General features: G+C 43.2%; 1 protein-coding gene across 2 annotated transcripts; it reads left to right on the top strand.

The window, feature by feature from the left end:
* The first annotated feature begins 49,095 nt into the window (after positions 1-49,095).
* On the top strand, positions 49,096-116,870 carry PGBD5 (piggyBac transposable element derived 5). 2 transcript variants are annotated; one of them, XM_086461016.1, is made up of 8 exons: positions 49,351-49,597; positions 49,670-49,777; positions 81,058-81,485; positions 89,213-89,347; positions 101,283-101,465; positions 109,032-109,227; positions 115,107-115,212; positions 116,675-116,870. In XM_086461016.1, the coding sequence occupies exons 1-8, from the start codon at positions 49,351-49,353 to the stop codon at positions 116,868-116,870; spliced, it is 1,599 nt and encodes a 532-aa protein (XP_086317142.1). The 2 variants fall into 2 exon arrangements, with proteins under 2 accessions (XP_086317141.1, XP_086317142.1); XM_086461015.1 differs by having other exon boundaries at positions 49,096-49,777; positions 101,283-101,463; positions 109,030-109,227.
* Positions 116,871-117,309: the final 439 nt, after the last annotated feature.

Here is a 117,309-nt window from a genome sequence, read left to right as displayed (position 1 = left end):
GAAGTTCACTGCTGTTGCTTTTCTTTCATTCTGTATTGTTTCTTCAGCTTGTCTCACTCTGTCAGGCACATAACTCCCTGGAAGACTACCTAGTGAAACCCTTATGTGTATCTGGTTTATATTTCTCAGTGGTTTTGCGTGTTTGTTTGTTTTGCATTGTCATCTGTACCCGTGTTTTGTTTGGAGATGGCATGGTTTCAGCCACTTGGTTTCTTACAGGAGCTCTGTAGTTTCTTACAGTCATCACAAAGGAAAGGTAATAACCGTTATATATTGCAAGTTCAGTGAGGTTTAATCAAATCTGCAATGAGAGTGTGTACTGGAAGAGCCAGGAAACACAAATTTTTCGCCCTTCTTCCTCTTCTCATAGCTATCTGTTAGAGAAAGAGATTGAAGTTTAGGTGTCCCTTGACAATAGGGGTTACAAATTTTTAGCATTTGCATTGGTAGCCACTGGATGTCACTAATGGTTTACAGAAACGTAGAAATATGTGCACTTTTCCCAAACAGTAAAAACATGACTTAAAGAGCACAAGGTTTGGAGAAGAAGCATTTCTATGTGAAATGGGAGCAAATTTCATCCGTGTTCAGTCAGTAAGCATGGATCTGGTTGGGAGCACCCAGTTCTGTTGAACTTGATGACTTTTTAGGTAGCAAACAGATCTTCCATTGTAAGACTGTGGGGAACAAAGCCTGAAGTTTCTTGCACAGCTCAGTTAAGAGGCATGAGCGTAACCAAGCTGGAAGAGAAACTCTGCATGGGAAAATGTGAGTTGTGGTGTGTGTATAATGGATATTGCACATAGGTGTACAGTCACGCACAGAGAGTTCACCTAACACCACCACAAGAGAGGAAATAATGAAAAAGGCTCAGATGTGCCATTATTGTATAAAGCAGTTAAGAAGAAAAATACACATCTGAGGATTTTAATAAATGTACTTCAACATACCAAAGCATCTTCTGTCCAACGTCACCATATAGGTGCCACTACTGCTGTGCCTTTTGCACGGCAAGTCTCAAGAAGACAACATACCAACCGACTTCATGCTGCCGTGATTTTTGCATTAAAGTAGCAACCACTAGAATACCTGCTACAGGTGTTTGTAGGACTTCCAGAATTCTGCTCAAGAAATCCTAGAGAGATATTTCTATTTATGCAGCACATATGCCAGATATCAGACATACTCCAGCTGCTTCAGATTTGCTGTGAATGTACAGATCAACTGTGCAGCCACCATGCAAGGGACGGCTGTTTACTGCAGTCCAGGCAGGTGGTTTGGTCAGGTCCACTGGCCTCAGACGCAGTCCCGTTGCCTGGAATGCCTTGCATTTCCTGACATACCCAGTCAATCTGCTCGTGCACCAGCAGCCATCTGCCAGGGGCTGCCTGATTTCTAGCAATGCCAAAAGAATAGCCAGACTTTGCTTTTTCTTCTAGGACATAAGCTGCAGGAAGGAAAAGAGGTCATGTGGGTCAAAAAAATGAATCTATAAGCAAGTGTACAGAGAGCAGAAGTAAAGATACACAATAAATACAGCATAACCGTTGCAGTCTGGGGACTGGCCCACACGTTAAGGCAAGTTGCCCTTATACATAAACACATATTTGATCAAGTTATAATTTAATTCTTCGTTCTTTTGCTATCTCTGTTTTGAATACTATAATTTTTTGCTTTGTGCTCTGTAAGTTCCTTCCATTTTGATTTTAAAGTTTCATTCCTGTTTCTAAGTTTTAGTCATGTTAATGTTTGTGTGGTCATTAAAGCCCAGGCACAACTGAAGTGGCAGTGGCGGTGCAATATGCAAGGTGTGAATTTTACACTACGGGATACAAAAAAACTCCCAGGCAGACTATAATGAGGCTCACTGTACTAGTCGCCTTGCTTTAATGCTTGTGACTTAAGATGGATTATACCAATAGAACAAAAATTTAGTTTCTTAATATGTACAAAAAGACATGCTGAGCCATGAGGCAATATCAGTCACTGAGAGCGGAGTGTAAGAGACATCTGCGGTTTTAAAGGACTGATCATTCATAGACAGCGTACCCGTACCTCTCTTTTATCAGTGCTTGGGCCAAGGACAGATGCTTACAAGATGTGCTATCAGTTCCTTTGTGGGACTGCTAAAGGAGAGGTAAAACTTTTCATCTCGGCTCTGACATTAAGTTCCTTTTTGATCAGAGGCGTTGTGCTTAACCTTTACTTGACACCATTCCTGTGCATTTTCAAAAATGACTCTGCACAGCTAGAAACTTAAAGAGATATTATTTAAAAAAAAAAAATCCTAAACTCTATTTAAGTTAAGCTTACCCAAAAGTTCAGAAAAACCTGTCTTTTATGATAAAAGCTATGTTTGATTGGAATTAATTTTGCCCCTTCCTACCAGGATGCAGTCAGGCTGCATCGTTTTCTTCTGAGAAGAATTCTTAATCCTCATGCAGATGGGAAGTAACAATAAACACCATCTGCTGCAAATTAGGTTACTCTCTTAGCAACGAGTGAGATCAGGCTCCATCTCAGCCTCCCATTTTCTGTGCTGAAGCATGCACTGGCACTTCAGTCTGTAACAGAGCAAGTGATCAGAAACAAAGTGAAAATGAGAAATTAAAAATCTTTCTTACTCCTCTCCCAGCAAAATCCTTCCCGTCCCTGCCAAGCCCGCAATTTTATTGCTATACGCCAAAGTGGCCGAGCTCTTCTTCTCAGCCCACTTTCCTCTGGCTCCTAGCTCCTCCCTGGGGAGTGGGGCCCGCATCACGAAAAGCTGGCAGCCTCTCATGGCTGCTAGGTGCTGGGAACCAGCCCAAAAAGTAAATAGGATCAGCAGGGGAGGGCTGTGTACCAGTGGAGAGGTGATTTAAAGCTGTCTGCTGCTGGCAGAGCTCATGGGGAAAAGGGCCAGCGAGGCACTCCATTGCTACCTTGCCTCCACCGGTAGGACCTGTCCCCTGACCTGTGGCTGCCCCGTGGGTGCCGTTTGCCTCCCCAGCCAGCCATCAGCCTTCTCCTCCCCGGCTCCACCCTGGGACTGCTCAATGATTACAGCGAGTCAAGTTGTTTAGGACAGCAGGTGTCCCAGCAGACACTTGTCATTAACTTAGCATGGCATCTCCATGCAGAGCCCTCCCGCGCTGCAACAAGATGATTTTAAAAGACAATGATCTGGGTTTTTCCATTATTTTATATGGTGCCTGGTTGGCACGCTCTGTTGGTAACATCCGCGAGGCCTTGACCACATTCAAGCAGCTGTTAATTCAAGTGCTGTGCAGATCACATATTCATGTGCACTCTCAGAATATAGACATTCAGAGTGTTCAGAAGTAATTTAAAGCATCTTTCTGATGCAGCTATATAAGGAAATGTTATCTTTGCCCTGAAATCACCAAAAGTACACTTGTAGATAGAGGACTTGAATTTGACTCACTGCCAGGGGAAGATCTCTCTACTCTTTATTCAAATATTTGTGAAAAAATTTGCACATCTTGACAGTTTCAAGAACTCCTCATAGAAATACTGTATGTGTCATTCCTTTTTCGTATTTGTCGTGCTGCGGTTTCAAGTTAATGTGCTGGTAGGTGACCGTTGGCATGATTAGTCACCGAGAACCAACCTTTTTAATCTGCTCAGAAAATTTTACTGGCTTATTGGATTTGTTAAATTATCATGGGACGCTCTATAAGTTGTGAGACTCAGCTAACTGCAACGAGCCATGTAGAGTATTCAATGCTTCTAGGATATGTGGCACTCTGCTGAGTGTGTACATGTGTGCTAGTCAGCTGATGCTCCTGAGAAGGGTAGGGTTTACCAGCTCATGTGCTAAACCATCCACATGTTCATGTGTTGGTCGTGCAGGTTAAGCACTGTACATCTGATCTATTGATGCTCTGAGAAAATATCCTGGCTTTCCAGACAGACAATAGCCTGGTTAGAGCTAGTGAGAAATAATGCCAGCTGCCCAGAAATCATAGGCAAATGTGAAAGATCCCTCATTCTGCCCAGGCAAAATTTTTGAGTGGAAAGAGACTATTTCTGAGACATATGGTAGCCTGATCTATGCATAAGGCTGTGAGTCACTGTCATTGTCTAATGCTGTACAGTTAGAGCGGGGAAAAAAAACCAAGGCAGTGATTTGCAATCCTCATTCTGTCCTTAGGCCAGCTTTGTCAGATTCTCACTGAGGCTACCAATTAATTTACACATGGCGATAAATGATCGGACATGAGCTCGTATTTTCTGTTGATTCCACCATTTTCTGCTTGTCCTCTGCCGTCTAAACTTAATGAATGGCTTTTGTCAGGACACTCGTGCAGCCAAGTGCATTTGTTAAAATAAGTTCCCCCTGACCTCAGCTACAGTATGGAAAGATATGGTAATTGCAGGTGAAATTTTCAATCAACTAGTTTTATGGTGCTTTTGGTTTAGATAGTTTATAACATTTTGAAGGGACCACATATTTGAGAGCCGTGCTTGAGGCTTCTAAGAATCAAATCCCTACAAGATGGATCACATTCAGCATCTGAAAAGCAAGTCAGGCAAAATCATGAGTCATTTATTAAAAAAGTAGAATGTATCTGTGCTTTACCAGTGGTGTAATTATGTGCACTAGGTTAAGAAAGCTCCTTTTATTAAAAAGAATTTTTAGCAGGCACCCTCCTGAGATATAAGCAAAGAAATCAGCAATAGAAATTACCTGTTTGGTCATTAAGTCCATCCCTTCACAGCAGGGTAATTGCCGTGCAATAAAGAACACAAATAGCTCAAATAAGCATAAATTTCTCATGGAGAAGACTGAGGGCAAGATATGACTTCTTTATACAGATTAAAAGGACTTGCCTTGAAGTGGTCAGCATATGTTATAAAAATAAAAAAAATCATTGTGCCAAGAAGACAATGCCCAGCCTGACCCAGTTTCTGAAAAGCAAAAACCGTGTTTTCATCTTTTCTGCTGTCTTTGAGTATATAGTTCCTGTGAGATATGAGAAAGATGTGCTATGGAAGACTGATTAGAAACAGGAGTGCTAAATATCACTTGCTGTGAAGAAGAACTTCTATTCATCCCTTACTGATCAGAGTTACCGGCCATTCTCCACTTTCTGAGCAAATATGTGTGGTCCTGTTCTGTGTATCTGGCATGAATGGCACTGGATATATGGTGTACTCTGCGGGGGTTCCCTAGACCCACGTTAAATGTAAAGGTGGAGGGCAGGGTGCTGGGGTGCACACATTACCTGTGGCCCTATCTGCTAAAGACCCGGCTCCCGCTGAGTCAACCACTGTGGTGGAACTGCCAGTGTGAGGGAGGCATTTATGTCAGCTGCTCTCAGTGCTCCCACACATGCTGCTTGCTGGAAGTTTTTATTATAAGTCTCAGAATACGTCACTTGTTTCCTTGAGTTCCTATTTCACTTTTGTTTGCTATAGCCACATGGCAGAATGGACAACAGCTGTTTTTCAGTAGTTGGAGGAATCCTTGGGGGTACGTATAGGGGACCAGGCATAGACATTTGGTGGACAATTAGAGAAGTTAGGAGCACTTCTTAGCCTGTGATCGGAGTTTCACACCTCCCAGATATGGGGTGCAGCCCAGAGTTGGGCCAACAGGTGTTTTTGAAAGTGCTCTCTGGGTTGCTCTCTTTAAAAGGTTGTGGCACTGAGAAAGCCCCAAAGCATACTGAGCAGTGCTTTGCATTTTAGCTTATTTGCATCTCATCTAAGGAGAGCGAAAACAGAGGAAGAAAGATAATGAAGGAGCCAGAGTGGTCTGAACTTACCCAGTAGACGTATATACAGGTGCTGCTAAGATGCCCAAGAGTGCTGTGTGAAGCATTTGAAGTAGAGAAACTACAGGAAATGAACCTGGAAGTTACATGACATCTGGGAATGCTGAAGAAAGTGGATTTAACTCAAGGGAAGGGATAGCTCCTGTCTCAATCATGGGAGAGGCTCATGAGGAAAACAATGAGGCTGTAAGACTATTAAACCTTTCTGAAGCCCGCCTCTAAGTTGTTGCCTTCAAAATTCTTGGCAGTGCTGAGTCATCTGGTGCTCTGCAATGACTATTTCCCTTGCTGTTCACAGCTTGATTCCACTTGACCAGGTACCTCTAGATCTATCTCCATTGCCTGATTGGTTTTGTATCCATCTGTAGTTTCATAAGCTGTATTTCACATGGCTATAGTAAGTGATTCCCAACTGGGTATGTTGCTATCCACAACAATGACATTGTTTGAAAAAGAGAGAAAAGAGCCTGGGAGAATTTTCAAGGTTGAGGTACATTTTGAGTAGATATAAATAGACTAAAGCTATCATCACACCTGCTTCTTTTCTCTAACAGTCCCACAGATCACAGGCTCTAAGTGTCACACTTAGCAAGGACAGGAGAATACAGAAGAAAGAAAGTACTGCTGGCAGTGTAAAAAATACAAGGTTTAGATTTATTTCTGTCTCACAGGCCCTAAACCATGACTATTTTGTGCAAGTTGTGAGTTCAACCGTGAAAGCACTTTGGGTCACCTTGCTACCAATATAACTCAATGCTATTTTCTCTCATTGTCTCATAAAGTAAGACAGGTGATGTTTTAGTTCTGCTTTTCTGTTCCAGCTCTCTCCCGTTCTGCAGCACCCCTCTCCTAAAAGGTTTTCTCTAGTCCCTTCCGTAAATTAAAAATGTTCAGCTTTTGGGTTTTGTTTTGTTTTTTTTTTTAAGATGATAGCAGTTGCTACAGAAAGTCTGATTGATAGCTCAGCTGGCCTCACATTCTGCCTTTGACAGTGTCTAAAAACAACAAGGATATTTATTGTATCCCTGAAAGATACGCTACTGAAATCTCTCCCTAGCTAATACTCAAAAGGGCTCAGATGCCTCAAACCAAATTAGCAACCTGAGATGTCAAAAAAATCTCTTCTTATCCCAAACAGTGGTTGAAATGTTCCCATTAATGAAACAAAAGACCAAGACTTAGGCTTATAGCTAGATACAGCTTCAGGCATAAATACTCCAATGACTGCCGTAACCATGTGCTTATAAGGACCTTGCCGTGTGCCGCCCTGCCCAGTCCGGCATCCTGCCAAGCCACACCTCTGCAGCAACTGCTGATGTGGAGACTTTAATTCAAGATAACTGAAGGCCTCTTTCCCTTTGAAGAAAAGACAGCTTGATGTGCACTGTGACACAAGATAGCGATGCTGGAGCAACAGATGTGTTCTTGTGGAAGGTGGTGGGTTTGCAGCTCCCAGATCTGTTCTACAGCATCCTGTGCAAAGAGTGAGCCAGTATTACCACCAGTACTGCCCTGTAAAAGCACTGGTGAGGCTTGGGGAGCTGGGTACAGTATGGGTGAGGCACTGGAGGTCAGCAGAGAGAACATGGGAGAGGTGGAAAGGATGCAGACAGCCACGGGATGGGCTCTCACCACATGGGGGAAGTTAAATGTGCTTATTTTAGAACAAGTTAGAGCCCTGAATCTAAGTTTGGCAGGTGGCCCAGTTTTATTTCAAGCCAGTCTTTACAGCACACATTCACTTCTCACCAGAGAAGGAGGAGAATGTTCTTCACAACATCTGAGCTGACAGGACCAGCTGGAAGCAGATGGAGTGGAAAAGAGAAGGAGGACTTTGAACTGGTCTTCAGCTGGTATGGTTGATGGCAATAATTTAATTTGTCCCTTCAGTTCAGAGGCTCTGCAGAGAGCAGTGTCTCATCAGCATCCCAATTTGTCTTTATGACCTTAGGGCAGAAATCTGTGCTTGTATTTCTTGCATTGACCTCTCAGATTTTTATTTCTTTTAAATTTGGGGGATTTTGAGAGAGGGCACAGGAAATTCCACGTGCACTAGCAACATTTGCTGTTTGTTATCCTCCATCTCATTCAGATTATGGCTTGCAGCTTCTGCTCACTGGGGAAGTCTGCATAATAGTTTCAGTTCACTTGTTAACAGTAATTATTTTTTCCAGCCTCTCTTTTGATGTAAGCTGAATAGCTTGGCCTCTAAGAGATGTAATTAGTGATTCCTGCAGTTTGCTATGGAATGGAGCAATTGCATCATTAAACTCAAGATAAGTCTTAACTTGGTGTTTCAGGCACTCACGTAACATGTTATGCAACAAGGGAATAAAAGCTGCACGATCCTGCCATTAAGAACTTTGCCCCAGTTATTTCTGCCTCTCCACAGCTTTAATGCAAAGAGAGAAAGCACAGATTTACCATTGCAGATGAAAGGATATCAGCCGCCCAGATAGCACCAGCTGGCACGTCATTGGCTTGTGTGACATGGGATGAAGCAGTGCAGCTCCCCCCGCTCCCCTCACCCTTTTGGCTATGCGGCTAAACCAATCTGGATATAACGTGCGCCACAGAAGCGATACTACCTCCAGAGAAACAAAAAACCCAGTCCGAACTTATTTGGAAGGAATTGTATTTGGGGAAGTCAGGTCAATCGTTCAAGAGTATTATCATTTATTGTTTTCTGACAGCTTATTTATTGTCTTCTGTGGAAACCCAGTTACTGTAATAACAACACTTGAATTTTTTTTTTAGCATTTATGCTCAATGGATCTGAAAATTCCTAATGTTATTTAAGTCTCATCTCACTCCTGTAAAGTAATCATGATATTATTAATAGGAATACCTATTCCTTACCTCATAGGGAAACCAAGGCAAGAAATTGTAATGATATCTGTGTATGGCTTTACATAGAGTAAGTGGCAGAGTGAAGAACTGATCTCTAATATCATGCAGCTTTACTGGTTCCCTACCTTCCTGTTTTATCCCAGTAACAAAATAATTCAGAAAAAAAACCCCAATCACAGGGAAAAAAACTTAGGTTTTATTTAGCACTATTGAAATCTACTGCTTAAAATATTAATTACTATTTTCATTTTATTCAGCCCCCTTCTTTGCAGATAACTGGGGTTAATTTTAAGGTAACGATTCCTGAAGTTTATGTATAATCTTAAAAACATCCCTGCTTTGGGACTGTCCTTTCCTCAAAGTCATATGGCAACCCTGTGACAAGGCAATGTAGTACCTGCACACAGAAACTGTAGCACCACCGCGATGATTGATAGGACACAGCCACATAGGAGACAGGAGCACATTTTTAACAAATTGCAGTCCTGTCATAGGATCAGAACTGCAAGATACTCCAAAGGAGTGGCAACTATGCCAAAACCTATCACTTTTGTTTCTGTCTTGCTTGCCCTGAAAGCCAATACATAGCTGGATGGGTATCTCCAGTACTTCTTATCAAACTATCAGTTCAAACCATACAAAACACGTATAGCAATTCTTTGACTGTTCCCTGAAGTGCACCGACATACATCCATTCTACAACCATAAGAGTTTCACCGGGGCTAATGCCTCGTCCCTATGACACTATCAGAAAGCAGAGAGAAAGGTGAGGAGAAATGTTCTGATCTTTCACTACACTGCCTTTTCCCCCTTATTTTTGTGTAGTATTTCTCTTGCCTACGTTTATATTCTGAGATTCCCTAATTGTCTCTTTTTCCCTCTCTCTTATCTGTTTTCTAATAGGTTTTGCACCCTTTTCTTTCCACTCTTCCATTCCAGTTCTTCACTTTAACTTTCCTAGAATATCCCAGCTATCCCAATGGATCATGTGAATGCTGGGCCAAATTTAAAATCCCTTTTAATCAAGGGAAATCTCTTCATTTCAGCTATAGACAAAAATAGCTTAACAAGAACCAGAGTTTGCCATATCTAGTGTCTTCTTCCAAAGCACAGATCACACATTGGGATTTGGCAGCTCTGTCCCATATGTTGTTTTTTGACTTTGCAGAGACACTGTCCACTAGCAGGCCTTATGCATGTTTTCTCCATTTCTGAATTAGCCAGAGCTCTTTTAATTTTAACACCCAGACTCTCTCATAAATGTGTCTCATTACAGCAGAATCTTTATTTCTCTGAAGATAATATCAGTTGCATTTTTGGCTTTCCTGGACAAGCTATGTCTTGCCTAAAACCTGGAATCAATTTTTGGAGATGTCCTTTTACACTCAATTAATTTGTCTATCATATCTCACGTATCAGGCATTTAATTCTTTGTTCTTGCTGCGGCAAATAGGCAAGAGAAACATATAATTCCTCTAAAACTTGCTACCACAGGGATCCAGCCGAGATTCTTAGGATGATTTGTGGGATATGCATGGCTATACTCAGGTGGCTGATCCTCTGTTTCTCTTCCCCACCACTGCCTGTCCCATTGATGGTTGCAAATTCTTGGGATCTGTGATGTGAGAAGGACTGTGCATTATATCTCTTCTGAGCTTTGGTTCACATAATCCTTCTATTCTATCAAGGTCTGCCAAAGAGAACAACAGGTGGAAATCTCTGATTAAGCTGGGAGCAGAGGCTGTCCTAGTGACATATGTGAAGAGTAGCTCCCATTGCATTCCCAGGAAGCTCAGCTACCAATAAATGTTAATTAGTTCATTAGTGTCCCTATTAGTCTCTGACAGCATGTGATTAAGCTGCATAGAGCACAATGGGGAAGACTATCAACAAGCTAGGAGGAACTCAAGTCACTCTGAAGAAGTCTGCAACATCAGAGCATTGGAGGATACTGCTCTACGATGTCAACAGAAGTCACAATGACTTCTACAGGAGTGAAAGGGAACGGAGGTTCCACCATATGCGAGGGGACATGAGGCAAGTGTTGCTTGCTTTGGAAAGGTTGATTGGGTTGCCCTCTTCTTTCTCAATCTCTTCTTTCACTGTGGCCCTCAAAACCAGAGACCTTTCATTGATTCCCAACATGAGGCGGTTCCATGGAGAGCACTGTCCATCTGTGGATGATAAAGGCCATGGCCCACCTCTGGCCTTTCCCTTTCTCCTGTCCTTAAGCTAAGGCTTAAGGACTTGCAGCTCTGAGCAGAGTAGCAAGCCACAAATGCAGACAGATATTCAGCACAGCTGGCCCACAGCAGAGTTGGCACAAGAAGAGTATCGCAGACAACTGAAGTGTGTCTGCCCTGTTGTTTTCGTTGTTTTGGTCCTATGGCTGTTGTAAGCTGTCATACTACCCTAGGATCACCCAGCACAGGTTTCTATGTTCTTATAAAGGCTTCTGTAAAATAATTGGATAGGGATTTTTTTGAAAGCAGAGCTGTGGGGATTATTCATCCATTTATTGCTAATGCAGCACTTTCTTACACCCGTATCTTTTATTGCATTAGCATAATTTTATTTCTACAAGAAGTCACCACCCAGTACTATTATTTCTATTTTTTGTTCTCTTTTATGTGGTGAACTGTGTTGCTGATGGAAAAACCATGTCTCCTTATCCTTATCTGTGATACAGATTCTGTTCATTACCTATCAGTCCTTACAGGCAGTATCCTTGACCACCAGACTAGAAAATAGTCTGGACTTCTTTCTCTTTCACAGAGAGGGAGAGGTGTATTATGATAGTTCCTCTGTATCCTAGTACCTGCAAGGCTCCTCTCCTTGCATGGGAGGTGGGCAGGAGTATCACTTTTGCATGTGCAGGTAGTTCTGCCTTGAATGGATGTGAAGATGTGCAGAGGTTGCAGATGACACTGGCAACTGGCTGGACAGAGCCTGTTTGCACAGGCTCTTACACCAGACACACTCTGCCCTGCCTAGTCGATTAATCTCTCACAAAGCCAACAGGAAAAAGAGCTTAAGAAATACCTGAACCTCCATTCTGGTTGTCACCATTTCCCACTTCTCAAAGCCAGAGGGCATCACCTTCCAGGTCAATGCACACCTAGGCCCAAATTCAAAGGGAGGCATGCCGAAATCCAGAGCTGCGGCTCTTTGGTAGCCTGCTAGGACAATACAGCTGCTAAAAACACCTCCTTCACAATAGTTGCAGATTGTTTTGTGTAAGTTGTTTTACAGTCACCTAGGGAAATAACTTCTGTATTTATCAATATTGAAATTTACAGTTTGTGAGAAGCCTGGGCTTTGCTGATTTGAACGATTTGTTACAGTATCCTCAGCTCTTAATTTTTAATAAAGTGGCTTAAGAAAGTTCTGGTAGCTATGTTATAGACTTTTTTTTCCCAATGTGGCTTAGGTGCTATTTTTCCTACAGTTTTTTTACTTTGGTGAGGAGCATAAATTGTCGGTGATATAGTCCTGTACTAGGGATACATCCTTCAAAAATAGGAGAAAGAAGCCAATTGCTGTAGAAATTATTTTGGATAGCCAAAGAAAGCTGCCTTCACATGCCAAGCTTAGCTTTCTTGACAAGTCATTAATATTACGTTGGCAAAACCCTTTTTTCTTTTTAATCTATATTTTTAAATTCAGTGCCCCCATTGATTTTACAGAAGACTAATACCGGACTAATACAGCCAGTACAAAACCAGGGCACAAAGTTACACAGAGGAAACAATAAAAAGGAGAAGAAACATGAAAGAGCATATTGTGGCAGGGTCTGAGTTCCTATCACTGTGTGTAAGTCAGGCTGCCTGACACTTCCCAGATAAGACTGCTTTCTGTTGACTGTAATTATATAACTCTTTAGCTTTTTAGGATGAAACTTGCTTTGCTGGGTGTCTGCTGCAGATAGATTTCTCTTTTTTTTTTTTTTTTTTTTTTTTAATGCCAACTAAATACTCAATAACAGAAGAGAAACCCTGGAGAAGCTTTCCCTGATATTCACCATCTGCAACACTAAATTCCAAAATGTCATCCTGTGAACTGGGACTGCCCAGAAAAGCCTCCTTAATGATATATGTGGCTATTGGCATAAGCAAATAGAAAAGCTGCCTGCGTCTTTAACCTAAGTAGCAATGCCCTGGCCTTGGAAACCTCAGCCTCATTCAGTGACCTACCCATTTTAAGAGACCACTCTTTCTCTGATGGAATGTGACAACTTCTCAGTTTTGCAAGGCAGTGCAGTACGTCAAATCTACTTTTCTGAAACTGAGAAAAGCAAAGGTGAGCAGCTTTGCCACTAATGAAGAGGAGAGACTAAACCTCTATATGTATTTTCACGCTCACAAGAGACAGCTGTAGTCAATGTTGGGAGCTGCAAGTGCAGTAGTGTATCTTTGGCTGAGGAGGCAGCCAGTCATTGCACGTTAGCTTTACAAGGTGACTGTTCCTTTGTGCTTCAACACCAGTGCTCCAAAAGTGCTTGCTGGCTTCACCTGACAATGGCTCAGGTCCCATCTGTCCTGTGTAGAAGGATGAATTGTGTAGAGACTGTCAGTCTACTCTGAGCCTCTCCATCTCTTTCCTTAGCCACCACCCCCACATATACTTCATTCATGAAGGTTCATGTTCATCTTTCGGTTCACCCGTATCCACTCTTGGTACATGGTGAAGGATGCATCCTTCCTGTTGCTGTAGACACTGCCCACACCCCTTAGCTTCAGCTCTCCCTGCAGAAAGCAAACAAAAAAAGTACTTGCTCCAGGGATCCGTGATTGGTGACCTGCCTTGGCAGGGTAACTTCAGCCCTGCGACATATGACAGACCTGGACCGCATTTCCAGTGAATGGAGAGTGCGCGATGGACCAGTCTGAGGCATGCAACGCAGAGATAAGCCACAGCGGCCTTAGGGACTAGTCCTCACTTCTCTGAAGTATTTATGGGTTATATAAGTGTATAAAGGACACACTGCCTTTGGAAGGGATGCTCACATCTCAATTTACTAAAAATGGAGGAAATCAGTCGTGACAAAAATGAAGTTACTGAATCACTGTTTTTTCAAAGCATGACTTCTGAAGCTAAAGAGATACTGAGCTTTCTTTTTGCATTCTCAAGCAATTCTTCTGCAGCAATTGGAAGTCAAAACCATCACGTTTGTCCTTGTATGATGTAGAAAACATTTCCTTTTTAAGTTCTGATATCCTGGTCAAAGTCATATTTTTAGTATGACATACAGTGGTGAAACTTTGCTTGTATGTATACTATTGCCAGTTCTACCAAATCAGCTAAGTAAAGCTGAAAAATCTGTCAGTCATAGCTGGATTCAGAATGCTAGTCTATAAATACACCCTGAGCTGAAATATCTGTTACTGATAGGAGTGGTAAAAGTTGCCAGATTTTTAATAATTTTGCAGCTTTTGCCTTCAAATCTCGGTTCGATACTGAACTTTGAGACATAGAAACTTTGAAATAGGTGGCTTAAAAACATTCACCTGTTTCTTTGATTATCTGAATTTGCATGTCACCCGCTTTTGCATTTTCTTAGAATTTTTTTTTTTATTGGGTGCTTAGAAACCTCATCAATTTCCAAGCTTGTGGTAGCTTTCCTTCCAGAAAAAGTTGTGGCTTCTTGACATTTTGGGTGAATGCAAGTGAATTGAATGTTGTTTTCATAAGAGCGTAGTTCATGAAATTTCCAGACTTTTCAGTACTTCAGAGAGATTGTTCATCGTGATACAGTAGCAAAGGGGAAGATAAACTTTTCCGTCTGACTTGACATGCTCCACCGTTCAAAGTCTTGTTTCATGACCTTTCACTACACCCTTTCAAAACACACTGTACCAGACAGCTTTGGAAAGTAGAGCCAGTGCCTTCATACAGAGAGTTCCTCTCATTGGATTAAAGACATGCATGCCTGATGCTGTGACTAACACTTCCCACCTTATGTCCTGAAATGCAGCATCCTGTTTGCATCATTTCTTGCTTCCTTTTTCTTCCCCCCATAGTTATGTAAACACCTTTTGGCCCGTCTCTTATGGTGGTTTTGGCTTGTTGCGTTCAGAGAATGCCTGTGGCAATAAATATATGTAGCTCCTATTTCCTTCCGTTGCCGTCTCCTTTCTACACCTGACACAAAGCATGGGCTATTAGCAAAATCATCATTGTGTGCATTCTTTTTCCTCCAGAAGTTGTTATTGTTCCTCATAATGGCTAATCTCAATCACATCTATCAAGTCACTTGTGTATTTAATGTCCTTCAGTTTATTTATAGCTCATTTGAAAACATCATGAGCTCCTCCCTCATGCAGCAGAGTATTTGATCATGGAAGCTGGTTCACAAAATTGCCCTGAGCAGGATGGCTTGCACAGGCACTTACATTAACCCTGCATCCAAATATCTGGGCAATGCAAGGCATGAACAAGATTCCTCCTTGGCTAGAATTTTCCTCGGATTGTTCTGCATTGGAAATGCACTTGTCTACGCTTGCAAATATCATTTCTGTCTGTGTTCTGTCTGTGTCCAAATATCATTTCTGGCTGTCAATACAACCTCTCTTTGGAGGCTGTATTGATTGCATATCAGAAGTGCCTGAGCTGGACATTGTGTTTACTTCATTCAATGTATAAAGGTGCTTTTGGTCAACAGTTTCTGTAAAGCTTTTCTCCTTAATTGCAGGAGGATGCCCATACTGAGTCAAAACAAAGACTCCTCTAACTCGACATCATGTCTCTGATACTGACCAATAGCAGATACTTAGAAGAAAGTAAGAATAAAGGCAAATATAAAACAATCTTTCTTCTATTTCTTCATGCCTCAGCTGTTGAGGCATCAGCAGCTGGAGGTTTTTGGACCAGGAAGTTTTCTTCATCTCAAAGACTTAACTGGACTCTATGTTAATAACCCTTGGTCAAATTCCTTGTTAATGAATACATCTGGCAGGTTTTTTAACCCATTCACACTTTAGTCTTCTCAACACCTGTGGCAAAGTGTTCCATTGTTTGACTGCCTGCTGTGCGAAAACCCACTTTTTTTTTGTTTTATTTATATTTGCTGGTGGCTATTTTGGTTTTGTGCTCTTTCATTCTTTCATTATGAGAAGCTGTGAAGATCTGTTGTCCTTTTCCAAACCATTATCATTTCATAAACCTTAGTCATATTTTCCCTCGGTCATCTCTTTTCCAAGCTAAAAGGCTCTAAGCTATTTTCATAGCTTTGAGAAGACTTATTTCCTTTGTCCATATCTTTTCTGGAAAAAAAAAAAAAAAAGAATTTTTTTTCTCTAAAAAAATGTGGGCACACAGTTTATTTATCTAATTAATGATGGTTTCTATTTGTGATTCCCATTCTTTTTTTTTTTTCTAATGTCAATAGCTAAATTAGAGCCCATTCACTTTTATGTATACTTAGAAGTTTTTTTCCTGTATGTAATACAATAATCTTAATCGTATGTTTCATCTGCTATTTTATCTTGCAGCTATTTCGCATTGTGAAATCCCTCAGCCACTTTTTGCAGTCAGCTTTAGAACTGATTTTACTAAGCAATTTTTTATCATCACAAAAAGTTTGTCACTGATGCATGCCCCTCCTTTTCCTGTCATCTGTAACTGTTTCACAAGTCCCAACACATAACCTTTGGGATTCTTGGTGGTAATTTCCCTTCATTATGAAAAGTGACTGTTTGTGCCTATCTTCTTTCCCCTATGTCATAAGGAGATTTTAATGACAGGAGTTCCTTCTTTTCCATGTCATGATAACTATATTCCTTTAAGAGCTTTCTATGAGGATTTACTGAAAGCTTAGAAAGGAGCCATGGAGCAGGGGTGACCTCTGAGAGCTGGGGATTCAGATCACAGCAGCAAAGCATCTGGGTCAGCCGGAGGGAAATAGAGCTGCTGAAGGTCACGACAGAACGGCTGGAGAAAACACAAAGGCAAACTAAAATTAGGTCTGGTTGAGAGAAAACAGGTTGGAGAGGCTAAATGATCAGCTCATATCAGATCTTGCTCAGAAAGCTAATTCAGATTAAGCCATGCTATGTGAATACAAAGAATTATATTAAAATCATGTCACAGAAAAAGATTTAGATGACTTGAGGGAGAGGCTGTGTCTCATTCCTATTTGACTGTCAGTTGAAATCCAGATCAGGAATGTGTTGCTCAAGACTTATTAGGATCTTGTGACCCATCTGAGTACAGTGTGAATCTCTACTTGCAAGCGCTAGTCATTCAAGTAGGGACAACATAGAATTTCCTCTGGATGTCTGCTCCATCCCTGAGCAGGGCTTTAACCACCTATCAGAAAATTCCTTCTCTGGGTGTCATTATGTGACCAACAGAATTACAGGGAAAAGAGCTATCATTTCTTTGTAGAGTCTTCTCATGTTTCATCAGAGAAATGGTTCACCTGGCTCAGCACTGAAGGAATGTTTTTATTGCATGAAAAGACAGAGTTCATTATGATACATTGCTGTGCTGTGCTAGTAGTGGCTTTTGTTATGCCATGCACACAGCCAAAAACTCTTTCAGTTTGGATGATTTTAATTTAAATTTCAGATAACAAAGAAAAAAGAAAATTTCCATGTCAGAGGTGTGTGTCTCCTCAGACTATTGTGAACTCCCAGAGGCTTATTTGCTTGAAAACTTAGACACAGAGCCATGAATTTCAGCAGTTGTCTTCACTGCCTGTGTCTAAATTAACATTTCAATTTGGACAAGTAGTGGAGTTTTTGAGAGAATTCTGTGATTGTCCTCACTTATCACCTGTTTGTTTGGTTCACCAAGTGGCATCTGTGCACAGGAACTGGATTTGCTTCAGAGAGAACTAAATGGGAAGCTCTGCTCCAGCTGTGCACCAAATGCCCTCCCATCCTTACTGGAAAACTGGAACAGTTATTGGTTCTTAGGACAGATTTGAACCACAGACACGATGGGATCATCGAGTCCAAGAGTCCATTGGGTAAAGGTAGTTCAAAGTAAATGCTCTGGCTCGGGTATAATGTAGACAGAGGAACCTCATCTGATCTGCTTGTCACCCCAAATCAGTTGCTCATGCAGACAGCTGCTGGGTACCCCAGTCCACAGTCAGCAGTACTGCAGAATGGACAAAACCAGACATCTTCCAAAACAAAGTTTTTGGTTTTATGCCCTTGCGTTAGTGAATGAAGTTGGCTGTGGTGCCAATTAGTTTCTGAGGGCTTACAACTTGTCCTCATTTTTCACCGCACTTTTCATCTCAGCTCAGCTGTAGTTTCATTTCATGACCACAGCTGTAAGTTGCTTTTCTCTTACTCGAGTTCTAGGAACTATGACCTGCCAAGCCACCAGCATCTCACTGGACATGCATGGAAAGCCATGGGGGCCATCGAAAGCAGGACAGACCGTGGCTGCCTTTAGACAGAGCTTCTTCAGCACCTGTGCACTGTCCTCAACGTAAAAACCAAAATGGTCAGGGTCCAGCTCCATCTTTGCAACTGCTGGCAGGTTCTCAAATGACATTACAGCAACCAGGGGCTCCAGAAATTATTACTTTGTGGGATTGTTTGTTCTTGTTGTCTAGCCCTTTAAGGTGGAAATGTACTATTTTTCAGAGGAGTTGATGTGCTTTCTGTAGCATTTTAAAATTCTGGGGAAGGCATCAGTTTTCACTGAAAGTTATGAGTATTTTGAGATGAATTTCAGTTGAACTCTGTTTAGATACTTGAGTACTCTGTTGTTCCTAGAGATCACTCAGAAGAGGGGTCTTCCTAAGGCCGCAGGATGTTGTGCAGGACAACAGGAAAAGCCATTCTGAAATAATTTTTTTTGGCATAAGGAATGAAAATAACATTTTAACCAAAGAAAGGAGAAACTTCTGACATTTCCAGCTGCACAAAACATAACAGCCCATTTCCAGAGCTTCCTGAGAGAAGTGGTGATCTGTACTTTTACTCTGCATGTGCCACAGTGCTGTCTCTCAGCTCTCCTTTTAATCTGAAAACAAGGTACCCTATGACTAATTTGTTTAGTATCAAAAAATTCCTTAATTCCTCATACACGGTAAACCATCAAAATTTGTGGTGGGACAGCAGCACAAAAAGTTTAATTAAAAAAAAAATTGGATAAAAGTATAGTAGTTACCTTGTGCATGAATACTCCAGCAAGAAACTTTCTGGAGAGCATTTTCGTTAACAACAACAATAATAAAGGTAATAGTTATAATAATAATGCTGGAAAAAATGAAGAAATAAATTTTCCACAAAGGAATACTTTCTCTAGAAATTTCCTTCCAAAAGTGATATTCTTCCAGTCCAGGGACATGCACTTACCGTGTTACATATATATCCGGTTAAATCTAGGCAACAATGCACCAATTTCAGATATCTTACATTTTTAATAAACCGTACAGAATAAAATCCATTTGACAATAGCATGAAGATCTTTCAGGGGCAGGCTTTATTAATCTTTATTCCTGCCGATGAGCACTTAGTCACATGAGGTATCCTACTTAAATGAATGAGAGAACAGTGTGGAACTTCTGCACCTCCATAGACAATTATGCATCACTTTCAGAAGAAATCTTATCAATGCTCTCTTTGTCCCTTCTCTAACCAAAGGGGATGGCTGACCAAGACATTTAATCCAGATTCATAAACAATGTCTGAAATTAAGATTTTAAAGTGACCTTCTATTGGTTTTGATCCAATTTTGGGGGTGCATGCTAACCATGCCTGTTAACTTAGCCCTTGTCTTGACTCCAGCTACTAACACAGACTGCATTCTGCGTATCAATAATGAATTGCTTTCCCTTGCATTAGTGGGAAACTGCCATGTAGTATTAGATTTGCACGGTCTAATCCTGAGTCTATATTTTTCCTCTGACTTTGAGCCCCTCAGATTTCCCTTAATAACTCAAATGGTCAATACAGGTAATAACCAATGTTACAGGTTCTGTGTTCCTTCATTTAAATTTTAATAATAGTAGTACATACATACATAAATATATACTGTGCTTCCTTCTTCAGTGTGCTCCCCCATTGACAAGAAGAATGGATGTGGCAGGTTTAACAGAAAATTTCTGAAGTCCCTGCTTATACAACCACGTACATCTCTGTTCACTCCCTAATACCTTTAGGATTTTTAGATTCAGGGAAGGTAAATGATTAATCATTATGTTGATTGCTAAAACCAACAACAACATCAAAATCCTTTGATTATTTTTATCATATAGTAAATTCTTATTTTTTGACAGTTTTTCAGTGTAAATAGAATTCTGCTCAAAACTAACTGCCAATCTCTTTTCAGATTGTAACCATGCAGGTATTACACTGCATTTTTTCTTTATTCTGGAGAAGTTTAGCTACCTGCCCTTTCCTTCATTGATTTGCCTCTGGCATTTCAGGTACTTATCTCAGCAGAATTATTAACTTAAGCTAAGTCAACCACAACAAACATACGCAAAGCTACACACCCACACAGCAATTTCTGCCTGGCATCATACACGAATGACAAATGCTCTTTTGCCTGTTTATGCCAATCACCTAAAATCTTCTCACAAATTTGAAGGCTATCATAATTTTTCCTTTCATCAGGTAATTCTAACAACCTCTCCATTGCTGCAACAACAATTTAAACAAGCACGCTTGCCCATCAGTGCTCAGACTCACTTTGAGAGGGCACTTGTGCTCAGGTGGAGGTGTGAGTGGGCATAAGTCTCAAAGAGGACTTTTCTGGTAGCAGTTCTCCTATGTGAGTCAGATTCTACATGGACCTTGAGAACATAGATTGAAAGTCCCTCCTCTAACATGATTCTGTATATTTTCTTTACTTTTACAGCCTATGGTTTTGGCAGGCATCAGTAGCCTCTGCAGAGGATGTCATGACTCCAAATGATGCAAAAGAAAGGAGTTAGGGAGTCAGTAAAGACTCTAAAGAGAGGATTCAAGTTTTGTGGCATCCACTCATCAGCGCCTACAAAGGGGAGGGGAACCTTAATCCATCCCACTCCTGCTAGTTTGATGCCAGTGCCAGCAATCGATGCCCAGAGCCTGGACAAGGATCACAGGTCGGCAGAAGAGCGCCTCAAGAGCAGCACAAAGGAATTCCAGACACTCCAGCCAGCAAGTCAGCTTCATCCAGGGCCCAATTTACAGATGCCTCTATGCAAACACATGTAGCATGGGGAATAAACAAGAGGAGTTAGAGATGTGCACGCCTGCAGAGCTATGATCTTATTGGCATCACAGAGACATGGTGGGATGGCTCCTGTGACTGGAGTGTTGGAATGGAAGGATACAGGCTCTTTAGGAAGGACAGGCAGGGGAGACGAGGAGGGGATGTCACATAATGACCAGCTGGATTGCAAGGAGCTCGGCCTGGGGTTGGAAGAGGAGCTGACCAAGAGCTTAAAGGGAGGGGAGGGACAGGTGACATTACAGTGGGGGCCTGCTACAGGCCACCCAACCGCGAAGACTGAGTGGATGAGGCCCTCTATGGACAGATAGGAGCAGCCTCACGTTCACAAGTCCTGGGCCTCATGGGGGACTTCAACCACCCCAATATCTGTGGGAGGGACAACACAGCAGGGCATAAGCAATCTAGGAGGTTCTTGGTATACGTTGATGATAACTTCCTTCTCCAAGGGATAATGGAGTCAATGAGGAGAGGTGCTATGCTGGACCTTGTTCTCACCACTGTAGGAGAAGATCAGGTTCAAGACCATATAAGGAACCTGAAGGTGCACAAGTCCATGGGATCTGATGAGATGGATCCACGGGTCCTGAGAGAACTGGCAGATGAAGTGGCTAAGCCACTGTCCATCATATTTGAGAAGGTGTGGAAGTCTGGTGAAGTTCCCACTGAGTGGAAAAGTGGAAACATAGCCCTCATTTTCAAAAAGGGAAAAAATTACAGAATTACAGACCAGTCAGTCTCACCTCTGTGCCTGGCAAGATCATGGAGCGGATCCTCCTGGAAACTATGCTAGGGCACATGGAAAATAAGGAGGTGATTGGTGACAGCCAACATGGCTTTACTAAGGGCAAATTGTGCCTGACAAATTTCATGGCCTTCTGTGATGGGGTTACAGTGCTGGTGGATAAGGGAAAAGCAACTGATGTCATCTACTTGGACTTGCGCAAAGCATTTGACACTGTCCCACATGACAGCCATGTATCTAAACTGGAGACATATGGATTTGATGGATGGACTACTTGGTGGATAATGAAATGGCTGGATGGTCGCACTCAAAGAGTCACAGTCACTGGCTTGATGTCGAAGTGGAGACCAGGGACGAGTGGCATTCCGCAGGAGTTGGTATTGGGACTGGCGCAGTTTAACATCTTCATCAGAGACATGGACAGTGGGATTAAGTGCACTCCCAGCAAGTTTGGTGGTGACACCAAGCTGTGCGGTGGACTCATTGGAGGGAAGGGAGGCCATCCAGAGGGACCTTCACAGGCTGGAGAGGTGGGCCCGTGCAAACCTTATAAAGTTCAGCAAGGCCAAATGCAAGGTCCTGCACCTGGGTTGGGCAATCCCAAGCACAAATACAGACTGGGGGATGAGTGGACCAAGAGCAGCCCTGAAAAGAAGGACTTGGGAGTGCTGGTGGATGAAAAACTGAATATGAGCCAGCGATGTGCACTCAGCCCAGAAAGCAAATCGCATCCTGGGCTGTATCAAAAGCGGTGTGGCCAGCAGGTCGAGGGAGGTGATTGTTCCCCTCTACTCTGCTCTGATGAGACCCCACCTGCAGTAGTGTCCAGCTCTGGGGTCCCCAGCATAAGAAAGACATGGACCTGCTCAAGCAGGTCCGGGGGGGGCCACGAAGATGGTCAGGGCCTGGAGCACCACCCCTATGAGGACAGGCTGAGAGAGTTGGGGTTGTTCAGTCTGGAGAAGAGAAGGCTCCAGGGACACCTTGCAGCGGCCTCCCAGTACTTAAAGGGAGCCTACAGGAAAGCTGGGGAGGGACTCTATCAGTAAGGGTAGTGGGAGGATGAGTGGTAATGGTTTCAAACTGAAAGAGGGGAGATTTAGATTAGATATTAGGAAGAAACTCTTCACTGTGAGGGTGGCAAGGCACTGGCACAGGTTGCCCAGAGAAGCTGTGGCTGCCCCCTCCCTGGCAGTCTCCAAGGACAGGCTGAATGGGGCTCTGAGCAACCTGGTCTGGTGGAAGGTGTCCCTGACCATGTCAGGGTGGTTGGAACTGGGTGATCTTTAAGGTCCCTTCCAACCCAAACCATTCTGTGATTTTATGATTCTGTACAAAGGACCTGCAAATGAATATTAGATACTAATTTTTATAAGTAGCTCAAAATTGGCCCCAAATATCTGTTCCTTAACCATGCTTGCATGCTTTCTTTTGAAACATCCCTGGCAAGCAAAAGGAAATCTGATGAAAATGATGATTTTGCCTTCTCATTTGACTAGCCCATTACCTGTGTTCAAACCTGGGGACCGTTCACCATCTGAATTTTGTTGCTTGAAGCCATCTTGGTTTTGCATTGAAAAAACATTTGCAGATGGAGCAAAGAAGCACTTTTCCTGAAGCGAACACTCCTCTCTGTGCTACTTTCTTGTTTTCTCCACAGTGATTTTTCCTTTTTTTCAGGGACAAACAGCATTTAGCACTGAGCATTACCATAATGTTTTCTAAAAGCACTTTCTGTGATTGAAGACACTGCTGCTGGATTCCTTATAGGCCTGCTTGGTAGCCTTGAAACAAGCTAAAAAAATTAAAAGTAGGATAGTGAGAGAAATCTGCAAACTGACATAATTCCCCATGTTAATAAATATTTCAAGTCATCCCACTAATGTTGCGATTTTCTAAGAATACCCAGAACCTTTCATTAATGACCTCTGCTAATGCCTTTTCCTGGCTGGAGTCATTCCTCTCAGTCACACTAATAGCAGCATGACAGACAGGCCAGTAATGGCATCCTGGGGGCTGTAGCCACTACAGCCCAGCTGAGGCCTTGCACCGGGGAAAGCAGGCTGGAGGAAGACATGCCGTTCCCCATGTAATGGCCAGGGGTTTGCCATCAGCCAGGGATGCCTCTACCGGGGTTGATTGGTGAAGAAGGGGTGTCCATGGGAGAACTGGGATGATCCAAAGAAGGGGAAAGGTAGGGCAGCCCATGAGCTGTTCTGAATTATGTGGGGGACTAAGCTGTCCCGTGGCCACTTCAGCAACGGGGAAACTTTGTCCCCACCTTAGCTGCTGCTCTCAGGAATATCATCCAACATTTTTACCATACTATTTACCTTTGATGCTAATATTTCTGCTGCAACATCTCCTAAGAGTATGAGGAACTAGGAGCAAATGTTACCTGCATACAAAGGTGAAAAAGCATCCAGATTTTGGTAATTACCATTCATTCAGAATTTCAGTCTCTATATAGAAATAACTGAATTCTGAACTCTTCCTGTGGAACATTTCTCATGCATTTTTCTGGTGTCTGTTCAGAACGTAGGCATGCTACTACCCCCGTGGAGGCCACTGAGGGGTTGAAGCTGTCATCATCTAACTCCAGGGAGGAAAATACTGCTGCTGTTCATGTGGACCAGAGGGGAAGCAAAAGGCTGAGAGCTACAACAGCACCCTGAATAGGTCTGTGCCTGTCACTGAGGCTGGCAGAGGGCCCTTGGGGAGTGCCTTTTACTTTTTAGGAGCTCACTCTGCCATCGACAGAGAACTTGCTGCTGGACCCAGCCTTCTCTGTGCACCCAGGAACAGAACTCACCAGCGTTTCTTTTGGAAGTGCCTTGCCCAATTTTCACCAGCAAACTTGCCAGGAGAGACTTTGGGGTCACCACTGACATTGGGACTAATGGCTCTGCCAACAAACACACATAGTGTCAGCCATTCCCCAAACTACTGTTCCCCCCAAGAGGGGCTCTCGGTTAGATTGTGTGCTGTATTGCCCATGCATGGCCATTACAGGAGGGTGCTGGGTCTTTATCGCACTTGAGATGATCCCAAGTGTAAGACATACTAGGTCAGTAGGCCGATGGGGAGCAACAGTGATCTCCAAATCCTTGCTTGTAGCAGAAATGTCTAAGCTGCCTGTGTGTGCAGGAAACACTGCTCCAAACATTTTCCAACGCTATCTCTGTCATGCAGGAAATTATTGACAAACAGCTCCAAGTTACGCAATACAAATGCACCTGGTGTGCACCTTGTGCTGTAATGCCTTTCATCCATTCACCATATCAGTATCTCTTCAGACAGATGCCAAACAGTTGTCGCAGGTTTGTTTTTTCAAAGAGGCTTCTGGTGTGAACATCTTTTTTTTGGTTCTCCAAATGAAAAAGCATAGATCTATAGCTCAGCATGATCCGTTTCCTTCCTCAACTTCCAGTCCTCAAAATAGCTTAGAAGCAAAGAATTTAAAAAACCAAGTAAACTGAGTTTTTCCTCCATGTTCTCCTTAAACATGCAAAGTTAATGGAGAAGCTGAAGGAGCAAAGTTGAGTCAAAAGTGATGCAATACGACAGAGGCTTTTGACAGAGATGTCAGATATGCCTAACATCAAACTGAGGTGAAAGCAGCTTTGCCTCTGTGTTGCATCTTGAAGGGAAGAAGACATTTCTAATCTTAAGCTGACTGAAAGACATCTTTTTTTGCTTACTCTATACTGAACGATTTGGTGTTTTAACATGTGTTTTGGGTATAGACAGGACAGTGGCCAACTACAGCAAACGATAAGGGTGAGCAATCAGAAATGAAGAGCTCACTCTCTTTACTAGCATGTGATGCAAAACAGTGGGCCACATCTGCAGCTCATAAAATTAATTTCATTGTAACCCAAGGACAACACTGGTCCATTTGCTTACAGGATATGGCCGGCACTCTTTCCCACACATTCTTGAGCAATGCACTAGAGAGTATCACAGACTACCACTGCCATGGTGGCTTCAACTCTAATACGTTACAGTATGCAGCGTGTACCTTTCAGGGAGATGAACAATAAAGTCAGTACAGGAAAAGTTCTGGTTAGTGAGTTTCAAATGTTCCACTTTCAGATACATAATCTGCCAAAAATGCTACCTGTAAAACCCACCAAAGTGCTAAATGAAAGTAATTTTCTTCTTGATTTTGAGATCAAAAATATTAATGAATTGTTTTTCTTTAAATACTGCCTTTGATGAAGATTGTGTACCCTTGCAGAAGCCTCAATCTGGAGTTTTTATAAAGCATTGAGCTATAGCAGTCCCTCCACTGGGACAAATGCTTAATAAATGTTCATAACTAACCTCAGCATTTACCCAAGGTACAGAAAAATCACGCTGCTTTTCTGGTTTTACAAACAAGGATGGTGTCTTGGATATGCCAGACTCAGTGGAAGGACCAGCTTTGGTTGTGACTCCTGGCTGCCTCACTCCCCTCCAAAGGCCGGGTCCCTTACCATTCATCTTCCTTCGTGCTGCTGTAAACCCAGGGGCATTTTGCATCAAAAGAGGGAATGACCTTCACATCTAGCATTTCACAGAGCAGCACGCATGATCAGTCCAAATTTGGATCAACCTAGAACTGTAAACAAACGGCTCTTCAGGAACAGGAATGTTTCCACTGAAAACTACTGGTATTTTTGAAAAGCTGATTTAATTCCCCTCCAGGTAGATTTAGTGCTTTAGCTCTTAAAAGAGATATTTTGACTCAACCAAATACAAAAAAGCGAGTTCTTTTCTATCCACTGCTGAGTAATTCATGCATCTAATTTCTAAATTGCTTTCTCTTAAATTACATATAGCTGAAGCACTCAGATGGCCAAAGAAATTCTGTTTAAGCTTGAAAACAAAAAGTCAAATTGGGCCAAGACTGAGAAATCAGATTTCAGAACTCCCCAAAATTAGTTGATCAAAATTGTGCTTGCTTGAATTAAATCAGAAAAAAATATTTTTCTAACATATAATGGAGTTCCTTAGAGAGCTTTTTATCAGTCAAAATTTATGCTTTTAGGAAAGGGACTACAGGGAAGTAAACTCCCCTAAAGAGTTCTCAGGCCAAATTTACTCTTGGTCGAAGATGATACAACTCTTTTGCATCAAAGTGTTACAGTGATGTGTTTGGCCCTTTGAATGAAGCTTTGGACCATCAAGGTGATTTTCACCAAGCTGGTTTCCTATGGAGTAACGCTGATCCATTCAAGCTGAAACCATTTGCAGGAAAGCATCAGTTCTGACAATTTTTTCACCATCACAGTTTTTCAAAAGTGATTAAAAAAAGTTTTAACATAACTAATTTTCTAATTTGAGCATATTTCTACTGTGTTTAGAGGGCTTCCCTATGTTGAGACACAATCCATGCTTTGAATAAGGTAATTGTCAAAATTGGGTAGAAATTTCAAAGTTTTTGAAACAAAAAAAAATGACACAAATTAAGTTACTTTCTTAATTTACTCAAAACCCTCCTCCAAATTCCAGCATTTCATCTCTTGGTCTATAGAAAAATGAAATTTTTTATTTACTTTGTTTTTCCTAAGAAGTCTGGGTGAATATATCTACATCTAGTACATAAGTTAGCCAGAAACAACGGTTTTGAAACACTGACTAATATATTCATTTGCACCTTTTTCTGTCTGAAAGAGCTTGATTAAGTTGTGAAAGAAACCAATGTCTTGAAGTTCAGCACCATAAGGAAATTACAGATGGTGAATGAAGCCTATGAGTCTCTAACAGAAGGGAATGGCCCTGTAGCTTATAAGAACACAATAAAGGTCTAAAAATTCCAGTGTGAATTCTATAGGCTGTTCTCAACCCTCCAGCAAAAATTACCACCATGGAAATTTCTGCAGTTGAAAGCTTCAATACTAATCTCAAGTTCTGCTATGAAATATTAGCATCGGTGGTCATACTGTAAAGTACCTCCAAAAGATCTCTCACTGACTAAATATGACCCATTAATAACAAGTTATTTTTTCTGTTGGTGTGCATCCTCATCTTGGCAGTTAGAAGATCGGTTTGTGCCATTCAACCGTCTTCTGTTCCAAGGTAGCATCAGGTCACTTCCACCTCTTCACGCACTTTGGCACATTAAAGCCCCCAAGAACTAGTTATTATACTTTGCATCTGTCTTCTAGAAGCAAAAGGTGGCCTGGAATGTGTTCTTCCATCATTGTTTATTGGTTTAGCATCTCTTGGTCCTAAGAACACTAGCTTTAAAATAGAGACACATATATGACAGGCATATATGACAGTCACATATATGTTCCTGCTATGGCCCACAAGGCAGTATTCATTTCTCTTGCCTTAAACTAATTTTAGTCACAACTGGGCAACTCTGCTACCATTGCAGAGCTAAGAAAGGCATTACCAAGACTGAATTAATCTCCATTTGTAATTACCTTTCTCACCCTGGCACCTTATGCTACTGTATTTTGTGTTACGAGAATAATTGTATGTTTGTATTCTCAGCATCTTTAACAAACAATGTCTGCATTCACCTGTTTGCCTTGTTAGGAACAGCAACATGACAAACAGACACAATATGAGACCCTCCCTGCAGGTGAAAAGGACCTGCCTCTTCCTGAAGGACCCTGGTCCAGCCCCAGTATCCTGTTAAATATATCGAACAGCGAGCTGCTACCTGGGTTTCAATATGATCGGATATGATCCTTCCACCATGGTCTTGTGCCAAGTCTTGATTTGGTTTCCTGAGAGCACAGGTATTTCCCTACCTCCCTGGACTGTCCTCAGCAAGATGGATTATCAATGCTTGCACGCTGACAAGGCAGTGACAAAATGGTCTCTCAACTCCCTCACTTTCCTTTCTATAATTTGTTACTGTCTTTGTCTGTTTAGCGATGCATTTTATAGTGGAAGCTGATTCATTCGAGCTCAATAAAGAAAGCCAAGCTGCTTTCTGGCATTATCCCGGCATAATCACTATGATTCCTTCTGTTTCCGATATAGGTCAAGTTATGCCTGATTCAATAAAATATCATTTTTAAGTAAGCATCATTCATCTTAGGGTGCATTAGTCTGTTTCATTTTGGTAATTGGTCTCTAACATTTTTGTTTGCTTTTTCAGATTATCCTTGCTCTTTAATTCTCTAATCACACGATGGATTATTAAAAAGCTGAATCCCTGCTAAATAAGGTGACTACATACAGAAATTTCTTTGCAGTTCAATTTGCATTCTTTTGGGCTTCACCATTCTTGCTTTCTTTGAATTGAGCAAAGAAGTGAGGAGTTCTAATTTTCAATTGTAGACATACAAAAGAAGAGGAAAGAAAGGGTTTAGTTGTAGTCAAATCTGAAATTGAATTGAAATGTAAGTCATTTTAAAAATAACTGGACTAACTGAGAAGGTTTAGGGTGTCCAGGGACTGGAAATCTGATATTTTCTTGTGTGGCATATGATAACTTTTGGAATGTGGAAAACATCACTGATGTTGAAGTGGGAGAGAGACATCTGTAGGTGTGTGGGATCATACTTCTCTTTATTATTAGATGTGTCTGAGCCCAGACTCCAAAATGACAGATGTGCAAGTCAAAGAAATCAGTAATCAACAAATTAAAAAGAAATATAACAGCTTTTGTCATTATGAGTGGCTTCAACCTAAAAGGGGCCTCTCTGCCACCAGGAGAGTCTCCTCGGCAGATGAGGGTCCTAAATGTAAAGAGTTACTTTCAGAGGAAGCAATTTTTCAGGAAGTTCCAAACATCCACAAAAAGGATGCATGATAAAAATTGACCAGAACTTCAGTTTCCTTTGACAGGTAATACAAAGTTGTAAAAAGAGTTTGTATTTTGTATCAAAATGAAATTTAATTAAAATAATGAAAACTTAAATTCAGAATTTAGGTTAATTTAAATGTTAAATACTTTATTCTGATTCTACCGAAACACTTCAATAATGTTGCAACATTATAAAATATATATTTAGTACATGTACTGATAAATATAACATTCTATGTAATGTAGTATTAATATTTTAATATGAGTCAAAATTAGGTGAATTAAAACAATGCGATCTGAATGAAATTTTCAAGACAAGACAAAACCAAGCTATTCGTGACTGTTCCCTATTGAACCTGTGAAAGAAATTGGCATATTTCGGTAAAATTTTTACAGGAGAAGCCACAGTTTTAGGGGAAATGGGTATTTAGATGTTTTTTCAACTAGCTGTGTTTACAGCAGGCATTTTTAAATAACACTGCTCACTGTCTGATGACAGTTGAGTGTTTAGCTTGTAGCATGCAAATAAATGAATACTGAAAGTAATTACAAGTAATTATTGTATATTATTTATTCTTACTTGTATGCCTGGTGCTCTTGCAATGCCATAGACCCAGCAGAAGGAGTGGTGCTTTCCCAGGAAAGCAGATGGAAGATTTTGATCTACCACAGCCTTCCTGCTCCAAATAAACGCAGAGCAGAGGTCTCCCTCCTTCTTACGTTCTGCAGAGAAACACTGTTGCATCCTGCCCATTTTAAAAGTCTCAGACCAAATGGCCATTAATAGGTGCGTGAAAGAAGAAAAATGAACACATTATGTGCACTCTGCAGCTAAACCTTCGCTTTCTTGAGAAAGCTGGGTGCGCTGCAGCTGCAGGACCAACGTGATCTGAGTGGCACCAAACCCATCACAAACACAGATGGAGAACATAGATTAGGCACCGTCTTTTAGGTATGTATAGGTGTATATAGGACATCAGTATTATACCTGGTGAAGCAGAACTGATAGTGGTTGGGAGAATATTCTCAGCAGGCCAGGCACTCCATAATTATCTCTTGTACCTGCCTCTAGTCCTGGGCACCATCTCCGGTTAGGTGGACCCCCAATGAGCAGGGAGCATGCATGCATGGGGGGCTCAGAGCCAAAAGCAGTGCTCCCCAAGACACCAGCACCACTGCTTAGCCTGCTTTTCACTGTAGGACTTGCTGGGGAGGGAGTGATCCTGGCTGTGTCCAGAGGTGCATTACACGGCACTGCAGGACCATGGTCTTGGCTGACCCAGGGAGGTGCTGGGTGCTGTTGGTGAGTATCCCATATCTGAGACTGGCTAAATGGAGTACTGGATCCCACCTGGTAGTAGCTGGGTCTGCAGCCCAACTCTCAAACATCTTTCCGAGTTGCTGCTCTTATTCCATGGGAGCCAAAATACGGCTGCATGGCTGGCTGTAGCTTCACCTGGAGCAAGGCAAGGCGAGAGTGCCCCTGACCAGACCAGCCAGCAGGGGGAAAGCAGAAACGAATGGTGGGGTGGTGAATGGAGCACCTGATCCTGTGGCCATATGCTGCACTGCTGGCACAATTGTGCCCACTGAGAGCAGGGTAGCTGCTCAGTACAGAGGTGTTTTAGCCAAGTGCTAACTACTGGCTGGCTCTCAGCATCTCTTCCTCAGATCAGCAGGAGGGACAGGGCTCTTCTGGGTGAGCTGGGGGTCTCCAAGGCACTGCTGCACTCCGAAGCCATGTGCTCAGCTGAGGCAGGGGAGCGCAGCTCGGCACTGCTGCTTTCCAGGGAGCAGTGAAACCTTACAAACATGTAGACCAAAGTGTACGACAGAGGAGCATATACTACCCTGGCTTGGAGGGAGCAAGCAGGGACTGGCACCTCCTCCTTCCCTCTGTCCCTTTCCTCCTCCCTTTACAAGCCAAAGCTGTTTACTGATGTCTTACAGGAAAGAAGTGGAGTCTTTTCTCAAGCCCTACCAATATCTAGAACATTAGAAAGAGTTGTCAAGCACAATTGCTCTCCTGAGCCACCACTTCTTCTTGCCTGTGTGTCTTTGTATCTGAAAAATAACTCAGCCTGTCAGCGCAGCTCCAATCCAAGCCTGAGGATTGGAGCTCTTCCTTCCTTCCCACGCTCCTCATGCAGCTCCTGCCCACCTGCTCTGCACTTCTATCAACAGCTAAGGAGGAAGGGCATGGGGTGGCAGTGAGGGGGACAAGAAAGAGTGGGGGTAGAGCAAAGAAGTCATGCAAAGAAATGAGGGTGGATATTTCTGAGCATTAACGATCTGACCCATCTCCTGCAGGAGTCTCCTCATGGTATTCTGTCCTTATTTATGGGTGTTTCGGATAGGAGAGAAAACAAAGGGTAGGTGGTGATATAAGACAAGTGTAGGGCTTTAAACTCTTACAATTCTTCACAAAGAGCAAGGAGAATATGCTTTTTCCTTGGGACAGGATGTGTAAAATCTCTGGGAGTGCTTCTGGTTTTGGACCGAAGACAGTGTAGTAAATGCAGGCTGTCTCAGCTCAGATGCCTGTTTGAGACTCTCCTGCTCTAAGACAGTTCTTGCCATTTTTCAGGTAAGACTTAGCAGGTTTAGAAGTGGCTGTCTTGTTTCTAGAGTGGATAACTTCCTTTTTGGGTAGGTCAAGGAGACTAAGGTAGGACAAGTCCCGCATTACGCAGCTGTCTCTGCACTTGATCCTGTACCTCTGAGAACACGGACACCTGGACGAAGAGTCTGTAGCTTTTCCTTTGAATTGCAAACCTTGTCCTTTTGGCTTTTCTGTTGGGCAGCAGGCTGCAAGCATCACCAGGCTGGTGCAGAACATGGAGGCTGCCTGGGAGCCTTCGGCACCTGTTCTCCAGGACTCGTGCCAGATGAGAAGCCTTAGGTAGCATTTGTAATACCAGGGACCTGTCAGTTAGAAATTATAATCTCAGGGCAGACTGCTTCCCTAACTCTGCCCTATATTGCCCAGATTGTAATTCTCACCATGCTTTGATGCTCCTTTGATACTTTTGATCAGACAAATAAGTCTAATAAGACTCCTGGTTTAGAGGCCAGAAATGTTTGTGTTCATTTCTACACCATCACCTGGAATCACTGCTCAAAGTTTCTCCAGAATTCATCTCATGCTCTAAAATCCAAAAAGGCTGTCCACAGTATATTGATCATTGCAACAATAATGGATGAGAAAAATGTTTTAAATTAATGAATTCTGTTATGCTGTCACAGGTGATTTACCCTGGTTTAATTCCATTTACTTCAGTGGACTAACATCAGTGATCGTTTGGCCCATGCCTTTTGGATCTGTGAAGTAAATAGCTATTAAATTCCATACATGAAGTCAGAGCTGTCAGTGTGCCAAATAAAATTAATACAACTCTTTTCTGATTTGACATTTTTTCCTGAGTTGGTCTAGAAGAGACTTTTGCCACACTGAAGAGCAGTTGGAGATGATGTGATTTCTTACACTGATTAAGTCTTTCATATGACTTCTTGAGACATCCACTCTTTTGGAGATAATAACTGTTTTATGTAAGTGTGCTGTGATTTCCAAGTGCATCCATGTGGGAAAAAAAGGCAAATTCCTCTCTATCAGGGACAGCAGTTAGGGTTGTGAGTTCCTGAACCAGCAGCCACTACCTTTTAGTTACCTTAGAGAATGACTGAAATCAGAATATCAGAATAGGTTACTGTGCAAGTGGTGATTTTAAAAGTAAAGGCATGATTCAAATAACAAGTGAAGTGGAAACAGCAGTCTTAAGGAAAAAAAAGCCTCGAACCTCAGACTTTACCTAGCATTTTATTTTATGCACTCCAGTTCATGGAGGCCCAAGAGACTTCATAATTTCTCTAGGGTCTCTGCTCGTGTAGTGGAGCTTCTGTAAGTGGCAACAGCTTCTTGTTCTCGACACACACAGAGTCTGACCCCAGGCACTGGAAGAGGTGGAGGCAGATTTTCTCTGCTGTTTCACTGCCATTCATAATAGTGTGCATGCGACTAATGCTCCAAGGTATCAAAAAGTTTGTCTACAATATCGGCTAAACAAGGAGGCTAGCCTGGTTTCCAATCAGACTCATCCAGCATAGACATATATATATATATATATATTGGCCTGAAGATGCCTCCTCTGGCAGGGTGACAGGGCATTCCAACTGGGAAGCAGATATACCCAGGCTTGCTGGATGCTTTAGCCTGTACCCAGCACCTCTTTTGGGTAGACTGGGTGGCCTCAGCACTGTCAGAGCTGAGCACACACCAGCTCAGTCCATCCATCCTGAGTGGACCTCTGCTGAAGCCTGAGGAGAAGCTACCAGCAATGGCCAGCCACAGCCAGCCATGCGGACTGCTACAGTGGTGCAGTGCTAGTGTTTCTTAATGCTTAGGGACAGCAAGATCCACCAAGTTTTCTTTGTTGTTCTCCCCAGAGAGAAAGAGGAAGAATTGCCAGCAAGGCAGAACAGGTTTTCCTCTTCTAAGATTTTCTGACTCTGGTGCCCGGGGGACATCACCATAGGGCTAGAAGTGCCATTCGTTAGCTCTGTGCAAGACCTCTAGTGAAGCAGTAGGACAAGTCAGATTATACCCTCCAAACCCCGGGGAAACCTGCTGTAATTCTGCATCATTTCTGGATAACAGCATGGTGTTTGCTTTTGTTTGGAGGAAACCGCCTCTTTCTACTCTAACTTGGTTATATAAAGGGGCAGAATAAAAGAGTTTTGAAAGATGCTATTAGTACCTATATTTCTTCAGTGCTGGCTTCTCTCCCCAATTAAGCCTGCTTTTAATATGCTTTTTAAGTCTACTAATGAGTACATTCGTCACAATTCCCAAATATTTTTCCTGTAATTTGCTGACTTGACTGTTCTGGAAATTGCCATGTTATGCTAAATAATTATTTAAAAGCAAAGATATCTGGGAAAAAAATATATTTATTTCCATAAAACTGTCCATTTTTCTTCAGGCTTTCCAGATTTATTTTTTTCCTTAGACTTCAAAGTAACCAAAAGTAACGAACTGAAGCCAAATCAATTAGTCAGTTCAAAATAATAAATGAGGAAAAATCATATTTATAGCTAGATAGGGAGAAACTGTCTGGTCTCCATTCTGTTCCTAGCCTAGTAATATTTTTACTAGAGTAATCAAGAGAAAAGAGGTTAATTTAGCCATTTAGACATCCATGGGATCAACAAAGAAGTGCAAAAATCACTTTGACTGATGGTCATCTCCTTGCAAGGGACTGAAAAGATTAAACTGTTCAGATAGTATAAAGCCAACATATGTGCACCATAATCCCCTAGGTGCAATAAAGAGTAATAATGCTAGGAGCACATGAATTTTCACATGAAATGTTCTAAGACATTTCTAAGAACTGCTGGAAGCCTCTTAAAGCAATAATGGCTGTAAATTCATGTGCAATTCATTAACAGAGCCAATATAGTACATGTGAAGAACATTTCTCTCGCTAAACGTGGAAAATTTTAATGAAAATAATTATTTTCATTCATTCATTTTGTCTTTTCACAATTTAAAAAATAACACAAAGGGAACTTGGGACTAGTCTTGTAGTTTGCATTTATCATTAGTGGCACTGTGTGCTTAGTACAGACAGCAGTGCAATAATCAAAATGAGGCTGTTTATCCTACCAGCTGCTGACATTCACCCCTTGCTTCCCCTGGCTTCCTAGGCTGCACCTGGGCCCCTCTGACAAGTGGTCCCTGGTGCAGTTGCATGCTGAATAGCTACATCTTTTCTTCTCTTGTCTTTCTATCTCCTCCTGTCTCCACTGAAATGCCATCATTTTCACAATTGCAGCATCTTTAATTATTTTCTGTCCTCATCAGGAATTATGCTAAACACTGTTATTCCTCATTGATAATGTCTGCTTCATCCAAATGTGAAAAGAGAGGTTGTATGATCTACATCTTGGCCATTGCTTACTTCTCACACTGCAACTTGCTTCTCTGAAGCTTCCTCTCATCCAGCTACCTGTTCTTTCTGAAGATGGACTGAGGGAAAAAAAGTCTGTTTCATTTATCTTCATATGAATTTATGCATCCTTGTTTCCTTTTCCACACTTTTGTCTCTATTTTTACATTACACTAAAGTACCTCAGTTGTGAAGTTCTGCATCTCATTATGTTCTAATCAGCAACTATTGTTCATGAAAGAGAAATCGGATTTTTTCTGGACAATTCCTGAAAACATCAGTTCAATATTCAGCAACCATGAAAAAGGAAACTAGAAGGCTAAAAACTAGTAAGAAAGGAGTAGAAAATAGAATAGAAAGCATAAACAGGTCATTGCCAAAGTCTGTAGCGCACTCACACGTTGAAAACTTCATGCAGTTTTGATTAATCAATCTTTAAAAGAATATGGTAAAACTAGAAAAGATACAAAAGGATATAAAATAATATAAAAACAAAATATAAATTTAAAATATGTGAATATATGTAAAAAACAACACTACAGAGAAAATGAATCAGGAATAATTGTTGACTGTTTCTCACAATGAGAACTGAGGTACATCAAATGAAATGATCAGGTGGCAGGTTAAAAACGATGGAAATACTTCACAAGCTTCTTAAGTTGTGGAATTTATTGCCACAGCATGTTGCGAAGGGTGTTGAGAAAGCTGAAAGTACAAATCTTCTCAAAAAGCAATTAGAAAAATGATTGGAAATAAAGCCTACCAAGGCCATTAGACAGACATGCAGTTATATCTGTCTTTGAAAGTTCCTAAGCAGATGAGAGCTCAGGACTGGAGGTTAACCATGGTAGTATGACCGCACTGTCCTGTTAGGCGTTTCCTCTAAACTTCTGCTACTAGCCCTTGACAGAGAGAGTATGTAGGCAAAAGACACCTTCGACCTGCCCCAGTGTTGGACTTGGCAGTGTTAGGTTGGTTGGACTCGATGATCTTAAAGGTCTTTTCCAATCTAAATGATTCTGCGATTCTGTTATCATTCTTATTTTCTTTCCTTCCATTTTGCTGGGACCCTTCGTCTTTTGTTCTTCCTCTCCAGCAGGTCACCTTTCCTACTGTAACCCTCCCATATCTTCCACTTCTTTTACAGGAATTCCTGGGTATTGAGTCATCCTGAAACCACATCATGATTAGCCTTATACCTTTAGTGTATATGTCATAACCTGAACTGAAACATCAACTGATTTTGGAAGGTGTCATCTTTTTATAACATTTGCAGACTGCTGAGAATGCCTTCAGGGATGAAGAAATGTCACTGTATCTTCCAGCTTTATAATATCATGCGCACTCTCACAGACTTTCTTGTGGTAGCAGAAATCCATAGGAGAAAGAAAGGTGAGATGGATGGATGGATGCACTCTGCGTTCAGCACTGATCAAAAGAATGAATTTTGCTTCTGAATTAATGCAGAAAAAGTTAAGACAGTGCTGGAGATATCTGAAATCCTGCCCAGCAGAGCCTTCATGGAAACGAGGCTCCATGCTCATGCCAGAGAGGAATGCATCCAATGGAGCGCCGACCAATGTGGCTTGTCTCCTGTCTTGTGACAGGACAGTCATGTGGCATCTGAGCATGGCATCTGGCACTCTCCGTCAAGCAATCTGACACATACCCATCACCCAGTGACAGCACTGATCCCTTAATTAACGTGATGGGAATACATCCACTCACTTGGATACAGCTCTTACTGCTGGAACAACTCATATAGCCAGCAGCTAGCTCTCCGCTGTGTCTGAAGAACCTTTCTGGAAGAATGTGGCAGAACATTTGTGAAGGAAATAGTGGCACAGATAAGGTGGGTCTTGTCAGTGTCTCATAGGATCTGGGCTGTGAACCTGGAGACCTTGCATTTCTGTGCTGCTCCCCATGGCATGCACCAGATGGAGGAGGGGAAAAACTGCAAACACAAGCACTGACAAATACAGGCTTCCTCAACATAATCAGCAAATATCTTATGGCCAGATAATATAGCTAATAGGGTCAAATATTATTGAATCAGACATTTACACCCCCAGATTATCTGGCTTAGCCTATTGATTGATCTCACTTAGTACCTGCTGCAAACACATATCCTCATGAACAAGCAACCGTTCAATAGCATGGCAAGTGATAAATATAGGATGTTTATGTGATGAAGGAGTAGCCAGACTTTCCTTAAAACACGAGTATATTTTCCACAATTATATAAATTCAGGTATATGCCCTTATTCCTGTAGAAATGCAGATACATGGTAAGGTATTTTGTCAGTAGCCTTTACTTACTATTTTCTCTCGGTGGAATCAATATCTCCTTACTTATACCACCAGATAAAAGGTGCCCAGTACTGAACAGAACTGTTTAACTAAAGACTTGCAAGATAAGTCTTGCACAACATATATTTGGAAATATATTTCTAAGACAGCTAAATGATCAGGTGTTTCTTTTAGCTTTCAGTGTGCTTTTGTGTATTTCAGGATGAAGGAGATTTGTGAGATTTGAGCCCACTGAACCAGGAGAAAGGGGACAGTGTTACAGCTAACAGCTAATGATTTGACCTCTGCTCATCTTTGTGCCGTTTCTGCTTGGAAAAGGGAGTTGAAATTAAACAAGGCCAACTTAAAAGTATAAATCAAGCTACATTCATCATACAGTACATTTAAGGCTCTGAAATGACTGAACATTCAAAAATAACCCTAATAAGTGTCCTTGGAAAATAATTGTATCAAATTATTAATCTACACTAAATAAATTGGTTTGACTTGTACTGCAGCTGCCTGTAGCAAATGTCTATTTTACTAAGAAGTTCAAGACTCCAGAGAAATGTAATTTACATACCAATCTTTAAGTACTGCAAAGACTAATTTTCTTTGGGATAGGGGGTATAATTCTGGCACTATGTTCCTGAGGTACTACCTTTCTAGTAGGTGTTGAAGCTATTGAAGATGTCCAGGATGCAAAAGTGGTTGAGAAGTTTTGCTGGAGAAGAAAAGAGGTCAGAGAAGACGCTTAGTAGCAGCAACTGAGGATGGGAAGAAATCATGAATTAGATTTTGCCCTCTCTCTGGAAGGCAATGACATGGGTTATGTAGGAAAACATAGGAAAACAGAGCCCAGGAAGGGAAGGTGCAAATTTACCCAGGGATGGAGAAAGGAGAGAAGCTACAGGAACTATAGCCACATCACTAGATTAACAGCATACCCACGACATTTCTTGGTGTCCTGGTGGCTATTCAGTCCATACCTGTGACAGGGGTAAGCTGTGACACAGTACGGCTTGTGAAGGAAGGCTGTGTCTACAGAGCAGTGTGATTTCCTCTCTTTAATGGGTAAGGAGTTGTAGTCGGGAGAGAGTGTTCCCTCTGTAATTGTAGCAATCCACTAATAAGGATGACCAGGGTGAAAATCAAGTGATGCAACATTTTTTTAAGAATAATGACTATAAATCCAAAAAAACACAAGATGTTTTTGTTTCAGTTAAGTCAGTTAAACATAATGTACTGATTCCTCATTGCTCCTCAAATAGATACCAGCCAGTGATATTAATTTGTAATTTCTTTTCTATATTTTAAGCATGGAGGGTAAGAGACTTTGGAAAAAAAACCCAACAAAACAAAATAAAACAGTGAGCCACTGTGGGAAAAGACTCCTAAAAATAAAGATTCAACCGGGAGAACCTTAAAAGGCAGATGAAGTCCATGAACCTATGCTCAGTTAAATCAGTGACAAAACCCCCTGCTGTTCCTGATGAGATGGGTGGGCCAAGTGAGATCTGGGAGATCGATTCAGGGCTGTGTGTAAGGGAAATGCAGGGAACCAGTGTGCCCTCAGCCTACAGACTGTGAAGGAGACTCTCATCTGTGTCGGCAGGCTTCCCAGAGGAACAAGCAACAGCTGCATAAAGCAGGGAAGATGAAAAAATATGCAGAAGTTGTGTACATCAGGAGAGTAACACCATATTTCTGCATGTTATTTGTGTAATCTCCTCCAGGGACTAATCTTACACATAAAGAGCTTTGAAAATGCAGGTGACCCAAGTGAGGAAAATTAAGTGGGCACTGCAGTGAACAAATGGTTTGACAGCAAGCAGCTAGAATATTTTGCATAGTATCTATTTTAAGCTTCAATAACAAAACTGGTTTCTCTTCTTTCTCTTTCTTTTTTGCTAGACTCTCTGTGTTACAAAGCAACTTTGAAGGATTAGTAGTTAAGTATCTGACAAATATCAATGTCACTCCAGAATTTAGTGCAGACCCAGTGCCTTTACCCATTGTGGTTTCTCATTTACTTCATGAAATTAGGCAGAGTAGGACATGACACATGAAGCACTGTCAGTTTTACAGCTGTAGCTGAATTTCCATGAACATTCTGCTGCCTTCAGCATGCATAGCTTTGCCAAAAACACAGTCTCAGCAAAGCAGTGCTCACTTAGCAGGATTTAAAAAAAAAAAAAAAAAAAAAAAAAGAACATGGAAAAAGTCGTGTTTTCTTTGTCCCTTTTTTGAGAAAACAGACCACAGAGAAGGCTGATACCCTGACGTCAGAGGAGGTGCCTGTTCAAATCCAGGCCAATGTGCTGGTGCCTGATCTTTGTAGAGTTCTGGTAGCTGGTCGATGCTCGGATCAAAACACAGTGGTGATACTCCAGACAAACTGCAATTCAAGTGTCTGACCAATGACAGAATGAGTAGAAAGACTGAAGTGATCCCTACAAGCAGTCTCTGTTGATTTAAGGAGAGTAATCCCCAAACAAAGCTACTAGAAAATGTCACAAAGTCTGAGGGCCTGACTGCTCTGCCATGAAGTGCCAGTGAGCAGCAAGTAGCTCCATAGCATGGGACAGCACACTGCAATAAACTGAGATACAACAAGAAATGGCGGCTTTATAACTTATATGTTGGATTTAAATCGTAGGTTGGTACTGTCAGGAAGAAGCCAATGCAATAGCTGGGGCGTTGCTGGCAGCTCTCCACAATGGTAATTCATTCAGTGATCCACCGTGTAGCAATGATACAGCACACATGGAAGATCTGTGTTCTGGCTTGAGTTAGCTGCAGCTGGGCACCAGCATTGCTTTAATGCCTCTCAGACCACATCATCTCCCTGCAAAAAAGGATTGGAGTAGGATCCTGTCATGTAAGAATGTTTTCGCATGTTTTCTTAAGATAGTGGGAACAGGCTTTTTAAAGAAAATTTTATGCTTCTCTTGAAATGTAATCAACCCAACACACAACAAGGTCACCAAACTGTGAAAAAGCAAGGGAGTTTGTTAGGGCATGCCCATCTGAATGAAAGTAATAGGAATTAAACAAATTACCTAAGCTACACAAAAGAAAAAAAAACAAAGGGAGAACATAAATCTGACATAAAAGCTGATTTGTATTATTTTTTCATTTTTGTAAAATTATTTTCAGCATCACATAGAAGGAACTTCTAAAAATGCATTTAAGTTAATAATTTTCTCCAGTTTTCTCTATCTCACAGTACGAAGAAGTCTGATTTTTTATCTTGACACTGCTCTTTGGAAATGTTCCTCTTTCGACTCCTGACTGCATATTTGGAGAAAAACTGGTATGCAAATAAACCGTTTCTGACAGAGGATCACAAACATTTTTTCCAGATGTCTTTTAAATATCCTATTTATAACAACATTACAAGCTATTTAGAGACTACAGCTTCTGAAATTGGTAGCTTCCAGTGGTGCATCTCAGAACAGAAATTCAGACTGTGCCGAGCCAGCAGTCACTGACATGCCCTGAAATGACCATTTGATGGGCCAGATCCTGAGAGCTGGGAAGCATTTGTACATTTCATTCACTGCTGCGGGTGTTCAATTACCCACAAGAACAAACCTTGCTTATTTTATGATGGTTGAACTTTCAGCTTTCACTTGGAAAAAGAAATTATCTCCTACAGGGTAACAGATGTCAAACAGAAGGTATTTTTGAGATTAACAATTATTTTTGTTAATGAAAATAGTCTCTCTGGCTTTCTTCTTCCCTGTCCCCTCACACATTTTCAATATTGCTCCCTTTTATGATCGGATTTTGACTTCTGAAAGACTTCTTTTGCAGGACCTAATTGGGACTGGTCTCTCTCTTGGCTGTATTGATTGAGCAGAGTGGGTAAACTCTCCAAATTTAATGGTGACTAACAGCCATCTGCTGTACTTTATGACTAACATTTTTCCGTTTTTGTGGGAAGATGTGATTCCATTTCAGCTTCTTAAGCAATTCAAATCACCCTGTATAGAAGATATTTGTCTTTTCAGCCTCTTCTTTTTTTTTTTTTTCCCCTCTGGAGAGAAGTTGAATCCCCTAAAAAATGCGATTGAGGGGGCTGCTTTTGACCAAAATATAAATTAGTCTGTCTGGTGTGTGATGAAATGCAACAGAGTGTCAGTCTAAACTTAGTTTGCTAACCTGTACTGCTTTGCAAGGACTACCCATTTTAATGGGATTATAATTGTCTGACAAGTTACTAGCATAAAAAAAGAGGTAATCTCTTATGGGAAGGTTTAGTATAGGCTGTTGATGAATTGGAGCCTATTTAGATAACACTAATCAATGCATCTTGGCAACTGCCAGATGGGATATGGTATTTCCTGGTAGCTTCAAAGGGCATTTTAGGAAAAGATGCTAAAAAATAGAATGCATTTCAGCATCGAAAAGGAAAGTGGTGGTAGACAGCAAGGATAAACAACTCGAGGAACTGGTTTGGGGCATTATGGCTCTTCTACCCGCTTATGAGCTATGTTTTGTGTCTCCAGGAAGAGATATTCATAATGTTAGTTTATCTTTGGAGTTGCTTTTCAACAGCATTGTATACTTATTTCATGATATTATTGTTCTAAAGTTTAATGGTTTATTTATAATATTGATAAGGTAATAATTAACTAATCATTCATTATAAAATATTTATTATAAATTATTAATGTTTATAATATTTATATTACCACTCCACTCCTCTGTTGGAAAGGTGAATTTACAAGCTGATACACAAAAAGAATGAGCAAATTCTGCAGCTGAAGAACCTTCCAGTTTGAGCTGCAATGGGAAGAATAGATGCTGGCGTAGCCTGTAGAGCAAAAAGCCAGAATATGGCTGTACCCATGCATTCAGGCAGGCAGGCAGGCACCTGACTTGGCAGCTGAAGCATCCTTCTAGGAAGGTCTCAAGAAGGTGAACTTGGAAATCTGTAGACCAGTGGTGGTAAAGCAAGTATGGCCATGGCAAAGCAAATGCCATGCAAGACTAGGAGCCAACCTGGATGGGATCCTGTTCTCTAGTCACATCCTTCATGAGTTGCCACAACATGGCTTTCTCTGAAAAAGCTTTTATGTTTTTACTGAGCTACTGAACAAATAGAATAAGACCTGAAATTATCATTTAGAGCAAACAGGGTTGTAGAGGCAGCAATACAGTTATGTTTGAATGTGTGATTTGCATAGTAAGGAGCGAACATACTATCACAGACCTGACTATGGGTTTGTAGGTCCTGAGGAGCAAAGTTGTTGTCACTAGCTTTGGGCATCATGCCCTGCAATCTTAATGATCCTGTAATGTGTTTTAATAGAATTAACAAGCTAATAGAATTTAATAGAATTAACTAGCTAAATTAATAGAATTAATTAGCTAAATTAATGGAATTATCTATTTAAACAAAGAGTCTCCAAATGCTACCACACTCCCAATCCTAGGGTCTTTCTAGGTTCCACTCACATGTTGGTCAAAAGCTGAACATGATTTACACTGTGGCATGGACAGGCTCTTGTAGAGCATTGACTTAACGACTGCAGCCTTTAACAGCGCTCCTGTGAGGCTCTGCCTTGCTGGATCAGGTCTTACTGTGAAGTGTGTGCACGGGGTCAGCCCTTCAAAAACTGCATTTCAGAACTGCGTGGTTTTCAATGGAAAAATAAGTGCAACATTAGAGCACTCTGATTTTTAAGAGACAGCACAACTCTGTGCTTCTGGCATACTGGATACAGCTTCTGCTCCATGCACGCACCAGAGAGCAAGACAGGGCTTTTGCAGACTGTTGCAGCATACTCTACGGACTCTCCATAAATTATTGATGAAACAGCTAATCTTCCATGCATGCATGAGCAACACACCTTATCTTTCTCTTTGGAACTTAGGTGAGACTTGCTCATAATACATCTTTTGCTAAAAATGTACCGTGTGTGAACAAAACATGGTTATCAAAGGCTCTTAAGCCAAGCAAATCAAAAGTATTCATCACTGAAACACTCAGATTTCTCTGCTAAATTTTAAATTTCAGCCCACACCTGTTTCAGTGTTAGAAGTAGCAAAAATCACCTCTCCCTTTTATATTATGAGAAAAACATATTTGTTCCCTTGCTCTCACTTGAAAACAGCAACTTGCTTTTTTCCTTGAGCTTTGAGTTAACATCCTATTTGGACAATGTAAAATATGAATCCAAGGAACAGAGGGTTCAAACACTACGAGGCAACTGAAAACCAGAAAGCAAAAAGTATTGTTATTGTTGCCAACATCCCATATGCTGTAAATACCTGAGGAGTTTAAAAGGAAAAAAACCCCCACCTATTATCATTACTTCCAACAGGAGAATTGTAGGGAGGCGAAGTTGGAGCTCCACAACCCCCTGTGTGGAATAAGTATATTATGCAGGGCAGTACAGTGGCAAATCAAGCCCTACAGAACTGCTTTTCCCCGTGCCATGCAGCAGGCATGTAACAGAAGCGTTTATTGCAGAGCGTGGAGAGCAATGTAACGTGACTGGTTGTGGTTGCATAAATTTCTTCCCTGCAAAGCAGGGACGGGACAGCTCCTCCCTGCCTCTTCTCAGGGGCTTGGGAGGAAACCGTCCACTGGCTCCAAGGCATTGCTGTTTTCAGTCTTGATGAAGCCTTTTTCCCAAGTTTTCTTCTTTACCTGAGGCCGCTCAATAATGGAAGTGGGAACTGTAGCCTGTTGAACTCACACTGGATGAACTAATCAACTCTGACTCTACAGACTCCTTTTAGGAACAGTTTGAAATTCAGATTCTGGGCTGCACTTACAGAACAGGGGGTTAGAAAAGAATGATTTTGTAACCTGATTAAATATTATTCCATCTCAATGTATTTGTGCTGTAAAAGGACCAGGCACACACCGGGGCTACAAACTCTGTGAAATCAATAGGAAGGGAGGATCTTAGGTAAGAGATAGAAATGTCAATATTCTGTTGGATATGGGCCAAGGTTTGACAGTATAGAGTACTGTACAAAGATAGCACAAGACCCTCCTTCAAAGAGCTTGATGTCTAACTATGAAGAGTAAGTTACTGAGAAGTGAGAAATACAGGACTTCCCACTACAGGCACAAGGCCTCACTTTTCTTATCCTATTAAGTTTTAAAGTCCCACTATATTACATGTAGGTTTAGCAGACCTGCTCACACTAGCCCACAATCCTTTTCTTGTAGCATGTGTGTTTTCAGCGAGAGATTACCACCTCCTGAAACACATGGGAGAGCAGTACGAGAAAAACCCTGATACACTTCTAGCTATCTTTAAACTCTGTAAAGGGAACTGGTTAGAGAAGGAGACTTAAAAACCTCTGGTTTTCCATCTTTCAGTGGTTCCATTTCTCATCTAGAGCCCTTCAGACAGCCCACAGTCAATTTTATGGGAGCTAAAGAACCACCAAAGCAGGCAAATGTGAAACTGAAGAGATCTTCTTCAGCAGCCTAACTGAGAAATGAAACAAGGCCCCAACCCCACTCCCAGCAGAGACCACACTGATTAAGGCAATGGGATTATGGTACCTTTGGCTGCAGACGAAGCAGGATGATGTTTGAAACTGCAAACTGAAGACAAAGGACCATCTGACCACTAGTGCTGACACTGCTTAGTGTGCTCTGCTGTGCATGATGTGATCCAACATGTGTCTTCCTCAATGTGTTTTATCATTTGGGTGAAAGATAATTTAAGAAATTGGCCACTGACAGTTGGCATTGGGGCTACAAGGGAAATGTTAAAGACTTTAATGACCTCTTGCACAGGATGAGAGGTTCAGGCCTATCAGCCTTAACCTTGAAGGTTGGCAGGGTCAGAAGGAATGTACAGAAAGCACATTGCTATTGCAATAAACCCAGAAAACTTCAAGGAAAAAAACCCAAACATTTTCTCTATAGAGAAATTAAAAGTGGATCCACAGGTTGCCATGGATACAAAAGTCCGTTTACTCTAGTAGTGTTTTCTAGCAGCTAAATACAAGTGATTAAGGAGAAAACACAGCTATGTTTATAATGTTCCATTGGGTTTATATGATTAGTTCTTTCAACTGCAAACCACCACTGGTGACCTTTTTCTTGACTGTTCATAAAACCCCAGTGGGCTGATGAGACCATTTTTAGAACCACGTGTCCTGTCTCTCCACAATCATTTGGGATCAAATGACTATTAACATGTCATACACGGCAATTTTAGCAATCCAGAACCCTCATTTTGGGTTACGGTAATCCAACCAGCAGTTTGTATGGCAGCTCTGAGAGGAACACATGAACAACTACATCCTAGACCATAAGGCAAACCAAAACCCTACGCACGCAGCCCTGTGTGGGAGCCTCTATAGTCCTGCCTCAGAAAAGTGATCTTATCTTCCCATGCATGCATGAGAGACTAAAGCAGTCTCTCTGCTTGTGGCACAGGCAGAAGCGTGACTTGTCTTTGTATAGACTAGGCTGAAAGAGGGGAAAGTTCTACCAACAGAAGGCGCAATTGCATGTATGGCAGGAGACTCCATCTTTAAAACGTCATCGTGGATTGGTAACTGCAAGGCTCTGTCCTGCCTCTCTCCATCGGTGTTGTAGTGGTCTCCTCACAGAGATCCTGTGTCCAGCATTCTCTTCAAAAAAGGAAGGCTGAAGTTCTGACATTTGTCTTGCCATTAGGAGGGAAAGTCCTGGCAGTGTGCCTCAGGCAGCTGTGATGGGAGCCTGTTTTTTCAGAATCACCTCAAAGACCATCTAGTTCCAACCCCCCTGCCATGGGCAGGGACACCTTCCACCAGACCAGGTTGCTCAAAGCCCCATCCAACCTGGCCTTGAACACTGCCAGGGAGGGGGCAGCCACAACTTCCTTAGGCAACCTGTGCCAGTGTCTCACCACCCTCAGGGTGAAGAACTTCTTCCTTGTATCTGGTCTAAACCTGCCCTCTCCCAGCTTCCAACCATTACCCCTTGTCCTATCACCGCAGGCCCTTGTAAAAAGTCCCTCCCCACCTTTCCTGTAGGCCCTCTTCAGGTACTGGAAGGCCGCTGTAAGGTCTTCTCAAAGCCTTCTCTTTTCCAGGCTGAATAAGCCCAAGTCTCTCAGCTTGTCCTGGTAGGAAAGGTGTTCCAACCCTCTGACCATGATGCATGCAAGAGTTGGGAGAAATTGTCTTTGCTGCAATCAGCTGCTAGAGAAGGCTGTGTGGCTTGCTTCAGTCTCTGGACTCTTCCCATTAATACTTTTACTGGGAGCCCATTCCAATACACCTTCTTTTTCTTTCCTGGACTTCAGAGCAGTCTTTGCTGCTGTTGTGTTTTACTGACAAATATCAAATTTAAAGACATTTGAGTGTCCATGGACAATTTCATAGAACCTGGATGCTGAGGTGAATTCTAAATCACCTGAATGGACACCTCCATCCATCCATCCACAAATCAAAAGTTCATTTCTATGTCTCTAGTACAGAGAACCTTTCAACATCTTTAAAGTGTTTTTTGCAGTCTTAAAAACCATTGTGTAAGAAGGTCATCACAGGGCATCACTATTTTTTGTTTCATGGGACCTGCATATAAAACAGACAACATTTGTGAAGAATAATCTGTGGTTTTCTACATGCCAAGCCAGCAAACTGGATTCATGAGGTTCAAGCTGGTTGCTCATCAAAAATTCTGCAAGTCCAGTTATGCCTTTTTGTCAGGGTCTTCTGAAGAGACAGGGTGGCATGGATGCGATTAAGAGGATAGCTTAGCCTACAGAGCTATGATTTCTGGTGACCAGTGAGATGAAACAAACCCAGTGTGATGCCCAAGTTACAGGCTAAGTTTGCGGAGCTTGCAGTAATAAAAATAAAAAAATTAAAATCCATTTGTATATAAACTTAGTAATTTTTTAATATAATCAATAAGACTTTCATGAGATTTTTCAAAGTATAGATATGGCTTAAATCTCACCGCTCAAATTACACTGGGCTTTTCTGTTTGCTTAAAGATGCACAGGAGATGGAGTGTTTTCTCTGGATTTGGCTGTATGCACTACATAGAACTTTAAAGTTTTAATGAAGTCATTAATTTAAAAATATCTGAATAGAACATAAGATTGGTCTTTTAAATACCTCCTCAGTCCAGCTTTTATCATATTCCCAGTTGTGCTAGAGTCCTTGAAAATCGTCAGAAGGACATTAATCTTGTTTTTAAAGATGGAAACATTCAGTATTATAAAATTTGTAAAATCTGTAACACTAACAGATCTTCAGATCAACCTACACTGAAAGTTTGCCTCAAAAAATGCAAATAATATGCTTCCCACAGTTGCATACAACCAATCCACAGAATCCGATTACTGATGATTTTGAAAGCACTGCTGTGAAAGGGTAGGCTCGGTAGCTGCTACTGCTGTCGGTGAGAAGGGAGGCAGGGACTGTCTTCTTAATGAATGTTTGTACAGTAACCAGCACAGTGGGATGCCAATAGTAATAATACTAAACCTTGATCAGAAATTTCAAACATTCCTGGAACACCAGACAGACCGTTCTGACTGCTGCATAAGCAGGGGCTTCAGCTGCAGTATGAAATCCTTGGATTACTCCAGGGATACTTCTGCATTGTGTTTAACTAACCCAGTCAGGGCACAGGTATTTTCATTTCACTTGTTTTTCTTGTGCCACCATATTGCTTTTAAATCAGTGGCAATTTTGGAAGAATGGTTACTCCACACTGTACTCACCAGAAAAACCAAACCACGCACCTCAGGTGCTCAGCCCCACAACCCGCAGCGTGCTCAGTGCTGGATCCAGCAATGGGCAGGAGCATGCGTGTCACCCTGGGACCATGCAAAGCCTCCCCACAGCCCGAGGCGGGTGGCAGGCCCAGCAGCCGGCGAGCACCTGGCTGGTGGGGCCCAGGTGCCAGGTGCCCCGCAGCCCTGTGCTCCAGCACCTTCCCTGCTTTGCTTCACGGGCCGCCCCAGCACTGGAGCTCTATTTTGGGGCAGCAACACTGGGGCCCAGACTGACATGTCCCTGCTCACACTCCCCAACATGCTGCGAAGCCACTACAAGCTGGTGGGGCTCTGGCTACGCCGTCGAGGCCCCGACCCACCCGGGCCCTGCATCAGCACCTTTCTCCTCCCTGGGGAAGCCCCGGCTGCCGGGGGTCCTGCAGCCAGTCCCCGTTGCCCGCGGCAGCCCTTCCTTCCCTCACCGCACACCGGACGCCACTGACGGGCCTGCAGGCAGCGAGGCCAGCGCTCCTGCCTCTGCCCTGCCCGGCTCCAGCACCGCGGGCGGGCGGACAGCTCCGGCCGGGGCCGGGGCCGGGGCCGGGGCCAGGGGCCGGGGCCAGGGGCCGGGGCCGGGGCCGGGGCCGGGGCCGGGGCCGGGCGCGGCGCAGGGGCCCCCCTTCCGGCGGCGGCGCGCAGCGGCGGCCCCGCCGAAGCCGGCGCTGTGGTTTTAAATGGGCGGAGCGGCGGCGGGCGGCGGGGCGGCCGGTGGGCGGCCCGCGCTGGCCCGCGGCGCCCATATAACCCCACCTCCCGGGCGCGGACTGCCGCGGTAATTGGCTGGATGTGGTACTTGGAGATGTTGAGCTGGCTCCTTCCCCCCATGTCCCTGCACACACACAGGGGTGGGTGGTGCGGGCGGGAGCGGGAGGCAGGGCTCAGCCCCGGCGGCGGCGGTAGTGGCGGGGCTCCCCCCACTCCTTGCCTACCCGCCGCCGTGCCCGAGCCGCTCCTGCTGCTGGGCTGCTGCCTGCGGCCGCAGGACCCGGCCGAGCCGGGCCAAGGGGAGCGCGGGCGGCTGCTGGCGGCGGCCGAGATGATGGCGGAGAGCGGCAGCGGGCCGGCGCGGAGGAAGGCGCTGTCGCTGCTGGAGGCGGCCCGCTCCCGCTACGAGAGCCTACAGATCTCCGACGACGTCTTCGGCGAGTCAGGCCAGGACAGCAGCGGGAACCCCTTCTACAGCACCTCGGCCGACTCCCGCTCCGCAGCCTCTTCCCAGGACGAGGAGGACGACGAGGAGGACGAGGGGCGCCTGGAGGGGCCGGGCCCGCGGGGCAGGGCGGCCCGGCGCCGCGCCCCCAGGGCGGCGGGCACCCCGGCGGAGCGGCGGCGGCAGCGGCAGGTCGGCGGCGGCAGCGCCGTCCCGGGCGGCCCCGGTCCTATGGAGGAGGAGGAGGAAGCGGAGAAGGGAGGCTGGACCCGGTCGCTGCGAGACGTCCCACCCCCTCACTTCAAGGATGGCAGCGGTACGCGGAGGGCGGGCTGCCGGGGCAGGGGGCGGCGGGGCCGGGCGGCTCCGGGCGGCCCTCGGGCGCGGGGATACCCACGGAGGATGCCCGGAGCGCGGCGCCGAGGCCTGGGTCACGGCGCTGCCGTGCCCGGCGGCGCCCCGGAGGGAAGCCTCTACGGGCCCGGCTGTTGGCCTGGGCTGGTGCCCGGCCCCTGGCTTCGGGGGCGGAGGGGCGACGGCGGTGCCTCCCGCCCGGTGCCTTCCCGGGAGCGGCCCTGCTGTCAGGCCGCTGGTGCCCAGAGCCCGGCACGCTGGTGCGGGGAGAGCCTGGCCGGGGCAGTGAGCGGGCGGGCGAGGGGAGGCCGCGTGTGCTTAGTCACAGGCATCGCCTCCCCGGTGCTGCAGCGGTGCCCCGGGCGCCAGCAGCTCCGGGGACCCCCGCAGGAGGCGGGCAGGCTCACCCCGGGGCAGGCTGTGCTGCGCAGCCCCCTTGTTTGGCTGGTGTGGCGGGTGGCTCCTCTTGCCTGCTTACAGGTGGGGGAAACCGCGGGTCTGGGCGGTGCGGGTGACCTGCCCGGCGCTGTGCAGAAGGGCTCTGGGAATGGGACTGGAATTCCCTCTGGCTGCAAGGCTTTCTGTGCAGCCGTTCCTAGCCTTAACCCTTCTTGCATGGCTTTTGGCCAGAGTGCGTACCGAGGGTGGTGAAACGACACACAGCAGCAGTGCACAGCACTGAGATCTCTGTGGGCTGGCTCGTGTAGCAAGTTGCACCACTTGGTTTGCCTGGGGAGCCATTGTAACATACCTGTCTGCAGGCCTCAACGACCGTGTTGACCCTGTACCAGCAAGGCTTTGCGAAAAAAGATTAATGGTTAGGAAGAGCTGGGATGTGGAATAAAACATTTGCATCTCAGAACAGGATGTGACGATTGCTGTCATCCTCAGCTGACAGTTTGCCTGTCTTAAGATTGCTTATCTTCCCTGGGTTTTTTTGTAGTGTTCAGTTCCTTTGTTTTGCTGTTAAAAGGTAAATGCAGAAGAGGGCTGCTACACGTGTGTAGTGTGCTGAAATTTGTGCAATGGGACCAGCAGAAACCTGTCCGAAGAAGCAACTTGGGATGGGAGAATAAGGTGGAGCTGGCACTAGAGCCCAGAGAAAGTTCTGTCATGCTTCTGACAGATGCGCAAATAGAAGTTGTGTCTACCTCTCAAAATAGGTAGACCCTGTAAAACGTCTAAATATCAAGCTCATGTGCCTCTTTAAAGAAGTCTGTAAGTTTTACTGATGATTCTTATTCATAAGCGTATCTAAGATCAGGTTCTGGACCGTGGGCTTCATGGTGTGATGCTATTTCTGCATCAGTTATCACTTAATTCTTCTGCCTTTGCTGGCTTATGTCTTCATATCATTACTTTATAGTAATATCCATTTTAACATAGACAGAATTTGGATTAGCATTTTAATGCCGTTTTGGAAAAGAATTAAGTCGATGACCTATTAATTCAGGAATTGATATTTCCTTTGAAATAAAGGGATCTGATTTATGGTTGTCAGAAATAGGTGCAGACATCCCTTAAGGAAGGCATATGGGTATTGCTGTGAATATTTCCTCCTGGTAATAAATGGAGAAGAGGTTACTGCTGCCCTTTCATTCTGTTGATCATCATGATGATGATAGATGCTGCATGCTGTTCATAGCATGGCAATTTGGTTTGGTGGAAGTTCAGTTAGTGTCGTGATTTGATATGTGTGAAACATGTACCCTCTGTGATATTTTTATTTTGACTACTCAAGTTACAAGCTATGGAAACTACTGTATTGTGTATAACTGAGCTCTTATAATTCTAGTTTGTAGATTGACTGATTTCAGACCATGCATGTAGCATAACTGGGTTCATGCTAAGCATATTTGTACTGGCATTATGGTCGCTTCATTGGATACTGTTCTGACCCGAGAGTTTGCATCCATACCTGCTGAGGAAGAGGTCTCCACTGAGGTGAAGCAGCTGTCCCTTACAGTGACAGCACATCTTTGAGTCAGTAACGGAGTACAAGCTAGAAATGCAGGGTCCGGCACAGACTACTAATAAAATTCTGTTCTCTGTTCCAATGTGTTGGATGTAAGAATCCTTTCTTTCTAGGTGCTGAGCTTAAAAAGAAAAGGTTTTAATGAGACTGAGATAAAACTTATCTTTGTTTAGCACCAAAACTTCCAACTGCAGCCTTTTTATCAAAATCTCAAAAGAATCCTAGTGGCAAGTACTTGACATCATCTGATGCCAGAAGACAAATGTCCTTGTGGACTGAAGGCTCATGACACTTCAGCTACGTCAATGCTGGAAATAAATCCTTGAATTAAACCTAGTGTCAAGCCGTTCAGTTTGGGAGACTGCCCTTTAATGAAAGGGAAGGTGCAGAGGAGGAAAAGTTTTAAGTTAATGAGCTAAAGCTCCCAAGAAAAAAAAATGAAGAGCCACTTACAAAACTCTTGTGGTCTTTTTAAAGTACAAATAGACAATACTATCACTTCTTTTTCTTTCTTTTATTTTTTTTTTTGAGTAAATTACTTAATACTGCCTTTCCCTCCTCAGCCCCAATATTAAACTGATATCTTAAAGTGCTGTATCCATCCCTAGAATTAGTCCTGAGCACAGACAGGCTAACTGATACTTCGTCTCAAAAATATACTAGAGGCCCAGATGTGCTGGGGGCTGCTGGCAGTGTTAGATGGTTCGGTATGTGCTCAGCCTGCAGTCAGTCACTGTGTGTGTTCATGGTGATGTCTGCCTTGCCTCTGTGGCAGGTTCTCACAAACTAGGAAAGGTCTGGATTGACTTCTGTGTCAGGAGAGAAGTGACTGGATGGCATCACTATGCAACACTGCGGCGTTTGTGTCACTGATTTTAGTTTTCTGCCTCTTCTTCGGGGATCTCCAGTTACTGTTGTTCCTGTTCCATTTAATAAAAATAGTGGGTGCTTAGACTCTCTGGGGGAAAAAAAAAGTTAATAGCTGTAGCTGACTTCCTTTGTGGAAATCCAAAATAGATGTTAACTTTAATGCAGAGGTTAGAACAGATGGCTTGGTGGCACTTAGTGTTATTTCCAGTCAAGCTACTCTGTGAAGTCATTCTCTTTAGCTGCTGAGAAGAATCTCAACCATGTTGTGATGCCCTGATTTTTAAACTGATAACTAGTGGCACTGTGTAGTTCTGATTAAAATAGGTTGAGGAAACAAGTGCCTGTCACAAATACCAAAGCAGTAATGTGAGTTCTTGAGGTACTGGGGTGTGAGTAGTGGATAGGAGATCTTGGAGGCAGTTGCTGAAATGCCTTCCCTTCACAAAGAGTGCGTGGCTACAGCAGCTCTGTGGGTAGGTCAACATGTGTGTTTAAAAGGATGGTGGCATCCATAATCAAATGTTGGATCCAGGCATGTTTTGGCATCTCCTTTCTCATTCTCTCCAAACCTCACTGTGAAAGGGAAGCAAAACTGATTTGCTGGGAAGTGAACCTACAAATAGATAGGCTTCTAGAAAAGGTCGTCTGACCTCTGCCCAAAAGGCACTTTAATTCTGAAAGGAGGCATAGCTGGGGCTCCTCTGGCTTCCCTTCCTTTGAGGGCAGGACAGAGCTAATTGTGGAAGTGCAGAAGGAGTAAGAGAATGAATTGCTGCTAGGATAGGGAAAGCATAATTGAAAAGGAGAGAGCGAGCGAGCAACTATTATTACTTTAGTGACAAGCTAGTAAGTGCCAGTAACTCAATGCAAGCCCTTCATTTCTGGTTGCTCCTGCCTCAGACTTAGTTGGTGTCTTCTTCCTGCCTTCAAGAGTAGGGTGGCTCTGGGTGGTGCTTTCCTGTGTTAACTCTGTAATCTGGCCAGGAAATGTTCTGTAATAGATAGAGGCACTATTGTTTCTAGTCTTTCTTCGTGGAGGGTCTTAAAGGTGCAAATATCCTGGTAGAGCTGCAGCTTGATATTCCTAAATTGGGGTAGCTGGCCTTATCTTCCTAGGAAGCATTGCACCCTATATCCATACAGTTCAGCGACTAGAAAATTTTACCTCAGATGTAAGAACACTTCTTATTGCTAGGGATAATGCTTTAGGGTGGCAGCAATAGCAAGGAAGTCTGACCAAAAGTTCATGCTGAAGTCCTTAAAGTTACAAATAATTGGTGCTACTGTTTTCTTCATTTTCTATGCCTTCCAAACCCTGTTCTTAAGCCTAGACCCAAGGACAAAATGTTAAGAATGTTCCTTGCTGAAAGAGTATAACAGCTCCTCTTCAAGTTGCATTTAGAGAGTGTAACTAGCTTTTTATGGGTTTCCAGAGTACTTCTCTGAAACACTAAATGTGCTGTAAGTTGCCACCTTTGAAGAACGTGCTCCAGTAGAACAGAATGCTCTCGGGGAGAAGTTGCGTAGACCATGTCTAGCAATCAGGCTGTCCTTGTTACCTTGAAGAGATTTAAATGAATATTTGAAGTAGTTCTTATTTTTTTTTTTTTTTAACTGAAAATGTTCTTTTCCAGAAAGACCAGGTTGTGGGAAACAGTCATTTATTCTACCATGGCTGCCACATGAGTGATGATCTTCTGCCCAAGGGAGGATATGTTATCTGAGAGATAAAATGAGCCTGCATGTTCCAGCTAAAGTCAAGGAAGCAAGACATAGCTTTAAATTCCAGGTTGTGACTACCCTCACAGTAAAGAAGGTTTTTCTAGTGTTTAATCACAAGTGTTTGTTTGCATATCAGCTGATAAGTCTTAATTCTTGATTGGATTTTTTCAGTAGTATTGTTATTTTATGAATGTTAAATAAGGAAAATTAATTTAGTTCCTTCAAGTTAATGTCCAGTGAATCATATGATACGATATATTGATATAGCATGGAGTTGTTCGTTTGGCCTATGTTCCAAATAGTTTTAGCAGAGCTAAATAATTCAGTTAAAGTTAAATAATCAAAGGAGAGGAAAGTGATACAGGTAAAGGGAGAAAGGCTTTTGGCTGTTATTTGAATGGCTATAGTTGTAACTGGGCAGAGAGTTGTGGCACGTCTTTGCAGAATGTAGGGGGAGATCCAATGCACATACTCTTCCTAAGAGTGTGGACAGGCAGATGGGAAGGCAGCATTCCAGCAACAGGGAGCCTGGAGGAAGAACTCTTGGGTCAGGCTGGGCCATAAGAGAGGGCCATGTGCATGCCACCATCTAACAGTGGTGGTGATCTTGGGTTCAAGTCCTGAACAGGATCTGAAGGCTTTAGTCTTATTAGATTGAGGTCAATACTTAAAGATTCCAGAGGTGGAAGGAAAGCTATGAAAGCTACTTAGTCACTTGTGGCAGATTCTGCTTCAGAAATATCTGAGCCAAATTCTCTGACTGCAAGTGGATAAAGTGCCGCTGATGTGACTTGTTCTTGCTTATTTATGTCATCAGAGAATTTAGCTGCTTTTGACTTGCATAACCATGGAAAATACTGGGGGGAAAAAATGGCCTATCTGTATAATCTGTTCTTGCATTCTAAGTAGAAATTACTTATAATGACAGCATCACAACACTTATAGGATGATATGATAAATACATCACAAAGATGTACGCTGCTACTTTGCAGAGCCTTTATAGGATGACTTAAAGGTTTGAAGTTTTGCTAAGTAAGTGAATTATGCAAAAGCTTAATATCTCATGTGTCTTACGGACTCTAAATGTGCTGTTCAGGTGGTTTTACTGGGTTTAGAGCACATTTTCTGTCTTCACTGAAAATCAAGTGCATGACATGACAGCCATATTGATTCTATAATTTAGTGCAACTTAGCTATCTGCGTTCCCTTCCTTCTTTTGCCCATACCTCTATTATATATGCATTTGGGGAATAATGTAGTGTTGATAAACTTCATGGAAATACTGTTCTTCTCTGCTTTTATACAGAGAACCAGCTTTGGTTAATACTTGGGACATGAAAGTCTCCAAGCATTGCAGATCAAGGTCTTCTCTGTAGACACAGTCGAGCCTTTTACAGAGAAAAAGCGTATTTACTCCTAGATCTGTTACTTCATAAAATGAGTCTTTTCCCCTTGCAGCTATTGATGGGGTCATTTAAAAGAAGTAGACTAGTTCCTACAGCACTCGTGTCCTTTCGTCAACATCACAGAAACAGTACAGCAAACAATTTCTTTGTCTGCATACCTTTAAGTCAACCTGGAGAAGAAATTAGCCTCTCTGCTGAGTCTAATGAGGATGTTAATAGTGGAGTTGACTTGCTAATTCTGTATAGACTGCTAGGTCACAGAAAGCTATCCTGGATGCTATAGACTTAAAAGAAGCTGGAAACTTCTCTTGGGTGTGCTTGTTCATGTCAGTGTTTTCTTTCCCTCCCATGCTCAAGCTTCCAAAATTTTGGAGTAGATGGGTTTAGCAGTTTTGAACTACGAAGTGCTTCCCAAAGGGAAGGTAAACATGGATACAGCTACACACCTTATCTAGAGGTCAGTGGAATATAATCCCTAAAATACCTCATCCTTCCAAATACTGCCAAAAGTCGGGGATGTTATTAGAAAACAACAGATGGAATCAAAAGGAATGCATGGCTAAGACAAATGCATGAGAATACTAGCATTTGACATCTTACTTCCTTGTGACAAGACATCCTTTCTAGGACCTTATCCAAGCTCCCACTTCATATTCCTTAACAGGATGTTAGTCAGTCACTGGCTCTATCTGAAAATGAACAGACACATAACTGAGCGGGTCTTTTAAAAACAAAGCCAGAGCAACTTGATTGAGGGACTGTAAGGAAATAGGCTTGGAAGGCTCCTTAGCTTATTTTGGCTCGGTATAAATTACTCCTGGATTATCTCCTGATTTTCTGTGAAGACAACTGGTATTAATGGCACATGATAGAAAACATGCTTTCGATTCTGCTCTCTTGGACAGCATGAGGGATTCACATGACCTGTATTGACAAACTGTATTTGCCATTAGGAAGGACAAAGAACAAAACCAAGCAACTTCTATTCATCAAGCAATACAACGCTGTAGCTGTGCAGTTGAAAACTGGGCAAACTGAAGTGTAGTCAATGAGGCACACTGTAAGGATGCAAAAATCATGTCAGAGTGGGATACACAGGAGACATACAAGCAAAGACTATCATGTATGTCTGTGTGGATGGGGGGAATTAGCTGTGTGTTGGACAGGAAGAGTACTGGACTGAGATAAAAGATACTGCAAGCTCCTCAGTGGGCACAAATGGAAGTGTTCTTTCTCGTGAAGAAAAAGCAGAAAAAAAAGACTTGAAGCAGCTGCTGTTATAACTGTGATTCATTTCTGATTACATATGGCAGAGAGGTGGGTGTGTATGAAAGATTAAATTGGAGCAAAAAATGAGAGTATCTTTCTTTTTTTAAGTTACTTAACAAAAGTCACTGTTGTGGAAAGTCTGACTATCTAGTGCATATAGTCATCTCTGCTTTTTTTTGAAAGGTAGATGCTGGCTAACTTCCTGGTGGGTAGCACTTGTAGGTGTGCCATCTGGGGTCAGCCTGCAGTTGTGGGTGTGTGGCTGTTCCCATTGATGTCACGGTGCTGTCTGCTGCTGGATGCACCCTGCTGGTAGAGAGCTTGGGCAATGGTAATCTGGTCAGTTCACACCCAGAAAAAACTACTTTGAAGAGGTTATATGTATTGAAAATCATACATGTATGCAATTATGCATATGGCTTATAGCATTTGGAATGGGGATCTAGTTTTACTTATTTTGCCCCAGGGAAACTTACTTATTCTGCCAACAGGGAAAACAGTTCAACTGGACTGCAAGGCAAGAGGTGGCCAGCCTTTCCCAGAGGGGCAGGGTAGTGATTCCTAAACCTTCACTTGCTGCAGCCGCCTAGTGAAAATGAACCATTTTTGGTTTGGGGCGAGGGATTCCCAAGATGATCTTGAAAAATGTAAGATGCTCTTACATCTGTCATGCTGGGTATGTTGTATTATGGATATAAATACCTATGTGGATGTAAATTCTTATTTAGCCTTTCAAAGGGCTTCTAGCTTGCTGGACTCCATTCCTGAAAAGGATCCCTAAATGAGAAGACCTCCTTAAACAGAAGACTTATCCTCATTTCTTGACCATCATAGTTATTCCTTACTTATAAACTTGTCCTGTTATGTAGTTATTGGTTGGTTTGACATGAAGTAAAATACAATGTCTGAAGGTTTATACTTGTGAGATCTGTGTTAATTCCCTCTTGTTACTGGCTTTGAGATTCAAAGAAATTAAGCACTAAGAGTGCCTTCGAGTGATCTGTAGCTATTTTCACAGTGCTAACATTACTGCAAATAGTCTCAGTCCTTTCTTTTAAGGGTAAGGAAGAGAGGTGGCTTGAAGCATATAACTAATCTCCCCCATTGGGAAAAAGAGTGATGGGTTTTGGAGTAAATGACATCCTGCTCTTTCCACTTGACAGGGTTGTATGTGATAAATAAGGAATGACCCTCTCAAAAAAGGCCTTTCTCATCTGCTTCTGTACTACTGGGTAATGACTCACACTTAAACTGACATCAGAGATGGTCTAAAACAGCTTGTCAAACCTCTATGGCAGCCTGCGTCATTGTGCCCCATGGAGTCTGGGGTCTCTCTGGGGGCTGGGTGCTAGGGGGCCTCCCCATGGGAGTCCATCAGAGCAGGTCTTGGCAGCCAGGGCCTGTCCTGCCACTCCAGCCAGGACAACTGCAGCTGAGGGCACAGAGGCAGCCCTGGGCATTGGGCAGCTCCCTGTGGACAGGCTGAGGCCAGGTCTGGCTGTGGGCCCCTGGCTGGGCACGGCTGTGGTGAGCTGGAGCCTGGCCCTGCTGGGGCAGGGGCTGATGGACCCGGGGGCTGGCGTGGGGCCCGGGGCCAGGCGGGGACAGTCACGCATAGTGGTGCCCCTGGGGCACTGGCAGCAGCTTCTTGAAACAAACTTTTTGGCAAAAGCCATGACTTTCTGTGATGTCTTTTCCACAAAAAAAAAAAAAGTGTCGACAAGGAATTGGGCAGTGTTTGATTGCGCTGCTCTTCCAGCCCGCTTCCCAGTGGCTCTGGACTCTCCTTACCCTGTTCCTACAGCTCGGGCTGTTGGTAGCCAGCACTCCCCTCAGCCATGGAGAGCCTGTCTGCTACCACAGAGCCACTGGGGGATAGCGCTGTCTTCTCATTACTTTTCTATTTAATAGGTGCCCTGCCAGCTCCCTCTGGTTCGAATTACCTTTGGTGCTTATTTCTCGTGGAGGAAACAAGGTACCAGTTTGTGGTGGTGTTGGCATCTGGAGCAGTTGTGCACAGTTAGGAGTTATCTGAGGCTTGTGGAGGCCTGCCATGGTCCCTGCGTTCCCTGTCAGACCTACCTCCTTGTTTTCTATACTGAATCAGAGGCAAATTCTTGAGGCAAGAACCATCTCCTCATCACTTGCTTGAAGTTTCACATTGTGTTTTGTGTTACGCTGTATCTGTTACAACAAACCTTGCAGAGATTACAATAGATAGGGGGGAGAAGCAGACAGGTGCAGAAACATGTGACCGAGTAAGTCCCTGTCATATATTCTCGATAAAATTGTCATTACTACAAATGTCTGTTTCTGTCTCCATTTGAATTTAATAAGGTCTGTCCCAGTATCTCCAAAAACGTGTTACATAAAGATCTGGCAAAAGCTTAAATGTTCTGATGGAAGAATTTTTTTTTTAATTTAATGAGAATTTGAAACTGCCTTTGTGAATAGAGGTGGACTTACTGAATTTGTTTGCTAAACTTTTAGATAACATGAAGATGGGAGTGACTCCATGTACACTGGAGGACAGGCTGAGAATTTGCAAGGTTCTTAACAGCCTGAAAGCCTGGAGGGGAAAAATGGGATGGTGCAAGAGAGAAATGCTTAGTGTGAAGGCAGCAGTGACTAACAGCAGAAGTGGAAAATGGAGGGGAAGGGGAAGAACTGTTAGGTGGAAAAGGAACTGGAGGGTGAAGCTGAGCACCAGACAAGTGTGACTCAGTGTCATATTGTTGTGAAAAGGCAAACATCCTCCCCAGATACTTAAACAGACTGTACAAGACTTGTCATGAGACTGGCTTGCCATTTAGGAGAGTGAGTCTTGGTCACTAACCCAGGTGAGAAGCAAATAGTCAAATGTGAAGAGAAAGGACTGAGAAGCAGAAAAATCTATTAACTGAACCACCTTTCAGAATTCTGTTTTTAAACTAAGTGGCCATATGGATAAGTAAGGGCTATTATAGGAAAGGGAATACCTGCCTTATCTGCTTTGAAAACTGAATATAAGGAATAACAGGTATAAATTCCATTGATGGATAATTAAATCAGATGTGGTAGAAGATCTCAAACAAACAGTGCAATGCTGCAGAAGACATGAGATGTGTCACTGGAAAGCTAAGAACAGGTGGTGCTGTTGTAATAGACTGACACACAGTATATGTGCTCAAGGGGGTTAGAGGCCTGGACTACAGGACTTCTTGAGGTCCCTTCCAGCACTGTTCTCCTCTGTTTTAGATTGGTTAAGATAAATGCAAGCACCAGGGAAGCTGCTTAGCAGCAAGTTGTATGTTGGAATGCTATGCAAAAGACTTGCTACTTTCCATCTCCTGCATCAGCTTTGGGAGCAGGGAGAAAGCTGTGTAGCTTGTAGGAAGGAGCTGTGTGCTCACAGAAGGACTCCTGATCCATTGAGGTGAAACTCCTTCCTTCCCTTTGCCCCAGTAAAGTGGCCCAGGCACACTTGACAGTTACTTAGGGCACTGTTCTCACCCTCACTTCTATAGTAATGAGTTGTGTGTCCATGAATCTTGTATTTCTGCTCAAGTGACTAATTCTGAGCTTCCTTCTGTGTGTTAAAAACACTAATCTTCTTATGCCAGGGATGCCTGGGTTGTGGCTTAAGCCCACCCAGCCGGCAACAAAGCACCACACAGCTCACCCCTACCCCCCACTCAGTGGGATGGGGAGGAGAAAATACAACCAAAAGGCCCAAGCGTTGACAAAGGACAGGGAAGGCTTACTTGTCAGTTATGGTCATGGGCAAAAGACAGACTCGACTTGGGGAAAACAACATCAATTTAATTTAAACACCACCACCAAGGATAATGAGAAATACAATCAGGTCTTAAAAACATCTTCCTGCCACCCCTCCCTTCCTCCCAGGCTCAATTCTGCTCCTGATTTCTCTACCTCCTTCCCCTCAGCAGCGCAGGGGACAGGGAACGGGAGTTGCAGTCAGTTCATCACAATTGTTTCTGCTGCTCCTTCCTCCTCAGGGAGAGGGGCCCTCACAGTCCTTCCCTGCTCCAGTGTGGGTCCCTCATGTGGGCTGCAGTCCTCCTGGTGATGGGCTGCTCCAGCACAGGCTTCCTTGGAGTCACGGCCTTGTTCAGGCATGGTCATCTGGTCCAGTGTGGGGTCCTCCACGGCTGCAGGTGAACATCTGCTCCACCGTTAGCCTCCATGGGCTGCAGAGGGTCAGCCTGCTGTCTCACCATGGGCTGTAGGGGAATCTCTGCTCCAAAACACCTCACCCTTTCCTACTTCACTGTTCTGGGTGTCCACGTCGTTGCTTTTCTCACATCTCCCCTTCTCTTCTCCGCTCCCAAAACAGACTCACAAATAAAAACTTGCCAAACAGGCTTTTCCCCTCTTAAATGTTTATTTGCAGAGATGCTGATTGGCTTATCCTCAGCCTAAGGTGGGTCTGAAATTTGAGCCAGGGTTGCTTCTAGAAGCCTCTTACAGGAGCCACTGCTGTAGCTGCCACCTCTGTAGGCCCCTTCCCAGCTACCAACCCCCCCCCAGAGACAAACCCAACACAGCCTGATACAACACTATCCAAATACTTGTGAGATTAGCAATGCTGCACTTGGGAGGCGCTTAGTTACAGCATCATCCAGTGGTGCCTAGGTTTGTTTGTATTGCCTTTGTCCATGAGTCTTTTTGAGGTATGAAGAGCCTCCCTGCTGCTGAGTACCAGCACAAACTTCTGTAGACCATGAGGATGGATATGTGGAGGAAGACAAGCACAGATCTGGAATAGGCCCAGCTGCGTCATAGTCCTGGTGCCTGCAATAACTGATGATCATGTAACAGATGTCTTGGCAAGAAAGAACAACAGAATGTCTACTCCATATTTCTCCAGTTCGTGGACTGGGTATCAGAAGGTTGTTTCTTCACTTCTCTGTGAGCATTGCAAAATTGTTCCATCTTGCAAAGAGTACTATTAGCACTTAGGTCTTCTCTTTTCCTCAAGTGTATTTAAGAGATTTACTTTTTTTTTTTCCCCTCTAGGCTAAAAATGAGAAGGTAATAGGTTTCTTCACAATCTTCCCTTGCAAGAATACACACTTACTTCTTCTGGTAGTAGTTCACTGTCTTTCCCAGCTTAGGATCAACTCTTTGTTGGCAAATTGCACAGGGTTCCAAGTAAGGTCTTATAATTCCTTATTCAAAGGTACTAATAGGTCACTATCTCCGCTAAAGACAACTAAAAACCTGCCTAATGCTACCTAGAAAACCACTGTTTTAGAAGTCAGTTGTGCATCACTTTCCTGCAGAATAAGAGATTGTCTCTGATTTGAGCAGATAATTAGAGAGAAAATTTCATTATTGGTCTGTAAGACTTACTTCGGCCAACAAATCCAGTTACTGTCTAGTAGTATGATCTGCCCTCATTGCCCGTTAGTGTTTTGATCATACACTCTGTTCTAGTTCCATGTTCTGGTAAAAAATGAAACAATCTCTTGCCCAAAGTCACCTATCTTCATCCAGACAACTCCTCTCTGTCAAGGATCTGGGTAAAGAGAAGACATTGATGTTCTTACTCATCCGTGTTGCTGCCAAGTAACAAGTACCTAGCTAGAAACAGATAAATTCAGCTATCCTCTAAGTAGTATCTTAGAAGCTTACCCACTAGTCTAAGGTGACCTGTCTGATACAAATGCTCTGCCTTTGTCTTGATGTCCTTCATTAGTCTTTCCTCCAAAATCTGTTCAGTCTTTGAGGAGTACTGAGATCAGACTAACAAGCTTAAAGTCACCAAGTGTCTTAGTTCTCTTTCAAAGTCTTTGTTTTCTCAGTTTATCATGTTGCCTTGAACTTGTATTCGCTTCAGTTCTTGTTATGGGGCTCCTAGTATTTGAGGATTAGAGACAAAAATATATACTAAATTGCAAGATAGGAATTTTTTATGTCTTTGTCCCTGCCACAGGTATTGCAGCTTCTGGTGTCCTGTCCTTAAGATGCGTGAAACTTACTTTTATGAACCTCATTAGTTGCATTGTAAATGAAGGCAAAAACCTTGCCCTGACAGCTGAGCCACGCCTAGGTTATAATGAATCTGTGTGTCCTGAAAATTGCACTGGCCTCACTTCCTCCTTCTTCCCCTTCATCCCTAATTTATTTGGTTACAGTGCATTTTGGATGGTTCTGTACAAGGCACAGCTGTTTCTGGTTAAGAGGGGTGGGAGTATAGCCAGTTGTACCTAATCCTACAATCCCACTAGACTGGGGTAAACACAAACCAGGTTGAACTCTGTTAAGTGCAAATTGTAGTGCAAGCACCTACTTGCATTCCGGGACAGATGGTGGATGTAAAACATTCAGTTATGGATATTTTTGAATTAGTACTGTCAAAGTGGGTATTGAATATGAAGTTCTAGGAATATGACATGGACTTGACACTGTTAATGCCGCTCTTGAGATTGTACCAGTATTTAACTCTCTTTTCTTTTCGTCTGTTGGCTATCACTCCTTGAATCAATGAAAAGAAACTGAGTGAGCATTAGTTTCTTTCTAAAAGGAGCCATTTGTATTGTATGGTGAAGCAGAAACGTTTGATAGCATTTTATGAACAGATATTACAGTTGAGTAAGTGAAATGGTAAAATACAAACTGTGCCTTTTGTTCAGGTCTTTTGCTGAAAGGTTGACTCAAAAGGGGTCTGAGGATTGACCTGGAGTGGCTTGACGTTGAGCAGTGCACTACCAATTGTTCTAATGTCAGCTTTCTTCCTAATATAAAAGGGAGATGGGAGTCTTTCTTTTTAAGCTGAAATGGGCAGCTAAAGGGAGAATGCTTCAGCACAATACTTTAATCAGAAAAGGAGCAAGAAACAAGTATAACAAAAGCTGTTCAAAACTTTACTTTGAAGCTTTCTGTTTCTACTGAATCCTTTTAATCTGTACTATAACCTTTTCCTAACCTGCTCTTCTCTGCTACAGCATTTAGTTTCTCTAATTGTATTTCGCTTCCTAGAATCCTTTGCTGTCATAAAAATGAACGTTTCTCTTACGTCTTAATATAGATCCTGCGGATACTTCACATTTTAACATCATGTTCTTAGTCATTATGAAACTTCCTTTTTTTTTTTTTTTAATTCTTCTGGGCTCTGCTGGACACCATGTCTCCACTGTTCCTGTTAAAATTGCAGGTAGTCTGTGGCAAGGGTTCATTGTTCAAATTTTGCTGTTTAGTAAGCCAAGCTTTTTGCAATTTTGCTCTGCCCCATATGCTCAGGTCCATGCCTGTGGGAGAAGATGGTAAAGGTCTTCTAGGTACAGAGTTCTCACCTATCTTATGCAAAAATAGGTGATGGAGGTGACAGCCTTTTGAATTCCCCTTGCTGAAAGATGGCTTGCTAGAGTTCAATCCTTATTAGACAGCACATTTGTAGTGAGAAGAGCCTGTAGGCTTTAATGGTGTCTCCTGCGATAAGCAAGCTAGTTGCTGCCGAGAGGCAAGGCCACGTGAAACCAGACTCTGCCTGTTCTTGCATTCATAGTGTCATGTAAAGATGACAGTTGGTACTTCTAACATACCAAAGTGATGGCCAGATGCCCCTGTCCACGCTGCTCACCCACACCCGCTACAGCTGATGTTCCAGATCTGCTTGTGTGGGAGATGCAATATGTGAACAACTGTCACACCCACCACAACATCAAACTTAGCATTAGAAAGCTGGAAGGAATGCAGCTCAACAAAATTTGAGTTTCAGATTGAATAGGATTGGTACTTATGTATGAGTTTGTTTATCCTGTGATTAATCAACCTGTTTGGACGAAGGTTGCACTTTGGGGTTGGCAGCTGCCCCTGCATAGTTTGGAGTGAGCATTTTATTGGGACTGAGGTGTGAATGCTGCCTAGTAGGAGACTAGTGGAAATTTAGAGGCTAATGCACTGCCCAATTCTTTGCGGCAAGCATTTATGGAATATTCTCCCTTCTCCTCCCTCACCTCTATTAGTGGGCATGGGGATTGCATCTCCTATGTCTGGTTCTTCCCCTGCTTGCACAGTGTACCCTGGAGCCCCTTATCCCCCATACATTGGTTCTGGAGGCAAGAGGATGGGGCCAAAACGAAGTGGTAATTTCTATGAAGAAAACAGTGTTATGTTTGTTTAAGCAGTTTTGGTGTGGCCATTGCTTTTCTTTTCCTCTTTGAGACTAGCTGAACTCTGTTTTGCATACGGGTGGAGCTTGAATGCTTCCTAAAGAAAACAGTCGGATACACTTGAAGTTTTGCTTTGTGACCAGTGCTGTAGACAGCCATTCTGAGTTGCCCTGTCTGTAATTTAGAAGGGGGAGGAGAAAGTAAGCAAGCTTTTAAACTCAAATTTAAAAAGTTTTTTTTTTTTTTTCTAAGCAGAGTCTTTAAGCGCCTCTTTTGCTGTGTGTCTTCAAGGGCTCTGTACTGTACTTCTTACTACTTATTCTTTTGTAGTTATTCACGTGTTTTTTTACAGACTGCATCACTTGACATTAAAATACTTATGCCACTAAGTCATTTGTTCAGAGCAACCCTGGGCAATAAGAGACATGCGTAATCTCACTTCAAAAACATGTAGTTCAGTGTAGTGTTGCGCTGGTACCTGTGAATAATTTGATCACTGTAGCTTAAGGTTAAGTATCTGCCTCAAATGCTCTCTGCTGGACTGGAGCCTAAGAAACCCTAGAAGAGATTACTGTTGTCAGTTAAGTCCAAATTGTAGCATCAAAAATTTCATAAAAGAGATCCCTTTTGGTATTTATTGAAAACACAACCTGTTTGCTTTGACTATATGAGGAACTTAAATGTCTGACATTGTTACATACCTAAAATTCAATGGCAAGATGTGTGACTGGATTGCTCCCTAAACATAGCATTTAGTTAGGTTTTAATAAACATTTTATATACTTACCACAGTAGTAAGTTTGGTATCAGGTCTCAGTATAAGTGGTAGAAACTAACATTAAGACCTATGATCAAAAGGAAGAACCCATGTTCCCTGAAGAACACATCAGTTGCAATTTGCTTGTCAAGGTTTGAGAAGAGCAACCAGAATCTATTGAGTGGTTGTCATAAGGCCCTGAAGGGAGGACAACAGAGTTGCAGGAGAGACTACAGAGCATTTTAATAGTAAAAAGACATTTCCCTTCTTTCCTAGCACTATGTGTACTGCAGCTTCTGTCTCACTTATAGGATTAATAATTTGCATGGCTGACTGCACAATGAGTGTGTGCTCTGGAAACTTATTTCCACTAGAGAAAAACACAAGGCTGTTAAACATCCTTTTGATTTGTGTGTGATGCAAATTAAAACTCAGAGGTGAGTGTCAAGGGATGTTAAAACAGTACATTATCCTTTGAATCCAGAGAAGTGTATAAGCACATGCTTAAATAAATGTATATGTGGTACTACTTTAATGATATAGTATAGTAACATGCCAGAAGCAGTGTGACATGAAAACTTACACTAATGCAAAAGTACCTCTGACTGATACCAGCACTCCCCTGTGCTTACAAGAAAAACACTTTTCCAGGAGGACAAAGGGAAATTACTTCTTTTCAAAGCAAACTGGTTATACTGGTATAAACCCTACAGGTAGATCAGCTGAAGCTTATGGGATTTGAGCGTGCACTGAGAGCTCTGCTAAAGTGAGGATGAACTGTGTCTGCTAGGCTGCTTTAGTCCTCAGTGCAATTACCGAAGAATTCTAGGGCAGCGTCCTCCAAACGTTTTTGATCATGTACCCCTATCAGAGGTTTTTTGAGCAGGTAGCCCCAATCTATGTATGTATATCTATAAATTAGATACACTCACTACTGTACTAATATACAATGTACATTATTAAACATACACGAAAATAGAAATTAAAAAAGGATGAGATAAAGATGAAATAAACACTATTTATTTTTTTTTCTTTTATATTTGTTAATGGTACAAAAAATTGTTTTCTCCGGCACACCAATGGATTGCCTTGTGCACTCCCTGGCACCCCATATTGGAAACCACTGCGCTAAGGCCTGTGAAAGGATCTTGATACAAAGTTCATATACGGGCAAGGAGAGAGTGCCTGGCAGGCAGGACTGTGGTCATTTGTGTCCAGCTCTGCCAGACTGCTTCAGTCCAGGCCGAGAAAGAGAATTTCTGTAAATCTGCCAGGAGTACTACCAGACCCAGATTAAATATTTAGCTGTGATGAAAAGCAGTGTGTTCATCTGCTTTCTCTGTCTTCTCTCTTCCCCAAATAAATAACGTTCTAGTTTGCCTAGCAGGCTTGAGGTTTTGATCACACAAGGTTATAAACACTCCAGGCCCAGCCTTGCTAATAAGCTGAAGGCTTTCTTTTCCCCCCACTAAAACATCGATGGAGGTTGTAGCACTTAGGACCTAGTAGAATCTGGCCCTAAGGGAGGAATTAAATTAATTCTTGAGGTGGAAGGGAAAATGCTACCTATTTGGGGCCATTCACAGTTACTGAGGAGGAAAAGAGCCACATCAGAGATGATGGAAGAAGCTGATGGGGTTGAATGAGACACAGCAGGTCTCTTACTTTTTCTTAATTTTATGAGGCGGTCAAAATAAAGAATAAATGAACGGAGGGAAATGTTGCATAAATGAGAGACCTTTGTGAACATAGCAATGAGTGGCTGAGCAAGTGGAAGGGCAATGCAAAGGAGTAAATCTGTCTATAATATGAAACCAGCTTTAGCAGATAAATCCGGAAGGCTTAGGAAGCGGGAGGCTCCCTGTGGAGGGACATATTCTTCTTCTGTACTTGTCTTGCTATTCCTGCACATGGAGTCAAGAGAGCGGGGAGAGACTTGGCAATCAAAACTTGAGGTTCTCAGATAATCCTTTTCCTGGGGGATTCCGTATTCAAAGAGCACTTAAAAGCCAAATCAGAAAATGAAAGAAGGTTTGGAAACAGATGAGCATTCTTGATGCCAGAGCTGCAATGCTGTTATCCTGACTGGAGCAGCAGCATAGGCTGATCCTTCCTGGAGAGCAAGTTGACACTCAATTTCTTATAAATGAACACTGAGGGAGTGTCTCAGTGAGGGTGTGAAGGGAGGTCTCAGCTTTCTAGAAAACACAGTGGTAAAGAGGCAGATATGCTTGGATGTCAGTAGCAACAAAAGGAAGAAGAGTTTTTCCATGTGACAGCAGTGACTTGCTTAAATAACCCTCAACTGATTGTTATTTAAGTGGAGGTTGTGAGAGATCTAGGGAATAGAGTTTTCCTGTAGAAAATGTTGTGGTGCTAGATAAACATTGTTGTGCTCCACACAGATGTTGGGCACTTCCTTGCCAGCAGGGACTGGCCAAGGCAAGAAAGGGACTTGCAACAGCAGCTGTATGTGAGTTGTTTCACATCTGCTATGAAATGGGATTGATTTTGGTGGGCTGGCTGGGCTATACAGAAGAGTGCATTTCTGCCCTTGCTCACTTGCAGAAATATCTACGTTACCTTTTTTGTGTTTTGTTTTTAAGCCCACAGAATTTGAATCCATGCTTTAAGATTTTGAATGCTTCTTCCATTATGTTGAGAATGCTTGAAGAGGGTGTAGGTGTGGCATACTAATACCTGTGGACTATAGGAAAAGAGGCAGGGAATATGACTTTCAACACTTTGATGTAACATTACCCTGGCTTCAAAATGAAAGAGAAAAGTCTCCAGTGGCAGACCTCCTTCACCAGTAGTTAGGGCATTTGTTCTGTGCTTGCCTGCTAATTAGGTACTCCTTGCCAGAAAGGGTTTAATGGAAAAATGATGTATGCAAGTAATAACTGTAGATGTCAGTACTGTATTAATTCACATGGGCTAGTGCTTGGAAGCCAGGGAGAGATGTGGAACAGGAACCAGAGGGGGTTGGGACATCTACTTTCTCTTTCTGAGCAGCCACAGGCTGGCCAGGCTCAGGTGAAGATCTTTATTCTGTGACATACAGCTGGACACACTCCTAACCAATGCTGACCCAGCTGACTACTTGTATCTGACAGCTAATCCTTGTCTCAAAACATGTGTGCTTGGAAACAGCAGTTGTAGACTTGAAGAGTTCATGCTAACATAAGCCTCATCTCATCACTTAAGTGAAATGCCAGGAGAACAGGAAACTTGGAGGTATGTCAATGTCTCAAAAATGCAGGAGGAAGGGTGGGGAAAGCACCAGAGAAGTGGAGCCAGGGGAAGGTTAGGGTCAGATAACAGCAAGCAGCCGGGGAAGGCTGAGAGTGTGCAGCATGGAGCAAAAACAGGGCAGAGGTCCCAGTACCAGCCTGAGAGATGGATAAGCCAGAAGCACAGATGATATGATTAGCCTAAGGTAGCAGAGCATGTCAGTCACAGAGTAAAACATTCAGGGAGGCCTGACTCTTAGTTCCTGAACTCGGGAAGTATTTGCTCTGTCTTAGTGGGCAGGCAGTTTGGAAGGGAAGCACAACTTCTTTGAGCAGCAGTCAAAATTCACAGCCCTTGTTTAAATGTCAACTTTTCCAGTTATTTGTCACTGAGTAAATGGGATCCTTTGTCATATCATGAAATCATAAGCCAGCCTGATATGAATACAGTAGCTTACATCTTCCCCCTTGAAGAAAATCAATCTATAAGAGGGTGTGAGCATGCAGGAGACAGGACATGGGGCCAGGATTTGCAGAGCAAAAAACATACTCGGAAACTTCCTTATTACTATGTTACTAAAACAATACTTGAAGCTTGCCATTGACTTTGCATATGGTCTCTAATCAGTCACAGGCTTTTGTTCCAAACAGATTTTTCCAAATCATGGAGGATTTAGCTCTTATATAGTAATCCAAAGATCTGTTCTGAACCCTGCTGTGAAGACTGTGTGCTTCTTCTATACGAGGAAGACTATAGCTAGGAAGTGTGAACTCCAGTCGCTGAGGTCTCAAGCTATTAATGTCCTAATCTGTGGTTGCAGAATGGGAAGTGATTATTTCTATTGTGATAATGCCCAGAAGCCTCTGTAGGAATACTTAATGTGAAGTGCTTGGCACTTTGCAAACAGAAGGACATGCTTAGCAGTGGTTATTCCCATGTTACTAATTTCAGTTTGTGTTGCAGGTACATCCTGTATAATTATACCTGCAGATTCAAGGAACTGATGTTTGGGCCTGGCTTTCATATAGCAGAAAGACTTATTGGCTTTGTCTTCCACTCCACTACTTAATATGACCCAGATTTCGTTACCAACAACCTTTTATTTATTTTATGTGAGCACACCATGAAGTTCTTTGAAAATCTCTGCTGCATGAAATCTCTGTTGCTGCTAAGCCCAAAATGAGAAATACAAGCTACTTCCTCCTTTTATAAGCTGAGGTATCTTCTTACAGTGATTAAATCCTATGAGGTCTTTCAGCTTTTATTGGTTCGTATGTTGGCACACCCCGAGAAGCGTGGAGAAGATGATGTCCAAGTGTAGCTGTGATCTAGTCTGATGGATGGCTACCAGTAAGCAATGCCTGTCTGGCGACCTCAGATCTTTTCCCTGCTGAATCTTAGAGGACAGCATACTAAGGCTGTGTTTGAGAAGATGGACTTTGGCTCCAAAGTAACAAAGCACCTCTCCTGAAAGGCTATGGGGGAAGATGCATGATGCTTCTCTTTGCAAACCTACTTCCGTGGCCTAGCTCCTGCTCCACTTGTGCCCTGGCAGCTGTGCAGCACGGTGCGGGCCATGGTGGGAGCTGCCTGCCGCGTGCTGAGCTGTTACACGGGCTGCACGCAGTAGCTGGGCAGAGGTTGCAGGAGCAGTCCTGTGTTGCTGAGGGACTGCTGTTGCTGAGGAGGAGCGGTGCTGTGTTGCTGAGGATCCCACTCTGACTCTGCGCGGTTTAGCTCCGAGTTGTGCTTCTGGCTTGCTCTCTGCAGATGCAACTCCCTGAAAGCCTTCCCTGGGGTTACAGTGGTTTGTAAACATGTCTGCATCACCCTGGAGTTAACATAGGTAGTACAGGTAATAAATCCACCTTTTTGCACAGATGACTGGTTTTTGTTGGGTTTTTTGTTGTTGTTGTTGTTGAAGAAATGCTCTAGTTTCTTAAAACTGAGTAAATTAGGAAGCCTAAGCAGCTGTGGAGTGTGTCATGTGTCCTGCATGTGCTAAGAGGATTAGGGGTGTTGATGTGCATGGTATACAGAAGTCATTTATTGAACTTTCCAGCCGCTTGGCTATTTTGAGTTCAGCTATTCAGACAGCCTGTGGCACTGGTCGCTTCTAAGGGCAGGCAGAACAAGGATGGAAAAAGGCAGTCTAACAACAGGGGCAGGAGTAAAAGCAAAAAGAAAACAGAAGGCGCACAAAGCGGTGCTGTGCATGTGCAAAGGAGCCTTTGCCCTAGCAAATACATGACCTCCACTTGCATCGTAGATGCCCTAAGAAAATATTTAGACTTTCATATGCCCCTAAGCTGAATGCACCAGTGAGGGCCGTGTGGCTTGTAACTGCTTGTCCCAAGGTTTTTGAGGGTGTTCAGGAGGAACATGGAGAATATAAACTGAGGCAATCACAAGTTTAAAAGCAGCTGTACAAATGCAGATGCGTTATGATCTTCTCTGATAGAAGTGGTGAAGCCTTCAAATGAGGGTGCCTGTGACTGAATTGTTGATTTATTATATTATGTTGATCTCTAAAGTGACGTGAGCTCCTTTGCCTTCTAGTCCTGAGTGATCACAGCAGAGAAACCTTGTCTTACTGAGCAGTTTGTGAAACTCACCTAGAAATGCATGTGCATGCTTTCCTACAGAGAGCAGTAAAATCCAAGGGAAGCTGGCACAACCCAAAAGAAGCAGGTTTGGAAAAAGAGCCTGAACATCATCCCCATGGAGCTCCTGGCACTAACCTCCTTGGGCAGATTCTGTTTTTTGAGCTCTTCTAGCTGGGCTGCAGCAAGAGCACCCTTTTCCAAGTGGGTGTGGCAGTAGGTGCTTAGTTCTGTCCATGGGAAGCAACATCAAACACTTTGGGGACTATGTGCTTACCCTAACAACTATTCTTTGTCTTCTCTAGGAAGAGACTGTTGCTGTTGGGAAGCAATTGCAGAGACCAGTGCTGTAGCTACCTTAGCTCATGTGGGGTGGAGATGAGTGATTAGGAGGTTCTGTACTGAAATGAATTCTCTTGCATAAAAAGGTTGTCTCTAAAGCTTTGCTGAACTGTCTGGAATTGCAGTTGTTATATTCTTTCTTTTTATATATATATTTTTAAATAATTTTGGAACAAAGCAGACAACCATTTCCTCATGAGGCTTGCTCAAAAACAAGAGGCTTATTTTTCAGTGGCATAGGTGTGTGTTGCATGTCAGTGCAGGAGCTTTCAGCTTGACGTCAAGGCTTTCAGCTTGACGTCAAGGCTTTCAGCATCTCATTAGTTGGATCACTTGCTTATTGACTTTTATTTACAAAAGATAAATGTCCTAATGATTTGTCTGGCAAACATACTAGGCTATTGTCCCTTCTTCAAACACAAAATCCCTCCCTTTGGAGGCATGGTCCTGACATCAAATATTGCTAATGCTTATACAGGTAGATTTTTATTTTAAATTGCTAGAAAGGAGCAAATTGCATGCGAGTAATGGTATTTGTGAACAGTGTGCACTAGAAGAGACCAGGAGCCCCGGAGAGAAAGATGTGATGCTGGATTGCATCTGCAAGAGTTGCCAGTGCAGGGGGTCCCCCCATGGGACCATCCCAAAGCAGCCTTCTGGCACTCAGTTATGGGGGTCACCCTGTTGGTAATGGGAGTTGTGCTGACATAAAACTATCCATGCTGCTTTGTAGAGTTGTTTCATAAATGCGCACCACTGTGCCCACAGCCAGATGTGTAACTGCTCTGTGATCTGCTGAAAGCTGTATTACAGACGATGTATGAAGTCAGCACGTTGATGATTGTCTCTAACCTGCTAGATGCGTTCAGTGGCAGCTGGACTGCCAGGAGCAGCCAGTCAGCTCTTATGGTTGGATGCAGTAAAATGTTAATAGAAACACTGCAGTGGCAGAAGAAATTGCAGTGGCCTATTGCCATGGAAGCTGCTGCAGCAGGAAGTTCTGAAGTTCTTTTCTGTGCTGAACTGCCAGCTAGTGCACAGGAGCCTGGGGCAGGAGGAATGGGCAGGGTGCCTTGCTTGTCACCTTGGCCACTGTCACATCGAGTGGGAAGGCTGTCTTGTGTTGGGTGGGAACAGGTTCATTACTTGTCAGGACCTATGCCAGGTTGACATGCTAGACTTGACTCTCAAAGGCGTTGCTGTAATGCTGAAGAAAGTTAGACGAGCATCTGGATTCAGTACACAGCAGGGAAACAAGCTGAATTGCAGGAAGTTCCTTAGTTTACTAAATATTTTGCTGAATTTTACCATTTAGTTTAAATTTTACTCTTTGATTCACTAAATAATTTCTTTATTTAACTTGTCATAACTCAGCGCTGTCTGGTGTGGAGGCCAGGGACCTTTTTTAACCAGTCAGCATGGAGCAGCTGCGCACTGGTTTTCAGTCCTTTTTCGTTTGTCCTTGGATTGCTTTTAGACCCAGCTCTTAATTCTCTCTATGGATAGAAGTCAGCTGCAATGTGTGGGTCACTGTATTGCTGACGCTGTGAGGAAAACAATCCTTTTTAATGCTCGGGAGGCAAGAGAAAGTGCCCTTTCACAGAAACTGTTTGGAATGGTTTTTGTGACTACAGTTATTATGTGCAGACGTGGAGGCATTGTCAAAGGCTTACTTATAGAGGTTGGAAAAGTGTGGGCAAATCACGCTTTGCTAAATAACTTGGAACAAACTTAACTGAAACCAAAGACAGAGCAAAAGTGTGTGCTACTGAGTTCCCAGGCAAAGGTGTAAAGTAAGTTTCTGGGGTAACTTAAAAAAAAAGGTGACGTAGTAAAAACTTACTCAGGAGCATGGTCTGCTGAGAGAGCCCTTATAGTCTAAGAAGAGAACCATCTTTGGAAGGACTATGTCCAGTTTCTTCTTTCTCATGTAAGAAAGCCAATATAGTGTCTGTTTGGGAGTTGTTGTGGGTTTTTTTAATGGCATCCTTGTAGGTTGGCTCCGAGCTCCAAGCAACTCCACAGCATGGATCATGTTTTGATCATTTATGTAGAATTCTTGTGCTAGGTGGTCCTAAAGGAAAGCAAGATTCATGTACCAAAATAACAAATGCAAACATCTACTTGCCGTAAAATGTTGGTCAGAACCACAGGTGGTATAAATTAGGATGACACCTTTGACTTGACAAAGTAGACTTGTCACTGAAGCTTTGGTCGCTTTAATTAATGAAGATGAACGAAATACATGCAGCTTAATGTCCTACATTAAGGACCTGGATACTTGCTGCCCAGTTGCTACAGGAGAGCAGTATCTGAAATAAAGTGGAATAAAATGCAGAAGAGAACTGCTACATGCACTTTTCTAAGCTGTCTTGACAGGCTTGTCATAAGGCCGTCAACCTGGCTATGATTTGAGAATGGTCTGATGTACGTTTCTTCCAGGCCATTAAGAATAGAGCTGATACAAGAACTGATTTTCTGGCAAGTCAGATAAGCTCCAGTGCTTCCAAAGCTTACGTGAGAGAACTTCGTGTGAAACCGAAATTCTGAAAAATCTCATTTGGGAAATACTAAAACATTGGTTTTGATTTTGTTGCTCTTTTTTCAGCTCTTTGTATTGGTCTCTACTTATTGAGAAAGATGAAAAATTGTTTAAACTGTCTGTCATATTTCATCAATTGACACTTTCCATGAAAACATCATGAGTTTTTTGATGAATGTGTATTTTCTGACAGAAATCTTCTGTCAGCATTTTTTGATGTTCTCTAAACAGGACCCAAAAATCATTTTGTGTACTTGTGGAAAGGTAACTTCTCAGGAATATAAAACAGTCTGTAATTGCTTGGACTTAGGAAAAAGGAATTAATTGGCTTTTCAAACCCTGGTCTTTGGAAGTTCTGCCATATGTCAGAGAAGGAAAATACTTCCTAATCGCCAAAAAATAACAGGTTCTGGAAAGATTTTTCTTAGGTATGTATCTGTATACAATACACCTAAATGTGCTATCCTCATGCGTGACTATAAATAGTTAGATTTTTGCTCAAAGAAGACACCAAAATGACTTCTAAATTCTTAAACTCGTGCTTCTACCACTCCTGTGCCTGATTCAGGAGTATTGGGGTCTGCCCAGTGGCTAATGAAGTGAAATTAATTTCGGAGTCAACCATGGATTGGCTCTGTACAAGGTTTGTTTCCAGACCATGCAATTTGTATTGCAATATATGTGGTAATACCTTCGCCTATCAACGTAACAGGATATTTTATCATGAACCTCAGTTACACTTTGAATGAGAGCTCTAAGTCTTTTGCACAGCAGAGCAAAAGGAGTATTTTCTTCCACTGCATTTTCTTCTTGCACAGCTGATTTATCCTGCCAAAAATGACAATGCTTTTGACCACCTTAAGATTTGTATGTTATGTTGTAGGCACTGATAGATTATGGTAGGTTTTGAAACTTTCCATCTTTTATTCTGAGTCTTTGAACTCTGAGCTACGAAATAACAGGTTGATAATCAGAAGAGGAAAAATGGAAAAGGATAAATTAACCTATTAAAAACATGTTCAAATTACTTAGTTCTGCAAGCCAGTTAAGAAGGGAAAAGCACTTAATTAACTTGGAGTTCTTATTCTTTTCCTAACGTGCTGCACAGTAAGGAAGGCTAGAGTCACTGGTGGGATTGGAGCAGGGAGAAGAATGTGACTGGTGGGGACCCATCCAACAGAGAAGACTAGAGGTTGTAGGAGGACACGCAGGGGCTGCCTGAAGGATGGTCACGCAGAAGTTTCACATGAGCTTTTTCTTAAATCTTTGGGTTTTTTGCAATGCGTGTGTTTGCGGAGAAGTTGAGCGTGCAGTCTGCTCTCTTGCTAGTCATCAGACCCAGTGAGGCTGCTGCAGTTTGCCCTGAGCTGAGTTGAGCCAAAAAGACCTCTGCAGTGCGCACAGGCTGAGGGCGAGGTGCCAGCCTCCGCTCCATAGTCCTGTCTCCAGTATGGAAACAGAAATGACTTTCCCTGCTTAGCTGCTTTTTTTTTTTGCTTTTTTTTTTTTTTTTGAGTCTGTTCTTACGGTTCGAGTAGCTATGGCTCTAGGGGAGGCATTTCTTTTGAGTGCAAACCAGAAAATGGAACCAACCTGGTCTAAATAGGATCTAGTAGCAGTAATGACTTGCAAGGTGTTTGCTGCCGGTTACAATTGAAAGTTTTTTCTGGTAGACAAGGTGAGAAGGAAGGAGGAAGGTTTGTGTATGCTTGTTGTAACGTAATAGAGGACATTTTTGTTATTTTCTATGTTCTCCAAAGTCCCTTAAAGCGAGCCCACAGTGCTAGTGCTGGCATGTGTGCTGCCCAGCCAGAGGTTACCCAGTAGAGCTCTATCAGCACCCTGGCTGTGCACAGAACACTGGGTCTAGCTCCATGTTTGGCAACTGCCAAGAGCTCTGACTCTGTAACTTATGTTGGAAATCCTGGTTGGCTTTTAAAGCAAAAATCCCTGTGTAAATATATATATTCTACATGCACATGCTTTAGGGTAGAGGAGAGAGCAAAATCTGAATTTTACATACGGTCATAATAGCATATTCATTCTGAGAATAGAAGACAGGCAAAGCCACTGTTTCATTTGACTGAGTAAAGCTTTGAAAGGTAAACGGTGCATGTATGGAAGACTGAACTCTTTTTCATATCAGTATTTTCTGTGTAAGTGCCATTTAAGTCAATGTAAAAATCCTTTAAAAGTACAAATTTACTGTTTAAGTTTCTTATGCAGTTGGCTGTATATATGGGATATATTTGTGTACTTAGATAGAAAGTCATATTTAAATAATTTATTTTAGGCTAGTCATTAACTCTGCAAAACTCAATTCATGTTAAAAATTCAGTTCTCTTCCTACAGAAATTTAGTGTCACTCTTGTTTTATTGCATATCAGTAAATTAGGAACAATTGTGCTCACTTTGCCAAGAAAGGCTGTTTTTTAAGACCCTGAGATTATACAGGGGCTTTCAGAATTGTATTTAGTCAACAATGAGGTTGATGTTCGAGTCGGAAAGTGATTCAGCTTACTTTTTTAGAGCAGTGTGGGTTCTGCATGGCCAATGGTATACAAATCTCGCGTATTTATTTCGGGAAGGAGAACAGATAGGAGATTCTGTGCAGCTGGAGCACGACTGCTGGGTAAGAAAGGATTGTCTTATCCAGTATACGTGGCAGTTTTCCATAGTCACTTTTCAAGGTAAACTTGAGAACTTAATTACATACAAAAGTACTTGCTTCTGACTGCTCTTGACTTCCTAAAGATGAAGTCCAGCACATACCTATTGTCCATATCCACCTGTCTCAAGATCAACATATTTCACTCAATAAGACTTCATGCTTTATGAATGCATCTTGTTTGTTGTAGGCAAGATTTAAAATGTTATCCCCACTCCCACATTCTGCTTCTAAAGACAAGAATTTAAAAAAAACTACCTCTGTTCTCTACCTGGAAGGTTGCCTGGGCTTTGGAGCTGAATTTGATAGCTACTCAAGGTTTCCTGTATAACTAGGTATATACTCTGCGCGATGTGTCCTTACCAGAAAGCTGTATCTACTGTAGAATGCCAAAACTTGATTAAGTTATGGGAAAGGAGGAAGTGATACACTAGAAGTCATTCATATAGAATCATTTGTAGAGCATTTTATGCCAGCTATAACAGTCTCATCCTGCTAGCAGAATATAAATCTGATCAAAAGAAGCGAACACTTTTTTAAGAGGCTTTATTATTGCAATAGCAGTGATGGTTAGGTAAGGATATCCATTCTAGCCCCATAGTTTTCACTTGATGATGAAAACCTTTTATCATTTAAGCTGAAATTCTCTGCTCTGTCCTTACCAGAACATGGCTTGTGTGGGGCTCTTTGCTCTGGTCTTGCTATATAGAGGAATGTGTTTTCAGCTGAACTGTTTTGCTTCCAGTTTCTCAATCTCACAAATTAAAATTGGAAAGTAATCTTTAAATATATGTTTCTTTCCCCACCACACTCAGGGAAAAAAAATAATCCACCTTTGGTTGCTTTTTTGGCATTCTTTGCAATCTGAAGGTTTACTGTTTCAATGTCTTGATGCTATTTTTGCTGTCCTACTGTGGTGGGTTGACCCTGGCCAAAATGCCAGGTGCCCACCAAAGCCGCTCTATCACTCCCTGTCCTTAACTGGACAGGAGAGAAGAGAGAAAAAAAAAAAAAAAAACAACAGGCTTGTGGGGTTAAGATAAGGACAGGGAGATCACTCAGCATTTACCGTCACGGGCAAAACAGACTCAACTGAAAGGAAATGTGATTTATTACCAATTAACTCAGAGAGGAGTAATGAGAAATAAAACCAAATCTTAAAACACCTTACCCCCACCCCTCCCTCCTTTCCCGGGCGTAACTTTGATCCCGATTTTCCTCCCTCCTCCCCCCCAGCGGCACAGGGGGAAAACAGGGAATGGGGGTTGGGGTCAGTTCATCACACTGTTGTTTTCTGCTGCTCCTTCCTCCTCAGGGGGAGGACACCTCACATGTTTCCCCTGCTCCAATGTGGGGTCCCTCTCACAGGAGAAAGTCCTCCATGACTTCTCCAACGTGATTCTTCCCACGGGTTCAGTCCTTCATGAACTGCTCCAGCGTGGGTCTCCTCCATGGTGTGCAGTCCTTCAGGAACCGACTGCTCCAGCGTGAGCCCCCCTCATGGGGTCTCTGACAGCAAACCTGCTCCAGCGTGGGCTTCTCTCTCTCTCCACGGGCCACAGGTCCTGCCAGGAGCCTGCTCCGGTGCAGGCTTCCCATGGGTTCACAGCTTCCTTCAGGCATCCACCTACTCCAGCGTGGGGGCCCTCCACGGGGTGTAGGCAGTCATCTGCTCCACCGCCCATGGGCTGCAGGGGGACAGCCTGCCTCACCATGGTCTTCACCACAGGCCACAGGGGAATCGCTGCTCCGGCGCCTGGAGCATCTCCTCCCCCTCCTTCTTCACTGACCTTGGTGTCTGCAGGATGTTTCTCTCACATATTCTCACTCCTCTCACTCACTGCAATTACTGCTGCGCCACAACTTTTTCACTCTCTTAAATACGTTATCACAGAGGCGAAAAACGCTGTCGCTGATTGGCTCGGCCTTGGCCAGCGGCGGGTCCGTCTTAAAGCCGTCTGGCATTGGCGGCATCTGACATAGGGGAAACTTCTAGCAGCTTCGTACAGAAGCCACCCCTGTAACCCCCCCGCTACCAAAACCTTGCCATGCAGACCCATTACACCTTCACCAGAGTGCACCCAAACATCAAGGCTTAAGAGCAAGTCCAACCCCAGTATTTGTGTAATTCCTCACAGTACTGTTTCATGCAAAAATTCTGCAAGCTATAGTTGTTGCTGTAACTAAGGATGTGAGCTGAGATACAGGGGTACAGGAGAATGTGACCTGACCAACACGGTGGTGGATCTTTGCAGAGCCAGACTGTGGAATGGCAAATCTCATGCTCTGATTCAGCTGAGAGAGCTGATGCTGAGATCCAAGCAGCTATGTAGTACAAGGACGACTCAACTCTTGTTAGGCAGAACTTCAAATGAGAAGCTGTGGGCCTCCTGCTTTTGATCAGGAAGAGTGTTTTTCAGACAGTCCCAAGGCTGAAGGCTGTTAAACTAAGGCACAGTATTTACTGGATGCAACTCTAGTTTGGGGTTATAATCATGACACTGTCTCTTGCACTGGGTTGTAGAACTGCTTTTAAGCACTGCCCCGTCCCTTGGGTTTGTCCATGCTGTCCCTCTTGGGTGTATTAATTTTCACTGCTTCTGTAGGAGAATAGAGAATGCCCCTGTCTCCATAGCCCTTACCTGGTGACTGAAGCACTGCCACGGGGTGGGAGCGTGAAAAACACTGCTTTAAAACTGGAGCTTAATTGGTTTATGGAAGGGATTAGAGGAGAGAGGGCTGTAAGGACTGGTGTCTGCATCCCTGGTGTTGCGGGCTCGATGTTCCTAATTTGGCTTAATGTAATCTGGTGTCTGACTGGATAACCTTGTTACACTGACAGAGTGCTGCCAATGTTTAGAGCCTCTTTTTTTTTTTTCCACCTCTTCTTATGGAATAGTTGAAACTGGCAGAGAAGGTGCAAGATCAGTGAAAAGCTGGAGTAATGACAGCATGGGACTTCAAGGCTTCTTACATTTTGGGAGGAAAAGGACCAGTGTATGCATTGTAACGCTAAAAATATTCCCTGTGACGTGGGACAGCGACACTAGCCACGTGGTGTCTTTGACTTGTTCTGGTAATGTGCTCTCTTGGGATGTCAGAGGATAAGGCTCTAATGTGGTGGCAGAGACACAGAACTCAAAAGCGCATAGACATGATCTGCGTGGCTCTGTGTGTGGAGCAGAAGCAGATTTGAAAGTGACAGGATTAATGACAATGAACTGGGCAGGAATTGGAGGAGCAAATGAAAAGGTGGGATCAGGTTCTAGTGCCCAGGAATCATGTCAACTGGGATGGGGGCAGCACTCTCTAGAGGGCTCAGACACCTTCTGGGCTGTTTTGAGGAAGGCACTGCTTTGAGAGGCATATGGACAAATAAAAGACTATCCAGAAAAAGGCCAGAACAGCTGCTGAGGGTAAAAGGTCCAAATAGTGTGTAAGTGGAAAAATTAAATGCATGCTGCCTCACAGGCCTGCATGCTACAAACTAATGACTGTGCAGAGCAGACTATTCAGAGTCTGTTATATTTGTATCATACAAGAGGAAGATAGAGAATATAGGGAGAAGATTCCTGATGAGATCTGTCAGATAGTGGGTACACTTTCAAAGAAATGAGCTGTTAGCTGACAAGACATCACTTTGGCCTTGTTTTCCTGCTTTAGGAAGGTTAATCCTGCTTTAAATTGCTGGACGTGCCTTGTGATGATCAGATCTTCCATTCTTGCTTTTGTCCTAGGTCCAACACGAAAAATGCCCCTAACTGCGAGTGCCATGGACTTTTTTCAGCTCTTTGTCCCTGACAACGTACTAAAGAATATGGTGGTCCAAACCAACATGTATGCCAAGAAGTACCAGGAGAGGTTCGGTAGTGACGATGCCTGGATTGACGTCACCTTGACGGAAATGAAGGCCTTCTTAGGCTACATGATATCAACCAGCATCCACCACTGTGAGTCCGTTCTCAGCATCTGGAGCAGTGGCTTCTACAGCAACAAGAGCATTGCACTTATCATGACACAATCACGGTTTGAGAAGATCCTGAAGTACTTCCACATTGTGGCCTTCCGCTCAAGCCAGACAACGCATGGCCTCTACAAAATCCAGCCTTTTCTGGACTCTCTGCAGAATGGCTTTGACTCTGCGTTTAGACCTTCTCAAGCCCAGGTAAGAGTTAACCTGTTGGCAGGGAACATGTAACCTAGGTGCTCTAGGTTGTCTCAAAAACACAGAGCACAGCTGCCTGAAGAAAGAGATGGGGCTTCACAGTGTGAAGCCATGCTGTGGTGCCTCCATGAACCATGAGAGAAAGCAGCAGTGTCCTATGTGAGTGCTCAGCAGTGTCTGACTTACTGCTCTGCAGTGCAGGTAGCTGGCATGTTTCAATAGGAATGATGCTTTTCAAGCTGGGGCTGTTTGCTGTAGTGGTCTAAACAAGCCTGGAGACTTCTTGGTGAGGTTGGCGCCACTAGGTTTTGGTATCCTGAGAATGGGAGATTGCAGGCTGCTCCTGTGAGGGAGAGTGGAAAGGGCAGAGCTGGGCTGGAGGGAAAACCTGCAGCTGCTCCTGCTACAGGCTGAGGGTTGTATGCAAGAGCTGAGTTTGCTAGGAATGACTGGTCCAGACTCTAGCAGTAGGTGCTTGCCGTATGGTCCAACAGCACAGCTACCTCCCCACAACTGGGATAGGAGAAAATAAGCAGGAGGGCAGATGCCTTTGCTCACTGCGGTTGTCAGCTGCCCTCAGCAGCACTGCCTGTGCCTTGTGCCAGTCCTGGTTTTTAATGATGGGTGATGCTCCTACAGAAAAACTTACTGATGTGTGGATTTGCAATGGAAGTGCCAGTGAACTGGAAATATTTCTAGACTCCCAGAAATAAAAGTAAACAGGACTCAAATGAATTTTCATTTCCAGGTACAATTAGGGGTACAGCAGAATGCAACTCTGTAGGGAGACTGCTCTGTGGACTGGGGAGACAATGTAAGGAACTAAATATAGAAACTTAAGTTAGCTGGTGGTTTTCTGACTACCGCTGTACTGTTAAACTTTTTTTTTTTTTTTTACAGAGTGCAAAGAAATATTTTCTTGATACTCGTAGTACGCTGTTTAAACCTTGTTCCACTATAAATGATCTCCTTTTGGAGCTGTTGCTACTGATCACATTCAGAGGTCTGGAAAGAAAAAGGAATAAGCATGAAATATGTTACTGCTTGAAAAAACTTTTCAAACAACTCTCTGCTTTCAGAATATAAAGATTTGGAAAGGTGTTGTGTCCATTGCCCTCTTTTCCTCTTGTTTCTGCTCTGAAGCATCACATTTTTGCCCACTGTACAAAATTAATGAAAACATACATACATCACACCCATTGAAGTGTGCCTAAAATAAATTGGGAGTGATTACAAGTTTTTTTCTGTTTTACAGACTATAAACATCATACCTATATAATTCAGGTCTAAAAGGCTGTATAAAACAGTCTAAAAGGCTGTTATGGTAGAGAAGGGAGGAGGGAGGAGTGTTCTCACCAAGCCATGCCAGCAAGGTGCATTTCCATCAAGACAAAACAGGCAGTGAGACACCACGTTATTGTTGGGACTGAGCTCTCATTAAGATATGAAATCTAATCCTTATGGCCACTGACTTCAATGGGTGGAAGATAAAGACTTCAGAAATGTGATCACTGTGTCTAATATAAATGCTTATAATGGTGTGCTGTGGGACATGCTGTGAGTGCAAATCCATTAAAGGATAAAATTTGATTTGCGTGTATATCCCTTGTCCCTTCCCCCCTCCTGAGCAAGGTTTGAGAACTGAATTGATAAAATCATAGCATCCTATTTGTGGTAGCAAAACATCTAAATCTCCACAAGCAAAATATATGCCTCTGCTGAGCTTGGTAAGGAGAAGCTACGTTAAAAAAACGGGGGGAAGAAGTAGTGACAACCCAATTCTCTTCCTTCCCACTCCACTTCTCTGCTCTTTTGTCAGCGTTTACGTCAGTGATTTTTATACAGCATGTTTCAGTGGTATTGAGTGGAACAAAAGCACTAAAATACAGCTTCAAAAATAACTCCGTGAGAAAGAAAAAGGTTTGAATCTGTGGTTAAAAATACTCAAGTGTAGGGCTGGTAGCCTACTGGGGGATGTTCCAGGCCTCCTCCCAAAAGGAGCCCTGTGCCTAATGTCCTCCTGGGTGCCATCAGGCAGGGCTACACACTACCTGTCTCAAGAGATGTGGACCCATCTGCTCAAGACAGCAGGAAAGACCTCTCCCTGGAAATTGTCTTGAGTGCAGATTAGCACACTGCAGTAAACATCAAACCCAGAATGTCAGGCCCGGTGAGAAAGAATGGAAATAATTAAAAATAATAACCCAGTTGCACAGAAACAAAGGGAAAAGACAAGGAGGACTCATTCAGATGGGCTTTTGGATGTGCTGCCTCTGAAAGCCTTTTGGGAAGAGGGGCCCAGGTTTCTGCAATCAGTGATACCTGGAATCCTAAGTTCAACATGGATTTGTTGCTTAAGGTATACCTGTGTCTTAAACGTGAGACTTGTGGTATCCAGGTGGCTTGTGCGTGAGCCACAATCTATGTTCAAGCTTTAAGCTAGCACCTTGTAAGTGGCATCAAGCAGAGGAATGACCTGGGCTCCTTGCTGTTGAATGCCGCAAGGCTGTTCAGGCTTCTACATTACTGACTTTCTTCCTCTGAAAGTGAGGACTCACAGAACATGTGTTAGGAAGATGCCATGTTTAACTCACCCTTATGGACAGAGCAGACAGTCTGCATCCAGCAGGCAGTGCGACATCTGCCTTCACAGTTATTTCTTCTAGCCTTCACAGTTATTTCTTCTATAGATTTCACCTTTTCTTTTTTGGGAGCTGGAAGAGATTAGTCAAGTGGAATTTCTGTCAGAAATTATTTAGGTTTTTTTCCTCCTGTGTAACCTGCCCCGCCCCCCCCGCCCCCCCCCCCCCCCCGCCAAATGTGCATGAAAAAATGACACCACAGTTTCTATGAAAAGAAACAGAGGGAGAGAGAGAACTTTGCCAATATACCAAAACAAAGAAAACAATCTAGTGAATTATAATTATTTTGCTAAATATACTGAGCAAACAAAAGGAAATAATAACGCTCCAGCTTATTAAGGTATTGAAATCCCAGAACATTATAATTGTGTATCGGCAGCAGTAGCTTCAATTTCTGAAGTAAAAAGAAAATGGTGTTCTGACCTAGATTGGATAGGAATGACAGGAATATTCTCTGCATCCTGTCCCTCCCCGACATCTTCTGTATAAGTAACTGCTGCCTCTATCTGAGCAGCAAGAGGTGGATTTTTGGGTCTGGTCTTGGAATCGGTGTCATCTCTTTGCTGCTTAGTTTTGTAGCTGTGCTACTGTGCATGAGTGGAAGCCTGAAGACGGGGAGGGTGCCCTGCCTGAGCTCGGGAGGTATACTGCAACAAATTCAAGGGTACTTACCTGCCAAGGGTATATGCTGAATTCCTGAAACCAGAGGAGCTCAGGAAAATAACATCACTGCTCAAGTATCCTTCTGTGCCTGCTGAGTATTTAATGCTTGTCAGCAGGATGTGACTAGACAGGATTGCTGTCTCTGGCTGTCCCTGACTGGCGTGGGAGGGGTCAGGAGTGCAACTCCAGTCGCTCTCCTCTTCCCTCTCCCTCCAAACTACTTTCTTTTTGGCATCTTGGAACCAAACAGTTCTGCATTTGCCCGGTGAAATGTAAGCTAGGAACAGTCCACTTAAGTTCTTAAGGAGTTCACTCTGAAGGGAGTGAACTCCCTGGCAAAAAGAGACATGACTCCAACCTTTTGCTCTAAGGGCATGGTGCTAGTGTTTGTCCAGTTACTAGAGGGCTTGTTTGTGTTTTGCCCTTGGTGGTATCATAGGTACAGCTAAGCAGTTTCAACATAGTTCTTCCAAAGCAGCTCACAGCATTAGATGATGGCTTCTCTGAAAACATAGAGGGGCAAAACCAGGCTGATCAACTCGTAGCTCTTTTGTGTCCTCATGATTAAATGTTGACTCGGTATTGCACATTTCAGAATTATAAGATCTTGCTCAAGTCACACCTCTATATCTCAGTTTTCCTGTTTTCAGAATTATTATTGGTGAGTAAGGATGCTGGTTCTAAACTGGGACTGTTCTGTCTTAGGGCTTCTGCCGGTATAATGCAAAGACGTAACTATTTAGAGGGTATCAGCCAAGATAAGTCATGGAGCAAGAGAAAGACAGACAGAGAAGCGATAAGAATATTGAGTAGCCAGGTAAATTTCTGATGTCCTGTAGCTCTTGGCTAGTTGATCCTCTGGTGAAGCCAGATTTTAGGGAGAGTTTGACAGCAGAAAATGATGACCCTTTATGGCTATTTTAAAATCACTAATGGTGATGGAATGCTGTAAGAACTGATTTATTATTTTTTTTTCATTAAAGAGAGTCGATTGAAGACTGAACAAATGAGCAGAGGAGCATGAAATCATGGCTCCATCGGAGGTGGGAGTTAGTTAACCTTTGAGTGATGGCAAAGAGGATCAGTAAAATGTGGATAGGCCAAACAGGACTTTGAAAGTGAAGAGGAAGAATCTGTCTTATATGTTGGAGAAGAGGAGCTATCAGAGCAAAATAAGGAAAAGTGATGAGGCCAGTGTGAGGGACTAGGAGAACGGCTTTCATGCAGCAGTCTGTAGGGCAGGATTGCCTTATGTTGAGGCCAAAAGGAAAACTATTGCAGGATGGCTGTGGGCTTGGATGAAAACTTGGCTGGGTGGGTGGGTTGTTACTCTAGAATGAGTAACACTTTGGAGCTGTTACTCAGAAAGCATGGAAAATGCAGGCACTGCCTGGCTCAGAAGACCCTGCAAAGGAGTTGGAGGTAAAGACTGACATTCAGATTCACTGGCCAGTGAGATCTGCAGCAGCAGGAGAGGGATGCCTGCAATGACCAAAAAAGTAAATAGTGAAGGGTTATCTTAAGGAGAGGGAGTTGCTCTCAAAAGCAGCATAATAAAATCAGAACTGACAGCTAGATATGCAAGCGGAGATGTCAGATACTAGCTGTTAATTTAGTTTAGACAGCAGGAGCTTTGGAGCAAAGAAGCAGAAGCACAAGGTACTATTGCAGAAGCAACGGACTGAATCTGTGCATACAGGTGCAGTTACTCAGGGGACTCTGTTTGCCATTGGATGGTACCCACAAAAAGTCAGAGGCAAGGCAAGCTGAGGCAGTTTATCCAGGAGACAGGCTGTGTTGGGGATGGCCATGGAGCTAAGAGAAGATGAGCTATCTCAAGGACATGTTGGTTCATTATCTAAGTCAATGGAGTCCAGGAAATCCAAGGGCAAAAGAGTTAGTGGCTCTGGGCTTTGCTTACAAACCTTATTTGGGCTCTGGTGAGAACAAGATGGGTGGAAGCGTGGAGTGCAAAGAGATTTGGAGATGATCTAAAATGGAGAAGAAGGGAAGGCACTCTTGACAGTGGCTAGCTGTTTTGATGAGTGAATGAAAGATGTTGTGAGATGGAGCAATTGCTGGAGGGGCCAGATGCCAAGATGGGACTCCAACACTTGGAGTGCATGTACATATTGAATGGAAAACAAAGAGTGAAAGGTTGGCAATAAGATCTAGCGAAGGTGAGGATGGCTGTAAAGAAGAAGAAGAAAACCCCAATGGTATCGATAGCTGTCAGGGAGCAAAGCAGCTAGATGCAGAGCTTCTTAGACCTGAACAAAACTGTGGATTTGAGAGAAGAAAATGGGGACGACTTCTATGAAGAAATCCACAAACTATCTTGTATTAAAGGAATTCAGAATAGGAAGACGAGAGGACTTGGGAAGTGAGTCAAAGATGATGAAGAGGTGGCCAGGAATATGTGTAGGAGTCAATTAAGCCTGAAAGTAGATTTTTGTCCAGGAAGATGAGAAGCAGGAAATAATATACCTTGGGGGCAGTAAGCTCAATCCTGGAAAAGCAGGTATTGCAGTGACAGCAAGAATGGAGGAGGAGCAAATACCACTTTGCATGTGGATTTGGCAAAGAGATTTGCCAAATGTGGACTTGAGGATTACAGGAGGAGCGACGAGACTGCAAATGGAGGAGCGTGAACAAACTAATAGGACTGACCAGTGGTAACAGGGCTAACTTGTTGTAAGAAAACCATGTCAGTACTAGAAGCAACAAATTGTCCCCTTTGAAAACAAGACAGGGATCAGCTGTTCCAGCAGCAGGCACAGCCCATACAGTGCCTTGCTTGCAAAGTCCTTTATAGCTGTTGAAGCAGTGTTTTTTTACTGAGGGGTGACAACACTTGTCTACACACCCTCTCCAGAGCAAGCAAGAAGACCAAGCTCCAGGGTTTTCATTTCACTTTCCCTGCCTGTCCACATTCCCTCTTTGCAGTAACAGCAAATCTTGCCCTACTCAGTTTCCATTTTTGTTCCTTCTTCCCAGCAGTTCAGTAGGGACTTTGGTGGAGCATTAGTCTTCTTATGGAGAAACGTGAATGACCTAAACATTCGGGATGGAGGAAAGGCAGGAAAGCTCTGGGTCCTAGGGGGAATGCAAGGCTGAGTGTGGGCAGGGAGAAGAGGAAGATGGAGGGAGGTTTTCAAAATTCAGATTTGCTTTCTAAATTTAAAGCTGACAGGCCTTACTGTGTCTTAGAAGGCAGAAAGAGTGTGAAGGGTAAGCAGGATGCAGTAGGGCTGCTGTGAGGAGAGCTGAGGCTGTGGTGCAGAGGAGGGAGCTGCGCTAATGACAGAGCGTAAAAATATTCTCAAGTGATGCTTATACAGCCTTTTCTTTCTGCTGCTCTCCGTCCTACAGGGGGGGAAGATTATAACAGTTGAACCACACCACTCAGTGGAATCTGGCAGGTAAGAGGGCCTTTGCAGAAGTTGAGGAATTCTTAATGGTGTATCCAACCCCATCCTGAGGGTCCTCCCCTCTGCACAGAAGAGGCAGAAAGGCAAAAGTGAGTGAGGGCATGTTTAATATTTGCAAAGCGCTGTCAGAATTTCCTGAGGTGGAAGTGTGAAATGCCCCAGGTGACCTTTGGAAAGAAAGAGCAGTGTTTTGTGTGGACCTTGAGAGAGGAAGAGGATTTAGTTCCAGTGGGGAAATGGGACAGCTGCAGCTTTAAGAACAAACAGCTTTGTATGCAGCTCGCCTTGCTCACATCTGCATTTTGGTGTATAATTTGAACATTTCACAAGAGTGCTTTCAGATGGTCCTGTGAATGTTTTATGAGCCGTTAAGAAGTGGAGGGCGTATAAGTAAAAGTGTGCAGCCGCCGCGGCTGCGTGGGGAGCGCATGTGTGCCTATTTTGGGCTGAGAGAGTGATGTTCAACAAACATTTTTTATTCAGGAGGCCAGCAGCTGCTCATCACGGGTGCTTAACTGCTTACGTACCACATCTCTCCTACGAGCATCGCTCCCAGGTTTAATGCAGCTTTGTTCTCATTTCCGCCACTGGTTGCATGCAGATGTGCACACACAAGTAGCACACATGCAGATGTGGAAAGGCTTAGTCTGAGGGTGAGCGCTTCTGCATTGTGGATACCTGTATCTGAGCCTGTCTCCTGGGGTGATGGTCACTGGAAGAGAACAGTCTCCTTTAGATCATAAGCCATCTGACTTATTTACATATGTCTTGAAAAGGGTGTGAATTATGGCCTGCTGGGACTACTTCCCCCTCAGGGCAGCATTGAACAAAAGTGGTTTTGCTTCTTTGTGTGAGGTGATGCACACAAGCACAATGCAAGGATTGTATTTCCTTGGAAGAATTTAAACCACCATTTTTTTTCAGCAATCATGTACTCTTCTGTCGGTCACACACACACACCCCCACCCACCCCTTTTCTTGCCAATTGCAGGTACTACATGAACCCCTGATTGACGAGGATCCTGTTTTCATTGCCACGTGCACAGAGAGGGAGCTGCGCAAGAGGAAAAAGAGGAAATTCAGCCTCTGGGTTCGGCAGTGCTCATCCACTGGTTTCATCTGCCAGGTGGGTTTTACCTCTTCAGATGTCTTGATTCAGTTCCAACAGGCCCTTGAATGTATTGCAGGACTGAAGGTAACAGTCACTTCTCTTTATTGCCTTGCCGGGGGCTACAATCTGAATGCAGCAAGCCTCTGACTCCCACAGAGCCTAGATCCGACGGACAGTGACTACAAAGTTCTTGATGCTCTGTTTGCTGTGTGATTTAACTGAGGATGCCTGTCTCTAATACTGTCCATCTGGCTGCCAGCTCTAAGCTAGTTAAATTGGAGTTAAAAGGTCTGTCTGTTTGTGCATCCTAAGTTTATCTAAATGTCTAGGTACTGTGACTTCTGTCATTTTTAATGAGTCAGCTTCTCTCTCAAGTATAACGCTGCATCTGTGATAGCCAGCAGTGTCCAATAGACTAAGTCAATATGGTATCAAGATCCAAATTTTTCTGTGAGAAACTTATTAGCGGGGATTCCTATTACATCTGTTTTCACACCTCTTCTTTACCAAAGAAATAAAATCTGATGTGACTTCAAGGTGGTGGTCTGAGCTAAAGTGGGAGACATGTTAAAGGGTTTGTTCTCAGTGTTGTAAAGCACTGGGGACAACTTTTCAAATTCTCAGGTTCCCAAATTGCTGATGTGTTTTGAGAGCTCTTGAAAAACCTGGCTGTTTATTTTGATACCTAGAAGTGACAGAGCAGATATTTTGCAATATTTCTTTTTCCCAAGAGCTTCTGTGAAAACGTGGTATCCTGCATGTTCCAGAGCAGCAGTTTGGAGATGCAGTAGGATGTGCACACTGCCTGTTCAGGCTGAATGCATGTCAAAACTGCAGGGCCTGTGGATTTGCTGTGGTTGAACGTTCATTCACAGTAAAATTTGATCTGTGAATCACTATGACTGTTTTAAGTAGCTATGCAAGAAAAGAGGCTCTCTGGGAACAGGGGTTTGCATTTTCAGCAATGCTATTCACTCTAAGAAGAAAATTAATATCATGCATCTTCCATCCAGGTTTTAAAGCAGTTGTTTTGACCAATACAAAATAATTTCACCTTGTGAGGCGTCCTTGAAAGTTTCTGCTCTCAAACCTTTTGGAAGATCATTTGCTACACAGAGGCAGCATCCTTACTCTCCAAGGTGAACTCCACCAGTCCCACACACGGCTTATTACTGAAGTGTAATGCGTACAGCAAGCACAAAGTTTGCTGATATCTCTTGCTATGCTCCCCCCAGCCAACTGCCATCAAAGTAATAAGTCTTCAGATATGCTCAGATTCTGAGCTATAATTATGTTGCACCTCCAGTCCTGTCCATTGAGAGAGTAAATTAATGGAATGTCAAATTAAACAGAATAGATGCCTAGCACCACCCTAATCCTCTTGCTCCCTTAATGAATTAGATACTCATGCTTCACTTGCATCCGGATGACGTCCAGAATCATCTTACCAGCTGCCTTCTATTTTCATTCCATGGCTTGGCTGTAATTATCATCATGCTAAAATGATTGGGTGAGAGAGACCTTAGGGAAGGGTGAAAAAGAATATACAGGAACATGAATGTTCATGCTAAAATAGAAAAAAACTAGTCTGGGGAGGATGGGGATCTTCAACTATGGTAAACTTGAAATGCTACGTTCCGTTATGTGTCACAGTTACGAGGGGTCTTGCAGAATCTGAAGTGCTTATTTGGTGGCAGTTTGGTTTATTTACTGTATTAAAACAGAGGGCTTTTTTTTTCATCTGTTTAACATATGGAGAGAATTGATCTAAATAAGAAGAAAATCCGATGTTTTCCCCCCTTCATGTGAACACTTTCCCCTCCATCTCTTGTGACTGCCATCACGAAAGAAAGGCTTGTTGCCTGATAGTTAAGGACTCACTGGTCTATCACCTGTCTGCTGTCAGGAAAAGCTTACAGCACCCATTTGGAAATGCGTAGAAATTCTGTAATACTGTCTGGATGAATTTCCTCCCTCATTGTTTCCACATGATGACATTGAGGTAATTTTATTCAGGACAAAATATGCCTATAAACACTTAATAAATCAGGCTAATTCAGTTTCAAAAGTCTGAAATATATATCTCTAAAAAGGTGAGGCAGCCCAGGCAGAAGAGAGAAGTGAGCTACATATGACTGGCTCTCAGGAATGGAAGGAATCTCAAGAGGTCTGTGATGCTCCTGGCCAAAAGCAAGGTCCTCTAAACCTGCATGATGAGACTGAAGTTAAAAAAATCTCCATTTGAGGACATCCCAGTCTTTCCAGTGATCTGCTTTTCCTATAATGAAAAGGACTGGTCGATTCGTTTTCCTAATGTAAAATTGTTGTCAGTGTTTCATAGCCACATGCTGAGCATCTCTGTAAACAGCTCCTGGTTGGCAGCTCTCAGGGCAGTTGTTAATGTTAGGTGCTTTAGCTGTTTGACTCCTCAAATTCCTCTGTCTGCTTGTTCTCATGAACAAATCTCTGAATCACTTTTTTGGGTGTGAGTAAATACTTCTGTTTGATGGTTCATCATTTGCTTTCTTAAGCAAATGGTCTTTGGTTAAAAATCCAGCCAATAAGCCATTTGTGGAACAGAAGTGGCAGAAACCCAAATATTGCTTGTGGATATAAGAAGGTGCATAGGCTTATATATGCATAATGTAAATAATGTTGTCTGTACATTAGACTACTTTTCTGGCTTCTGTAATACAGATAACCTGACTCTACCCTGACAGTTAAGTCTCTGCTTTAAGATAGATGCACAATTTCAGATCATATCTCTGCTTTGGGGTTTCTCAAGCAAAACATCTAGTTGCAGTGAATAGCTTTGTTGCTGAGTGTCTTTTCACGGTCAGTTGGCCAAGTGGGAGCATGCAGGAAGGACACATCATTCAAACAAAGTAAATATACATCTACAGCAGCTGGGAACATGAACAAAACCTTTCAGAGGGTTAGAAGGGCTCCAGGAGAGCTGACTTGAGTAAAGTAGGCAGCAAAACTGCCCTGATGCTGTTACCTTTTTCACCCATCCTTGGTTCTGGATGTCAAGGTGGCAGCAGCAGCTGCTGCAGGAGAGAGCTTGGGCCTTCTCATTTCTTTCTTTCTGATTCAATGAGAGCAGCAAATTCAGCTTGCAGGACCTCAGGTGTCCCTCTCTGCTCCATCTTCTCTTTGCTTTCTTCATTTCCCTCAAATACATTTCCCTACATATGTATTGCCACTAAGACACTTTTCAAACCAATATTTTAATTGCAGTTTAAATGATCATGGTAGCTTAGAAGTGTTTCTTTTCTTAGAGTATTTGCTGAGTAAGTCATCCTATTTAAATCAAAACTTTAGTTGTGTCAGTTTTTTATTTCTTTTTCTCTCAAAAAGTCTGGAAGACTTGCTTGTAAAAGGTGTTCATAAAGGACTACCTTTCATTTTAGATATAGCAATAGAGCTCATCAAAAACTGCTGAGAGTTCCCAAATATCTGATCAGGGCTAGTTATTTTGTCCTGGTAGGACATGTCATCTTCTCTCTTTTCTTGTGCTCATAAGGAATGAACATGGTCATGAGTAACTGTTACTAAGTGATGCCTAGTCCTTGCATAGCTCCTCCCGCACAAGAAGGTTTTCTGGTCATTTTTCAGGAGAAGGAAGCACAGGAAGCTGCTTCCATGGACTGAACCCCACGGGGAGTCAGGCAGGGTGAGCTGTTCCCATAGTGCCTTGTCCTGAACCACAGACCCATGGCACAAACATAACCCAAAAGACAGTCCCTGACCCAAAGAGCCATCAGTCAACAAAATGGAACGCAGACTGTAGGTGGTAGAGAGCACTGCAAAGGGACAGTCAGGCAATATTAATCACTGTGATAGGCAGTAATGGGATTAGCTCATCAACTTACGTATTTGCTTAAAAAAACTGTGATATTGTGGAGAAGAGATGACTTTATGGATGTGTGCATGCTTTCCTATTCCTTTGGATGAAATTTGTTTTCTGAGGCTATTCCAGACACACTTCCCTTCCCAACCCCATTCCTGCCCTCAACTATATGGGCTCTGCTTGCTTTTATTCACTGGCAGAAAGTTCTAGAAATAATGCATTTAATTTTTACTAATATCCCTGTTAAATGTGTCACTCAGATTTATGAAGTCCTTTAAATCCTTGTGCTGGGACTGAATTTGAGTTTCCACCTTTCGCTGCTTACGGTGAAGAAGTGATGAGTCAGAACAGTTTAAGGAAAAGGACTGTGTCTCTGCAGCTTGAATCTTCCCACGTTACTGAAAGATCAGGGACTTGCACTATAGTGGTATTTAGAGAGTGCAGCCTGGATCAGGGTGGCCCTTGCATGAGAGGGTAAGAAGTGGCGCTGTACCTGAATAGCAGCAGTCTCAGTGAAGGGAGGTGTCTGAGGTCACTCCACAGATCAGTGGCAGAGCTCTTACTTGCAGCAAAAAAACCCAGACAATGTAAACATGATACTTTTATAGTAAATGCTGTAGTTCATCCTTGATTTCAAGCAGGGTAAGTACAGTCAGCTCAGTTTGTAATCCTGTTGATTTTACAGAGTAAGAACTTACTTCCAGAATTAAGGGAAACTGAGGTGGTGCCCCAGAGAATTTATAATTTCACAACACACTGCATAAGTGCATTCAGTCACTGGGAAAGGGAGGGGTAAATAAGCCTGGAGTGAATTTTGTTTTCAAGGTCAGAGTTGCAGGAGAGTTAGCCATCTGTGCATTTGTTTAATAAAGCTGCGCAGAAATGTGGGTGTTTCAGCCTGTATAAGTTCTGTTTAGAGATTAGTCTGAGTCCTTGGGTTTCTTTAAACATTGCCCTGGTAATTTCTCTGTTGCTGGAACATTTGCATCTGGAACACACAGATGTGGCAGCTGGTTTGAGGACGTTCTCAAGGTCAGGCTTTGGCTGGGAGGGGGAATCCCAGGAAATCTGATGGCCTTCAGTTGTCAGTCACTGGTGGGTGGAAAATCCTACCTGCTTTCTTCATCTGGCTCCCAGCACGTTCTGGCTTTTTAATGCATGTGGTTCTATATTGTCAGCATCTGAGAATGTCAGATCTCATTTAAAAGTCAGTTATCCTTTTGCTCATTGGTATTAAGTGGGAAGGTAGTTTTGCAGATGTGTGATGGGCCAGCCCCATTCATTTCTGTGGAATTTACAATCTTACCATGTTTCTAGTCTAGATGAATGGGAAAAACAAACTTCTAAATGTGATCTAATGTGAAGATCTCTCCCAGAGTTTACACACAGTGTCTATTTTCAGGTGAGAATGAAGGTTATGTTTTAGTTCCTGTCTGCAGTGCTTGGTGTTTCTGATGATAAAACTGCCTGTGTAGTTGTCTCCTTTCTGCAGCTGTTCTCGCTCAGTGCAACTCAGCCTGGGGGAGGAGGCTGAAAGCACCAGAGCCTCCTCTCTTCTTCACTTAATTGTTTTGCTACAGGAACACCCCTCACGGATCCTGTCCCTTTGTGCTGGGTGCTGTAGGCAGAACAAAAAGACAATCCCTGCCCTAGCAAGTTTAGCAACTAAATGCAAGATGGAGGCATAAGCCTTCCACAGGGAGTCACTTTAGTTTGGGCACCTTTCAGCTGCCCAGGAACTCTGCAAGGAGGATGTGTACACCGGTTTTATAGGCTAATGCACACAGCAGAGAGCTGGGACCAACACATTGCTGGGCACCATTATACTTCCTGCTCCCGGTGAGACTGTACAAGCCAGGTGGTTGTCAGCCTTGTTGCTCCTTGGGAATGAGCTGGGTCCTTGATGTTACTGAATTGTTATCTTTGGTATTTTCTTAAGATTTTATGCCTTTTTTATGTAAGTGTTTTCCTCCTTGAGCTACTATGTGTTATTCCCTCAACAGTGGCAGCACTTCTGCTAGTTTTTACTTTTCTTACCTTGCATATCTTCTCACTTACTTATCCTCACTTACACACCTTCTCACAGCTCAACAGTAGTTTTTTTCAGAAAAACTGAGCCAATGTTGTGCAATGGTGTGGCCTCAATCACAGACTTGAGCTGGGCTGCCAGTTACGCAGAGGGAGCCTGACAAAGCAACATTAAGAGGCAGCAGCACCAATGCATAGATTAGCAATTTTGCTGGGGGTGTAGCATGCTTTCTAAGAAAGGTATTGAAGAGCAAAAGGAAAGTGCTTTGAAGAGGTTAGCGGTGATTTCCAACCAGGCAGAAGAGCAGCATGGAAAGAAGCAAACGTGGCCTTGTTTGGCATCAGAGGTTAGATGCCTGGCTTCACAGGGCAAACACAGGCAGGAATCGGTATACTGAAAAGGTATAGGAAGAGCTCAATAGGGAAGGATAAACCACAAAGGCCTTTATCCATTTTCTAGCTGCCCCTTCCATTTGATGGAACTGGCAGAAGGTTGACATCATTGAAGCAAAGGGTTAGGCAAGTGATCTTGTGGGTTGAACACTGTCTGGATATCAAGATACATTTAAGCAAGGCCGAAGGAGAGAAGGGTGATGGCAGTAATTGAGAGGAGGGCCAGGCAGTTCTTAGGTAATTGAAAGAATAGGAAATGCTTTATCATGGATGTGTTACAGCTAGTGAATGTGGCTGGCCTCTGAGAAGCTACAGAGACAAATCTGCTTTTGGTGGTCCACAGGCTGTGGGTCCACCATACAGGTGAGATGCCATAGTGTCCTCTGTGATAAAGAAGTCACATAGAAGAGGGATATCATGAGAAGGAAAACAAATACCTTTATTTTAAGCCATATTGGGCTTGCATTGTCAGCTCTACCAGCATCTTTCTGCCAGTCTCACGAAGATCCTGTTAAACTTTTGAAGAACATGCGCAGACAAAAGAGAGAGATGTGCCAGTCCTCAGCACAAAGATTTAGCGGGATCTGCATGTTAATGCAGATTGAAATAATTCAAAATAGGAAGCAGTGGGAGAAGAGAACAGGACCAAGGAAAGAGCTTTGTGGGGAACCCCAAGAGCTATCTGGGAACAGACTGGGAAAGCTGTGTGCCCTTTGCATGATATTTTCAAAGTAACCTTAAGAGGAGTAGGAAGAGAATGAAGGGAGGCTCAAACAAATAAAAAGATCTGTGCTTGGTAAGAGCACCATCAGTGGTGCCAACAGCTGCTGAGGAAGAGCTAGACTTAGGAGCTGGCTGAGAAGAGGGCATTAAAGAAGGGAGGAATATGGGCTGCAGAAGGTTTGGGATGGGACTGGAGGGGAGGGTCTCCCAACAGCAGTGGTAATGGCAACAATTAGAGATGGGGTTTAGGATGAGAGGGGAAGACAGAGTCAGTCAGGCAGGGTCTAGAGAGTGGTGCTAGGAATGAGCAGTTGAGTATTTGACTGAAGTCTATCAAAATATGAAGTTATTTTTTTCGGTAGCTATTCAGGATCCAAAAAGTATGACAGTACTGTTCTTTGTTCTCTTGCTTTTGTAACTGTGTCATCTAAAAACTTGGCTTCTGTTTTATGGTTGTTTAGGGTCTGCCCTTTGTGAGATATTTTGCACAATGTAGCCTTCAAAATGTTTCTCCTGTTTATTACTACCCCAGCCCTTTTTTTTTTTTCTTCCAAATGTCATCTGTTTCATTTGAGAATTGTACTCTGGGGTGTTTCAATTATGTATGAATGTGGAGTATTTGGGGTGAGCTATTCACAAGTGCTTTCAATTTGCTGTCTGAACTTTGAATATGAACAGAATCACCAGTATTTTAGTTTCTAGGGCACTCTTAAATGTGCAGTCAAGATGCAGCTTTTGTTCCTGAGTGCTCAATTTTTGACCCTGTTTCTAGAAAGACCATATGAACCTTCCACATGAATTTTCCATAGAGTAAATTGCAAGCACAAACCAAGGAATTTGCTGTTTGCTTGAAGCACAGATGTCTACTCTGAGGCCTTCCTTCCCCTGGTGGCACTCTCTAGCAGTCTGCCTCTGTAGCCAAACATACTTGGTTTGAGTTTCTGAATGACGGGTGATTGACTTGCTTGTCATCTGTCAACATGTGAAATCTCCTACTCAGAAATGTGATGTCTTTTCTGATTGCCTTCCAGAACAGTTTGCGCTCTTTGTCTTGATTCAAAAGAGCTCAGCACCCATACCCTGTCGCTCTGGCATTCAGGTATATTGATTGATACCTGCTTTTGCATTTGTGATGGGAGGGGGCAGAAGCAGTTGTAGGTGGAAGGAAGGATGAGCCAGAGACTGTGAAGGTCTTTTCTTACTGTCAGGCTTTTAAGGGGAAGAGACCATTATGGTGCTGCATGGAGAGTGAAGGCAGGAGAGAGGAGGGTTTGAGGGATGAGTTAAACAGTGTGAGAGAGCTGGTGTTGTGCACACAGGATTAGAAAATGTTGGATTAAAAGTATCTGGTGCAGTAGGGCTGCACTAGATAGATGGCAGAATTGAATGTGTAGCTGTTCTGATAAGAAAAGAAGAATTGACGCGTGACTAGGGAAAGCTCCTTCTCTGTCTTAGCATTGCAGAATAAAGACCTTCAGCCTGTAGTTGCCTCCTAAGACAAATGATGTTACATCTATAGAAGTTATCCCATTTGGTGCTGTAGATCAAATGGATCAGTAGCCACTAGAAAAAGATACACAGTAAAAGTGATCTCTGCAGATGTTTTAGAAGCATTGCTTTGACTGTCACCCGCAGAACCAGAGGATGTTGCTGCCAACTTCTCCATCTGTTGTCCAGCAGCCATTGTCGAGACTGTACTTCTGGTGACATTTTGCTGTTGGAGCACATGGAAGGGGCACAAAGCTGTAATGCTGTCACAGGGCAAACCAGAAGCTTTGGTGTATAGCTTAACAAACATTTTTGGGGAGCAGCTTCTGACTGTGCCTGTGAAGACCTTGCAGCCAATTTCTGGCAACTCTGCTTTTTCTGCAGACTGCCAACTGTTAAATACCACTTCTAATGCATTCCAGAGAGGGGAAGGGGAATACTGCGGGCTTCAGTAGGCAGCATCTTAATGATTTGAGGTAAAATAAATAAGCTGGATGAGAGGATGGGGAGGGGGAAAATAAAGACCATACGGGATCCTAGGCACTTGCAAGGATATTTAAAGCTATACCTTTGCCAGTTGTCTGTACCCAGCCACTGTTTCACAGCAGCCTTAATGCTTTGCAACATTATGCTGCCATCACCCATCTTCCCAATAGACCTGAGCATGATAAAGCTTTGAATGATGCTTCTCCAAAACAAGAAAAATTGTGCCAAGAACAAAGGCTTTGTTTAGATAGGCAGGGAAATGCCCAAGGGGAAAAAAGGGGGATATATTTAACATTGGAGGAGAAGGGAAGGTTCAGCAGTGAGAACGGATATTTTGGTAAAGGGCAGTAGGGAGGTAACAATCACAAGGTGGCCATTACAAGGACCCTCAAGTTAGAGGGGAGCACAGAGGGAGGGTGCCAGGTGCACAGGGAACTCTGCTTACCAAACTGATGGAGTATGTAGCATCCTAGTAGGAAAACAGGGATATCTCAGTAGGTGGTTGCATGGTGGGTGTGCACTTTAAAGTGTCTTCCTGCAGCCCCAAAGCAGCCAACAGTGAGGGACCAACTAGCTCACCAGCAGACTGTCTCATGCTTTGGGGGATACTCTATGGGAAACAGAAAGGGAGCATGGAGCAGGAGAGGCTCTTGGTTGGCTAACATTTACTGCAATAGGGGAGGGGGGAAGGTGTAGGACACTTTCCTAGACTTAGAGATTCCTGCTTTGTTTTCAGCTCAACTGCTAATCCAAGGTCAAAACTAATCTGTCTGTATCTTTTCTCTCCGCTACCTTTTCTGTAGATTTTAAGAGCTTAATGTGTGGTCTCTGTGCTGACATACTAGTAACTTAATCTTAATTTCAGTGCCAATAATCATGAAATACCTTTGCTGATTTGGAACAGTCTGCCCTTTGTATGCATTCCACTGTTAAGCTGCTTTCTGGAGCCCTGATTAATAACCTAAATGACTTATCATAATTAGCTGCTACTCAGCCTTAGCACTGGGGAAAGTACAAATTTGACAGCTTTCAGAAGTGAGTGGAGCATGATCAGGAATCTACAAACATTCCTGCCTTTGTCCTCATCTGGAAACTTTTTCTATCAAAAAAGGGATTTTAATTTTTTTGAAGATAATGTATATTTAAGACTTCCTTTTAATATATGCTGTACTTTTTAGAATTAGTGTGCATTCATCCTTGCACCAACTTTGTTCTCTAGCACATCAATTACTTCAAAATACGAATTATGTCTCGATTTCTCAGAGATTTTGTACCTACATAACACACTCATCTGGGGTCTCTTCCATGGTGCATGAATTGCTAAGGAATATTACATTAATACGTCTAGAGTACCAGTGCTGGGAGATACACCATCTAAAATAGGGAGAAGCTGTTTAATTGAATTTTGTTCCTCTCTAAGGTCAATGAGATATAAATTACTGGGAGCACTACTGCAAACGTGAGCATTTTTCTTCTCTGAGCATTGTAATGAACTTTCCTTTGTGAAGGGATGTGTCAGTAAGAGAAACAGATGCATGTACAGGAAAGCAATGTTGTATGTTCTGGATGGTTGAGGTCTCAAGCAAGTTTAACAAAAGCTCATGGGTACATCACTCCAACAAACAAGGCAAAATTCCTTTTCCCTGCCCTTAATACTGAGCAAGTTTCAGCTTTTTCTCTGATGGGTAAAATTTTCTGGAATTCCTAAAAGGTTTTAGTATTTCAGAGCCAAAGTCATGAAGGCAGGGCTGAGTAAATTTTTCAGAAAATTTGCATTTGTGTTTTTAAATCTTCACAAGTTGCATGGTTACAATACTGTTTGAGTGACTGAGCACAGTGTCTGCTTCTTCTCATAGCTCTTTGCAGCAGGTAATTTCTGCTGACTTTTAGAACAAGATAAACATTGGATGCCTAGTTGATTTTAATAGGTGTTCAACTTTGGTGAAAGTTATGCTTGTAAAATAATGTCAGTGAAATAAAACCAAAGGCTTGTGTACAAAGGAAGGGCTATGTGTTTTCTCCCTCTGCATGACAACACAGAAGGCTCGTCTTGTAGAGGGATCACTTGTAGGAATGAAGCAATAGCTTTACTTCTGTCTCTTTCAGTTGGTGGGACTGTGTTCGGTTAATTAGTCACATTACTAAGGGATACATTTTGCTGCACTCTAACACAAACATGTATGTCCACCTACAGATGATGGTGACAGCTTTCTTGAAATGCATAGCAACGTGGACTGCACTGTAGCAGGGTACACATTAAAGCTACTGCAGGCTGCTACAAATGAGCCAGGCACTTCCCTAATAACAGCAGCATACTGCGCTGTACCCTGCTTCCTCGTTCAATCTGTTTTAGTGGGTTGTCTCCAAATCATGACCTAAGTAAAGGATCTGAGAATTAGCGCTGCGCCTGGAGAGTTTGATGAGGATGTTCTGGCTGCTCGGGTGTGTGTATTGCTGGCTGCTCTCGTTTATGGGGGTGCGCATGCACTTGTGTTGCAGCCTAACGGTTGCTGCCAACAGAAATAAATCTGAACATTACTGCAGTGAAGCTAATGGGCCATTTCCTTCTGATCATCTTGTAGAGGCCTTTTTTGAAACCGAGGTTCCCATGCTCTCCTTTTGCTGGCAGCATTGAAGCCTATGCAGATTCAGTACAACACATAATCTCAGTTATGACTGGAGTCTTTTCCGGCCAAGCAAACAATCTTCAAACTGCACTACAGTGACAAGAACCTCAGGAACCCCTTAAGCTGAGGCGAAGGATGCTGCATTTATCCATGGCTGTGTGAGCTAACCTGGGATGGTTTTAAAGCAACAGCCCCTTGAAAGGGACTTTAGATTAATTAGTTTATTAAAAGCATCTGCTGCCTTGATTCTTAGCTTGTCTCCAGTCAAGCTGAGCAGGTATGTTAGCAATTGCATCTGCTCCCTCTGGATTCCTTATAACCTTCTGACTTTTCTTACCATTTCTCGTTTAAGATTTATGTCCATCTCAAAGAAGGGAGTGGTGCTGATGGGCTGGATGCTTTGAAGAACAAACCGCAGCTTCACAGTATGGTGGCCAAGAGCCTTTGTCAGAATGCCTCTGGGAAGAACTACATCATCTTCACTGGCCCAAGCATTACCAGCCTGAATCTCTTTGAAGAATTTGAGAAGCAAGGTGTGTATCGAGTCACTCACTGGGCTTTGATAATGACAGACCTTGGGGCCTCCTGCCACTGAATTAAAAAAACTCCCAAAAGGCTTCACAGAATATTTCAGTCCCTTGTATAGATAAGTTGGTCATCTCTAAGAAAAGTTCTCTGTCATATAAAGGTACTATACAGAGGATTTTCTAAGTTGCTCTTTAAATCTTCCTCTTTAAATCTTCTTCAAGTTTACATAAGGATGTAAAAACAATTTAAATAAGGTTATTTAAAGCCCTTGCTCTGTTCTTTGCCTTAGAAATGGGAGGTCTAATCTCCTATATGTCCTGGGGGACCTTTCAAAGGATTTCCTAGCTGCCTGTGATTTTTCTGTTCCCGTTGTGAAAGAATAGGGGTGGAATGAATCCTTAAGGGTGTGCCTTAGAAGTCCTTGCTATTTTAGTGTCTGTTAAAGATGTGACTTCTCTAGATGGCATTTTATGCCGTTGTAAAAGCCCTAGCAAAGTTTGGGGGGTTTGCCAGTATCAACATGCCTTGGTAGGACAGTTTTTAGTTTTGGAAGCATAACCTCTATGTTAGCAAAAGCACACTTGCCAGCAGAATGGCCATTGATAGGGCTCTCCCAGCCACTTTCTTGCTAGTGCAGAGAGTAATCCCAGGTCATCCTCTCTGTCAAATGCCCCCTCACTTTGGATGTTGAAAAGCCGTGCTTTCAGAAATGCTGAGGACTTGTGAATCCCCTGAAATTGTAGGCTCCTGCACTCTTGGCAGTCAGTTATAAGTCATCTCAATGCAACTCTTAGCTCGTTCTTCAGTCAGCACAGCCTTTCAGAGTTGGTGTGGTACATAGAACAGATCCTTTGTAGCAGTAAGACTGGAGGCTGCCATTATGCATCACGTATGAGGAGGCTACGGCGCCATTTCCCTTTTCAACACACCACCGATGACTGAGTTTTGCTTTTGGCATGTTTTTTTTTTTGCATCACAGAAAATTAAACCCACTTAGAGTGTTCAACGAGGCCATGTGCAAGGTCCTGCACCTGCATCAGGCAATCCCAAGCACAAATATGGGCTGGGTGATGAGTGGATTGAGAGCAGCCCTGCAGAGAAGGACTTGGGGGTGTTGGCGGATGAAAAGCTGGACATGAGCCAGTGATGTGAACTCGCAGCCCAGAAAGCCAACTGCATTCTAGGCTGCACCAAAAGCAGCGTGGCCAGCAGGTTGAAGGAGGTGATTCTTCCCCTCTGCTCCAGTCTGATGAGTTCCCCAGCACAAGAAAGACGTGGACCTGCTCAAGTGGTTCCGGAGGAGGGCCACAAAGATGACCAGGGGGCTGGAGCACCTCCCCTATGAGGACAGGCTGGGAGAGTTGGGGTTGTTCAGCCTGGAGAAGAGAAGGCTCCGGGGAGACCTTACAGTGGCCTCCCAGTACTTAAAGGGGGCCTGCAGGAAACGTGGGGAGGGACTCTGTATCAGGGAGTGTAGTGATAGGATGGGGGTTAATGGTTTCAAACTGAACGAGGGGAGATTTAGGTTAGATATTAGGAAGAAATTCTTCACTGTGACGGTGGTGAGACACTGGCAGAGGTTGGCCAGAGAAGCTGTGGCTGCCCCCTCCCTGGGAGTGTCCAAGGCCAGGTTGGATGGGGCTTTGAGCAACCTGGTCTGGTGGAAGGTGTCCCTGCTCATGGCAGGGTGGTTGGAACTAGGTGATCTTTAAGGTCCCTTCCAACCCAAGCCATTCTAGGATTCATTCTATGATTCATTATAATAATGAAACATGGCCCAAAGGAAGGGAAAAGACCAGGAATTTAGAATGTATCTTGATTCTCACTTAAAATCAGAATGCCAGTGAGCTGCACCAGTGCTGTAGCTGTGCACTTCAGACTATGCTGGCACTGAGGGCTGTCTCTGTTGAGCTCCAGCAGGACTTAGCTCCTACATTATTTTAGGTAAGCTGGAAGCTCACAGTACAGTGAAATACCACCATATTCTCACAAGAGTCATGGTTTTCCCAATGCTGCAAACAGCCAAATGGGAAAGAAGTCAAGCATATTTATAGTGCGCTGGAGTTTTTCCTCTGAGCAGAGACTGTTCTTTAGTAAATGACTGTTTTCACAGCTGATTATAAGCATTACATTTTTAAGACTACCAAAGTAATGATGCGAAATACAGGTTCCAAAAAAATGTAGAGGATAACCCACGTACTCCTAGTACCTGAAATGTGTCAGGTTTAAATGTGAAGACTGACAGACAAAAACCTGACTGCTGAGTTGCAGCCTTTATGCTCAGCTAGGGAAGGATAAAGACAATGTGGCATGACCCAGTTGGTCTATAACCTCAGCGAAAGAGATGCATGGCTACTAAAACAGCTGAGTGTTTATTACTTAAAGATAATTCAGATTATTCACAGGGGTGAATTATTCGTGGGCTTTACACTGAACAGATCATTCAAATTGACAGTTTCTAGCAGATAGCAAATTCAGTTATGTCTTTTTAAAGCATGTAATTTTGACTTACTATCTGATCAAATATGCTAATGCTATACTGAGATTTCAGTTTGGTTCATGATTTGTTATATGGCTTCATGAGACTTTTTATCATATTTGACAGCTGCTTCCAAAATTGAATTTCAGGTCTGGTACACGCTATCACCTTCCTAGGGGTGAAGCTATGGTGGGGATGGGGGGGCAGACACTAAGGTAGCAGGTGTATTGGCTTTGCAAAATAGCGTAGCACTCCTGTATAAAGACCACAGGGAGAATGTCAAAGTGTTTCTCTCTAATAAGGGTGTGGGATTGTCTGCGTTTACCATGAGTTACTAGGGGCTAGCTCAGATTTTTGCAGGGGGATGGAAGGACTGGAAGGACTATGAGAGACTGGGAGAGGTGAGATGCTAGAGATGTCAAGCAGTGGTGAAGTCGGTAAGAGCCCTGAAGGAGATGGTGTTTACGGACTCCACTGCAAAGCAGCTAATTTATTGCCAGCACCTGCTGGGGTCCTACTGCATTGGCAGTACATTCAGGGAGAGGCAGGCAGAGAAGCCTGGACTCAGCAGAGAGCTCTCTCCTAATGTATCACACAGTCACTCTCAGCAATGACCTTAATGCTTTTTTGGTAGGTGGCTTGGCCAACTAAATCTGAACAGGGCTACACCGTGACCAAGAAGTGTCATGAGAGCCTATTGAACAGCATCTATGCTCAGGTGCTCATGACAGTTCAAGACCCATTCTTAAAATGACAAATTTACTTCTCTTAATTCAAGAAAATTCAGTTTCTGGTCTAGAGAAGAATCAGTGGTAGAAAGATCACATTGAGAACTGGAAACAGAAAGAAATTGGTGTTGATCTTAACTGCTTTATGTTGTTTGGAGTTTTTTTTGTGACTATCTACAAAGAAATACAGGGAGATTTAAATAAGCTATAAATTCTTGGGGAACCTAAACTGATTTTTAGGGGAACTAAAGGGAATTCTGGCAAATCTAGAAAGACATACCTGCTAAAAATGTGTCCTCTCAAAATTCTTGGTGAAAAGGACCTGAGGTCTTGGTAGCCAGTGAGCTGAACACAAGTCAGCAGTGTGCCCGGCAGCAAAGACGGTTGACGCTATCGTCGGCTGTGTTAACAGGAGTGTAGCCAATAGATCAAGGGAGGTGATTATTGCCTCCTGCTTAGCACAGTTTTGGACAACACACCCCCAATACAGGAAAGGCATTGATAAACGAGTAAGTTTAGCAGAGGGCCACCAGCCTGACCAGGGGCTGAACTACATGCTCTGCTATGGGGAGGGAACTGTGCTTATTCGACCTGAGGAGAGAAGGCTTCAGGGTGACCCAACAGCAGCCTTATGCTAAGGAGGTTATGGAGAGAATGGAGCTGGCTTTTCATGGTGGTGCATCATGGAAGGATGAAAAACAATAGACACAAACTGAAACAAAGGAAGTAGTTTGGACTAGATGTAGGGTTTTTGCTGAGGGCAGTGGAACAGGATGCCCAGACAGGTTGTGCAGTCTCTGTCCTTGGAGGTTTTCAAGCCCACACAAGATAAAGCCCTGAGCAGTGCTGTCTGACCTCAGAGCTGACCCTACTCTGAGCAGGGGGTGAGACTAGAGACCTCCTGAGTTGCCTTTCAACCTGAATTATCCTTTAATCCATTGGATCCTGTGATTCTATGAAGACTTTTGTGGAACCTAAACTATCGTTTGCTTTTCCTAACCCGAGCTCACACATGCATTACTGCAGAAACCGCAGTGTTCAAAAGCCTGCTGTGTAGCACCTTCACTGTGCCACAGTAGAGAATACGTGCCTAGTAATATAAAGGGATGTTGGTCAACATAATTCTAAGATCTATGAAGATACCAAGAGCTGGGAAAACTTCAGAAAAGGAGACAGGGCACTTTGATCTTTTTCAAAATCAAAAGTCTGAATAGACCTCTTTTGTATGTCCCCTGAAAAATAAAAAGCATTTTTTTCTTTGGCCTCTGAATAGAACTGGAAACCTGCACTGAAATGCCCCAAATTCTCTGTTCCGCGAGCAGACAGCTGTCATTGTTATTTCCTGTGACATTCATTCATAGTACACATCCCTTTTGCCCCCTCTAAGCATTAGTGTTTTGTCCCTTACAGAGGACAGCATGTCCTAAAGCCCTGTGTCCCCTGCTTCCCTTAAACATATGATTCCCAAAAGTCACTTGTGTACTTTCTGAATGAGCAGGAGCAGCTGGCTGTGTCTCACAGAGCAGCAGGGGTTGGCAAAGCTGCAGGAGTTGCCAGCCTGGGTGACCATGGCACTCCCACGAGCTTTGCAGGATCCTGCAACTCCAGCACGTGGACTAAAGCAAGCTCTCATCTCCTTCCCGTAACAGGCCCCCCAGTTGCTCTAGCTCTGACTTGACCCAGCGTTGTGTGCAGGATAAGCGATTGCAGAATGTGTATTTTTGCCTGAACTAGCTCAAGCCTGGCTGCCTTTGCAAATGGTACTAATGAAGATGTGGTGAAACAGGCTTCAGCACAAGCTTTCCAGGGCCTGGAGACCCTGGGAAGGAATCTTGGGTGACTACACCATATTTCCTCATCTTTGCTAAGCTAGCTTAAGTGTATGCATTTATATTGCAGTTGCAGTTTGAGAAGACCAGAGGAGGACAGCTTGTCTCCATTGACTCCTTTGTATGTGGCAAACACCTGTTGTGACTCTGATTTAATTACACACAAAAACTTGATTGAGCCAGACGGGCATAATTTTTATTGCTTCTATTGCTATAGTAACTGGGTGTTTTTAAAAAACTCTACAGATTAAGTGTGTCATGCGTGATGAGAGATGCTAGTAAATCTGCAGAAGTGCTACACTTTTCTAGGCTATACAGCAAGAAGGTTACACAATGTGTTCCTGAGAGAGGAAATGGTTCCCATTATTCTGTATGAGAAGTAAAACATCCGCTGGAAGCGTTCTGCAGGCTTATTGCCTGAGCTAAAGGAAAGGCTACAATTAATTATTATGGGATCTCAGAGATGGCTGTTGCTATTTTGAAGCTCTAGCGCAATAATGTTGTTATTAGCTTGGTTTTATACCATTGCGGTCTCCTGGAGAGAATATCACCCTTCAGTGAGTCGTAAACTTTAGGCAGCTAAGGAAATTCTTCTCAGGCTTGCTTGTTATTAGAGCAGGAAGATCTTAATATTGGCTAGAAGAAAGCTTTCTAAAAGTTTGCTGTGTTAATGCCAAAGTTTGCAGGTACGTGACCTACACTGTTTATGTACCTCTTAGCAAGACAAGAATTTAAGGAAACCCAAAACCTTCCACTGGAGGTGCAGTTCCTCCTATATTGATTGTAAGCCTGTTGCCATCAGGCTTTTCCCATTGTCACTTTGGAAGGAACTTAGAGATTTCCAGGCGCTGATTAATTCATTAGAAATGACCAATGGAGTACAAATTTCCTCCTTCAGAATGAAGTTCCCCATTGCTGTGTTGGTTGACCTTCTTCTGACATGAGTGCTTTAAATTTCTGATGGAAGAGCCTTAGCTCCTTGTAGACCTGACCACAGCAACTGGACCAATTCATCAGTATTAGCAATTATGATATTAGTATTCCTGTAGTATCTGCGAGCTGTTGAGGGGCTGCTCAGCATGCCAGGCACTATATGAACCAAGGACAAAGGCTGCACCTGCACTCAACAGCTGAGGTCATTCCAGAAAGGCAGAGGCAGAAGAGCCCCGTAAATGGAAACCCAAGAACAGAGGTAGCACACTCAGGGGAAGCCAGACACTGTAGTCTGACTTAGCATTTCCTCTGTAAGGATACCCAGTTACTCAACGTGCAAAATTCAGCATAATGAATAATTTGATCAAACAGGCTTAGCTGACAGATGAGCTTTAAACTACCACAGGCCTCTGCTGCCATATGAAAGATGTGCACAGATGTCACCTGCTTCCATGCCCATCATTTTTTTCCACTCAGGTGGGTTAACACAAAACCTAGGGAGACCGAGAAAATTTCAATCCAAGTTTTCCTTGAGTTCAATTAATTTTATCAGGAAGATCTGCTTCTCTTAGACTAACAGAAGCAAACCATTACTATTTCACAGCCTAATGATAAATTCTAGGGTTGTCGTTATTAGTGTTGGGTCCAAGTCTTGTTTGTGCCTACTCGACTGCATTGAGAAGCGTTTTGTGGTGTTGGATTTTATTCATTGCCTCTTTCATATATGAAAAGACCAAAAAGCTGTGAGCAGCAGAATGTGTCACCTGTGGAACCTTTGATGTCTGTGCAGGACAAGATCAGTGCTCACTCAGCTAGAGCACCGTTTGGTTTATCTCCTTTCCCTAAAATCCATTTTCATTGAACTTGTAGTTCCATCTTCTCCATCCTTCTGGCACATGCATTTTTTTAATCAACTAGTGGTTTCAGTGGTTCTTGATTATTTAAGCAGCATTTCTTTAACAAACTAGATGATGCAGGTGGAAGGACTACCGAGCTGAAAATCAAGAACTGGGCAGCACAGTGAAGCAGTGGATTAAACCAGAGTTTGTCAGCTATGTATATTGTGATTAAAAGCATCATGGGAGTGATGCAGGAGAATTTATTTCAGTTAACATCTAAGATGCTATAGCTTTCCCTACCTCCCTGCTCCATCCACAATTTATTATCTTAGTTTAACTTCAAAAACTCTCTTAGATCATAAATTCTGATTTGTTCCATAATGCATATCACCGTTGGGGGTTTTTTTCAGTCCAATTTTAAACATGTTGTGAAGACTATTACACTGATTATAAATGTTATTGTTGAGAAGATACCCTGAGTTATTCTTCTTGTCAGTTCGTCATGACTGTGCAGGAGGTGTCAATACATTTCATCAAGAGAGCAGGCTTTCTGTGCTTGTCTCCGTTTCCAGAAACATTAATGTAGGACACAAATCTCTGGTGTTACAGAAGAAAGCCAGTTGCCTACCATAGCTGTTGGACTAGAAAGTCGTAGGACTAGAAAGTCTTTCTGTAGTCAGGTCATTCAGACTTGCTCCACTGCTCGTGCTTTCGGGGTCTGTGCAATGGCTTGCTGATAGGGAATGTTTTTGTTCACATGCAGAGATTTACTGCTGTGGGTTGCTGAGCACCAGGAAGAGTGACTGCACAGGCCTACCTCCATCCATGCTGAACAACCCTGAAACTCCCCAGTCCAGAGGACAGTACAGAATAAGAATGAAGGGAAACATGTCCTTGATCTGCTGGTACAATAAAGGGCACTTCCGTTTTCTGACCAACGCCTATTCACCGGTTCAACAAGGTAAGCAATATTCCTACTGCTCATCTCGAAAGTGCACGTGCTTTATGTGACAAGGCAAAATGAGTCATTGAGTTTGATAATAAGCCTCAACAAAGGGCTTGATCGTAATATCCTAGATAAACAGCAGCTGTAGTGATTACTTCCCTTTTGTGTCTTCCTACAGCTATTCTTTTTTCCCATACAAAGGTTAAAAGCCTACTGCTAATGCAGCCTCCTTTGCCTGAGCTGGTGGAGGTAGTGTCCTCTTAGGTATAAAAACTGTATCTTTGCTGATGGTGAGAGAAGGAAGTATGGTGGTTGTATAATGTTATACCAGCCCCATTTGCAAAGCATCTTGTAGGACTGCAGCTACAGAAAAATTAATAAACGTCATGATGTACTTAGAAATCTGAGCAGATCCCACAATTAATTTATTTTATCCAGTAAAAACATAGTCGCAAACAAGCGTCTTTTTGCCAGAAGTAAATATGATTAATACTTCCTGCTGTACGTTAAATTGATTTTAGTAGTTGATGGAAAGAAACCAAAACTTGGATAGTTCAAATAATTGCAAAGAGCTTCTTGATACTGAAATCTTTTTCTTTTCAAAAGTATACAGGTGGTTTTAAGAAGGTTTGGAAACTTCTGTAAGATGCAATATGATTAGCGAACTTTTTGAAATTAGTCTTTCAGTGAAAATACTGTTTTGGTTTCTTTTCATTTTTATTATTCAGATTTATGTATAACTGCCTGAGACAAATAGGAGTAACCAAAACCTTTAAATGTAAAGTCACCAATTCAAAGGCATCTTGTACACTCATGTTCTGAAACCTGTGTGACTCTCACATGTGTGTACAGGCTACAGAAGCAAAGTTAAGTTGACTTAGTATGTTGTTCAGTGCTTTGCCAGAAGGCATGGCTGATCTTGAGGAATTCTGCCAGGCATCCCAGCAGAGCGAGGACTTGGTGACTTGGATGGACCAGTCTCTGAGCACAAATGCTGAAAATATGTATGTGAAAGGAATATGATGTTTTGGGGACCCCGCTGAAGTCAGTCCATGGAGCAGTGTTGCTCCCCATGAGGGATGTTCTTCACCATCAGGGTTTGTTCTGTTTCCCTTGTGCGCTTTGTTGAATTTAGATTATTCAGCTGCGCTAACTGGACAAGAGCTATCACTACGTCACTTGGTTTTTTATAGGCTAGCACAGAGCATTTGCTTATAATTTACAAATATTACTAGAAAAATACTGTGTTTGTAAACATCAGTGTTAACTGCCCCATTAAAAGAGGGAGCAAAAGCAAACTTTGTGCTGGCAGCATCCTTTACCAGCAGCACACGGAGGTGCTTGTGATTGACCTTACATTTGTTTTGGCATAGATGGGACTGTAGGTTGCACGTGTGAGGTAGCTTAACGTCCACTGATTAGGACCTGTGTATGTGATGGGCAAGACCTGCCCAACACATTGTTCCCAATGGCTGGCTGGGACAGCTGACATAGTTCATGGTGAATCAGAGCAGAAATCAGAGACTGGCTTTTTAAAGAGTGGTGCTGGGGGGAAGAGAGTCTCTAGTGGAGAGCTGGGAACAGATGGAGACTCGGTAGGAAGGCAGGAGACCAGATTGCCTGCCTCTAATTTGGCATCTCAGCAGTCAGTGCAGCAAAACTAGTTTAAACCAACTTGAAGCTGGACCACCAAAGTCGCCTCCAAGGTGTGTAAATGTAGAGGAGAAGAGGAGGAATCTGTGCTCCTTGGGGCAAGCCTGTAGCACAGACCTGCTGATCACGTGTGTTGGACAGGAGAGGAGATAGCGATAAAGGGGAATAAAACCCATGCAGGGTAGTTGCACAGAGACTGGTGCCAGTGGGATTGCCTGACGATGCATGGTGTGTGTTTGCACTTGGTTGAATGTTAATGTTGATGGGGGTGGAGGAGGCCATGAAGAGAAAACCTTAAAAACAGAAGGCAAGAGATGGTCAAAATAAAACTTAGGATGAGAAAAGAGGTGGATGCAGCTAATGAAGAGCTATTTATTGCAATTTAAAGGAAAGTTGAGAAGGTAAATTTTGCCTGTACTCAGAGTGCAAATCCCACCCAAGCCAGATACACCGGGAAGGCAGTACATGTGTCAGAGCTGATCTATGAATACTATTCTTAGATGCAGCAGGTTATTTATTATGGATGTTTTGAACCAACGTGTCATAATACATCACCTCAGATGGTAAAGAATGAGTCTTATTCCTTTAGTCTTGCAAAAATGTCCTGCTTACTCTATCAAGTATGAAGTTTCTGCCTAGAACAAAATTCAGTGGCGTTTTTAATTTCCCTTAAGCTCTAAAATGAGTTTTATTTTTTCCTTGTGCCGATATTACAGAAGAACTGAGAAGCCAAAAAAGATGGTGACTCCCAGAGAGTAAAAAGTTACCCTTATTCTAAAGCAGGTGGTGAGTGTGTTGGCCCAAACCTCCCCATCTGTGGGACAAGGCTGTGTTTTTTGTTTTCCACTCTAGATCTGGTGCCCCCTTTCCTGACAGCTCCATTACTGCGTTCTAGAAATAACTACAGTCTTTTCTATTTTTCATGTGAAGCAGGATGGAGGAGGCAGCAACCTCACTTGCTGCACAGCAGGATGACCAGAATGACACCTTTAGCAAAAACTTGTTGAACCCGAGATCTTTTTAAGAAGCAGCTTCTTTTTGAGAATAGCTTTCACAGCTGCTCTTCACCAATCATCTCTACTTAAAAGATAAATGGGCACTAGCTAAGGATAGAAAACAAAGCTTGGGCCACATACACAGGACTAAATAGCTGCAAATGGCCCATTGGCATCTGACTTATGAGAAGATGGGAGATGGTTTGGAGACATCGCAATGGTATGAAGCCGTTGTTTAAGTCGCAGTGTGGTTCTTAGCCCAGGAGAAGCTGAAGTGAGGAGTGTCTGGTGACAATCTAGTTTCCTGAAAAAATTGGCTTGTGAGATTGGCCCAGAACTGGAAAGTCTGGGGAAAGAAGCATAATGTTCAAACGTATGTTTCAGGACAGGGAAGCTTAGGGTCTTGACTTTAAATTTCCATGCGTTTGTGAGACTGTTCAGGGGGTTGTGTCCAAGTATGGTGAGACTGGGGATGGGGCCAGAAGACCTTGAATATTAGACCTTGTACAATGCTGACTGTCTGCAATTCTGCTAACTGTAACAAACCTAAGTCCTGATAACCAGCCATATAGCAGTTGGAACAGGTAGTACCCCCTATGTTATATTACATTATGCAATCTCAGTGTTTGCCAAGGTGGATGCGAGTGTTAGTATTACTGAGCTTCCATTTTTAAAAAACATGATTCTAGCTCCTAAAATCACAGATTGGCTTAGAATAAGTGTTTTGAGGAAACGAACATATGTACACCGTTGTCTTTCTGCTTGTTTCATTTGGGTTGGTATTTCCCAAGCTTTGCTTTACAGGCATACACCTTCAAAACTTTTTGTTAAAAAAAAAAAAAAGATTAAAAAAACCCACACAAAGCCAAAGGCTGATGTCTATCCACGGTGGCAGCATGGAGGCCGGCAGCTGGCACCCCTTCCAGCATGCAGGCAAAGGCAAGCCACGGCTGCAGCGCAGGCAGTGTGTTCCCTGGAGTGCTGCCAGGGATGGGAACACAGCGATGCTGGGGAGGACCAGGTGGGGAAATAGCTCATCGGATGGGCCGGTGAGTCAGCGGGCTTGGGACCCCTTGCCACAGAGACCTGCGGCTAGGAATGACCCAGCTCTGGCAGTTGTCTTCCCTGGAGAGGTGGCCTATGGCTACGAAACAAGCCTAGGAAAGGCTATAAAAATAATGTGCCTATGAAGCTATTTATACTCTCAAAACAGAGGAAGGTTATGTGGAAACCTAAGAGAAAATGAGAGAGAGTATATGGTACCCACATAGCTGACACGGCAATGCATTTTTTTAAGGATTGTGAATACAAAGCAAATTGCAAAGGAAATATAAAGCCTCCAAAGGAAGAGGGGGAAGAAAGAGAAGAGAGGATAGCAAGAGGAGAAAGAAGGGGATTTTATTTGTAAAACTCGGAACATACTTACCCTTTCCTGACCTGCTGAGGTGGGATGTCAAGTGATTTTGCAGCACTGACACAGCAGGCTGGTGGTATATCAGCCCTTTTTACCTCACGCTGGCCAGATTTTCGTAGGACTCATTAAAAAGATCAAAAAAGCACTATAATAAGTATGTGAATGTAATGAAGGATTTCCTTATTTGATTGCGTTTTTCCCCTCCCCTTGGGCTACATTTACACCCAGCTTGGGGAGGCAGAGGTGAAAGGAGAGCACATTGAACAATTTAGAGCTGATATTATTTTGGACTCTTGAAAAATCAGACTTTAAAGACCCCAAATAAATTGCTACCTGGCTCAGCTGTAGCAGGACATTTAGTATGTGTCATAAGTCTTGCTTCAAAATAGAACGTGCCAGCTAGGACAGCACAGGGGGCTTGACAGAGATAATGGATGGAATGGGACTTCCAGCTGAAGGAATGAAATGGTGAAGTCTGTAATCAAAACATGAGGAGCATTTTAGGGATGATTGTAAAAGAGTTGGCAGGAGGAAGGCAATGAGAGTTTGAAGGCATGAGAAAGCCCAGAATTGTACCTGTACTGGAACAATGCTGACAAAGGATGCAACCAAGCCTGTGCTTCTCTAGTCCTGGAGAAAAAGTGTTGTGCCTGGAGAGAGTAGGGATCCTCGCTAGACAATGTGCCGTAGACATGGAGCAAGAAGTGATCCATACCCTGGAGAGCTGACCATCAAACCCTGTGGGGACGTAAAGTCAAAAGGGAACAGACCTCTATACTGTAAGTTTGTTTTACTCATCCTTCCCTCCTACAAGGAGCTTCCCTCGGATAGGGAAAACACAGAGGACAGAAGCAATAAATCAGAGAAGGGGAAGTTTGTTGGGAGAGCATTGGATTCATAAACACTGCTGTAGTGTTGGAGAAGGCCAAGTCAAAGATGCACAATGCGAGGGAACAGGGCCCATCCTTGGAGTAACTTGCTCTAGGCAAGTACCACATCTTTGCGTATGCAGAGAGCGGTTAGTAGGTAGCTGCAGGAGACTTACGACAGATTTCTGCAGTAGGCAGGAAGATCGTCCCCTGTGATGAGCTGAATTACCTAGCCAGCTGACGAGGCAGGGCAGGAAACATCACTCACAGGCAGAGAAATGTGTACTTGGCTCCACTGAGCAACCTGAGCATACATCTAAGCTCTGGCTCCCCACAGCAGTGAATCAGGCTGCTTCTCATTTCAAAGATACTGTGGTTGTGACTCCTTCAGCTCACCCACTACCATCACCTCTGTCTTGACTGGGTTTAGTCATTTGGTTCCTTCTTATTGTATTTCCTTTTCTCTGCCAGGTAGCACCCAGTGGAGTGGAGGTACTGTTGCTCTTGGCTCCCGTGGGTAGAGATAAGCAAAGGATTTTGTTTCAAAGGACTCATTTGGGACCTTCAGAACTCAAAGCATAAAATAGCAAGCCACAGCTCTAGGGGTGACCACAACTTACTGTGAACCAACAGAGGAGAGACTAATACTGTCCGTAGGGGGTTACTGTGGGACTACAGCAATGTGTGGGTTTTTTCTGGACATATGGTAAAAGTGTTTGTTTCTAACGCCTTTTCATTTCCAACTGAAAAATGATCCCTCTTCTTCTCCTTCCACTTGCTTAATGTTCGACCAATGGGAAAAAAAAAATCAAACTAGCATCTCTGTTACAGATTACTTCCCCGTTTTAGGGCAGAAACTGTCAATAAGGTTTATTTTATAACAAACAATATATAGAAACCATATCTTTTAGTTGCTAGACCTATGACATGGATTTAAAACTGTTATGTTTCTAATTGATGCAGGAGTTATAATTAAAAGAAAAAGTGGAGAAATACCATGCCCGTTGGCAGTTGAAGCCTTTGCTGCTCACCTTAGTTATATCTGCAAATATGACGACAAATACAGCAAGTAAGTAAGATTACGTGCATGTGTATATCTTTCACTCCTCTGTTGCTGCGATGTTTTGAGTTTTACATGTGAGCTGCAGCTGAGGGCCTAATCATGCTTTCACAGAACTAATCTCTGACAAAACTCCTGTTTCAGTCAAAGATCAGAATCTGGCTCCATGCAAGGGCAAGAGCTGCATTGCTGGTGTTGTCTTTGGCTCTAACCACCCATCCACCAGTCAAAAAAAATTGAAACTTATGTTCTTAGCATCTTGTACATGACTTTAAGAAGTGTTGGGAAGATAGAGAGTTCAACAAGGGTCTACCAGCCCCACAAGTCTCTGTCTAGCTCAGCTCTCCACCCCATCAGCAGATGGTGTTTAGGTGATTATCTGTCCCGATGATATTTGTGTCACCTGGAGTCAGAAGAAAGGGACGTTTCTGTTGTGGATGTAAAGCTGATCTAGAAGATCTGGGAGAGCAGAATGTAGATCTTTTGGCTCCTGAATTCCAGTTGGGGTCCTCAGTTTTAGCTCTTTATGTAGCAGGGAGAAACAGAAATGAATAAGAATAGCGATGTTGAAGCTTGGCTGTGGGAATAGTGATGAGGTGCAGAAGAATTCAGGAATTAAAAATTGAGAGGAGAGAGAAAAAGCAGCAGGGATTTTCCAAGCCAGTTCTGGGCAAGGCAGCAAGAATGCAGTAGAAGAGATCAAAGAAGAGGAGGTGGTTGCTGGAGACCAATGTTGGGATCTGATCTGAGGAAATAAATATGAAAAAGAGGTGAGGTAATAGATATAAATGGTCGCTGAAGAAATGAAACTAGGAAAGTGGGAAATCTTATGATCGAAGAGCGAACATTCTGGCAGTCCTAGAATTAGTCAGAACCTAAATATAAGGATGTCATTCCTTTCTAGTTCTGCCTTATGGAGAGGTGCTCCACATACCAGCGCTACACGCTCTGGCTCTACCTCCACATCCTCCCACTTGCTGTTGACAGCAGCAGAAATCATTCTTTGCTCACAATAGAGATAAACAAGAGGAGAAGCATCATCAGTGTTCCCTAAAGTGTAACGTAATGTGCCTGAGGCTTATTTTTAGTTACAAATTGAAGAGATTCAGACCCACAGCTCCCATCATGTGGATCTTTGTCACCAGTAAGCTCAAGGAGTCTGTATCGGTACTCTCACTTAAGTGGAGGGGTACAGAGGTGAGAGTGTTGCTGAGGTTTCGCTTCTGAGAGCAAGGAAGTCTGTTTTTTTAGACACTACTAGAAATTTCCAAAATTGTGCGACTTGAGTGTCAGTGACTGTCGAATACATTGTACAAAATTTCTTGAGATGATACTTGTACTAGGTATTAAGTCCTGGGCCTGCTTCCCCTTTGGGACTGCAGAATCTTTGCCTGGGGTTATTTCTTGCATCCCAGCTGCAAGTGTTAGGCTGAACAGTGCTTTTCTCTCCCCTTCTCTCTTGGCTTTTCAGGTATTTCATTTCTCACAAACCAAACAAGACCTGGCAACAAGTATTCTGGTTTGCCATCAGCATCGCTATAAACAATGCCTACATCCTCTACAAAATGTCAGAGGCCTACCATGTGACAAGGTATAGCCGTGCACAGTTTGGTGAAAGACTTGTAAAGGAGCTTCTGGGCTTGGAAGACACCTCACCCTCCCATTGATGCATTGTTCTTGGTGGCGTAGGCAGGGGGTGGAGGGCAAGCAGAAGAAGATACCACACCTGGAAAAGCAAAGCAAGGAACTTGTGACTCCACCAGTGCTGTCTTTATCCAGAAATGCCAAGTGATGCCACTAGAGAGGTGGAAACTTTGTTCCTAGTAGCAGCTGGATGTAAACATGTCCTACAGGAAGTGCCACTGGAAAAGCTGACACAAAATTGCGTACGTGAGTGCCCTGTGGGAATCTGTACACCAGAAACAGACTTAAATTAGTCATCTCAGTACTATTTGTTGAACAGGGTCATCTTGTGTGAAGGTCCTCTTGGGCTAAGAGCTTGTCATAAGCTGACCGGGCTCAGCAGTCCTAGGTGGGCGTTACAGAAAACTCTATACCTTACTTGGAGTTGTTCAGTTCTGGGACAAGCAACGTAAGTCTGCACCG

The sequence above is a fragment of the Leptosomus discolor genome, chromosome 2 (genome assembly GCF_034619465.1).
Source record: "Leptosomus discolor isolate bLepDis1 chromosome 2, bLepDis1.hap2, whole genome shotgun sequence".
NCBI classification, from domain to species: domain Eukaryota; kingdom Metazoa; phylum Chordata; class Aves; order Leptosomiformes; family Leptosomidae; genus Leptosomus; species Leptosomus discolor.
This window is presented reverse-complemented; position numbering and strand designations above follow the sequence as displayed.

Bases quoted from the DNA above. Each gene is read 5' to 3' on its own strand.
- PGBD5 (XM_086461015.1), top strand. From the start codon at position 49,096: ATGTGGTACTTGGAGATGTTGAGCTGGCTCCTTCCCCCCATGTCCCTG. The intron at 81,486-89,212 runs GTAAGAGTTAAC...TGCCAATTGCAG, and splicing joins TTAGACCTTCTCAAGCCCAG to GTACTACATGAACCCCTGAT. The intron at 115,213-116,674 runs GTAAGTAAGATT...TTGGCTTTTCAG, and splicing joins TATGACGACAAATACAGCAA to GTATTTCATTTCTCACAAAC.